Source organism: Megalops cyprinoides, chromosome 24 (genome assembly GCF_013368585.1).
Source record: "Megalops cyprinoides isolate fMegCyp1 chromosome 24, fMegCyp1.pri, whole genome shotgun sequence".
Classification (NCBI taxonomy): Eukaryota; Metazoa; Chordata; class Actinopteri; order Elopiformes; family Megalopidae; genus Megalops; species Megalops cyprinoides.
This window is the reverse complement of record NC_050606.1, coordinates 24445291-24589123: the sequence shown is the minus strand read 5'-3', so window position 1 is coordinate 24589123 and position 143833 is coordinate 24445291. Positions and strand designations below refer to the sequence as shown.

Sequence of the window (143833 nt, the reverse complement as noted above, 5' to 3'; positions counted from 1 at the left end):
ACTGCACGCTGAATGATGTTAAAACCCGGGAATCGCGTTTTTGCGTTGTGAAAGTGTAGAAAACGGCGTTTCTGATGCACTTCTGGAAAATGAATGCTGTGTGTTGTTCAAAGCTGGGAACAGAGTTTTTGGGCTTGGAGAGTGTGAAAATTGTGTTTCTGGCAGTCTACTGAAATCTGAATGCTGAGTGTTGTTCAAAGCTGAGGACAGAGTTTTTGGGCTCTGAGTGACTCCAAAAACCTTTTCAGGCATTCTCCTTTAAATTGAATGCTGAGCGATGTTGAAAACGTGGGAATCGTGTTTTTGCGCTCTGAAAGTGTTGAAAACCGTGTTTCTGGCAATATAGTTGAAACTGCACGTTGAATGATGTTAAAACCCAGGAATCGCGTTTTTGCGCTCTGAAAGTGTCGAAAACAGGGTTTCTCGCAATATCATTGAAACTGCACGTTGAATGATGTTAAAACCCAGGAATCGCGTTTTTGCGTTGTGAAAGTGTCGAAAACGGCGTTTCTGATGCACTTCTGGAAAATGAGTGCTGTGTGTTGTTCAAAGCTGGGAACAGAGTTTTTGGGCTTGGAGAGTGTGAAAATTGTGTTTCTGACAGTCTACTGAAATCTGAATGCTGAGTGTTGTTCAAAGCTGAGAACAGAGTTTTTGGGCTCTGAGTGACTCCAAAAACCTGTTCAGGCATTCTCCTTTAAATTGAATGCTGAGCGATGTTGAAAACGTGGGAATCGTGTTTTTGCGCTCTGAAAGTGTTGAAAACCGTGTTTCTGGCAATATAGTTGAAACTGCTCGCTGAATGATGTTAAAACCCAGGAATCGCGTTTTTGCGCTCTGAAAGTGTCGAAAACAGCTTTTCTGATGCACTTCTGGAAAATGAGTGCTGTGTGTTGTTCAAAGCTGGGAACAGAGTTTTTGGGCTTGGAGAGGGTGAAAATTGTTTTTCTGACAGTCTACTGAAATCTGAATGCTGTGTATTGTTCAAAGCTGAGAACAGAGTTTTTGGGCTCTGAGTGACTCCAAAAACCTTTCCAGGCATTCTCCTTTAAATTGAATGCTGAGCGATGTTGAAAAGGTGGAAATCGTGTTTTTGCGCTCTGAAAGTGTTGAAAACCGTGTTTCTGGCAATATAGATGAAACTGCACGCTGAATGATGTTAAAACCCGGGAATCGCGTTTTTGCGTTGTGAAAGTGTCGAAAACAGCTTTTCTGATGCACTTCTGGAAAATGAGTGCTGTGTGTTGTTCAAAGCTGGGAACAGAGTTTTTGGGCTTGGAGAGGGTGAAAATTGTTTTTCTGACAGTCTACTGAAATCTGAATGCTGTGTATTGTTCAAAGCTGGGAACAGAGTTTTTGGGCTCTGAGTGACTCCAAAAACCTTTCCAGGCATTCTCCTTTAAATTGAATGCTGAGCGATGTTGAAAAGGTGGAAATCGTGTTTTTGCGCTCTGAAAGTGTTGAAAACCGTGTTTCTGGCAATATAGATGAAACTGCACGCTGAATGATGTTAAAACCCGGGAATCGCGTTTTTGCGTTGTGAAAGTGTAGAAAACGGCGTTTCTGATGCACTTCTGGAAAATGAATGCTGTGTGTTGTTCAAAGCTGGGAACAGAGTTTTTGGGCTTGGAGAGTGTGAAAATTGTGTTTCTGGCAGTCTACTGAAATCTGAATGCTGAGTGTTGTTCAAAGCTGAGAACAGAGTTTTTGGGCTCTGAGAGACTCCAAAAACCTTTTCAGGCATTCTCCTTTAAATTGAATGCTGAGCGATGTTGAAAACGTGGGAATCGTGTTTTTGCGCTCTGAAAGTGTTGAAAACCGTGTTTCTGGCAATATAGTTTAAACTGCACGTTGAATGATTTTGAAAACGTGGGAATCGTGTTTTTGCGCTCTGAAAGTTTTGAAAACTGTGTTTCTGGCAATATAGTTGAAACTGCACGTTGAATGATGTTAAAACCCAGGAATCGCGTTTTTGCGTTGTGAAAGTGTCGAAAACGGCGTTTCTGATGCACTTCTGGAAAATGAGTGCTGTGTGTTGTTCAAAGCTGGGAACAGAGTTTTTGGGCTTGGAGAGTGTGAAAATTGTGTTTCTGACAGTCTACTGAAATCTGAATGCTGAGTGTTGTTCAAAGCTGAGAACAGAGTTTTTGGGCTCTGAGTGACTCCAAAAACCTGTTCAGGCATTCTCCTTTAAATTGAATGCTGAGCGATGTTGAAAACGTGGGAATCGTGTTTTTGCGCTCTGAAAGTGTTGAAAACCGTGTTTCTGGCAATATAGTTGAAAATGCACGTTGAATGATGTTAAAACCCGGGAATCGCGTTTTTGCGCTCTGAAAGTGTCGAAAACAGCGTTTCTGATGCACTACTGGAAAATGAATGCTGTGTGTTGTTCAAAGCTGGGAACAGAGTTTTTGTGCTTGGAGAGTGTGAAAATTGTGTTTCTGGCAGTCTACTGAAATCTGAATGCTGAGTGTTGTTCAAAGCTGAGAACAGAGTTTTTGGGCTCTGAGAGACTCCAAAAACCTTTTCAGGCATTCTCCTTTAAATTGAATGCTGAGCGATGTTGAAAACGTGGGAATCGTGTTTTTGCGCTCTGAAAGTGTTGAAAACCGTGTTTCTGGCAATATAGTTTAAACTGCACGTTGAATGATTTTGAAAACGTGGGAATCGTGTTTTTGCGCTCTGAAAGTTTTGAAAACTGTGTTTCTGGCAATATAGTTGAAACTGCACGTTGAATGATGTTAAAACCCAGGAATCGCGTTTTTGCGTTGTGAAAGTGTCGAAAACGGCGTTTCTGATGCACTTCTGGAAAATGAGTGCTGTGTGTTGTTCAAAGCTGGGAACAGAGTTTTTGGGCTTGGAGAGTGTGAAAATTGTGTTTCTGACAGTCTACTGAAATCTGAATGCTGAGTGTTGTTCAAAGCTGAGAACAGAGTTTTTGGGCTCTGAGTGACTCCAAAAACCTGTTCAGGCATTCTCCTTTAAATTGAATGCTGAGCGATGTTGAAAACGTGGGAATCGTGTTTTTGCGCTCTGAAAGTGTTGAAAACCGTGTTTCTGGCAATATAGTTGAAAATGCACGTTGAATGATGTTAAAACCCAGGAATCGCGTTTTTGCGCTCTGAAAGTGTCGAAAACAGGGTTTCTCGCAATATCATCGAAACTGCACGTTGAATGATGTTAAAACCCAGGAATCGCGTTTTTGCGCTCTGAACGTGTCGAAAACAGCGTTTCTGATGCACTTCTGGAAAATGAATGCTGTGTGTTGTTCAAAGCTGGGAACAGAGTTTTTGGGCTTGGAGAGTGTGGAAATTGTGTTTCTGGCAGTCTACTGAAATCTGAATGCTGAGTGTTGTTCAAAGCTGAGAACAGAGTTTTTGGGCTCTGAGTGACTCCAAAAACCTTTTCAGGCATTCTCCTTTAAATTGAATGCTGAGCGATGTTGAAAACGTGGGAATCGTGTTTTTGCGCTCTGAAAGTGTTGAAAACCGTGTTTCTGGCAATATAGTTGAAAATGCACGTTGAATGATGTTAAAACCCGGGAATCGCGTTTTTGCGCTCTGAAAGTGTCGAAAACAGCGTTTCTGATGCACTACTGGAAAATGAATGCTGTGTGTTGTTCAAAGCTGGGAACAGAGTTTTTGGGCTTGGAGAGGGTGAAAATTGTGTTTCTGGCAGTCTACTGAAATCTGAATGCTGAGTGTTGTTCAAAGCTGAGAACAGAGTTTTTGGGCTCTGAGAGACTCCAAAAACCTTTTCAGGCATTCTCCTTTAAATTGAATGCTGAGCGATGTTGAAAACGTGGGAATCGTGTTTTTGCGCTCTGAAAGTGTTGAAAACCGTGTTTCTGGCAATATAGTTTAAACTGCACGTTGAATGATTTTGAAAACGTGGGAATCGTGTTTTTGCGCTCTGAAAGTGTTGAAAACCGTGTTTCTGGCAATATAGATGAAACTGCACGCTGAATGATGTTAAAACCCGGGAATCGCGTTTTTGCGTTGTGAAAGTGTAGAAAACGGCGTTTCTGATGCACTTCTGGAAAATGAATGCTGTGTGTTGTTCAAAGCTGGGAACAGAGTTTTTGGGCTTGGAGAGTGTGAAAATTGTGTTTCTGGCAGTCTACTGAAATCTGAATGCTGAGTGTTGTTCAAAGCTGAGGACAGAGTTTTTGGGCTCTGAGTGACTCCAAAAACCTTTTCAGGCATTCTCCTTTAAATTGAATGCTGAGCGATGTTGAAAACGTGAGAATCGTGTTTTTGCGCTCTGAAAGTGTTGAAAACCGTGTTTCTGGCAATATAGTTGAAACTGCACGTTGAATGATGTTAAAACCCAGGAATCGCGTTTTTGCGCTCTGAAAGTGTCGAAAACAGGGTTTCTCGCAATATCATTGAAACTGCACGCTGAATGATGTTAAAACCCGGGAATCGCGTTTTTGCGTTGTGAAAGTGTAGAAAACGGCGTTTCTGATGCACTTCTGGAAAATGAATGCTGTGTGTTGTTCAAAGCTGGGAACAGAGTTTTTGGGCTTGGAGAGTGTGAAAATTGTGTTTCTGGCAGTCTACTGAAATCTGAATGCTGAGTGTTGTTCAAAGCTGAGAACAGAGTTTTTGGGCTCTGAGTGACTCCAAAAACCTTTCCAGGCATTCTCCTTTAAATTGAATGCTGAGCGATGTTGAAAACGTGGGAATCGTGTTTTTGCGCTCTGAAAGTGTTGAAAACCGTGTTTCTGGCAATATAGTTGAAACTGCACGTTGAATGATGTTAAAACCCAGGAATCGCGTTTTTGCGCTCTGAAAGTGTCGAAAACAGGGTTTCTCGCAATATCATTGAAACTGCACGCTGAATGATGTTAAACCCGGGAATCGCGTTTTTGCGTTGTGAAAGTGTAGAAAACGGCGTTTCTGATGCACTTCTGGAAAATGAATGCTGTGTGTTGTTCAAAGCTGGGAACAGAGTTTTTGGGCTTGGAGAGTGTGAAAATTGTGTTTCTGGCAGTCTACTGAAATCTGAATGCTGAGTGTTGTTCAAAGCTGAGGACAGAGTTTTTGGGCTCTGAGTGACTCCAAAAACCTTTCCAGGCATTCTCCTTTAAATTGAATGCTGAGCGATGTTGAAAACGTGGGAATCGTGTTTTTGCGCTCTGAAAGTGTTGAAAACCGTGTTTCTGGCAATATAGTTGAAACTGCACGTTGAATGATGTTAAAACCCAGGAATCGCGTTTTTGCGCTCTGAAAGTGTCGAAAACAGAGTTTCTCGCAATATCATCGAAACTGCACGTTGAATGATGTTAAAACCCAGGAATCGCGTTTTTGCGCTCTGAACGTGTCGAAAACAGCGTTTCTGATGCACTTCTGGAAAATGAATGCTGTGTGTTGTTCAAAGCTGGGAACAGAGTTTTTGGGCTTGGAGAGTGTGGAAATTGTGTTTCTGGCAGTCTACTGAAATCTGAATGCTGAGTGTTGTTCAAAGCTGAGAACAGAGTTTTTGGGCTCTGAGTGACTCCAAAAACCTTTTCAGGCATTCTCCTTTAAATTGAATGCTGAGCGATGTTGAAAACGTGGGAATCGTGTTTTTGCGCTCTGAAAGTGTTGAAAACCGTGTTTCTGGCAATATAGTTGAAAATGCACGTTGAATGATGTTAAAACCCGGGAATCGCGTTTTTGCGCTCTGAAAGTGTCGAAAACAGCGTTTCTGATGCACTACTGGAAAATGAATGCTGTGTGTTGTTCAAAGCTGGGAACAGAGTTTTTGGGCTTGGAGAGTGTGAAAATTGTGTTTCTGGCAGTCTACTGAAATCTGAATGCTGAGTGTTGTTCAAAGCTGAGAACAGAGTTTTTGGGCTCTGAGAGACTCCAAAAACCTTTTCAGGCATTCTCCTTTAAATTGAATGCTGAGCGATGTTGAAAACGTGGGAATCGTGTTTTTGCGCTCTGAAAGTGTTGAAAACCGTGTTTCTGGCAATATAGTTGAAACTGCACGCTGAATGATGTTAAAACCCAGGAATCGCGTTTTTGCGCTCTGAAAGTGTCGAAAACAGCTTTTCTGATGCACTTCTGGAAAATGAGTGCTGTGTGTTGTTCAAAGCTGGGAACAGAGTTTTTGGGCTTGGAGAGGGTGAAAATTGTTTTTCTGACAGTCTACTGAAATCTGAATGCTGTGTATTGTTCAAAGCTGAGAACAGAGTTTTTGGGCTCTGAGTGACTCCAAAAACCTTTCCAGGCATTCTCCTTTAAATTGAATGCTGAGCGATGTTGAAAAGGTGGAAATCGTGTTTTTGCGCTCTGAAAGTGTTGAAAACCGTGTTTCTGGCAATATAGATGAAACTGCACGCTGAATGATGTTAAAACCCGGGAATCGCGTTTTTGCGTTGTGAAAGTGTAGAAAACGGCGTTTCTGATGCACTTCTGGAAAATGAATGTTGTGTGTTGTTCAAAGCTGGGAACAGAGTTTTTGGGCTTGGAGAGTGTGGAAATTGTGTTTCTGGCAGTCTACTGAAATCTGAATGCTGAGTGTTGTTCAAAGCTGAGAACAGAGTTTTTGGGCTCTGAGTGACTCCAAAAACCTTTTCAGGCATTCTCCTTTAAATTGAATGCTGAGCGATGTTGAAAACGTGGGAATCGTGTTTTTGCGCTCTGAAAGTGTTGAAAACCGTGTTTCTGGCAATATAGTTGAAAATGCACGTTGAATGATGTTAAAACCCGGGAATCGCGTTTTTGCGCTCTGAAAGTGTCGAAAACAGCGTTTCTGATGCACTACTGGAAAATGAATGCTGTGTGTTGTTCAAAGCTGGGAACAGAGTTTTTGGGCTTGGAGAGTGTGAAAATTGTGTTTCTGGCAGTCTACTGAAATCTGAATGCTGAGTGTTGTTCAAAGCTGAGAACAGAGTTTTTGGGCTCTGAGAGACTCCAAAAACCTTTTCAGGCATTCTCCTTTAAATTGAATGCTGAGCGATGTTGAAAACGTGGGAATCGTGTTTTTGCGCTCTGAAAGTGTCGAAAACAGGGTTTCTCGCAATATCATTGAAACTGCACGCTGAATGATGTTAAAACCCGGGAATCGCGTTTTTGCGTTGTGAAAGTGTAGAAAACGGCGTTTCTGATGCACTTCTGGAAAATGAATGCTGTGTGTTGTTCAAAGCTGGGAACAGAGTTTTTGGGCTTGGAGAGGGTGAAAATTGTGTTTCTGACAGTCTACTGAAATCTGAATGCTGTGTATTGTTCAAAGCTGAGAACAGAGTTTTTGGGCTCTGAGTGACTCCAAAAACCTTTCCAGGCATTCTCCTTTAAATTGAATGCTGAGCGATGTTGAAAAGGTGGAAATCGTGTTTTTGCGCTCTGAAAGTGTTGAAAACCGTGTTTCTGGCAATATAGATGAAACTGCACGCTGAATGATGTTAAAACCCGGGAATCGCGTTTTTGCGTTGTGAAAGTGTAGAAAACGGCGTTTCTGATGCACTTCTGGAAAATGAATGCTGTGTGTTGTTCAAAGCTGGGAACAGAGTTTTTGGGCTTGGAGAGTGTGAAAATTGTGTTTCTGACAGTCTACTGAAATCTGAACGCTGAGTGTTGTTCAAAGCTGATAACAGAGTTTTTGGGCTCTGAGTGACTCCAAAAACCTTTTCAGGCATTCTCCTTTAAATTGAATGCTGAGCGATGTTGAAAACGTGGGAATCGTGTTTTTGCGCTCTGAAAGTGTTGAAAACCGTGTTTCTGGCAATATAGTTGAAACTGTACGCTGAATGATGTTAAAACCCAGGAATCGCGTTTTTGCGCTCTGAAAGTGTCGAAAACAGCTTTTCTGATGCACTTCTGGAAAATGAGTGCTGTGTGTTGTTCAAAGCTGGGAACAGAGTTTTTGTGCTTGGAGAGTGTGAAAATTGTGTTTCTGGCAGTCTACTGAAATCTGAATGCTGAGTGTTGTTCAAAGCTGAGAACAGAGTTTTTGGGCTCTGAGTGACTCCAAAAACCTTTCCAGGCATTCTCCTTTAAATTGAATGCTGAGCGATGTTGAAAACGTGGGAATCGTGTTTTTGCGCTCTGAAAGTGTTGAAAACCGTGTTTCTGGCAATATAGTTGAAACTGCACGTTGAATGATGTTAAAACCCAGGAATCGCGTTTTTGCGCTCTGAAAGTGTCGAAAACAGGGTTTCTCGCAATATCATCGAAACTGCACGTTGAATGATGTTAAAACCCAGGAATCGCGTTTTTGCGCTCTGAACGTGTCGAAAACAGCGTTTCTGATGCACTTCTGGAAAATGAATGCTGTGTGTTGTTCAAAGCTGGGAACAGAGTTTTTGGGCTTGGAGAGTGTGGAAATTGTGTTTCTGGCAGTCTACTGAAATCTGAATGCTGAGTGTTGTTCAAAGCTGAGAAAAGAGTTTTTGGGCTCTGAGTGACTCCAAAAACCTTTTCAGGCATTCTCCTTTAAATTGAATGCTGAGCGATGTTGAAAACGTGGGAATCGTGTTTTTGCGCTCTGAAAGTGTTGAAAACCGTGTTTCTGGCAATATAGTTGAAAATGCACGTTGAATGATGTTAAAACCCGGGAATCGCGTTTTTGCGCTCTGAAAGTGTCGAAAACAGCGTTTCTGATGCACTACTGGAAAATGAATGCTGTGTGTTGTTCAAAGCTGGGAACAGAGTTTTTGGGCTTGGAGAGTGTGAAAATTGTGTTTCTGGCAGTCTACTGAAATCTGAATGCTGAGTGTTGTTCAAAGCTGAGAACAGAGTTTTTGGGCTCTGAGAGACTCCAAAAACCTTTTCAGGCATTCTCCTTTAAATTGAATGCTGAGCGATGTTGAAAACGTGGGAATCGTGTTTTTGCGCTCTGAAAGTGTTGAAAACCGTGTTTCTGGCAATATAGTTTAAACTGCACGTTGAATGATTTTGAAAACGTGGGAATCGTGTTTTTGCGCTCTGAAAGTTTTGAAAACTGTGTTTCTGGCAATATAGTTGAAACTGCACGTTGAATGATGTTAAAACCCAGGAATCGCGTTTTTGCGTTGTGAAAGTGTCGAAAACGGCGTTTCTGATGCACTTCTGGAAAATGAGTGCTGTGTGTTGTTCAAAGCTGGGAACAGAGTTTTTGGGCTTGGAGAGTGTGAAAATTGTGTTTCTGACAGTCTACTGAAATCTGAATGCTGAGTGTTGTTCAAAGCTGAGAACAGAGTTTTTGGGCTCTGAGTGACTCCAAAAACCTGTTCAGGCATTCTCCTTTAAATTGAATGCTGAGCGATGTTGAAAACGTGGGAATCGTGTTTTTGCGCTCTGAAAGTGTTGAAAACCGTGTTTCTGGCAATATAGTTGAAACTGCACGCTGAATGATGTTAAAACCCAGGAATCGCGTTTTTGCGCTCTGAAAGTGTCGAAAACAGCTTTTCTGATGCACTTCTGGAAAATGAGTGCTGTGTGTTGTTCAAAGCTGGGAACAGAGTTTTTGGGCTTGGAGAGGGTGAAAATTGTTTTTCTGACAGTCTACTGAAATCTGAATGCTGTGTATTGTTCAAAGCTGAGAACAGAGTTTTTGGGCTCTGAGTGACTCCAAAAACCTTTCCAGGCATTCTCCTTTAAATTGAATGCTGAGCGATGTTGAAAAGGTGGAAATCGTGTTTTTGCGCTCTGAAAGTGTTGAAAACCGTGTTTCTGGCAATATAGATGAAACTGCACGCTGAATGATGTTAAAACCCGGGAATCGCGTTTTTGCGTTGTGAAAGTGTAGAAAACGGCGTTTCTGATGCACTTCTGGAAAATGAATGCTGTGTGTTGTTCAAAGCTGGGAACAGAGTTTTTGGGCTTGGAGAGTGTGAAAATTGTGTTTCTGGCAGTCTACTGAAATCTGAATGCTGAGTGTTGTTCAAAGCTGAGGACAGAGTTTTTGGGCTCTGAGTGACTCCAAAAACCTTTTCAGGCATTCTCCTTTAAATTGAATGCTGAGCGATGTTGAAAACGTGAGAATCGTGTTTTTGCGCTCTGAAAGTGTTGAAAACCGTGTTTCTGGCAATATAGTTGAAAATGCACGTTGAATGATGTTAAAACCCAGGAATCGCGTTTTTGCGATCTGAAAGTGTCGAAAACAGCTTTTCTGATGCACTTCTGGAAAATGAGTGCTGTGTGTTGTTCAAAGCTGGGAACAGAGTTTTTGGGCTTGGAGAGGGTGAAAATTGTGTTTCTGACAGTCTACTGAAATCTGAATGCTGTGTATTGTTCAAAGCTGAGAACAGAGTTTTTGGGCTCTGAGTGACTCCAAAAACCTTTCCAGGCATTCTCCTTTAAATTGAATGCTGAGCGATGTTGAAAACGTGGGAATCGTGTTTTTGCGCTCTGAAAGTGTTGAAAACCGTGTTTCTGGCAATATAGTTGAAACTGCACGTTGAATGATGTTAAAACCCAGGAATCGCGTTTTTGCGCTCTGAAAGTGTCGAAAACAGGGTTTCTCGCAATATCATTGAAACTGCACGCTGAATGATGTTAAAACCTAGGAATCGCGTTTTTGCGTTGTGAAAGTGTAGAAAACGGCGTTTCTGATGCACTTCTGGAAAATGAATGCTGTGTGTTGTTCAAAGCTGGGAACAGAGTTTTTGGGCTTGGAGAGTGTGAAAATTGTGTTTCTGGCAGTCTACTGAAATCTGAATGCTGAGTGTTGTTCAAAGCTGAGAACAGAGTTTTTGGGCTCTGAGTGACTCCAAAAACCTTTTCAGGCATTCTCCTTTAAATTGAATGCTGAGCGATGTTGAAAACGTGGGAATCGTGTTTTTGCGCTCTGAAAGTGTTGAAAACCGTGTTTCTGGCAATATAGTTGAAAATGCACGTTGAATGATGTTAAAACCCAGGAATCGCGTTTTTGCGCTCTGAAAGTGTCGAAAACAGGGTTTCTCGCAATATCATCGAAACTGCACGTTGAATGATGTTAAAACCCAGGAATCGCGTTTTTGCGCTCTGAACGTGTCGAAAACAGCGTTTCTGATGCACTTCTGGAAAATGAATGCTGTGTGTTGTTCAAAGCTGGGAACAGAGTTTTTGGGCTTGGAGAGTGTGGAAATTGTGTTTCTGGCAGTCTACTGAAATCTGAATGCTGAGTGTTGTTCAAAGCTGAGAACAGAGTTTTTGGGCTCTGAGTGACTCCAAAAACCTTTTCAGGCATTCTCCTTTAAATTGAATGCTGAGCGATGTTGAAAACGTGGGAATCGTGTTTTTGCGCTCTGAAAGTGTTGAAAACCGTGTTTCTGGCAATATAGTTGAAAATGCACGTTGAATGATGTTAAAACCCGGGAATCGCGTTTTTGCGCTCTGAAAGTGTCGAAAACAGCGTTTCTGATGCACTACTGGAAAATGAATGCTGTGTGTTGTTCAAAGCTGGGAACAGAGTTTTTGGGCTTGGAGAGGGTGAAAATTGTGTTTCTGGCAGTCTACTGAAATCTGAATGCTGAGTGTTGTTCAAAGCTGAGAACAGAGTTTTTGGGCTCTGAGAGACTCCAAAAACCTTTTCAGGCATTCTCCTTTAAATTGAATGCTGAGCGATGTTGAAAACGTGGGAATCGTGTTTTTGCGCTCTGAAAGTGTTGAAAACCGTGTTTCTGGCAATATAGTTTAAACTGCACGTTGAATGATTTTGAAAACGTGGGAATCGTGTTTTTGCGCTCTGAAAGTGTTGAAAACTGTGTTTCTGGCAATATAGTTGAAACTGCACGCTGAATGATGTTAAAACCCGGGAATCGCGTTTTTGCGTTGTGAAAGTGTAGAAAACGGCGTTTCTGATGAACTTCTGGAAAATGAATGCTGTGTGTTGTTCAAAGCTGGGAACAGAGTTTTTGGGCTTAGAGAGTGTGAAAATTGTGTTTCTGGCAGTCTACTGAAATCTGAATGCTGAGTGTTGTTCAAAGCTGAGAACAGAGTTTTTGGGCTCTGAGTGACTCCAAAAACCTTTCCAGGCATTCTCCTTTAAATTGAATGCTGAGCGATGTTGAAAACGTGGGAATCGTGTTTTTGCGCTCTGAAAGTGTTGAAAACCGTGTTTCTGGCAATATAGTTGAAACTGCACGTTGAATGATGTTAAAACCCAGGAATCGCGTTTTTGCGCTCTGAAAGTGTCGAAAACAGCGTTTCTGATGCACTTCTGGAAAATGAGTGCTGTGTGTTGTTCAAAGCTGGGAACAGTTTTTGGGCTTGGAGAGTGTGAAAATTGTGTTTCTGATAGTCTACTGAAATCTGAATGCTGAGTGTTGTTCAAAGCTGAGAACAGAGTTTTTGGGCTCTGAGTGACTCAAAAAACCTTTCCAGGCATTCTCCTTTAAATTGAATGCTGAGCGATGTTGAAAACGTGGGAATCGTGTTTTTGCGCTCTGAAAGTGTTGAAAACCGTGTTTCTGGCAATATAGATGAAACTGCACGTTGAATGATGTTAAAACCCAGGAATCGCGTTTTTGCGCTCTGAAAGTGTCGAAAACAGGGTTTCTCGCAATATCATTGAAACTGCACGCTGAATGATGTTAAAACCCGGGAATCGCGTTTTTGCGTTGTGAAAGTGTCGAAAACAGCGTTTCTGATGCACTTTTGGAAAATGAATGCTGTGTGTTGTTCAAAGCTGGGAACAGAGTTTTTGGGCTTGGAGAGTGTGAAAATTGTGTTTCTGATTGTTGCGTTTTCTGTTCTGTTTTCCATCTCAATAAAACATCACGCAGAAAATGTAAAGTCTATTTCATTCTCTCCCTCGTGTCACTTACACGCAGTACAAAGCAATTATCAGTGGTCACTCCACTTTTATAGTCAACGTCACAAAAAGACGTATTGTACCTAATACATGCGAACAACAAAATCGTAGTCGTAAACTATATAACATTGTGTACATATAGTGCAAAGGAATTATGTCTTACAATTTAACAAACAAAATAACAAATGCTGCGGTTGATGAGATCATATAATGTAACACCCCCACTTGTTCTCATCATCTTAAGCCAATTTCACAATGAAAGTACAATTTAGTTTCCAAAGAAAAATCTTTTAAACTTAATCATTTTAATCTTTGCTACAGGTTTTGTCAATATGTCTGCAACCATGTCTTCTGATGGGCAGTAAACAATGTCTATTTTACCCTCACTCAGTGCATTACGAATGAAATGATATTTCACATCAATGTGCTTGGACCTCTGTCTGTTCACTGGGTTTTTACTCAGTGCAATGGCCCCCTGATTATCTCCATGGATCTTGGTGCAGTTGTAAACTTTATTATCCATGCCATTTAGCAGTTGGGTTAGATACATGCTTTCCTGAGTAGTGGTTGCTAGGCCAATGTATTCAGCTTCACAAGTAGATAGTGCCACTGTCGGTTGCCTCTTTGACTTCCAGGAAATAACAGGGCCCTGTTTGGTCAGGCTAAAACAATATCCTGTAGTGCTACGTCTGTCTTCCAAAGACGATGCCCAATCAGAATCACTGAATGCTATTAAATTCAAGTCTTCATCAGTTTTCTTGAAGCACAACTCGTAGTCAATAGTACCCTTCAAGTATCTCAAGACATGTTTAGCAGCCACCATGTGCCCTGCTTTAGGTTTTGCCAGTGTTTGTGACAATTTGCTAACAACCCAACTAATATCTGGTCTGGTACAAGTCATGGCATAAATCAGACTACCTACAATCTCACGATATTCTTTATGATCAACAACATCATTTCCGTCGTCCTCCAATTTTAGCTCACAAGGGGTGGATCTAGGCTTGCAGTTTGACATTCCAAATTTTTCAAGTACCTTTAGAATGTACCTTTTCTGATTCATTTTAATTTCCTCTCCCTTTTGTTCAAACTGAATGCCCAAGAACTATGATATCTTTCCCAAATCCTTCATGTTAAATTGAGACTCCATGGTGTTTTTGAATCTGTTGAGCAAATCATTATTGCTGGCTGCAATGATTAAATCATCTACCCAGATGACTACAACAATCGTCTCATTGCCTATCTGCTTCCTATATACACAGTGGTCAGACAGATTTCTCACAAAGTCGTTCTGCTCTAGGTGATCATGTAAAAGTTTGTACCAATTTCTCCCGGATTGCTTCAGGCCATAAAGGGATTTCTTTAACTTGCATACTAGTTTTTCCCCTTTCTCTGATGTCTCTTCAAAACCTTCTGGTTGTTCTAAGAAAATTTCTGTATCTATTGGAGCATGCAAGTACGCCGTTTTGACATCCATCTGATGAACAATGAGATCATTTTGCACTGCTATCTGCATCAGTGCCCGTACTGAAGTAATGTTTGCTGTTGGGGCAAACGTCTCATGGTAGTCTATGCCTTCTATCTGGTTGTATCCCTTAGCAACATATCTAGCTTTAAAGATTTTCCCACCTTCATCATTTTCTTTAATGACATAGACCCATCTACCCCCCACTGTTTTCTTACCCTCAGGTAAAGTAGTCAGTTCAAATGTGTCATTCTCTTTAAGTGAACGGAGTTCTTCCTTCATAGCGCGTTCCCATCTGGGCGCCTCGGGTGACATCAGGGCTTCTCTATAGGTTTGGGGAATTCCACACACCGCCCTATAACAATAATCAACACTTGCATGCGTTACATCGTCATCCTCAAAATCTGGTAGGTAATCATCTAAGTATTTTGGGGTTCTTTTATCTCTTCTTGGGTAGCACTTGTTCTTAACATGACTAGATTTTGGATCTGCAATGTTTTTGTTCCCATCTAGGACTACGCTCTCTATAGTTTCATCATGTTGTGACACGTCTGTATTATCTGCGTTCTCATTCTCCTCACTCCCATCTAGGACCTGGTCCTCTGTGCTATCCTCACTTTGAGGCGCATCAACACTCTTCTCACTACCAGACCTTCCACCTTCGTATCCCTGGATTTCTGAATCACATTCATCAGTTTGTGTCTGTTGCTCAACATTGTTTCTTGTAATGAATTTCACCAGCCTGTGCTTTGACACCCTTTTTGTATGTGGGTTGTAGATCAGATAAGCTGGACTGTTCTTACTGTACCCAACAAACATGCCTTTCTCGCCTCTGGGGTCTAGCTTCTTATGATTATGTTTGTATGCATAACATTCTGATCCAAACACCCACATTTTTGACAGATTTGGCTTTCTACCTGTTAACATGAAATATGGGGTATTTTTAGTCCTGTTATTGTAACATCTGTTGCGGATATGAGCTGCGTTTTGAACTGCATAAGGCCACAATACCTTTGGTAATCCCTTCTCTAACAGTAGACACCTCCCCATTTCAAAGAGGGTCCTCCACTGTCTCTCAGCTGTACCATTTTGATGGGGAGAGAAAGGGGATGATGTCTCATGTCTTATACCTCTATCCCTTAAAAGTGACTGAAAAGCATCGCCTGTGTATTCCGTGCCATTGTCCGATCTGATGCACTTAACTTTACCGTATGGTGCGCTATCTGCCAGGAACTTCTTTGTTGCCAGTGTCGCATCACTTTTGTTTTTAAGGAAGTATACAGACACTGCCCCTGAGAAATCATCTGTAAATAAAATTGCATACTTATGTCCATCTAGACCAGTTGGCTCAATGGGGCCTGCAAAGTCGGTATGTACCAATTCCAGAGGTTCAGTAGCTTTTGCATCAGGTCTCCTATTTCTGTTGTTGGTAAATTTTCCCTCAGTGCAGACACTACAATCTACTTTTGTGTTCCCTGTGATCTTCATACCCTCGACCACACTGGGTAATTTTAACACATCAGCCATGTTACAGTGTCCCAGAATTTCGTGCCATGTTTTGACATCGCAGGTTAAATTTACTCTGTCACTGGACCTTATATCATTAACTGAATCATCAACACATTGTTCCTTGTTATTTACCATTTTCACATAATACAGCCTCTCATGCTCCTCTATGCGGAAAATGGTCCCATCTCTGTGTATGAGTTCATTCTGTCCCTCCTGGAAGGTCAATTTAGCTCCATCAGCAGCGAGCGCTTTTACAGAGACTATGCTCTGTGGATACGACGGTATGAATAAAGCTTTTCTCAATATGATCTTTGTGCTTCTGCCTTCTAAGTCCCGTAGAAACACCTCTGCGTCGCCACGTTTCAACGCCACGTTGTTCATCCTTGTTCCATCAGCCAGCTCCATATAGTGCAACTTTGGGTTAAAAGTCTCATCAAATCTTATGAATTTATCTTTCTCCGTTATGATGTGGGATGTCGCTCCACAATCGATCATTAGGCCGTTTCTTTTAATAATGTTCGGGAGGAAACTCTGTCTAACCTTGAATACAAATGTTTCTTCTTCAACACTGTCTTCTTGCGTTTCTGCAGTTTGTTTTGCGTCATCTTTATACTTGGTTTTTCTCCTGCATGTCTCGTCGCTGTGTGTTGAGCTTCTATGGTAACTGCACCACTTCGTGGCTCCTTTTTGGCGGCACTCTCTTGCAATATGGCCACGATTTCCGCATCCGTAGCAGATCACAGATGATATATCAACTTTCATTACATTGTCCGATTTTGTTTTCGTGCCGAACTTCTCCGTCTCCTCATAGCTTCTTAGTTTACTTTTGAATTGGGCAAACGTTAATTCCTCGCTGTTCTGTGATGTATGTATAGCGAAAGGTTTGTATGATTCTGGAAGGCCCTTCAGAATCATGGCTATAATAAGCCCGTCGCTAATTAATTCCTTTGCATTTCTTAGGGATGTTACCGCCTTTTCAGCTCGGATGATATAGTCGGTCACAGATTCGTCAGACTCTTTCTGTAATGAGGTTAGTTCTGTGTAGAGGGCTATAATTCTGGGCTTACCCTGGCTGGCGTAATGACTCCGTAATATTTGTAGGGCTTTTCTGCCGTCATCTGCCGCCTCTCTCATCACTAACGACAAACTTTTGTCATCCAGGAATTGGGTTAATTCAGCATAGCATTCTTCGTTCTTTTCTGGGTCTGGCTCGGCGGTGGAGAGTATTGTGTCCTTTAAGCCCATTATCCTCAGGTGGCTAAGAAATTTCACTTCCCAAAGTTCGTAATTGTTTTCATCACCGTCGAAAACTAACCTCTGCCATCTTCCTCCTGTATCACGCCTGGGCCCATAACCTGTTGCGTTTTCTGTTCTGTTTTCCATCTCAATACAACATCACGCAGAAAATGTAAAGTCTATTTTATTCTCTCCCTCGTGTCACTTACACGCAGTACAAAGCAATTATCAGTGGTCACTCCACTTTTATAGTCAACGTCACAAAAAGACGTATTGTACCTAATACATGCGAACAACAAAATCGTAGTCGTAAACTATATAACATTGTGTACATAGAGTGCAAAGGAATTATGTCTTACAATTTAACAAACAAAATAACAAATGCTGCGGTTGATGAGATCATATAATGTAACACTGATAGTCTACTGAAATCTGAATGCTGAGTGTTGTTCAAAGCTGAGAACAGAGTTTTTGGGCTCTGAGTGACTCCACAAACCTTTCCAGGCATTCTCCTTTAAATTGAATGCTGAGCGATGTTGAAAACGTGGGAATCGTGATTTTGCACTCTGAAAGTGTTGAAAACCGTGTTTCTGGCAATATAGTTGAAACTGCACGTTGAATGATGTTAAAACCCAGGAATCGCGTTTTTGCGCTCTGAAAGTGTCGAAAACAGCGTTTCTGATGCACTTCTGGAAAATGAGTGCTGTGTGTGGCTCAAATATGGGAACAGAGTGTTTGGGCTTGGACAGTGTTGAAAATTGCGTTTCTGATAGTCTACTGAAATCTGAATGCTGAGTATTGTTCAAAGTTGAGAAAAGGGTTTTTGGGCTCTGAGTGACTCCAAAAACCTTTTCAGGCATTCTCCTTTAAATTGAATGCTGAGCGATGTTGAAAACGTGGGAATCATGTTTTTGCGCTGTGAAAGTGTTGAAAACCCGTGTTTCTGGCAATATCGTTGAAACTGCATGGTGAATGATGTTTAAACCCGGGAATCGCGTTTTTGCGTTCTGAAAGTGTTGAAAACAACGTTTCTGGCAATATCGTTGAAACTGCATGGTGAATGATGTTAAAACCCGGGTATCGCGTTTTTGCGTTGTGAAAGTGTTGAAAACCGTGTTTCTGGCAATATCGTTGAAACTGCACGTTGAATTATGTTAAAACCCGGGAATCGCATTTTTGCGCTCTGAAAGTGTCGATAACAGCGTTTCTGGCAATATCATTGAACCTGCACGTTGAATGATGTTAAAACCCGGGAATCGCGTTTTTGCGTTGTGAAAGTTGAAAACAGCGTTTCTGATGCACTTCTGTAAAATGAATGCTGTGAGTTGTTCAAAGCTGAGAACAGAGTTTTTGGGCTTGGAGAGTGTGAAAATTGTGTTTCTGTTAGTCTACTGAAATCTGAATGCTGAGTGTTGTTCAAAGTTGAGAAAAGGGTTTTGGGGCTCTGAGTGACTCCACAAACCTTTTCAGGCATTCTCCTTTAAATTGAATGCTGAGCGATGTTGAAAACGTGGGAATCGCGTTTTTGCGCTCTGAAAGTGTTGAAAACAGCGGTTCTGGCAATATCGTTGAAACTGCGCGTTGAATGATGTTAAAACCCGGGAATCGCGTTTTTGCGCTCTGAAAGTGTTGAAAACAGCGTTTCTGGCGATTTCGTTGAAACTGCACGTTGAATTATGTTAAAACCCGGGAATCGCGTTTTTGCGTTCTGAAAGTGTTGAAAACAGCGTTTCTGGTGCTCTTCTGGAAATTGAATGCTGAGTGTTGTTCAAAGCCGGGAATCGCGTTTTTGCGTTCTGAGTGACTCCAAAAACCCTTTCAGTCATTCTCCTTTAAACTGTATGTTGAGTGATGTTAAAACCCGAGAATCGCGTTTTTGCGCTCTGAGAGTGTTTCCTATAGTTTTTCTGGCAATATCCTTGAAACTGCATGCTGAATGATGTTAAAACCCGGGAATCGCGTTTTTCGCGCTCTTAGAGTGTTGAAAACCACGTTTTTGGTGCTCTTGCGGAAAGTGAATGCTGAGTGTTGTTCAAAGCTGGGAACAGAGTTTTTGGGCTCTGAGTGACTCCAAAAACCCTTTCAGGCATTCTCCTTTAAACTGAATGTTGAGTAATGTTAAAACCCGGGAATCACGTTTTTGGGCTCTGAGAGTGTTGGAAACAGCATTTCTGGCAGTCTACTGTAAAGTCAATTTGACTGTTGAGTGGTTCTCAAAGCTGGGAACGGCGTTTTTGTGCTCTGATAGTCTCCAAATACAGTTTTTGGCATTCTCTTTTCAATTTGAATCATGAGTGGTGTTCAAACCTGGGAATCGTGTTTTTGGGCACTGAGAGTCTCCAAATACAGTTTCTGGCATTCTCTTTGAAATTGAATGCTGAGTGGTGTTTAAACCTGAAAATCACGTTTTTTCGGCTCTGAGAGTGTTGCAGCTAGCTTTTCTGTCATTCTTCTCGAAAGTGAATGCTGAGTGGTATTCAAACATGAGAATCACGTTTTTGGACACTTAGAGTCTTCCAAATAACATTTCTGGCCTTACTCTGCAAGCTCATTGAGAAGTGCTGTTAAAACCTGGAGATCACGTTTTTCATCTCATGTCTGTTCCAGATTGCATTTTTGGCCATCCAATGGAAACGTATTGCTTTGTGGTTGGTGACCATGGGGATTGAGTTTTTGGACTCTGTGGGTCATCCAGATCGCATTTCTTACCTTCCACCTGAATGTCCTTGCTTAGTGCACATTTTTAAGCTCAGAGGTGATCGCGTTTCTTGCTGAGTTGTTGGTGACCCACAGATTGGGGATCTTGTTTTTGGACTCTGGGGTTCTTTCACATCAAAATTCCTGGCTTTTTAATGGAAACTCATTGCTACATGTTGGTTGACCATGGGGATCTTGTTTTTGGACTCCGAGCGTCTTCAAAATTGCATTTTTGACCTTCCACTGGAAACTCATTGCTGAGTGGTGGGTGACACTGAGGATCACGTTTTTCAACTCAGAGGTGTTCCAGATTGCTTTTCTGGTGACCCTGTGGATTACGTTTTTGGGGATTGAGTTTTTGGACTCTGGGGGTAATCCAGATCGCGTTTCTGTCCTTTCACTGGAAACTCATTGCTGAGAGTTGGCTGTCCCTTCAGGTCATGTTTTTGGACTCTGAGGGTCTTCGATATCACATTTTTGACCTTCCACTGGAAACTCATTGCTGAGTTGTGGGTGACCCTTGGGATTATGTTTTTGGACTCTGGGGGTCATCTAGATTGTGTTTCTGGCCTTCCACTGGAAAATCATTGCTGAGAGGTGGGTGATCCTTCAGGTGATGTTTTTGGAATCTGGGGGTCTTCGATATTGCATTTCTGACCTTCTACTGGAAAATCATTGCCGAGTGCTGGGTGACACTGACGGTCACATTTTTCAACTCAGGTTTGTTCCACACTGCACGTTGGTCTTCCAATGGAAATTTATTGCTGGGTGGTGGGTGACTTTGGGGATTATGTTGTTGCACTTTGGGGGTCATCCAGATCAAAGTTTCTGGCCTTCTACTGTTAATTCATTGCTGAGTGATGGGTGACCTTGGGAAAAGTGTTGTTCGACTTGGGGGGTATTCCAGATTGCGCTTTCAGGCTTTCCAATGGAAAATCCTCGCTGAGTGGTAGTTGACTGTAGGAAACACTTTTTTGAACACTGGTTTTCTTCCAGATGGCGGTTCTGGCCTTCCACTGGAAACTCTCTGCTGAGAGGTGGGTATAGTGGCCAACACCTTTTGTGTTTTGAGTATGTATGTTTGTGTGTTAGTGCTTATATTTTTGCAAAGGGCTGGTATCCAATCACGTGGGCACAGGTGTAGGATTTGAATGTATGAATGCACCTGGGCTCCAGTATGGTGAGGTAGAAGGGGTGAATGAGGGAGCACAATTTTTTGTTGACCGTCATCAGTGTAGCTTTCTTGCCTTGCATTGCCATTGCCTGTCTGGGTGACGTTGGGGATTATGTTTTTGGACTCTGGGGGTCATCTAGATCACATTTCTGGCCTTCCACTCGAAACTCATTGCTGAGTGATGGGTGACCTTGGGAAAAGTGTTGTTCGACTCAGGTGGTATTCCAGATCGCGTTTCTGGACATCCAACATAAAAACAAAAGTGAGTGGTTGTCTTCCAAGGGAAATCACTTTTTTGGACTCTGGGAGTCTTCCAGATCACATTTCAGGACTTCCACTGTGAACTCAAAATTGTGTGGTGTTCTTCCATGCGAATCAGTATTTTGGACCCTGTAAGTGTTCCAAATAGTGTTTCTGGCTTTCTACTGGAGATTCATTGCTGAGCTGTGGTAAAACTTGAGAATCGCCTGTTTGGATTCTGGGAGATTTTGGATTGCATTTCTGGACTTCCACTAAAAATTCAAATTTGAGAGGTTGTTTTCAATAGGAAATCACTTTTTTGGTCTCTGGGAATGTTTCAGATTGCGTTTCTGGCAGTGTCCTGGAATTTTATTTCTGAGTTGTGGTCAACCCTGAAAATCACCTATTTGGGCTCTGGGAGTCTTTCAGATTGAGTTTTGGCCGTCCACTGCAAACTCATCACTGAGTTGTGTTCAATCCTACGAATCAGTTTTTTGGGCTTGGGAACTGCATTCTGGGGCCCTGAGAGTCTCCAAATAGAGTTTCTGGCATTTCTGGCAATTCCAGAGTTTCTGGAATCAGTATTTTGGACCCTGCAAGTGTTCCAAATAGCGTTTCTGGCTTTCTACTGGGAATTCATTGCTGAGTTGTGGTAAAATCTGAGAATAGCTTATTTGGGCTCTGGAAGTCTTTCAGATTGCATTTCTGGTCTTCCACTAAAAACTCAAAGTTGAGTGGTTGTTTTCCATATGAAATCACTTTTTTGGATCTGGGAGTGTTTCAGACTGCATTTCTGGCAGTGTACTGCAAACTTCCATGCGAATCAGTATTTTGGACCTTGTAAGTGTTCCAAACAGCGTTTCTGGCTTTCTACTGGGAATTCATTGCTGAGTTGTGGTAAAACCTGGGATTTGCTTTGATGGACTCAAGGAGTTTTCCAGATTGCGTTTCTAGCCTTCTACTGGAATATCATTGCTGAGTTGTGGTCAACCTTGAGAATTGGCAATTTCGACTCTGGGAGTCTTCTAGATTAAGCTTTTGGCCTTCCAATGCAAAGTCATCATTGAGTCATTTTTCAAACCTGGGAGACACTTTTTTGGGCTCTGGGAACTTCCAGATCGCAGATCTTGATTTCCACTCTAAACTCAAAACTGAGTAGTTCTCTTCACTGCAAATCATTTTGTTGGACTCTGGGACTCTTGCGAAACAAGTTCATTGCCATCCTCTGCAAACACATCACTGAGTTGTTTTCAATCCTGGGAATTGCTTTTTTGGACTGTGGGAGTCTCCAGATCACGTTTCTAGACATTTCTAGAGATCACATTACAGGCCTTCCACTGTAAAGACTAAATTGAGTGATTCTCTTCCCTGCAAATCACTATTTTGGATCCTGGGAGTGTTCCAGATAGCATTTCTGGCTTTCTACTGGAAATTCATTGCTGAGTTGTGGTAAAACCTGGTATTTGCTTTTTTTGATTCTGGAAGTTTTCCAGATCATGTTTTTATCCTTCAAATGAAAACTCAAAATTGAGTGGTTGTCTTCTCTCCGAATCAGTTTTTTGAACCCTGGGAGTGTTCCAGAACAAGTTCCTGGCCGTCTACTCCAAACCCATTGCTGAGTGGTGGTCAAATCTGGGATTCGCTTTTTTGGACTCTGGGAGTCTTCGCGTTTCTGGACATCCAACGTAAACTCAAAATTGAGTGGTTGTCATCAGTTGGAATCACTCTTTTGGACTCTGGTAGTGTTTCAGATTGCATTTCTGGCATTCTACTGGAAACTCATGGCTGAGTTGTGGTCAACCCAGAGAATCTCCTATTTAGGCTCTGGGAGCCTCCAGATGGCTTTTTTGTCCTACCACTGCAAAGTCAAACCTGGGATTCATGTTGTTGGGCTCTGCGACTCTTCTGGAACAAGTTTCTTGCTGTACACTGCAAATTCATCACTTGTTGTCAGTTTTCAATACTGGGAATCACTTTTTTGGACTGTGGGAGTCTTCCAGATCACGTTTCTGGACTATCAATGTAAACTCAAAATTGTGTCATTGTCATCCAAGGGAACTCGCTTTTTATGACCCTGGGAGTTTTCCTGATATTGTTATCGGCAATCTGGATGGTGGAACTGGATTCAGAAACAAAAAAAACCTGGGCAGAAGTTATTGATTACGTGTGTGAAAACCTTAACCGGACTCTCTGTGTGGTCCACACTCTTCAACTTGTGGTGAACATTATCTGCAAGTCTAAGTTGGACAAAGTTCGCACTATTGTGAAAAGGTTCAAGAGATCACCAGAGGCTACAGAGAAGCTCCTGGAGGCTTGTGGATTGTGTGTAATCTTGGACTGTCCCACAAGATGGAGCAGCACTTTCAACATGGTGGAAAGTGCACGACTCATCCAGATGAAGGACACTCTCTGCCAATTAGCTGACCAATAGGGCTGGGACTGCCTCTTGCCCAGTGAATGACAGAGGTTCACTACCTTGAAGAGCTTACTTTTTCCATTCACAGTACATGCCAGAATGCTACAAAGTGATATAATATCTCTGTCACTTGTTCTCCAAGCTCTGCAGGATCTCTCTGCTCACCTGAGTGACATCATGCATACTAGTTAGCACAAAGACCTGGCTGCTGTGTCAAATAAAAAGAAGAACAACTTGGAAGAATGTTTCAGGCACTTAATGGATCCAGAGGCAGAGCACTTCCATCCACTGCAAGCTGCTGCTTGCCTTTTGGATCCCACTGTTACCAATGAGACTCTTCTGGAGAATGAAGATGAGAAGGTCCAGGCCCTTATAAAGTCAGCTGAAGATCTATTGTTTTTATTTAGATTTTAGTTTCTCTCAAAGTGCAAACCAAAGCAGTCCACGGGCCCTAAGATGTGCATAAAACATGAATTGATGAAATATAAGCAATTTCTGTCAGAGGACTGGGAAGCATTTCTTTCTGGAAAACACAGAATAGCAATGTGTTTCCAATCCTCAGGCCCTTTGTGCTGGACATACTCTCAATGCCAGCCTAACAAGCTTTTGCAGAAACCCATGCAGAACCCAGCCAGTACTCATCTTGAACAAAATGCCTTGATGAAAATTTATAAATAAGACAATTCTCCAGTTGTCTTCCAGTCAATTCATTTTTAAATGTATAATTCCCTCAGGGTTTTCCACAGAGCAGAGACATTCTCAATAAAGGTGATATGGCTGTCTCCTAGTCTCCTGTTGGCTGTTTGAATCTTATTTTACTTTACGTTTTCTTCTGAGTCATCAATCAGGCATTATATGTAGAAGTCGTGTATTATGAATGGACAGTTTGTTAAGGTGGGCTCTATTGGCTATGTATTGTGAAAAACCTTAAGAAAAGGAATTATTTCTTCAATAGTATTTTGTTTATTGAAATGTTTAGAAATGTTTGATTTACTTACTCTCATCTAGGAATTGTCTGTGACAATGCCAGACCCACTGTGCACACTTTATTAGTGATATTTGTGTAATGTTGCAGTATCATCAGGTGTGTTTTTAAACATAAGGCTGCACACTAGCATCAAACACCCCAAAGTCCTTTTAAATCTGTGAGATTTCAATTAACTACCTACTATTCTTGTCCCTCACCCATTCTCAGCAGATTCATAAATAACACCACATGATATATCTGCCAATTGACATAATTCTGCTGTATGAGATTCTATCACTCAGGTCGTTGGTTGGCTGGGTTGGAGGGGTGAGGTAAATTTAGTTTTTCTTTTGTCTCTATGAACAGTTTACAACTGATCAGTTTTCACATGTTGCAGTTTTCCTGTTTCCTATTTATCTTGAAAAGAGAAGGAAAATACTGTTTGCAAGTATTTTGTTCATGCTGATAAATGTTTTAATTAATACATATTGATGTTTTTGAAAATGCTTGGTTTTGTTTTGGTATGTTAGTTTGATGTGCACTTTTTCGTTGACTAAAATGTTAATTTTGTCAACTAAAATTATATGCCATTTTAGTCAGTGTAAAATTGACTAAAATTAATTCATATGATGTGACAAAAGATTGACTAAATTTAAAGGACATTTTCTTCAAAAGACAACAGGGGACTAAGGTATGTCTTACATTGTCATAAATACACAAAGTATAACGATAAGATGATCCCCAGGGCACTCACTGCTCCAAGGATATGCTGCAGTGTCCTACAATGATACAATCAAAATTCAAATACATGTTGTGTCTAAATCACAGCTCAATGTCTGCATGCATAAGTCTATGGTTCTATCAATGTGAAGAGTCTTGAACCAAAGAAGTGTTGGTGATGTGAATTGCAACATACAAGCTCATGACTGTGTTTTCAGGTTTAAAATGGAATGTAAATGTGTCCACCTATTTACAATATGATCATCTGTCATGATCGCAGAATCTTGTGTGCACACCACAGCTCACCTTCAACTATGAATACCTGTCAGTGGGAAATGCTGCAGGGATTCAGGAATTCAAAAAGGAACACAATGTTTCTGAAAAGGTTATTATTTGACTATCATGAAGAAAAGATATGATGGTGCCACAATCTCCCTATCTTTAAACAAGTATAGGAGAACAAGTGAGACAGTGTCATCAGGGTGGTAGACAAACACATCTGTTCAGTTGTCAGGACAGGTCTTCTTTTGGTATGATGACATCCCTTTAAGCAGGGCACTCACTGGTCCCAAGATATGGTGATGTATGTATATCCCTACTTGTAGTCCAATGTATCACAGAGCAGCATGTTACAATGATACAAACCAAATTCAAATAGATATTGTATGCAAACCATAGCCCAGTGTTTGCATGCATAAGTGTATGATTGTCAGTATGAGCAGACTTTACACTAATTAATTGAAAAATGTGATATCTTAATTAGGTATCAAAATAGCTTCATACATATATAATCTTGTTCTGAGAGATCACTCACAGTGATGCACATTCACCCCTGAATATTCAGTATGCATGTTTCTGTGCTACAACAGCACTAGTGTACTCTTCTGGAATAATGGAGAATACAATATAATAACACAAATGCAGTGTGTGGTAAATGTATCCTTTAACAGCTTTGCAAGCAGTCTTCCTCACGAGGACAACTGTTCACATTTCATGTGATATCTTAATTAGGTATCAAAATAGCTTCATACATATATAATCTTGTTCTGAGAGATCACTCACAGTGATGCACATTCACCCCTGAATATTCAGTATGCATGTTTCTGTGCTACAACAGCACTAGTGTACTCTTCTGGAATAATGGAGAATACAATATAATAACACAAATGCAGTGTGTGGTAAATGTATCCTTTAACAGCTTTGCAAGCAGTCTTCCTCACGAGGACAACTGTTCACATTTCATTAGATGACACTGACCCAATGAAGTGCTGGTGGTATGAATCACAACATTTATCAAAAAAATAAATAAAAGAACAAGACCAGACACATAACATTATTGGATTGCCCAAGGATTACCTTGCCCAAGGGAACAGCAGCAGTGCCTCAGTGGGGAAATGAACCAGCAATGAACCACCAACCCTGCTCCTTAACCACTATGCTATACTGCTGCCCTCACCACAGCAGCACAATAACAGTGTCTGATAAATCCATTGTGGAACTGCCTTGCAAGCCTACACCAGTCTTGTCCATGACTTCATTTGAACACATTTCATTGGATCGCTTTGAACTGATGAAATGCTATTGTATGAATTGCAACATGTGTGACCAGTTATCTACCTCCATGCTCAGCAACACAGTCGAGGTGTTAGTTTAATCAGCAGTACACTTATTCAATGCATGTACACAATACAAATCAGAGTGTCTGTATCATCCAGTCCTGAAATGTAAACCTAATACTCCTAGCCCTATGTGTTGGATCCTCTAGTCTGGGAATAATCCTCTACTCTTGATGGCATAATGTACTGGTGTGTAAAATTGTACCGCATGTTTTCAGACATGATTGTTTTCATCATTAATGATGGACTTAAGAAAGTGGGTACAATACATTAGCAGTGTACATTTCCATAATGGTAAGTTTTCATTTGGTAATGATCAGTTTCGTCCTGGTGCATGCAATGCCGTTTCTTAACGAATATCTATGTCCACGCGACCGAACACAATGCATGCCTTACAATATAATGCTTCATTATTAGTTTAATTTTGAACCAGCTGTCAATGCAAACTGGCGACATTCAAATTCAAATATCTTAGCTGTTTCAATGTAATTCTGATGAGATTTCTGCTGACGGGAGCTGCGCTGGCATTAGAGCACAAAAGCCACCTGGTGGAGACTCCCGCGAGGCTGCCAGCGGAGGCTTGAATGGATGTTTCTGTTTTTCATCCAGATTGTTTGTGCCACTAAAGATGTGGGACGTCATTACAGAATAGGACGCAAGCTCAGGATGTCAACAAATGGGCACCCATGTCTCCACTGCACCGGTGCTGTTAAGACTCCCAAATACTTCAGTAGGGCAGACTCGGATGCTTTTCATGCTAAATTGAACTGATAGCTCATGGGATGGTGCCTGAGGGATGGTGCATTATCATGTCTACTTTTACTGGGTCCAGAGGACAGATGCAATTATGAGGCTTTAGTGTTATCTAATGCCACTGAGAGCCTCACTAGGTGGGCATATGGTTGTACATCCCTCCAACATGCAGAGTTGGTTGTAAATCAAAATAAAAACTCAAACCACAACTCAATAAACCTGATAAACTGATAGAGCAAGAGCTAGAGCGCTAAAGCCAACATGTGGAGGTCTACAAGATTGTCAAACAACAAGCTACACAATTCATACTTGTCTGCTAAACTAGTTTATTTAAAATTGAGTGTTTTGTCCCTGGTTCTGAATCTGTTATCTATTATTTCCTTATTCATTGTCTGGCAAAAACAATGTCTCGGGAAGGCAGTGTCTGTGATACTACTCAACCCAAAAACGTGTTCAGCATTACCTTATAAAATAATAGGTTGTATGAGAAGAGACAACAGCTCAAAATGCAAGCATCTCATAAAAACAAAATGACTGACAGACCCAAAACCAAAAACTTAAAATTTACTCAACCACAGACCTGTATTTAACCACAGTCAGTTAAACAGTTTTTTCTTGTTAGCCAATTCCTGGCTTCCTTACTCACATTCCACACACACCAACCTACAATTAAGCAGACTGAAATGAAATTCGAGGAATAGATAGGGGTAAGGCTTTATATAGAAAGCGAGGATCCCCTAAAATAAACACCTCTTTCATTTCCAACCTCACTCCAGTCAAGTTGAAAGGCCAGACACACACATTACTGATGTCAAATATTTTTTAAGTCAGCATAGTTATTACTTTACAATATACAAACATATATTTTAGAATAACCAAGGGAACTATGTTATGGAAATAATCATTTTATTGATGTGCTCAATCACAATGTTGGCTGAACTGAGTGTGTACAACATCTAATGAGAGTTTTTATAGGTGCAAGTAATGAATGTACTTGTATCTGTGTGTGCATGAGCTGGTGCAGTCTGTCACAAAAGGTCAAAGAAATAGTCCAGTCCTTGTCCAAGTTCCCACATGGATATTCCAGTCTTCAACTCTGCTGCTAGTGAAAGACGTAGCTGGATGGACTGGGAAAGAGGGGATAGACAGTGGTTCACTTCTTAAGCAATCAATATGAAGACAAAGATACATCCTGTTATATCAACACATACTGACACTAAGACATGCATAATCATATCTTACCTTCAGAGTTGGGTAGTAGACTACATGCTTGACTCCATTGCTCCTTGAAAAAGAGAGACACAATAAGCAACACCCTTGTCCACTAGAACAAGTTACTGATTAAGTTATGTGGATAACAAGCCTGTTTCCTTCTCATGGTCATTCAGGTGAACTGGGCTTAATACATTCTCCCATTTTTTGGATCAGATACAGCAACATGGCTCTTTGCTTTGCAATATGCTGCTGTACAGGACCATAGTTAGTTTACATTACTTCTGCTCAGAAAAACATCTACTCATGATAATAAAAATTTAACAAAATCATCAGACCAGCAGGGAATTCCAGTTGTGATAATGGTAATGAGTAAAATGTAAAGATATATTACAAATAATCATTGTCATAATCACCATTCTAGGGGGTCATAGCTACAACATATACAAGTCCAAGGTAGTGAAAGCCAGGGTGAATATAATTGTAGTATATAATGGAGCTAGCTCTGATGTAATGGTATAGTTGGAATTGATGAAACATGTACATGAATGATGTGTGTTATTTATAGCTGAAAGAAGTAAGAGGAATACACTGTTGCATACACTGATACACTGTTATCTGAATTTTCTGCACCCCACATTATTTGATCTATGTGAGAGAAAATTTGTGTACTGCCATTGATGAAGTAACAGAGAAACATTAAGCCTGCCAATACAAATGAGTTCAGCTCTGTTAATCAGTAAACTCTGTCACCATATGTCTAGACCATTGCCACAGCTGCCCCCGTGCAACGTAACCCTAAACAATAAAGTTTTTGTTGAGCATTAGTTGAGCATACCATTAGTTGATATTGGACCCCACACTATATGTTTTCCTATTGTTCTCCTCCTTTGTGAAAAAGTGAATGGCCATATAGTATATTGTTATGTTTAGTGAATAAAATTAAAGCAACCACAGATTTCTTGTAGCCTTTTCTTTTAAATCACAGATGACCTGGGAAAAGAGGAAGTGTAAAATGCTAAAAAGTGTTTGTGGCTTTCCCAATCTAGTTAATCAGTCCCACCTGTGTCTTATTTGTTTGATCAAGTGTTTTCGAGTCCTGTATAAGCTCTACCCTGCCTTGTGTATGCTCCTGTGCACAAAGCCTGGTGTTTTTTGAGCCTCAAGTAAAGGTACTGTGTTTCTTCATAATCTGTCTGTGGTTTGTGTTATCTCTGCATGTGGATTCCTCCTGCCTGCTTGTTACAAGGTGGCCTGCAAATTGCACCCTCATTTTCTACTATGAGACCATCTTTCTTTTAAAAAACCAGAGAAACCATAGCTTAACAGACCCATTTGCTGGGAGGATATAATTCAACAGACAATGCAATCCTGAAACTCCAAATGTGTGTGTAGGTGGAAAATGCAAGACATCCTGTTTGTGAGAGGAACTGTCAAGTGCACTTGTGTAGTAACAACAGATCATTACATTTAAAGAGCTAATAGAGAATGTGAGCAAATGGAAGGTTTAGTCCTCTTGCTCCATCATGTTACGTAGTCTTGCTATGGGTGATATTTTTGACATTCATGCCAAATCCTGGTTGTGTGATGTGATTATATCATGGTGTATGATATTACTATTTTCTAATTCAATATTGCTGTACAGCATCAAACCAGTACACCGTTTCACCCCTAGTGTCGACAACTACGTGACTACATAATGTCACACACTGTATCGAGTTGTCAAAATATGACTGCCCCAAATGTTGCAATTCTGTCATTCTGATTATGTAGCAAGAACAGCATTCCTTTTGGGAATGCTTCAAGGGCAAACATGCCAATCACTAACTGGATATAACTGGGTAAAAAACCAGACGGACAGACTCATGCCCTAAACTGCACATTGTGTTCTGACCTGTGGCTTTATCAGGATGAATCTGAATCGTGTTATACATCATAGAGTTTACATACCTTTACATACTCAGAGGACTGATAATTACCAGACTATAAATAATGCAAAGGAAATTTAGCTACTTATGAAATATTTATCTCCAGAACATAACATCATAGCAAATACCAATGGGAGCCTTCTTTATGGAAGTGAACAAGATTTTTTACTCATATTCCTGCAAACATATAACATTTACACAATGTTTATGAAGGATTACCACACTGCTATAAAGTCACTGTAATGATGATAAATTACTGCTGGGAAGGGGAGCAGTTGCTACTTAAATACAAGCTTTATCAGTTCTTTCTGATTGTGATGGCTTCTGTTTTAGAACATGATTAACAGAGAACATTTGTTGCTGATGAAATGCGTGAGAGATGGACAAACTTACCTCCTATAGTTGAAGTAGTGTTCCCCAGTCAGTTCATCCCAAAGCAACCTGGGTTTCACCTCCTTTAACAAGTCAAGATACCTGCAAATGAGTTAGGGGGGGTGAGAAACAAAGGGGGGAGCATGAAAGACACAGAAAGAGTGTATCATAAAGGATAACGAGTATATCAGTAAAGGAGAGGCAGCATAAGAGAAGAGAGGAGAAAACAGAAAGAGAGGAGGGTATGATGGAAAATGAGGAGGGCAAGGGGACAGTGGAAATGACAGAGTGGGAGAGATATTAATAATACACAATGATAATCACACACTCACAAATATCAGTCTCAACTCTGAATTTAGAGTTACATTATCAAATCTACTGTATATAGATTATCTAACTAGCTATGTTCCAATGATCCACGCTATTGTTCTACAGGGATGCAAACAGGTAAGGGGTAAAAAAGGTGAGAACACTGCATGGATAGAGAAAACCTGCCACAACTAAGGGGGTCTGGGGGCATGGTCCCCCGGGAGAAAATTTTTAAAGACATTCACTTTACATGCTCATTTCTAGTTATTACAAGTATATTTGCAGCTGCCTGAAAACTAATTCTAACAGCCATCATGGGGTAAAACAACCCTACATAAAACATATAAAAGGAATCGTGGGCTGAAGACACACCTCTTCAGACTCTACCTGAACTGACACCTTTGCCATCTTGATGTTGTAAATCTAAGATTCTTGGCTTGTACTTGTAGCTCTATCTCCTACCTTGTACTTTATTCTCCCAGTGACTGTATTCAATATATGTAACCTTAGATCAGTTTAGTTCTGGCTCACTACACCGACCTTGTGCTCAGCTTCAGCACTATCTGCATTGTATGACCTGTACACATCTTGCCCTTGTGCCTGTTTGCCCACTATATGCACTTTTGTACGTCGCTTTGGATAAAAGCGTCTGCTAAATGAATAAATGTAAATGTAAATGTGAATGTAAATCAATAGATGTGGGAGCTGAATACATCACAGGGCTCCAGAGCGCGACCATTCAGTCACATTTTTGGAGACAGTGCGACTAAATTTTATAACTAGGTGCACCAGTGCGACTTGCAAATATGCCCGCATATCATTTTTTGAGAGTGTGTGAGTTAAAATTTCACATGGTCGCATTCGTGCGAGTGCATGATGATCATTAGGCTGTTTTGGTGCCCCTCTGGCATGGGTACTGGGTTAGCCATTGTGGTTGAAAGTAGTACTTTTTCTTCTTCACTGGCTCAGTCCCTCTCTCCCTACCTGCACTTTCATCATCAGTGATGAAATGTGCGAAATAATCCATTCAGCTGTTACCGTGTTCCAAATATGAAGCAGTCTATAGCGGATTATTTTAACCCCTTCGCATGCAACTTATTTTATGCTATGTAGTGCACGTTACATTACATGGTTCGTTATGTTTTCATTAGAGTTATGAAGCTTCTCATAGTTTTCACTGCTGCATTTGGTATATTTTTTAATGTTAACTCACTGATTCCTCAAAGATAGAATTAGCTAGAATTTTTGCAATCTCGTGTTCTAATCACACCGGTTTTAGCATACGGCTAATTACACAAGTGAGACCGTATGCGCGAAAGGATTAAAAAACCAAATGAGGAGAGAGAGGAGGACGCTGGTGGAAAGGGAGAGCCAACGAGAGGTCCCGACTCAGACACAACTGATGATGAGAGTGCAGGTCCAGGTAGGGAGAGACCGACTGAGCCAGTGAAGAAGAAAAAGTACTACTTTCAACCACAATGGCTAACGCAGTAGTTGGAGTACCAGGGATACTTAATGTTCAGATACCATCCTGTACCAAAAATAAGGGTGTGAACAAATCATGTGCTGGTGCGACCAACTGAGAAACTTGGTAGCACCAGTGCTACCAGTGGGAAAGTTAGGAGCCCTGCATCAACAAGAAGACAACAAGAAAAAAAGCGCTGGTGTGCAGTCGGCTTAAGGCAGCTGTCTTTTAAGATACCTTATTTTGGCTACATTTGTGGACAGCGTCACATGTGTCCTTCACAGAGAAAGCAATTCCATAAATCCCTTCGTCTAACAAACATTCCATGAAATTAAAAAAAACACATGGCGGACAGCCGAAGCGGAGAGGCAGAAGAGTTAGTTTATAAAAGTTCAAACATGTCTTAACTATTTGTTTATTGGTAATATTTTTATGACTTGAGCTATATTTTTCCTCAAATAAGCCATAAACATAGCTAGGTTGTCAGTCATAAACCCAGTCATAAAAGCAAACTGGCTAGCTAACTCATAGGCTACAGTTTGCCTGTATAAAATACCGGGTTTGTAGGCTACTGCGGGATACGGGAAATGTAGCGTAATCCGGGGTTTCCCCAAATAGAAACAAAAACAAAAATGCTAGAAATTAATGACCTGTAAATATTAAATTAAGATGTAATATAAATAAACAGGCTGTAAATCATCTGAAAACGATGACCGGATGATGCAAATAGCAAGCTAGCTCACATGCACAGTGGTTCTGTGGCACATCTGATTTGTTTATTGCGTAGCTAGCTTGGTAGGAATCCTGCTGAATTTTATTGAACATTGTAGGTCAAAACATTTCATCATAGCTGGATGGCTCAGGTAGAAACGTTTGGCAAGCTAGACTCCACAGTCATCACAGTTAGCGGTTTCTTCTGTGACTAGCTAGCATTAATGATGTAGCCTACTAGTAATGATTCTCCTATCAAAAAATGAGTGGGAGAATACAACATTGAATAATATATTAATATTACAATAGGCAATATTATCATTTACAGTTTTACCCTTTCAGTTAATTTAAAATGTAATTTTGTTTGGTGCCTTTGAAGCCATAGTGTGAACGCATAGTGTCAATACAGCGCTTTTTTGATGAAAACAGTGATGTGTGAGTAAACATAAGTCTCGTGTGACGCATTCAAACTTCAAAGGGCATTCCAAATAGTGATGTGCAGTGATGTGCAACGAATCTTTTTGAATGAATCTTTGAGGTGTACTGAGTGTACTGAATCTCTATTCTAAAAGATTCGTTCCCCCTCCAATGTATATTAGCTACGCTGTCTGTCCATGAAGCAGCCTATCACAAAACTGTATCAGCAGTACGTTCATGATGACAACTAGCCAATGGCTGAAATGCAAAAACACTTAAAGCACCTCCCACTGGCCATCTCGGCACAGAGGCTCAGTAACTATGCTGACCATGGTGACTACAGCATGTGACTGACTCTGGAAGACTCGAAATGCCCCCACTGTGTACTGTGTATTGAATGCCTGATGTACTATTGACATGTTCTCAGTACAACAGTTTGTTCAGACTCAAAAGATCCGGTGACTACAAAGACTCTAAACTCCCCCCACTGACCTGATGTACTGTTGACAAGTTCTCAGTACAACGGTTCATTCAGACTCAAAAGATCCAGTGACTATGAAGACTCTAAACTCCCCCCTACTGACCTGATGTACTGTTGACAAGTTCTCAGTACAATGGTTCATTCAGACTCGAAAGATTCTGACTATGTTGACGATGAGTCCCAAAATGCCCCAAAATGTTCTCAGTACAATGGTTCCATATGACTCCAAGGGGTACAGCGTGAAACACCCTCTACTGACCTGAATCACTGTTGAATAGTTCAGTAAACTACAGTGGTTTTGTGGATTATTTTAATTATGTTGCTTAGACTACATAATATATTGTAGCGGTTGATAGTTACAGTTACAGTCACTGCTGCTGAGGAAGTGTGTGTTCCCATGATTCTTTTTGTTTTTGTCGTTAGCTTTTCTTTATGATTAATGTTCTTCTATTAAGACTTTGTTATGTAGGCTATGTTACTTTGTTACACATTTACGTTAGGTCGTGTGTGTGTGTGTGAGGGAGACCCCATGTGTTTGTTTAATGAACTAGGCTACTGTATGTGTGACAGATAGCGGGGGCAGTGACATGCCTTCACTGTCACATTACAATTTGACAGGTGACTACAAGTATATTAAAATGTTTGGGTTCGGTTAGTTCAAAATTTGTAAAACGAAGTTTTTCACTTTGAATATAAGCGTGGCTCTTTTTTCCTCAGTGCATTTTTTTAGTTTTAGCAAATGACATGTAGGCTTACTTATAGGCTATGCGTTAAAATGAAGGGTTCTATTACCTTCCTAAAGACGAAGTATAGTTTGCGGCTGTATGATTGTTTGAATAGCATGGTGCAGTCTGTAATGGTATGTAATGGATATTACGATTTAATTATTATTAATTTCATTGACATTTGGTTTCACACGTGCGGTTTTACCGCAGAGCATGCTAATAATGGACAGGATGTTTGGAACAATGTAGAGTAATTTTAAAAATGCAATAAAACTATTTACAGATTCATGTATGCCGCCCAACCGGATATGGAAAAGAATTGTTTTGAACCCCACTAATTCCAAACACAATTTCTTACCTTCTCTGATTGGCGAGTACTCGTTGCCTTTGTTGGTTAGGAGTGAGATGGTTAGGGTAAGAATATCAGGGTCAGAGCCAATCAGAGGCAGAGTAGGGGCGGGTCTTCGCAGAATGTGGGTGGGGGAAAATGCAGTCCACAGAGAAGGTAAACAAGTGTTTCTGAACTTCTGCTGTTGCCGACCGACCCCCCCAACCACTCCGTGCTTCCTATCTGGTTTCGTATCGAATTGCTATGTGTAAAAAGGCCCATACAGTTGCAGAAGAACTTATCCTTCCTTGTGCGATCGACATGTGCACCGAACTCTGAGTCAGTCACTGAGTCAGAAGCTAAAAAATTAAAGACAATTCCCAATACAGTTCATCGGAGGGTCTGTGACATGTCTGATGACATTAAGCACCAGATAACCGAGCGTCTCTCAGCTAGCGACTGTTTCGCTTTACAACTTGATGAATCCACCAACGTGGCTAACCATGCAATTCTGCTGTATGTGCGGCATGTGTGGACTGATGACTTTGAAGAGCAGTTTTTGTTTAATGCGGATTTGCTGAAATCCACCACTGAGATTCTTTCTGCACTGAATACATACTTGGGGACGAAGTTTATTGGTGTGACAACGGACGGAGCAGCCTCGATGACAGGCAAACATTCAGGGGTTGTGAAAAAAATTCTGGATGTAGCTGCACCGAACGCAACATGGAACCACTAATTTTTACATAGAGAAGCATTAGCTGCTAAAGACACGGTACCGGAGCTTCACGAAACACTGTGAGAGGTGGTGAAAGTTGTTAATTACATCAAGCATAGAGCCAAAAATGCAAGGTGTTTTCAAGCTTTTTTTCAAGAGATGGGGAGTGGGCACGAACAACTGCTCTATCACGCTGAGGTCCGCTGGCTTCAGGGGCAAAGTCTTATCCCAAGTTTACGAGCTTAGAAGCGAGTTGGCAGCTTTTCTTGCGGAAAAGAAGTCAGATCTAGCAGACTATTTTAACGATGACCTGTGGATTGCTCGTCTTTCTTATCTTGCGGACATTTTTGATTATGTGAAAACACTGAGCGTGTCATTACAAGGGAGGGGGCATAACCGATTTGAGCAAACTGACAAAATCAATGCCTTCAAAAAAAAGTTGACTCTGTGGACCAAGCATGTTACCAATGGCAAGCTGGACATGTTACCGAATGTGTGTCATGAGGTAAAAAACCTGACAGATTCAGACAGCTCAGTGCTGAAAAGGGTGATCAGTGTGCACGTGCAATTTTGCGATTACTTTCCAGAAGAGGAGAACGTGCTGGCCCAAAAGTGGATAAGGGAGCCATTCGGAGTTGACATGGAAACCGTGATTTTGTCACCTGAGAAAGAAACTCAACTGAGTTATCATGCAATCATGGTCTTCAAAAGAAGTTCTCAGAGTTGAGTCTCCCTCAGTTCTGGTGCAGCATTGCAAGCGAGTATCCTGCTCTTGCTAACAATACAATCAGAGTGCCTTTCAGTACCACATATTTATGCAAGGCTAGCTTCTCTGGTCTCACCCAGCTAAAGAACAAAAGCAGAAATAAACTGAATGTTGAACATGATCTCCAGATTGCACTGTCTTCAGTTACCCCAAATGTTGACAGTCTTATTAAAAGGAGGAAGCTCCAGATTTCTCATTAAGAAGAACAGGATCATAAAATATAACTTGACAATTATATTTCATAATTAATATTAAATTATGTTAACCCATATTTCTCCTACTTAAAAATGTTAGAATGGCTTATTTAAGATCAGAAACAGTCACATTTTTTCAATTGTCAAATTGCAGTAGGCATGATGTTGAATGTTGAATGAGCTGGCTAGTTTTACTACTTTATTTAATTTTACTACTTCACTATATAGGGTCATGACTGAGCTGGAATGTTAAAAATTGGGTCGCAGTGCAAAATAGGTTGAGAATCACTGCTATAGGCTACTGCTGTGAGTTTTGATGTTGCTCATAATTATGGCTGCAAAACCCAAGGCCAACTTACAGGACACTTATCACAGTAACGTTAATTGTACTGTGAATGGATATGTACAAATTAATGGTTACAACAAATAAAGGAGTAGGTAGGAGCCAGAATTTGACCACTACTATGTGACGTCATCTCTGAGGCACAACAACAAAAAGTGCATCTGTAAACATTTCCTCTCCTTCCTTTTTGTATCCCATTTATATTTACATTTATTCATTTGGCAGACGCTTTTATCCAAAGCGACTTACATAGGTTACAGTTCTTTACAATGTTATCCATTTATACAGCTGGATATTTACTGAGGCAACTGTGGGTTAAGTACCTTGCCCAAAGTAACCTTTCGGTTACGAGTCCTGCTCCTTAACCACTATGCTACACTGCCGCCCGTTTGTTACTGTTTCTTTTTTCTTTTTCTTTTTGATTTCATGGTTCAAATTGTTGAAAATCTGTCTCCTACTGGAACCATTGCTAAATTTTGTTGCTGTTGGTTAATTGCTTCTTTGTGTTCTTGTTTTTGTTTGCTTAACTACAGGTTTTCTTTGATGCTTGCATTTTGTTTTAGTTTCGTCTCATTTTGATTTCTCACAGAGGGTCTTAGTTCCCTTAATTAAGGTAAGATCAATGATTACTGTATGTTTTCCTTCTAGATACTCACTGTGTATCACTTGTGAGGTGTATCACTTGTACAAACACTGAAAACCCAATAAAGATTAAATCCACAATTTAATCCACATTAAATTATCGGTTATAGCTTTTAAAATTCTAAACCACTCGTGTAAAGCACTGCCAATCAATCATGCATTATGTTTGTCCATCCCTTAAACTAATACTAATATACAGTATTATTATATTTTAAAATGTAAGATTCCTGTCAGAATCTCCCACTTCAAGGAATGAAACCCCACTGGATTACTGGTAAAACAAGATGTGATTCACTACCCTGGCCAAAATTACACGCAAGGTCTGTCTGTCCCCTACATCAGCACTGAAAGTGAAAGGCTGATCCATGTGATCTCTCATGTTGCCAACAAACGGAGGAACAGAGATGTCTGAGATGTTGGAAGGGAGGTCTGCAAATCTTTAGGTGTTATATTTGGGTTGGCTTTTACCTGATTTTATTTTTTTTCTTGTGGCTGTGTAGGGGATATTTTGGAAGGGTGTCCACTACTAGGCTGAGTTGCTGTCATGTTAAATGCTCTCCATTTGTAAATTATTTGCCTCACAGTAGACTGATGGAGCTCAAATCTTTTTGAAATGATTTTATAGCCTTGCCCAGACTGATGTACTCTGACTACCCATTTCCTGATGCCCTGTGAGATCTCCTTTCCTCTTGGCATGGTGCGTTTGCATTTACCTGTATGGGTTTATTATTGCCATTTATCAGAGTCCTGCCAAAACTTTCCTAATGATCTCTCCTTTGATTGGTTAATTTGGTACCTAATTATTTACTCACCTGTTTCTACTTACCTACTTGATCTAATCAATGCAACTTGGGGTTCACTTATTTTGTACCTGCACTAATTCCTTTTTAATTTTGTTTTTTCTACCACACATGATTTCTTCTAAACCAAAATTGATTTGACATTACTTGAACCTCAGGCAGCAGCCAACGGTGATTCAAAAAGAAAAGAGCAGCTTCAACAGCTTCATTGTGAGTACACAGATGAGGCAGATTCTGGACTCTGTGATTGATTCAGAGGACTATGATGATGGTTCAATATTCAGTCTGCATGACAAGTTACTGTACCACTACGAGAAATGACAAAGTGTTCTTAACAAAATGACAAAGTGAGCGGTCTACAACCCCTCAAACTCCTATGACTCTATGTGCCAGTCCATCTTTGCCCAGCCCTGCACACCTGGGTTTTGCAAAGACTCTCAGCAGCCTACAGGCATGTTTGTTCTGGTCTAGGATGAGAGATGTGAAGATGTATGTGTTGTCCTGTAACATACGCCAGCTGGTGAAGCCAAGCCAGCGAAAACCATCAGGGCCTCTGATTCCAATCCATGCAGCGTACCTCTGGGAATACATGGGTGTTGACTTCATTAACCCCTATCTCATACATGTTTGGAAAATACCAATATTATTGTTTTTATTGATTATTTTACCAGGTGGGTGGAAGCTAGTTCTGTCAAAGAAGCCACAGCAAGCATTGCAGTGGGCGCCGACCTTGTAAATGTTATTGCTCAACCAACTATCCTCCTTTCTCTCCCAAAACAACCTTCTTGACCCTTTTCAGTCTGGCTTCAGAGCTGGTCATTCCACAGAGACTGCTCTATTCTCCATTACTGAGGCTCCTCAATCAACCAGAGCATCCTCCCATTCCTCAGTCTTGATTTTTCTGGACCTTTCTTCAGCCTTTGATACAGTGGACCACACTCTGCTTCTGTCTATCCTGGCTAAGTTGGGGATCGCTGACACCACTGTTCTTTGGGTTCAATCCTACCTCTCTGGACACTCTTTCCGGGTGTCCTGGAACAGTGGGTTGTCTAGATCCCACAGCCTGTCTATGGGTGTCCTTCAAAGCTCTGTACTCAGCTGCCTTTTCACAGTGGATGGTGGACTACTGCCTAAAGCTCAACGTGGCTAAGGCTGAGGTGCTTTTCATCCCATCCAGGTCCCCCCCATTTCAAGACCTCTCCCTCAGCATAGACTCTACAAGCCTTATCACCATTAGCCCTGTCAAAAGCCTTGGTGTAATACTTTATAGCCAACTGTCCTTCTCCTCTCAGGTTTCAGCAGTGAGTCAGGTGTGCAGATTCTTTTTGTACAAAGGATCCTCACTATATATTCTATGTAGCTCCTAGTTCAGGCCCTGGTCCTCTCATGCCTGGACTACTGTAACTCCCTCTTTTCCCATCTTCCTGCCTGTGCCATCCAGCCCCAAATGCAATCAAATCCAAAATGCAGCTGCATGACTTGTCTACAATCTCCCTAAAATGTAGTCAAGTTATTCACCTCAATTCATAGGCTTCCTGTATCACTAATACCAAGTTTAAAACCTTGGGACAGCCCCCTCATGCCTACAATCAGTCTTCAAACTGTACATTCCACCAACATCACTATGCTCTGCCACCATGGGGGAAGTCACTGGTCCATTCTGACGGGGTCTCTCCTCTCAAACACAATCCCTGTCTATACCGGTCCCTCAGTGGTGGAATGAACGCCCGTGGGGGTCAGGACAGCAGATCACTGGCGAATCATCTTCAGACGCAGACTGAAGACCTCAACCGCTGCCCCCTAACACCAATACACGTAGTATTGTGATGTTTTTTGGGTTCTGTGATTTAGCAATTGATGTATGGCAGTGTACTTGTCTTCTCTTATCCAGTCAGGCTACCATTTGCAGATGAATATGACTGAACAGGATTTCCACAGGTCATGTGGTGATTGCCACTCTCATAACCCATCTCATAATCTCATAAACCATCCAATGCAGTATTATATTTAGCGTTTGATGACAGTGAGTGTTAGCTAGCAAGCCTAGCTAACTAGCTAGCTAACATTAGATTACAATAGCTAATGCTAGCTAATTAGCTAGCTAGCTAGCTAGTTTGATAACGTTTAGCTGATACAAAATGATACAATGTCATTCAGAAGCACTGCTGTCCCACAGGTAGTGAACGGACCAGTTCGACAAATATTTGAACATGGTAAATATATAACGTTAATATTTACCTAGAGTGGCCATATTTTGGTTTTCAAAAAAGAGGACACTAGTTAGTAGACACTAAAATGTTACTCACTGCCGGTAGGCTCTCGTTGTTCTTATCCCTCCGACTATCAGATGTGACAGAAACACAGTCACTTATCACTGAGGAATAAGTTCTAATTGGCTGAAATAAGTCTTATTTGGCAGATCGATGAGCTACAGTAGGCTGTTAACCCTGGGCATAGGACTTTGCATAGCTAAACACCTGAATGTTAGCTACATTGATGAATGTTGTACATCCGTGTGTTTCAGATCATTACGAGTAACGTAACTAGCCATGTTTCGTTGTTCCTGACTGATTTGTCACACACCGCGCAGCGTTAGTTAAGATACCACACAGAGACGTAGGGTCTTTGCATGCGTATCGTCTTACTAACCCCCGGTACCTTCTTTTAATCCGCACAGAATAGCCTCGCAGTTATCAATAGTCCGAACATATCCTGTACCAAACAGAAGTTATGTTCATTCATACATGCACACAGGCAACTCAAACTCGCCGCCACACGCATGTTCCTTTGTTCTCTTTGAACACGTGTGTTCAGCAAGCACGCGCAGCACACGCGCTACTCAGAACAAAGGAACACACACACACACGCTCATACACTTGCACAAGACATTCACGCAAATCTACACATCAGTGTAAATACGTACACGTGCTCCATTTACTGTACATACATGTGCCTTCCGACTCTGATTTTATATTTCAATAAATGCCTTATTTTTCCAAGGTTGTGTGTTGTAATCAGTGTTATTTGTTTAGTTAGCTAAATAGATAATATTGTGATTTGATTAAGATTAACTATTGATGTGGTAATTTCAACCATGATTATTAATTTAATTATTAATTGAAGTTCCAAATTAATAGTTTAGCATATTTTATGAGACTGATATACGAATTTGAGACTGATATTTTATTTTAACCACTATGGTAGACACCATATTCTGTATGGCGCCTCCATATGTTTAATTTAATTATCACCAATATAACTGGCACCTCATGTAAGGATATTCCTTACACATAAGTGGTACCCCTTTCTAATCGTAGGCATTGTCCCTACATACAGTAATTGGCATTGCCCCTGTGAGGAAGACTGACTTCCCCCCTACACTTCAAAGATAGCAAAAAAACTATCCTGGAAATACCCTGATCTCCCTCTACCAAATTTTTGACCTCCAGCCTCAGAGTCTACTTTTGGAAGGCACCACAGCCATGAACAATAAGGCCCATTCTAAATCTGTCAAAGTCGGTACATCACTGCAAAGTCCTACTGTATAAAGCAATGCAAGAAAGATTACGTTTTTTCACTTCAATTATTTTCAGTTTTATGCAATGATGTCATATGTTGAGTCACATTATCTTGTCACTTCACTCTTTCTGGATACAGCAATATAATACATGTAACCTAACATTCACATTTACTTTGCTTGTGACCTTTTCTTTTTAACAGGCAGAACACAGGCACAAACAACATACTGGTGATAGCTGCTGCAACTGTGAGACATCTGTATTCTGGTATTGTGCTATCTACAAATGCTGTGGCTTGGTGCAAGTGCAAATGCTCCTTTACGGATAATGTGGCAAGCCGCCTAATTGGCTAGTGCACAGACATACCCTCATTAATGAGTTTCCATCCTGCTTGAGCTTGCACCATGTACAGTACAATTTATTTACCAGAACTGATTTGGACACACCTTTTTGATGACAGCATCTGCACTTAGCATCTGTGTTTAAAAGCCTCTACCACCACATGTGTGTGTTGGGTGAATGTATGTTTGTGAATGTATGCATTCATGTATGTGTGTTGTACAGTATGTGTGTATGTATGTGCCTCAAAAGTTATGTATTCAGTATATGTATGTGTGCGTTCCACATACACAGGCTTTTGTGTGTATGTAGGAATTAGCTGTGTAGCATACGTGTGGAACACAGCCGCAGATCAACTTTGCAACCTCATTCATGTTGTGTTAAATATTTGAGGGTGGAGTGAAAGGGGTGTGTGTCCTCTTCAACCAAGAGTCTGGAGTTGAGAATTCGGGGGGTGGAGGCATTGCTGCCATATGCAGGCTGAAAGAACAGCTCAACAATATTCAAGACCCATGACAATCTGCCTGAGTCTGCAATTAGAATATAAGTGTGTAGTATCCATAGTTTATCAGTATATCAAAGTCTTGTGTACATGGGGTGGCTGTGTCTTCATGGGCTCTGACCTGTCCCCCAGCAGTGGTTCAGCCCCTCCCTGGATGGAGAAGTCTAGACCATACAGATTGAGTCCCAGCAGGATCTTGTGTCTCCACTGGGTGTGTGGGGACAACTGAAGAACACACTCACGCACCCAGGGCAGTGGGGAGCTGGGGCCAGGCCTAGGATACATCCAGAGACAGAAACAGACAAACATAGTCAATTGAAACTACTCTGGGCTCTCTTATAAACAAAAAGGCCTCACATATCTAAACTTCTTACAGTTGAATTATCCTCAGTGCAGTTGTTTTTTTTCATATAAGCATGAAATAAAATATATATAATTACAAACTCTTTAATGCTGTGTCATAATCAGTTCATCAAGCTACTCTGCCACTGATGTGTCATGTGTTAGTGAGTGCTATTCATTCAGGGAATGAATCAATGATTACGTGCATTAGCATTGTTCCTTCAGTCATCTCATAGAATTCCAATGTCTTAGCAAGTGTCAGTGCATCATGAGCCATTGGCATACAGAAGCATATATGAAAACCTGACCTCCCTGGGTTGGAAAAGTCATAGGTCATGAGACTAAACCCATCCACAACAGGAGCCAATTGCTCAAAGTCTTCCCGCTCAAACATTCCTGGCTGCCCAGAGCTGAGGAAGACAAAGACAGAAACATACCAAATAATCCAATCATTTCATAGAATACACCAAGACTGAAATATGATGCAGTAAATTTCTGTAAAATATGTGCATTTGTTCCATTTGCCAAATGTCCAAGTACATGATATGTTCAAAAATTGGATTCCACAAGTATCTGCTGAAATAAAAGTTGTCACTGTTCCACTCATGCTGACAGATTTTGAGGGATTATAATGATGTAGTTTGTAAATTGCTGGCAAAATATTTACATCTATTCAAATTATCATTGCATGTTCCTAATTGCCTCATGTAAGAGAAGTGTTCTGTATTTTGTTGATCATGACCACATTCGTGTTCGTTTGCCTGTCCTTTAGCCTGTAGCATATCGGCAGCAAACATCACTGTTAGTTTAACTTAGATAGCTGGGAGGCCTACTAGTTTTCTAAGGAATAACAAAAATAACCTAGCCATTACACTACAGCTATAAAGTAAAGATAAGATGAGTGTACATTTTCAGATTTAATTTTTTATTGATAGTTTCTATTTAAAACTATTCTAAAATCTATTTAGTTTTGCAAGTGCATTTTAACCGCTACTCTAATTAGTCGATAGTTTAGTCTTCCCTCTCTCAGCTGTCTGCTCATCCACTCATTAACAGAGCAGGGCATTTATAGGGTGCGTCTTTGCTGAAGAAACAGTGGAAATAACAGCCTTGTTTCTCATCCTTTGTAGATGGTGGTCTCCTTGTTTGTGTACCTTTTGTTGGATGCCCTTTGTGCTTGACCTTGAGAGTTGCTCTGGTTAGGAGTATCTGCTGGATGTCAAAAACGTAAACATAATGTTGGATGTATTCACGTCTAATACATCACTTTGGGTGAGTGTCTTCTGGATGTCAGAAATGTAAATGTATTGTTAAATGTATGCGTTCTGTATGTCGCTGTAGATAAGAGCATCTACTAAACGACAAAGAATAATGTAAATGTAAAATTCACGATGCATATTTGTCCTGTGTTTGTTTAACTCTGCCAAACACATGCAATGATACCACTCAGATATTCCTAGAGGGGTTTCTGCCTGGAGTGGATGGGGGAACCACTACAGCCTGTTTGAAGGAGATGTTTAGCACATTTTAAATAAAGATGTGTTAACCTACTTTATATTTAACAGTTTAAGTTATATTTAAACAGCTTAAGTACTGCAAGTGATGTAAATGTGCGTTATTATGAGTGTTTGCTAGTTTCTGTACATTTTGATCTGTAGGAACCCTATTGTAACTGTGTGGATTTTTGTTATTATTGGTTTTTGCCAGTTTTCCTAAGACTGGCTAAAATAGAATAGAATCAGAATTTACTGGCCAAGCATAATGTTTTTGCATACAGCATCAAAAGTGACAACAACAAATACCAAACAACAGTAGTGTTACAACAAACAACAACAGTAGTGCAGGACACATACATGGAAGAAGTATGGAATAAATGAGGTATACATGAACAGCTATTGCAAAATGAACTGAGTTAAAGATTTAGACATTGGATTTTAAGGCACACTTTCAATGAGCTGTCATTACAAAAAAAGTTGGGATGGCCTGAAAATTTGGTTGTACATGCTATCTAAGGTGCAAAGAAAAAGTTGCAACATGTGTAAGCACAGCCAGTACAAGCCAATAAAATGGTAAATTTTATAGAAGTGAATAAATATGTAAATAAGCTTAAATTTTATCAAATGTCCTGTACACCACAATAAAATTGTGTGTGCACAGTGTGTGGATCATACATGGCAAATCTTGCAAGGCCGAACATAATCCAGTAAAACATATGATCACTACAATATATTCAATATTCACAATTTTAATTTTAAACAATTAATCTAGATTACAGAAGCTGTGCACTGGGTGGGGTGTAATTTTAAGGCTTTTGAAAATGATCTCATAATCATAACATTAAGCCATTAGATGAAGATAAATATTATAATAAGGATATTTCAGAAAAAGTTCTGTAAATTGATTAAAGTTCCCCATAAATACATAAATATTAATCTGTTTCTGACCGTGGGGATACAGCCCATGGGAAAGCAGAAGACTGGTATGAAATTATGGAAATTTCTTATGTTAAAAGATGGGTTATGGAGGAATGAGCTATATACTGTCCCACAGGGTTCTTTTCAAGGCATTGTACCTTTTTGAGAGCTTGTCACAGTGTTGCTGATGGATAAAGAAGTTCTGTCTACAGTAGCACCCCTTTGTAAGTTTTCCTAATGTGCACTTGTGACACAATCACAGGGGACTTGTTGGCTGCAGTATGTGCTACTTACAGTATTCCTAAATATAACTCTTTGCACCACAGTCCACGTTATACTATGTACCATGATGATGCAATGTGAAAGGACAGTTAACATTCATGACACACATATTCAGTCAATAGAAACGTTTGGGTTGATTATTTGAAAAACAATGTTTTTCGTTTTTACATTGAAAAACGTTCAGTTTTATTCCAGCTCTACTTAAAAATTAACCCAGCCAGATAAAGCATAAATTATTTAAACTGCTCTGAATCATAATTTCTTGGAACATAAATATTACTAACAAACATTTCTCAAAGTTTTATTAAAGTTGCTTGCTAAGGAGCCAGCTAGAATGCCACCTAAAGCTAATAATCTATTTGCACACTTCACAAATAGCTAGAAATATAATGTGTTATGAAGTTAGCTAGCTAGTTAGCCAACCCATGAAGCTCAAGTTGAAAATGTGATCAGTGTCATAACACACATTTTATTTAAAATTTTAACAATTAAAAGGTTTGTTAACCTGTGCTGTTCTCCCACATGAACATACACTGATGAGCCAAAACATTATGACCACCTGCCTAATATGCTGTTGCTCCTCTGTGTGCTGCCAAAACAGCACCGACCCACCCAGGCATGGACTCTACAAGACCCCTGAAGGTGTCCTGTGGTATCTGGCACCAAAACATTAGCAGCAGATCCTTCAAGTCCTGTAAGTTGCGAGGTGGAGCCACTTTGGATCGGACTTGTCGGTCCAGCACATCCCACAGATGCTCAATTGGATGGAAATCTGGAGAATTTGGCATCACCTGTTCAACACCTTGAACACTTCCTTACGTTCCTCAAACCATTCCCGAACAATGTGTGTAGTGTGGCAGGGTGCATTATCCTGCTGAAAGAAGCCACTGCCGTCAGGGAATACCATTGCTATGAAGGGGTATACCTGGTCTGCAACAATATTTAGGTAGGTGGCACGTGTTAAATTGATGTCCACATGAATGGCCAGACCCAGGGTTTCCCAACAGAACACTGACCAGAGCATCACACTCCCTCCGCCGGCTTGTCATCTTCCTACAGTGCATCCCAGTGCCATCAGTTCCCCAGGTAAATGCTGCACACATACACAGCCATCCACGTCATCTAAAAGAAAACAGGACTCATCGGACCAGACGACCTTCTTCCACTGCTCCAAGGTCCAGTTCTGATGCTTGCGGGCCCATTGTAGGCGCTTTCGATGGTGGACAGGGGTCATCATGGGTACTCTGACCAGTCTGCGGCTACGCAGCCCCATACGCAGCAGGGTGCGATGCACTGTGTGTTGTGACACATTCCTCCCGTAACCATCATTAAAATTTTCTGCAACTTGTGCCACAGCAGACCTTCTGTCGGTTCAGACCAGGCGGGATAGCCTTCCTTGCCCTCACGCATTAATGAGCCTTGGGCGCCCAAAACCCTGTCGCCGGTTTGTGGTTTGTCCCTCCTCGAGCCACTGGGGAGCACCCCACAAGCCTTGCCGTTTCAGAGACACTCTGACCCAGTCTTCTGGCCATAACAATTTGGCCCTTGTCAAAGTCGCTCAGGTCTTTACTCCTGCCCATTTCTCCTGCATCCAACATGTTGACTAGGAGAAATGATTGTTCGCTTACCATCTAATCTACCCAGACCTTGACATGTATGGAGATGATCAACGTAGTAGTGTAGTGTAGTGTAGTGGTCATAATGTTTTGACTCGGTGTATAGCAAGGAAACCAAGAATCAAGGTTTCATTTTGGTTAACTGCTCTGTATTGGTTGTTAATCAGTGTTCAGTTTTCAATGGTTGAATCAATTAATTAATTTTATGATTAATTTTATGATTGATATGTTAGTGACATCTCTGATTCAAAATGAAACATTTATATTTATTTAACTGTGTTGATTTTACATTTAAATGTGTTGATCTAATTGTGTTGATTTTACAACACTGGTAGAATGTTGAATCTCTTGTGTTAAAATGTAATGTTGAATGGATGTTTAACTTTGATCACTGTGTCAACACATAAGCAGCATGCATTTATTTAAAAATTAAGTGGTTAAAAAGATGTGTACCCTCAAGGTGTTCTCCTGTTTGGACCTTCAACACTGAATGTAAATAGCATTGTTATAAAGGGAAACTATAATACATCCCCTTAAAAGTGTTCATACGGAAAACGAAAAGGGAATGTTTTCTATGTGGCTAACTTGTATGTTAATGTCTAAACTAACTGGCAGATCATGTTTTATTTTACTTATGCAATCAATGTTCTAGCTGGAACAACCAGCTCCATTCCAGCTAGGATAGCTACCTAGCTGTCTTACTGCTAAAACAACAGTTGCAGTTCTGATGTTGAAAGGGTTTTTAAAGTCATTTATGTGTCAGTACACCCACCAGTTAGTGCAACATTTAAGACTAAATTGACCAATTTTAACGTCATCAGCTACAGCTCACTTTAACAGCAACTTTAACTAAGTATAATAGTTGCCACAGATATCCGAACACATTTGTCTCTGGTGGTGTGACTCTGATATGGTCTGATTCTGATATGTAATTAATTTGGTTTGAAATATGAAAATATACACAATGGGCACTTTTTTAGGGATGTAAATTTAATTCTGCAAGTGTTGCAAGATAACCTCAAGAGAAACTGAACAGACCGCTGTAGCTAAATTAAATACACAATCTCATACCCTTAAATTGCTGAAATGGTCACGGTATGTATGCCACTATGCCACACTTATGTTTTGCTGCTTTCAAATATATGTTTGAAGACGGGAAAGGTTCCCACAAAATAAGAGAACTCACTCCCATTCAGTGGCGACTGGTGAGCTGGAAACAGGGGAAGCTGAAAAATTACCTTCAAATCTATCATTACTGTCAACCTGTTCCCCTTTATCTTCCTTGATTAACAATAAAAAATAATTCACAGAATAATTGACACCAATCACGTAAATGGAGTAAATGATTATGCTCATGAAACAACACAGATTGTCTGTAGTCTGTGTGCTTGCAAAAGCTACAACATGAAATTGTTTAATTAACAAGGATGACATTTATCGATTTAAATTACATTAAATGCTCATGATACATCACAGCTTTTGTGAGGTCTGTGTTCTAATCGTTATTGTTCACTGCACTCAACCTAACCTAACCTAAAAGTTTATTCTCAGTAATTTAAATCGATCTAACAAAATTTAGCTCCGTTTTGTAATTTGAATTTTGTAACACAAGAAAGCTATAATGTGAAACATTTAAGAGAAAGCTTTGGAATTACTTGCCACTTAATTGTTCAAATTGCCATCCTTGTTAATTAAACAACCTCATGCTGTAGCTTTCGCAATAGCGCACAAACTACAGACAATCTGCGCTGTTTCGCAGCATAATCATTTACTCTATTTACGCATTGGTGTCAATTATTCTGTTAATTATTTGTTTTATTGTTAATCAAGGAGGATAAAGGGGAACAGGTTGAAAGTAATGATAGATTTAAAGGTAATGTTTCAGCTTCCCATTTCCAGCTCACCAGCTGCAACTGCTCCCATTAGACCTTTCTTGACCCTTCCAGATAAGTAAAGCTGTGAGACTATTTATGTCTGTATATACTTAGTCCCACTTGGAGCCGACCGAGGCTGGTTTCCCAGTTAGAAACAGTACAACTTCAGGTGACGGATGTTAGCTAAACAAAAGTTAGGTTGAGCAGCTCCTTTTTTAACAAATGCATCAGATTAGGGTTGTACACTGTTTTCCTTTCAGCGAGGAGATTGCTGACCAGTTCCTGCTTCTGCAACCTTGATGGAACAGTTTGGTTGAGAATGGCAATCACAAGACTATCAGTCTCCTAAACTGTTCTGGAATCAGTACTGATGTATCACTGTGATGTCTACTTAGACTCAACTCACATGACTCCAGTAAATTATCTCCAATAACTCAGACAGTAAAGAAAAACATATCTTGACTAAATGACTAAATAACAAAAAAATTTCTGTATCTACAACACAGTGAGTACTGACACTAAGTATCATCAGTTACCTAAAACAATCAATTGGATACCTATATGTCGTCAGTGTACTATTTCTTTAGAGCCAATTAAGCACAGTACGTGAACTCTAAATATGGTAATATTTTTGTTGTAATTTGGCATTTTAATCCACATTTACCATGATAAAAACAGGGTCATAAATGTTTCACCCCTTATCCCGGAACATCTCCTGGTGGTGGGCAGTGAACAGGGACGTCTCCCTGACACCCCCTGCAGCTAACCATCTTCAGGAGTTGGTCACTCCCCATGTCTTGAGGCAAAAGCTTGCCTTCTCTGCCTTCTCCGATAATTCCCTGGTTGCCTTGTGCAGTCTGGTTCCCCGTAGCCCCAGATCCTTAAGCAGACGCATTGTTGAGTCTCCCACAAAGCCTCTAGCACCCACCTCCACCGGGTAGAGCCTCATGCTCCATTCGCCTTCCCTGCACTCCGTGACCAGGTCCGCATATTTTGCCCTCTTCCTTTCGAGGGCTGCCTCCAACCCCTCTTCCCAAGGCACTGTCAGTTCCACCAGCAGTGCTGATTTTCCGGCTGTGGTCCACAGCACCATGTCTGGCCGTAGTGTGGTGCTGCAGATCTCCCCTGGAAAATGGAGCTGCCTGCCCAGGTCCACCTCCATCCTCCACTCTAACCTTGATGTCAGGAGCTTAGATGCTGGTCTCCTATTAGTGTTGGCTGCAGGCTCCCCCTGCCTATGGAAGTGGATCCTCTGTTGGCTCCCTGCTGGACTCTTGCTTGCCTCTTGCCTTCTTTTCTCCACTACCTCTGCCAGCTACCTGAGCACTTGGTCATGTCACCATCTAAACCCACCCTGTGTCAGTGCTGTTTTACAACCTGACAGAATGTGCTGGAGAGAGGCATTGATGGTCCCACAGAGGTCGCAGGTTTTCTCTGTCCCAAACCACTGATGGAGCTTGCGAGGGCAGGGTAGGGTGTCATAGGTTGCCCTGATGAGAAAGCTGAGTCGAGCCTGTGGTAGTTTTCAGAAGTCTGCCCAATTGATTGCTCGACTTGCAACAACTTCCCACGTTGTCCAGCGCCCCTGCTGCCCCTGTGCCACAGCCTTCACTCTGTACTCCTGCTCCATCCTGGTAACCTCAGAGACAACAAGGTCCTTCTTCTCCCTCTTTCTTAATTCTTAAAATTACATAGGTAGATTACTAGCATTTCAGTAGCTAGTATACCAGCTATCCACCATTATGCCACTTAGCTGTGTTTTCATTTCAGTTTCTACTATTTAACTAGATGCCTAGAAAGTAACTAACTTGTCATTCTATTTAAGCTAGAGTGTATGTGACCTGTTTTTATGCAACACCAAAATAAAGTGTTACCCAGCTAATATTAGCAAGCTATCTGGCTAACCTTAGCTGTCCAACAGGTGGGCTAAGGCGACCCATATGGAGATACTCCTGAGGATGAAACAGTCAGACTGTGACACACGAAAAAAAAACACTCCCATCCTTCTTCAGCAAATTGTCTGCACCTCATTGTTTATACAATACTGATGCATTAAGGTCTGTGACACAATATTGAACAAATGACTATACTCTACTGCTGCACCATTTGCTGTCCAAGTTTTTTTTTTTTTTAATTTTGTCCACCACTACATGCAGATTGGCCTCAGTTCTCATTTTAAACATACAATTCCTTATGGTCACTAGCCAGGAAGATACTGATAATTCATGTCACTTTTGTTACATTTACATGATTTAAAGTTTGGTGACTGGCAGGCTACTTTTATGGCCACTTTATGGTTTTCTACTTGACACTGTAGATATTCTAGTAACACTTTAATTTGTAGAACTTATGAAAACAAAAGCATCACATTTTCAACATGTGCTACTCCTTACGATCAGCCAGCCCTCAGCCAATCATTAAAAAATGGTCTCAGTATTACATAGTTTCCAGACCTGAAAAATTCTAGACATTAGTATCTGACATGACAGGAAATATAATTATTTAAAATTTTCATGGATTGAGTATGTAGTTAATTAAGCACATTTTTTTATTATGTTCGCAGATAAAATACAGGTCAAATTAAAAATTAAATATTAAAATAGTGATAACCCTCATAGATACAGTTATGATCAGTGCTAGAGGTGTGTGCTAATGCTAAATTTTAAAGTACATTCTCTACCTGAAATCTTGGGTATTTTAGCATCCTCTGATAAAATTCCTAGGATCAAGATAACTGTTCTTGCTTTGCAAGGATATTTTCATTAGGTTCAACACTCTCTTCACCCTCAGGAACTAGCTTTCACTCCCTCAAAGTTGAAGTTATTCACTGACAATTGTACTGTAGGCTAATGAGATAATCACAAAACCTGCAAATGCTGGAACTTCTACATTTGGGGTCTCGCTGCCTGTTTTTGAGTATCTCGCCAAAAGGTTGAAAGATTATGTACAAAAAATGCGACAACAAATAAATGCAACCTGGAAACCTCTTCCCATTTCAATCCAATCAAGTACACAGATGCCCCACCCCCCTCCAACACATTGTCACGTCAATTACCCTGTAGGCTAGGTACTGAGGTAGCTACTGAGCTAAAGGAAGGAGTTCGGTGGTGTTAGCCAGTTTAGCTCATAAAATTGTTCATCATAAATCTGGCTAAGAAACTGACCAGGTAAAAAAAATGCTTTTTCCATGAGGAATGGGAATGCGAGTTTTTTTTTCCCCCACGAATGTGAAGGAGTGTGTCGTGCATACGGTCAAACCAGTGTGATTAGAACACTAGATTAGAAAGGCCATTTACAAGTGACGCAACAAAACAGCATTCATTCTAAACCCACTGCTTTTTCACATAAAATGTTCCAAAAATGCAATAAGATTATTTTTTCAATGCAGATTCACATAAATTTCAACATGAGCAGCATAACACAGTTCTGACTCCCAAATCAGAAAAAAATCTAGCTAACATTAGCTTTGAGGAAACAGTGACTTAACATTAGAAAGTGAATGAAGTAGTGAAAATGTAGAAGCTTAATAATGCATGAGTTTTTAAAATACTTAAATCCTGTGTTTCTGGGCGTGATTAAATGTTTCAATGCATGAATGTTATACTTGCTATTTGAGCCAACCAAGCAGTGTGATTGTACTGATGCATCCATGGATAAAGTGAGCTTATTCATCTCGAAAATAAAGTACACGAATATTTGTGAAATAAGATCAAACCAGCAGTCATAACCAAATTCTAGAACAGTAGGGGTGCACAAGCTGAAATAACTCACACTGGGGGGCAGTTGCAAATATTTTGGAACTCACATGCAACAAGGTTAAGAGCAGTAGTAATACGCACACATACATGATGCAAACATGCAATCACACATTGCATTCTCCTCAGGAACTGCACACAAATCTACTTATGAATGTATGTTAATGTTTTTTTCTGTGTTCAAGACCAAAGCAGTGGAAGTCATGTAATGCCTGAATGTGGCAACTGAAAAAATAAATATGTAAATAAAATAAAACTGGATATTTACTGTTGATTGCAAAGTACATTTTAGCTAAATATGGTTCAGTGTGCATAGAGCAGCGGTTTCCTGAAATCCATGTAACAACAGAACATCATCTGTGTCAGGCATTCAGCCATTCTCATTTACAGTAAGTATTTGGACAGTGACACAATTTTCATGATTTTGGCTCTGTACGCCACCACAATGGATTTGAAATGAAGCAATCAAGATGTGATTGAAGTGCAGACTTTCAGCTTTAATTCAAGGGGTTTAACAAAAATATCATATAAATCATTAAGAATTACAGCAATTTTTATACATAGTCCCCCCATTTTCAGGGACTCAAAAGTAATTGGACAATTGACGGAGAAGCTGTTTCATGGCCAGGGGTGGGCTGTTCCCTCGTTGTTTCATTAACAATTGAGCAGTTAAAAGGTCTGGAGTTGATTCCAAATGAGGAATTTGCATTTGGAAGCTGTTGCTGTGAACTCCCAATATTAGGTCCAAAGAGCTGTCAATGCAAGTAAAGCAGGCCATCATTAGGCTGAAAAAACATTAGGAGTGGCCAAATCAACAGTTTGGTACATTCTTAAAAAGAAGGAACGCACTGGGGAGCTCAGCAACACTGAAAAAGCCTGGACAACCACGGAAGACAACTGTGGTGGATGATTGTGAAATTCTTTCCTTAGTGAAGAAAAACCCCTTCACAACATCTAGCCAAGTCAAGAACACTCTCCAGGAGGTAGGCATATCACTGTCAAAGTCTACAATCAAGGGACGGATAGGACGGCGCTTCACAGAACAGATGGACAATGACCCAACATATACTGCGAAAGCAACCAAAGAGCTTTTCAAGGCAAAGAAGTGGAATATTCTTCAATGGCCGAGTCAGTCACCTGACCTTAACCCAATTGAACATATATTTCACTCGCTGAAGGCAAAACTCAAGACAGAAAGACCAACAAACAAGCAGCAACTTAGGACAGCTGCTGTAAAGGCCTGCCAAAGCATCACTAGGGGGGAAACCCAGAATTTGGTGATGTCCATGGGTTCCAGACTTCAGGCAGTCATTCAGTGCAAAGGATTTTCAGCCAAATATTAACAATTGATCATTTTATTTACAATTATGTTAGTTTGTCCAATTACTTTTGAGCCCCTGAAAATGGGGGGACTATGTATAAAAAATTCTGTAATGGTTTACATGATATTTCAGTTAAACCCTTTGAATTAAAGCTGAAAGTCTGCACTTCAATCACATCTTGATTGCTTCATTTCAAATCCATTGTGGTGGCATACAGAGCCAAAATTATGAAAATTATGTTACTGTCCAAATACTTATGGACCTAACTGTATGATTCTGAAAGAAGTATCAAGGGTTAAAGTACCCCCTGAAACTCCAAAATCCACTGACAAGATAGCTGAGGCAGGGCTATTTTCCACATACTAAAAAAAACCCCAAAACAATCAAACAACAACTCAGGTTGTAAATAGTCATCAACAGTGCAGCTACCAAATTCAGCCAACACCTTGACATAAGCAATAAACAGAACTGTCTCCTGTTTTGAGGAGTGTTTTGGGGTGGCCGTGCAGTAGTTAAGGAGCAGGACTTGTAACCGAAAGGTTGCCGGTTCTATTCCCCACTGGGGCACTGCTGCTGTACCCTTGGGCAAGGTACTTAACCCAGAATTACCTCAGTAAATATCCAGCTGTATAAATGGATAATAGTGTAACAAAAAATCAAACTGTAACTGATGTGAGTCGCTCTGGATAATTGTGTCTGCTAAATGCCAATAATGTAATGTAATGTTTTGATCTCTGAAAATCTCTGATCTCAATTTACTGCATTTCTATGGGTATTGGCAATGGCATCAAGAACTACCATGGGGCACTTGTTCAGCCATGTTGCAACTAAGGACTTTACTTGAGACCATTGTGAGGAATAAAATAACGTTGACATATAATGAATAAAAACTTTGTACATTACACAAACCACACATTTCTAATTCTAAAAGTGAAATAATTACAATGTTGTGTATTATTATTCAGCTGATGTAGGGGATGCTCTTGTGCAAAAAGGCTGCTATATATCACTTACGTTCCCCTGCCCCTACACTGTAGATGGATGAGAGATGCTGGAATGGAAATAATGAAATAATTTAACCAGCTTGTATTTAAAAGGACCTATTTTTTCATCAAATATGTTTACAAAATAAATATGGCATACTTAGTGGGGTCTGGACAGGTCAGTGGACTGTACCTCTTGACCTCTGGGTAGAACAGCATTATGAGGTTATCCAGTTTCACCTTATCCACTCACTCAAGCTCCCACTGATCCTGGGGAACCCCTGGATAGCCCACCACATCCCTCAGTTTGACTCCAGTCAAGTAGGGGCCTTCATGTCATGGCAACGTCCCTCCAGTCTCCTGAGCCACCATCCTGCTCTCCCAAGTTGTAACCCTGCTCTCCCAAGTCACCACGTGTGCCTGCTGAGTATGCTAACTTTCAGTAAGACGCGGGCTGCATCTATGCCTTTATAATCTGCACCGACCACAAGATCCTGTACTGGAGACAAAGTGACTCAACTCTTGAAAGGCAAGGTGGGCCCTTTTCTTTACCTGATTTGCCTATATCCTCTCATATCATGCATGTTCCAAGAACCAGAAGCCTAATGCCCTTTCTAAAATTTTTGACCCTTTGGATTAGGATAAGGCCCTGGAACCCATCCTCCCAAGCTCCAGAATCAAGGCCTCATTGCAATACGGAATTGAGGTTACCATAACAGAGGGAGGCAGAACCCGGTAATGGCCACCAGGTTGCCTTTTTGTCCCTATGTCTGTCAGGTCTCAGGTGTTACAGTAGGGACACTCCTCACCTCTCACTGGACACCTAGCGGTGAATCGTACCTTGGAATTCATGCACAGGTGATTCTGGTGGCCCTCCATGGAGAAAGATGTCCAATCCTTTGTGGCCACCTGCTCCATGTGTGCCCAAAACAAGGACCTCAGATCTCATACTTAGGGTCTGCTCCATCCATTCCACATTCCATCTCAACCCTGGCCTCACGTCTCTGTGGACTTCATCACAGGCCTACCTCCTTCCCAACTTAACATGGACATCTTGGTTATAGTAGACTGTTTTTCAAAGGCTTGCTGCTTTGGACCAATACCCAAGAGATTGCCGAACTCCTGTTACAGCACATCTATTGGGTCTATGGCATTCCCCAGGATGTGATTTCTGATCATGGTCCTCAGTTCACCTCACAGTTTCGGAAAACTTTCTGCAGGCTCCTAGGTCCTTCAGTCAATCTTTGCTCTGGATTCCATCCCCAGTCCAATGGGCAGATGGAGAGAGCCAATCAGGAGCTGGAGACAACTCTTAGATGCCTGGAGTCTTCTAATCTCACCTCCTGGAGCAAACAACTAGTCTGGGCTGAATATGCTCAAAAAACCTTGAGGTCCTCCTCCACAGGTATGTCGCTTTTCGAATTTCAGATTGGTTTCCAGCCCCTGTTGTTTCCCAAACAGGAACCTGAGGTGATACTAAAATAATACTTTATGATGTAAAACAGGCCTTGCCAGCCACCACCCTCTTGAATATTCTAATACCAAGCAAGCTACAGTATTTCCTCTCCAGCTGTCAGTATGGGCAGGCAAATTTAACTGTGACAACAACACAGATCAGTGAATGTTCTCAAGGAAACACTATACAATTTCTACAGGAGCAAGGACAGCATTTGTAATTACATCCCAATGTAAACAGATATTGAGCATGTGATGGAAAAGGACTGAGAGGAAAGCCCCCATTGGTAGCAATGCGAACACAAGGAACATGGGTACATAAGACTGAAATTAATGTTCTTATCTTTCTTGCCACAGGAGAGAGCCACGAGAGCAGGGTACACTTTTCTCACTATGACACAGGAACTGTGGGCAATACTGATAACTCAATGACAAACAGTAACTGAATAATATGTTCACAGAGGAAAGGAAGAACAAGACGCCCAACTGAAATGAAACTCTTACCCTTGAAATAATTAGTATTTAACCCTATCTGGTATTTACCTCTGTAATTGCATTTACCAATTAAATTAGAGCGGGATGGTGTGTGGGGCGCGCGTTTTTCTCCCTCCACATTTCCACAACAGAAGTAATGTGCTAACATCAATGGCCACTGGAGTTCCAATGTCCTACACACTGAATGAGAATTGTGAATAGAGAAAATCCATTCCCTACATACTTGCTGACTCTTAATACAAATGCAACCTTATTACAATATTAAACTAGTGCTGTTTTTATCTCTGAGATGTCATTCTGTTAAAATACAGGGAATATACAAGTTTTATCTACGGGTAAACCGAAGGACTGAAAGACACGTACCAGTTAACAGAGCACACATTCGTAATGTGTGCTCTGTTAAGCATTTACATCTTATGTAAATGCTTTACACAAAGGAACAATATTTACCCAGGTGCCACGGAGGGGGGAATGACCAACACACAGCTCAGTTTCCACATTTGAAGACTCTCACACACATGTATCACAAGGTGGACCAGCTCCCTTGAAAATATGAGTTTAACATGTTAGTGCACAACACTCTACAACATACAATTAAAATGATTGACATTTTAATGTATAGATCATTTACATTTTAATTACATTGCACATGCCAACATCAATCTGTAGTATTTACAAGCTTACACATTTGGAAACTCATTTATACAGCTGAATTTTCACTTGAACATCTAACATAAAGTACATTGTTCAATGGTACAAAGATATTATCCCATCTGGAATTCAAGCCCACAGCACTAAGGTGCAAGTGTTTGGTTCTCTAAGGCTCTCCCCTGTTACATACCCAGCAACCCTTTTATTATGGACATACTCATCCACACAAACATGCAAGTACTCACTTCCTCTTATTTCCTCCCAGCTGGCTCCACAACTCCAACACAAAGCCATCAAAGCCCTCTGTCTACAAGAAAAACAGATTTACATGTACATACAGATGAAATTCTGTCACACTAAACTGAAACACTAACACAGTTTCAGATTCCCTAGATAATAAAACTATCGCACACACGCAACAGTTACTGACACTTATGCTACTGATAGTAACTTTAAAAGTAAAGGGAGCACTAAAAAGATGGGGACTATCAAACAATAGGATATGAAAATGCAGTTCATTCCCCTATGGATTAAAAGGAGAATTAGGCATTTATCCACAATGGTTGCATGATGATTCACAGTCTCACCCCAAATGACCTCCATCTTCTTCGTTCTCCTTCACAAACTCTCTTCTCCTTCTCACCATAAGACACTGCTTTCCTGCCCGATACACCCACTACTTTACACTGTTTACTGTGTACTTCATTGAAACAAGTGCACAATTTTCTCCCAGAGTTAGAGATACAACAAGAAGGTCATCACTCAGGCTGGTATGGTCATGAAATTTGGGTTAGCTGTAGTTCATGGTTAAACCTCCTGAGTTACATTACACTTGAACTCTGACCCCATTGCTTGCTCAGTTGTCAATGTATTTTTTTCTTGTAATATTGAGCTCTATTGCGTAGATTAACATCCCTCTTATACCATCATAAACAGTTTTTGGAATTCAAGTGATTCCAGTTCCTTCTAATAAGACAGGAACAGAAATTGTGGCAAATGTTGTGGCTGGATTTCAAGCCTCAAATTAATCTGAATAATCTTTATCCTGATCAAGAAGCATTTGTCAAGAGTTACAGCAACAACACCTGCACCAGAAAAGCACAAACATGAATTTTTGCATCTAATGTTGTTGGGAACAGACATTCATTTCCACAGTTTAGGTAGTTAAAATATTTCTGTGTGAATTGCAGAATGCTAGGGTTAAGGAATATGTTATGGAGTCTTGTCAAGAATGAGAAAGTTACTGGATATACGTTCTGTAAAGAAAAATACTGCCTTTGTACATTGTACAAACAAGAGACTTTTACTACATTTAAGATTTTTTCTGCCAATGGGGCAAGCAAACCTTTCTTCAAACTAGCATTAAATTCTAAAAAAGGTTACTTTTCTCACTGTGATAAGACTGTGATAATTTTTGCAGTGCAACCTTTGCATTTAATCAAAAGACACAAATCCACTGTAAATGCAATCATCCTTTATTTGCAAATGCGATTTATCAGTTATTCCAATACAAACCTCATTGGTCAACATTGTTACATCTAATGATCAAAAGATCCTCAAAGGTTTTATCACTGAGACTGCACCGTTCTGGTCTGAATATCTTTCCTGCTACACTGAAGATCCTCTCAACAGGTACAGAGGAAGCTGGTATAGCAAGATATTTGCATGCAAGTTGAGCTAAGTTAGGAAAACTGCTTTGGTTTTCTTTCCAATAGATAGACCAAAGGGTCAGCATCTTCTGCTAAACATGGTGTGCTCAAGTATACAGGGACCTCATGTGAGGCTGTGGGTGACTTTCCATATAAGAAAAGAGCTTTGGATATTTCTTTGGTTGAGCACTGCTGTCATTTGAGCTGGCATTCACTTTTGAGGAGGAACATTCAACTTTTGCAGTGAGGAGATCTCTGATGGTGATTTGCTCCTCACCAATGCACCAGTCCAGTTAGAATCTTGGATCTAGAGTGGGAGCCACCTGGAAGCATTCCATGTCCTCAAATTTTGCCAGATGTTTCTCAATTGAGGTTTGTAGAGTGGACACAAACATTTTGTTACCGGTCATCTTCATATCTTTCACTGTATTTCATAAGCCTCTGACACAAGGAATCACAAAGCTGGATGTTACGGTTTTCTCTGCCTGACATCTGTCTGTAGTTTCCTCGAAGGGTTCTAACACCTCACAGAGTTCCTGGATGATCTTTAATTCATATGATGAGAGCTGGACAGGGCACCGAAGCTCAGCAAAGACATTGTTTTGAACGTTAAGGACAGACCTCAACATCTTTAACTGGCTATTCCAGTGGGTGACATTGGCAGGATGAAGTTTGTGCCCTCCCTCTACAACATCAGTTGCCTGTGTAGACTTGTGGCAAAAAGCCATTAGTTTTTGGACCTTGGCCAATAGGTTTTTTTATGGAGCCGGCTTCATCCACTGCATCACGAACCACAAGTTGTAGACTATGGGCAAAGCATGAGCTTCTCTCTGGTGGAAAGTAAATCATCTCCTCTTCAACATTCACTATCTCAAAATCACATATCTCATCCTGCTCTTCCTCTTCACTGTCAACATCATGTACTGGTGGGAAGAGGGTGAAAGCATGTTGTCATGTTTATCATGTTGGAGGCATTACCAGTCACAATGAATGAGATTTTGTTCTGGATGTTGAATTTTTCCAGAGCCTCGTCATATACTTTGCAAATATTCTCAGCTGTATGCCTCCCTTTAAAACGCTGGCAGCTCAGCATTACACTCTGCAGTATAAAATCTATAATAAAATGGCCACCCCTTCCAAAAAATGACGTCATAGATCGGTTTGACCACAGATCAACTATCAGGCAAATATGATCAGCTTTTTCCATCAGATTAATCAGATGTGATTTTACAGTAGCTGAGTGCTGAGGGATAAGGTTCTGGCTGAGAGTTCTTCAGGAGGGCATTGTGAAGGAAGGTTGGGCCAAATGCAAAATGTTCATGAAGCCCTTATTTTCAACAGTAGAGAGGGGGAGGAGACCATTGGGAATGTACATCACAATACTCTCCGTCAGAGCAATTTGATGTATGTCTGTTGTTGGCCACTTAGAGCAGGAACTAGTTTCAGCTTCAGGAGGATGACTGTGATGTACATTTTGGGTTGGCTGGATTACCACTGGTTCACTGGTTTCAGAGTCCAAGATTTGAGGGTGTTTCTTCTGTAGAAGAAAAAAAAACGTCTATCAGTATTCTCTCAATCTAGATAATTGTACTAATGATTTCTAAGTCAGTATAAATTCTGCAATTAATAACAGTGGTTTCCTTGACCCATACAAAATAAATAAATAGTAAGTAAAACGTCATTAAAAAGTGTTATATACTGACCACCCAAATCATTTAAAACACATATGGCAAAAGCACAAAAATAACACAGAAGTGCAAACTTGCATGAATTCAAACACATACTGTTCTGATATCAAATATCAGTAACATAAGACCTTATTAAGAAAGAAAAAAAGAAGTACAGACTACAAGTCTGTTAACTTACCTGTAGATGCCTTTTGAAATTGGAAGTAGCCTTGATGGAGCCACAGACCGGAGTACTGCAGTACTTGCATATGGCTCTGTGGTTTCCTGGTGTCATTGTGGGAATTGGCTCGCCAAAATAAACGAGCAGGGATAACTTTTTAGGCCTGCTGTGCTTTTCCATGTTGTTATTGTAATACAAAGGTCACTTCTGTGAACCTTTGTAACCCTAAGATCTAGTGTTTTTAGACCTTTTCCAATATTGGAAACTCCAGCCTTTGGTGACAAAAAAGCTCTCAAACAAATGCTGTCCATCTTATACTGTTTGGCAACCATTTTGATGACTTTTGGTTAAAGCAAAGCATTCTGGGAAATGAATGCTTCTTCCATCATGATCCACAAAATAAAAGGTAAAATAAAACAAATGTAATAATTTGATCCATGAAAGGTACTTTTAACATTCATAGGGGAAAAAACATTTGTTGTTAATAAAATGTAATGTTTTTTTACTAGTTTTGTTTGTATAAAGTTTTTAATGCACAAATCAAACTGAAATATAATGTCTGATTGATAAATACTATACCTAAATAATGTCTATAAATTTCTCTGAATTTCTTTGAATTTTAATTCTATTTTCTTTCATTCAAATTTGAATTGTAATTCTGCATCCTGTTTGCTACCAAATTCAAAATTCAACTCAAATTCCAGAATTAAATTGAAATTCAAGAGTCATTCTCAATTCAGTTCTGAGTCTTGTACAGCCCTGATATGAACTCCTGCAGGTGGAGTTACACCTGTTGCTGGCCTGACTGAAGAGGAAACGCTGAGCGCATGGTTAGGGGTTAAGCAACTCGAGCAAAATGTTGCTGCAGGGGGAGCGAGATGCAAAACAAAGTGGAAGACAGTCGCTGCAGGAGACGATGCATCACTAGGAAGCAGCTTGAGGACGGTGCTTTGGAAGACTTTGAGAGTAGACTTGACCGAGTGCTATAGTGAGTGTTAACCTAGCAGGGGAAAACAGCAGCCAGGGAAAGATACTCTAACATGTGTGTGGCGCTGACCACCACGAGGGCAAGTGTGACATAGTTAGGTCACAGTGAAACAGAGTGTGGCGGATGTGACGTCTTTGAACCCCAACTGGAAGAGAACAATGGAAGATGTTACCAATAGCATAGTATTCAGCGCTAGCATCGTGGCTAATGCAAAGCTAAAATCTTCATTATGAATAATGCCAAGCTCAGTCGCTAGCAAAGCGGCTAATACTAAACAAGTAACCTCATTTAGCATAATCTACCTGCGTGAAGTTGGCACCCCAAGTTTTTAAAAAGTTCGAAATGGTATTACTGTTCGTTTGTGCTACGTTTGTGCCGGTTTGTGCCGTAAAAACGCACTGTGTTCTTCGGTTGGCAGTTAACATGAACTGAAGTAAAAAAAAATCAGCCGACCAACAAATATTTGTTCATTCATTCTTTCAGAATCCACCTATTAAAAATATGTCACCTGTGGAGTCATCTCACACTCCATATGCGTAACACCTACACAGAGCGCTTCAATGCCAAGAGCAATAACATTACATGGGATCCCAGTAAACTTAAGTTGCAGCGCTATTTGGAAATATCCAACACTTAAAAATGACAAGCACTTGTAGCTATTTTTTAAGCCAGCTAATTACTTACAAGGCCTGAGTTGCATTTGCTAATTTGCTGGTTAACATTAGTTACATAGTAGCCGTCAAGGTAATTAACGTTGTGTCATTAACGTTAGGTAAAAATAATAAATTAACGCTGGCAATAAAACACACAAAAATAAATGCGCTTTATATATAATTTAAAGGTGTCTGTCTGATATTTGTCCTACTTTTTAAGTTACTTACATCTAGTCAGTAGCTCAGATTTGACGCGAATAATGCAGCCCGTGCAGCACTAGAACCTGGACAAAGTTGTAGGCCTAATCGGCTCAGAGAGAGCTAATTATGTTTTAAATGCTATGCCAACAGGTTTGTCTCCAGGGGCCTAAGACCCCTGATGAAGCCCTGGAGCAAGCATTAGTTATAGAGGAGATATTGGAGGAGCTACCTATTGCGAGTGGGCAGAGACCCCCAATGTCGCTGACAGGAGCCATGCTTTGTTGGCCCCCAAGTCCAGGCAGGATTGTGCCCCTCCAGTACGTCCCCAGGAGTCAAATGATGGCTCTGTTCAGATGTGCTGGCATCGTGGAAAGAGGGGTAATGTTCATTGGTTTTGCACCCAGCTTGACACAGATGGTCCGGCAAATATTGCACTCCACAGCCTTTATCCCGTTGTTAACAGCTTACACCCTCACATAGGAGTGACTTGCCATGTAAATATTTGCGTTTCGGGACACTATATAGGCTGCCTTGGACACAGCGTCTTCTGTCACCATTATCCACCCCTCACTCCTCCTCCCTGGTGTTCACCCAAGGACAACGGAGTCACAATGACTGGAGAAATGGCCCCCAAGCAGGGAAGGGTGACACCATCTTGAGGTCACCTTAGATTTTATAAGGCAATTGAATGGGGTGTTGGATTTCACCAGAGGGTTGTTGCTACTCCCCAACCTTCCTCCAGCTAGTTTGATTTTTGGGACATGCCCAGCTCCACTAGCCTTGATTCTAGCCCCCAGAGCCTTGCTACCAGGCAATACGTCCACCTGGTGGGAACAACAGGTAGCTGATAGTAACCTGAATATGGTAATGCAATGGCTGGGAAGTGGCCAGCAGCCTGCTTGGGCTGAAGTGGTACAGCAGTCTGCAGAGGTGGTCACAGTGTCAGAGCAGGAACTGAGAGAAGGCATCCTTCATCTGTGCTGGCGTGAACCTGCTATGAGTGAGGCAAAGTGGCAGGTGGTGGTACCAACGATGCTCCAAGAGGTGGTGCTGGCTGCTAACCACGACCAAAGGGAGATGTATAGGATTTCTGTCGGGGGTGAGATGCCTGTGCAGCCTGGACAGGTCTATCCAATGCATGTCAAGCTCCTGAGTATGCCCAACAGTTCCAAGAACAACTGGACACAGCCCATGAATACGCCCGGTGACACACACAATCCACCCTAGACTGTAAGAGCAGGAAATAAATGTTCTCCATCTGTGATATCCAGGGCTTAAAGCAACAAAATTTTCTGAGCCTGAAATAGGACACACGTAAAATTAGCGTTACCACAACAGCTTTAATTCAAAATTAAAAAATAAAAAATAAATAAATACAATTATTAATACAATTTTGTATTACAGTGCTCAAATTAAAAGTGCTTCCTTTTTTTAAATGCTATTAAAAATGAAAAATGCAATTTCAATAAAAGTTGGTCGAGTAGCAAGATGCTGTGTTTCAACTTCTCCAAGTCATCATTATAGAATCGGACCAAGACATTGAGAATTCTGTCCATGTTGCGGTTTGTTGACTCGTAAACGTTCTGTGAAAACATCTGTTTTGACAGCTTGTGCGCTGTCCTGTGTATTTGACATGCTAAGCTTGGAGAGTGGAGTTCTGTCCTGTGAGAATGTTTTGCACAGGTCAACTAGCACTGGCGCTTTCCTGAAAGACAGGTCATGTTCTGCTATAAATGTACAAATGCGGACTTTGACTGTGGCCTGGATAAGAACAGTGCTCTCGTGTTTTTTCGGATGAGTGTTAACCAAGCCTGTTTAGGTGATGTACTGGCACATCAGTGATAGTTTTAATTAGAATTGCGTTACAGTCTGGTATAGGCTAGTAATAATTCATTGCCTGATCAAAAATCTCTGCACGCCGGATTTCCAGCATGGGGCCTGAGATCTTTAACGAATGGATATCCTGTCCCCGACTCCTCCTTCCATGTACGAACTGAAGCCAGGAGGCCATGCACACAACTATATATATAGTCAGGCACGGTGGCGTGTGTCTGTAATCCAAGCTACTGGGAGGCTGAGATAGCAGCTGGGTGGTGCAGTGGCAACATAGCTGTTTACCACCTGGGAGACTGCGGTTTGCATCCCAGTTGCAACCGCACCACCAGAAAGGGTCCTTGGGCAAGACCCCTAATGCTACACCTTCCTACCTCTACAATGACAGCTACCAGAACAAGAAGAGTCATGCCGGCTTGGATGTTGCCTGGCTTAAGAAGGTCCGCGACAAATGCTGGGGAACCAGGGCAAACTGGTGACAAGTGGGCTACTGGAACAAACCACTCATAGACGAGAGCAGAGAACCTGGACCTGATGGAGTGCTACTCCAACAGCAAGCCCAACGAAAGAGGCTATATGCAGCGCATGTGGGAGCTATGGATGTATAGGTCAACATCCAAGCTAACTGCAAAACAACTGCAAAACTGCAAAACACTGGTAACACAGCGCTTCAACATCGTCAAGAAGAAGCTATTCTCACAAATGGAGATTGATGGGCTGAAGACAACACGTGATGACCACCCCAATGCACCTGTGTAGCAACATCATCCTCAACCTAAATGCCCAGCTTGGGGCACCAAGCCAAATTAACCAGCTACTGACAACAGGGTGCCATCCTGACTGGATGACACAAGGCAGGAAGGTACTAATCCTGAAAGACCCTATCAAGGGAACAGCACCATCAAAGCTGAGTGGACACCTGGACCAATTTATAGACATGGCTCAGAAGAGGATTGGGAACAACACCAAAATACCAGTTACTGTTGGACAGAGCAGCCAGTTGCCCAAGACTGAAAGTCCAGATGCACCAATCTGAGCTGTACAACGTCAACAGGACAATAAGGACCTTGATCAGGAACTCAATGGGACTGTGGATAACAATGACAGAAGCCAACTCAACGCCAATAGCACAAGTTGCCATCAAATGGGGCTAATACCAAGGCAATGCGCTATCCCCACTGCTGTTCTGCATAGGCTTGAACCCCCTCAGCCAGATCATCAAAAAGAGTGAATATGAGTACAGGTTCAGAAATGGAACCATCATCAGCTACCTCCTCGACATGGATGACATCAAGCTATACGCCAAGAACGAGTGAGACATCAACTCACTGACCCACCTCAGGAGGATCTACAGCCAGGACATTGGGATGTCCTTCGGACTGGAGAAGTGTGGGCGTATGATAGTAAAGAGAGGGAAGATGATCAAGACTGAAGGGGTGAAACTACCAGAAGGCCACATAGCAAGCAGAAAGGAAAGATACAAATATCTGGGGATTCCATAGTCACATGGGAACCACGATGAAGAAGTAAGGTAGATGGCAACAGCTAAGTACCTTCAGAGAGTTAGTCAGGTCCAGCTCAGAGCCAGCTCAATGGGAAGAACAAGATCAAAGCCATCAACACCTACGCAATACCAGTGGATTGGAAAATATTGAAAAATGTTAAAGGATAAGTGGGGTTAGCAATTCCAGACTTAGTCAATTGCTATTATGCTGCCTGAATTAAACTTATTTTGACTCAGATGAAAGATGAATTGACTACTGAATGGAGAAAAATGGAACTTGATCAGGTTGTAAAACCAATGAGTTTGTTCATTTCTACATGGAAAATAAAAAAGCCTAGAAACCCTTTTTGTCTGAATAACTGTCTATGAAAATCTGGAAAAATATTTGTCTATGAAAATCTGGGGGAAGATATGTAAAATGAAAAATGTAATGGACAAACTCATTATTATGAGAGAAAGCAACCAAGACCCAGATTTTAAACCAAGCATTAAAGACAACCACAATGTTGCGCACAGAAGGACATTAGTAGATACCATCAACTTATTAACAGGGGGTGGGGGTGGTCACATGAGGAAAATGATCCAGAAATAGGGTATTCAGAAAAGTCAATTTCATTAGTACTTGAAAATTAGAAGTTATGCGTTGAAAAAACTATGTAGGATTTAAAAACTGCAATTTTTGCATATTTGAAATGGGGTCTAGTAACTCTGTGAGAAAAGGCTTGGAGCATAGATGTGTGATTTTCCAAATTTACATTTATTCACAACTTTGTCCCACCCAGTTTTAAGAGATACACTGGTGCAGAATTAAGTATGAATCCCAGAAACTTAAAAACACACAAGTGAGGCATGCAAAAAATGCTTAGTGTCCATTAAGATTGAATTTACCCCTTTGCCATTAGCTGGCTTCTCAGATTGGCATGATGTAGATAGCTAGCTAGCTAGTTATACAAAACTGACCAGCCAGCTAAGCACTGACAAAGACTATAGGTTTGTCTCATCACATTCACACATATTGCAAGTGAAGACATTAGCTAATTTATCAAGCTAATCAGCTTGGTCAGAGCATACTTTGCTCTATTTTCTATGTCTATCATGAGATCAGTTCTTTTTTTCCCATTATATAATATCTGGGATACTGAAAAAAGAGTTTAAAACCAGCTAAAACAGTTAAAACAGCTAACATATTATGACTATTTACAAGCTGCATTTAATGTTGTTGAACTTGCACTGTTTTATGGTCAAGGTCAAGTCAGTGACATACAAATGCTATTCATTAGCTACTCCACATGAACTGATGGAGCACCCAAGGGTTGAATAAACCACCAAGTAAATATGGCAGAACTGTAAATGGCTCACACAAATTAACAGGTACTCTTCAACAACACAATCTGACATTACTCATTTTTGCACAATTTTATGTTACAATATCATACTTTGACTTCAAAATGGTACATAAAATTGTTTATGTTATTATATGTTAATTTATATTTCCATAAATATAGGAAGGTCTGCATTTAAGCTAGCTAATCAGATAAAGCTCAAAAAGATCCAATATGTTTCTAAAAATTAGCTATTTCTTGTTGATTTCAGAGTCTGATGTTAATGTTTTTTTAAGAGACACAAAGACAAGTTTCACTCTTATCGTCTTTCAGCACATTAGCACCAAGTTCACTGTAGAGCGGAAGCAGTGGCATGGAGCTCTGTGTGTTTCTCGGTTTTCAAGGTAAGTGAAAATAGAAATCCGCAGCACTGGCTCTGGTTATATTTCCCTCCTATTGAGGGGTTCATCAGACCTAACTTACCCAACACTTTCACCCACACCAACTTTCTTTCTGTGTACCTTGGCCACCTCCACTGCCTCCCTTCCCAGCTCCTCAATTTCATCCTCGCTGTCCAACACACTGATGTAATCCTGGTAGGACCAGCCATCAAACAACAGACGTGGCACTTGATTGAGAAAAAGAGTTGGAGAGATGGAGAAAAAGAGAGGTAAGAAATGTCAATGTGAAGAAAAGTCAACACACAAAAGTCTATGCAAGAAGTCTATTCACATTTAAATTTAGTCTGAAAGAGTCATACAGCCAATTCTACCATATTGAAGTGAAATATGGGTTCCACTCCATCAGCAAGACCACACTAAAAGGGAAATCCTGCATGAAAATTTTTGTAAAAACATACTGAAATACCACTAATAATGCATGTAAGGCTGAATTAGGTAGACATTCAATAATTATTTAAATCAAGAAAGGAGGACAAAAAATTATCAAAAATCTAAAACTAAGTCCTTAACATGTTCCATCGCAGTCGGCTGGTCTGAAATTTCCCACACACACACACACACACACACACACACACACACACACACACACACACACACACACAGTAATACAAACAGATAAACACAAACTAACACAAACCACCTTCAGGTCAGTGCCCTTAAACTGCCCTTTAGAAACAGAAAACAAATTAGGATTGTCCCAATAAATGTAATTGTTACTGAGCCTGAAACAGGGAGTAGACAACAGCAGTGGGGAAAAAAGCAGACATGGAGGAAGGTTACTAAAAGAAGATTTACAATACAAACAAAACTGTGGTCTCATGGAGAAGTGTCACAGTTTCAGACAGCATTTCTTCTCAGCTGCAAGTTAAGCCGCAGAAGAACTCAGATGCAGTAGAGCTAGGATTAGTGAAATCTCATAAAGCAATACAGTACTTTAATATTATACTGTATTCACAGGTGGAAACAGACCTCAGAAATCAGCTGAAGGAGAACATATTGCAGCCCGCATGAGGATCTCCACTAATGGCCCTACAATGCAGGATTTGCTTTCTGAGACTCACAGAGTCACATTAAACCTGCTGCATTGTAGTGTCTTGTACCTTTTCCTACCCACCAACCACAAACAAGGGGACTTTCTTACAAGACTGACTGTCTTAGGGTCGCCCTCATGACTATGCCAGTCCCTTGCCTCCCGTCCCCTAGGTATGCTGCCATAATGTTAGCCTGCCGGGGTTTTTCCTTGTTGCACACCTTTTTCTCTGCCCCTCCTCTCCTGCCTCTCTGTTCTACATCCCTGCCATTCTTATCATCCACTAACCACTGTTTTCTGTTTGCTTCCTATCCCTGCTCCGGGCTCCTGTCCGGAGCTGTAGCCCAAGTGTCTCATCCCGTTTTCCAGTCCTGCTATCTGGCTGCCCTGCCCATCAAAGTCAACTGCGTTCCAAGAACCGGACATCCTAGCAGACATTCTTATAATCATTCTGCTGTTAACTACTATTGTTTGTCAATCACAAATGTCTTAAAGTACATTGCATAACTTGTCTCTAACTCTATCTGCCCAGTGCCGGCCAGAAGCAGATGGGCCCCCCCTCTGAGCCCGGTTCTGTTCAAGGTTTATTCCTGATAGGGAGTTTTTCCTTGCCACTGTTGCCTTAGGCTTGCTCTCAGGGGGTCTCAGGTCTGGGAACAATGTAAAGCTGCTTTGTGACAACTTGTGTTGTAAAAAGCGCTATACAAATAAAAATGAATTGAATTGACTTTCCTCATCAGCCAGATGCCTGCCCACCTATGGCTTTTCTCAGCATTAAACATAGTTTTTTTGTTACTGAATGGCTTATTTAGTAGAGCTGTTTTATTTTCATTATCAACTAATTTAGTAAATTGAAAACATACCTGCAATACAACATGCTGGTTTGGCTAATCAATGTATTTAAGTTTTGTCATTTGGTCCTATGATATACAGTAACTGACCATTAGAATATCCTGAATAGACCTTAAAATTTGGCTAGTCTTTCTGGACATGTTGTCCGCTGGTTCAAATCTTACTAAGATAGCTGACAAATCCTATAAAGCTGCATCTGGTGTTCCAGAAGGTTCAGATCTGGGACCTCTTCAGTTCTCTTCATATATGCTATTGTAAGATTATAGTGTTTCTAACTTCTGACCAGACATGGTTCAGAATCAGAGAACTGTTAACCTGATGGCCTTATTATCATAGTTACAAAGGAAGCTCCACACCTTGGTGCCACGCTACAGTTGGAGCCAAGAGCAATTGATTAAGGCAGGCAGCAGCCATCAAGTCTAGCATACAACCGGGAGTGGGCAATTGGCAACCATCACCACACAAAGACGCGGTCAGCATCAAAGGATCCCGCTTTGCATTGGGAACATAGGTTGATGCTGCAACAGTGTAAAACCTATTGTTTGTTGCCATTTGTTTCATGGTATAAAAGGCCGATCACGGTAACGGTTCTCTGAGTTAAAGCTTCGCAGGCAGAGATGCTGCCGGATTCCATCGCCGAATAAAGCTTTTTCTCCAAGCGCGCTTTTGGTCCGGTTCGTTTACTTTTAAAATTAGAACAAAATCCAACAATTGGCGAGCCAGCCAGGAGGAGCTGATACGAGAGAAACTCACCGACACATCTACGAAGTGGAACAATTCAGCAGAAGAATCGTGGAGATTTTTCCGGTTGAACTTTCCAGTCGAAGATCGGCAAGACAAGAGTCTGCGGGTCCGCAAACATCGCAAAGACCTTAACTCGGTAAGAAACGTACCACTCCTCTTGAAGAACCTAGCTATTTTATAAGTAAACAAACCAGTAAATATACGTATATGTAATTGACAGTGTTTTGGTTAACACTGTTGATAAGAGCTCTAAAAAAATAGGCCGAGGTACCGAAGTCTAGGCTAGGGAAAGCCTAAGTTTATAGTCAGCTCACGTCGTGCTATCTAGCCGGTAAATGTTTAGTTATATTTTCCGATTAGATCAGAGGTTGACGGAGTGTGAACTATAGTAACGTAGTCATCTCACATCGTGCCGGTTATCAGACTTCTAATCGGAGGTTGATGGAGTGACTAGTGTAAGCAACGGGGTTGCTAACTAAGTTTATAGTCAGCTCACATCGTGCTATCTAGCCGGTAAATATTTAGTTATATTTTCCGATTAGATCAGAGGTTGACGGAGTGTGCACTATTGTTGCGCGGTCATCTCACATCGTGCCGGTTATCAGGCATAATCGGAGGTTGATGGAGAGACTCGTGTAAGCAACTGCGGGTTGCTGGACACCTTCCTATGGTTAGGAAAGGTTTTTGATGTAAGCTTTGGAACAGAATTCAGTACTGTATAATTATTCTTCGCTGTGAGAGAGTTGGAGAATTCAGTTTTTAAGTGTGAGAGAATTAAAAACTGGTACTTTTCTTGATTGTGAGAGAGTTAAGAAGTAGTGCATTATACTGGTATTGTAAGTTGTTAATTGAGCTTCGGATAGTCGGCTCACGTCGTGCTATCTAGCCGGTAAATATTTAGTTATATTTTCCGATTAGATCAGAGGTTGACGGAGTTTGTACTATTGTAACGTGGTCATCTCACATCGTGCCGGTTATTAGACATAATCGGAGGTTGATGGAGAGACTCGTGTAAGCAACTGCGGTTGCTGGACACCTTCCTATGGTTAGGAAAGGCTGTTGGTAAATTCAACTCACGTCGTGCTATCTAGCCGGTAAATATTTAGTTATATTTTTCGATTAGATCAGAGGTTGACGGAGTTTGTACTATAGTAACGTGGTCATCTCACATCGTGCCGGTTACCAGACATAATCGGAGGTTGATGGAGAGACTCGTGTAAGCAACTGCGGGTTGCTGGGCACCTTCCTATGGTTAGGAAAGGTTTTTGGTATAGTCAGCTCACGTCGTGCTATCTAGCCGGTAAATGTTTAGTTATATTTTCCGATTAGATCAGAGGTTGACGGAGTTTGTACTATAGTAACGTGGTCATCTCACATCGTGCCGGTTATTAGACATAATCGGAGGTTGATGGAGAGACTCGTGTAAGCAACTGCGGGTTGCTGGGCGCCTTCCTATGATTAGGAAAGGTTTTTGGTGTAAGCTCTGGAACAGAATTCAGTACTATATAATTATTCTTCGCTGTGAGAGAGTTGGAGAATTCAGTTTTTAAGTGTGAGAGAATTAAAAACTGGTACTTTTCTTGATTGTGAGAGAGTTAAGAAGTAGCGCATTATACTGGTATTGTAAGTTGTTAATTGAGCTTCGGATAGTCAGCTCACGTCGTGCTATCTAGCCGGTAAATGTTTAGTTATATTTTCCGATTAGATCAGAGGTTGACGGAGTGTGTACTATACAAACGTAGTCATCTCACATCGTGCCGGTTTTCAGACGTGAAATCGGAGGTTGATGGAGAGACTATGAGTAAATATATAGTCAGCTCACGTCGTGCTATCTAGTCGTTAAAATATTTAGTTGTGACAGGCTACTGACACGCTTATATTTTTCGATTAGATGAGAGGTTGACGGAGTGTGTACTAGTAATATAGTCATCTCACATCGTGCCGGTTATCAGACTAATCGGAGGTTGATGGAGAGACTAGTATAAGCAACTGGGTTGCTGGACACCTTCCTATGGTTAGGAAAGGCTGTTGGTAAATTATTATATATTATTATTAAGTATAATTATTCTTCGCTGCACGGGTTGAATAATTAAATTTTTAAGTAAGAGAACTAAAATTGGTACTTTTCTTGATTGTGAGAAAGTTAAGAATTAGTGCATCATACTAGTATTATAAGTTGTTAAGCGAGCGTTGTTTTTCCGACTGTAAGTAATACGTAAATGTTCTAAGTAACGTTAGAAAAATTATAACAGTATAAATTTATATATATAAATTTATAACAGTAAAAGCATACTTAAGAATACTTTTCTTAAAAGCTATATGCTTAAAGAATTTGTATTTGTTTTTAAGTCGCTGGAATTGTAAGCACTTTAGCCTTCCAAATTTGGTTTGGAATGACATCTTGTTTCCTTAATACCGTAAAAACTGTAAGCGTAGCCTTCCGACCGAGGTTCGGAAAGAATTAGCATTTTAAACGGTAAAGTGATAAGCCTTCCGACTAAGATCCGGAAAGAGTCAATTTTTCTAACTGGCGAGCCAAAGTTTAATTTTCTGTTTTGTGCAGCTAAGCAAAAAACAAAAAAAAAAAAAAAAAAAAAACACGTGATTTCTTTTCTTTGACTAAAGTGTTAAGATAAACGTAGTATATTATTAAGAGGAAATCAAGAGTAGACAAAGAAAATAGTCTATATCACTGAATGATTTTGTATTTTTAAAGTATATTCATATCCACTTATCTCAAAGTATTCCTGGTTGTGGGCGTACTCTGTATTTTGAAATATAGCCTACATTTTTGACTAGGCTGCTCATTCGAAGATAAAAATTGTCTGTAGTCTTTTCCTCGTTAAGACAAAAGTATAATAATTCCAGTTTCCTCTAGCTAACTCTGTTCTGTTCATTTGCATTGAAGTAAAGATAGCTGTGGGTATTCACACTTAGAATAAACAGTCTAAACAGCTCCACTAACACCTGCTCTGTCTGCTTTGTATCTGAGGGAATCTGTTGTCATGGCTGCTGAGTTGCCGTCGGCTGCGCAGATCCGTGTTCATGGGGCTGGGCCATTGAAACCTACGACAGAACGTCACGGAACAGCTCCTCCAAGCACAACCATTGATCAGATGATGGACAGCCTAAATTCATACTTGGAAAAACGGCTTGGATTAAGGAAATGCAATGACGACATCCAACGGAAGTACAACATTAAACCCTCCGAGGACAGACTCTGGACCTTGCCGGACATCAAAAAGGCCTGGGGAAAGACACAGCGCATGTTCGCAAGCAGCAGACGAGACGGATGGTCTGTTATTTTGTGCAAACAAATTCGACAACATCTGGAAAAGTGTGAGATTGATAGACTGAAACGTGAAATCACTGCGGAAAATGCAAAAGTTAAAGCATTAGCCTCTCAATTACAGGAAGAGAAAAAGGAAAAAGAGAGACTATTAGCTGAAAATCAAAAATGGCTAGATCTAATCTCCAAACAGCTACAATCAAAAGACTGTGATAAAGCAGCAGCCTCTTCCAATACACATGAAGGAGGCGCTAAGCAAAGGAGACCAGAACTGCTCTACCCATTCAAAGAGCTGAGAGCCATTGAGGAACAACAACACCGTCATTTGCTGGAGGAATTGCCACATGACCATGGTAGCAGCTCAGACGGTGAGGAATTGTCCAATGACACACCTGCTGCTGCACCTGTGACAAAGGACAGCAGTGCACAGGTCAAATCTACCTCCACAACAAGCACAAAGGTTAGGCTTGCTCCTGTAGTAATCAAACACCGTAGAACTGAAGTGGAAGTTCAAAGTGAAGAGGAGTTTGAGGAGGATGGCCAGAGACAGACTCGTATTGTGACAAAGAAGGTCAAAAGATACCTCCCATGTAAGACTTACCAACCAGCCACACCAGAACAAATTGATAAATGGTCCAAGAAATTACCAGATGCATATAAACAGCCGCACAAGGCTTGGCAAGTTCTTGAACGCTTACGAAAAATTTACACTCTACACCCACTGGATGCTGCTATGATCCTCAATGTAAACTTAAGGGACAGCGATCAAAAGAAGCTGACTGAAAGTGTAGAGGCAAGGGCAGGGGAGTCTCAAGACAATGTTGATGCAGGATGGGAGGCTGTACGAACCTTTTTATATGAACTTAAACCTGCAGAAGTCAATTGGGCCAAAATCACTTCATGCATACAGAAAGCAGGAGAGAGTGTTGCAGAATATGAGGAACGCTTTAAGCAGATTTGGCTGGAACATGCTGGTCTGAACAACAGTGACGATATAGGCAAGGATACTGGCATGCCTTTAAAAACTTCATTTGTGAATGGACTAAAGCCAGAGTTATCCAAAGCCCTTAAAGTCCATTATGATGACTGGGATGGTGTTGGGACAGCTTTCAATCAGGTTGTGGAATGGTCAGCGAGGATTGAAAGAACACAGGACGCCAAACTCAGAGCCTTACAAACTAACGCTCTGAAATACAACAATCCTGGAACCAGAATTAAGACCCCTGCTGGGGGAACACCAGCCCCACGGGGTCCATTCCGGCACCTTCAGTTGGACTACATAACCCTGCCTAAGAGTGGGAGGTTTCAGGATGTACTTGTAGATAAATTCTCCAGATGGGTGGAAGCATTCCCAACTAAACATGGAACGGCAGCCCACACAGCCAAAACACTGGTGAAGGACATCATTCCTCGATGGGGCCTGCCAGAATGCACAGACTCAGACCAAGGAACACATTTCACAATGTGTCGCATGATAAATACAAGAAATTACATTGTCCTTACAGACCACAAGCTTCAGGTCGAACACAGAGAATGAATTGTCATCACAGAACATCTGTCCAAGCTCCACCAGGAAGGAATCCCTTTGAAACTGGACTAAAGCTTTTGAGTTATCACATCATCATCCGTCATCACAGGCCGGCCCATGCCCCAACCCGGAACAATGGATCTGCGCAAGGCCGACGTGCATTTAATTTCTGACAGCCTGATCCGGTACTGCGAAAAACTCTCGCACACAAACCTCAGAATGTAGCATTAGAACCCTAGTAGGAGGGTCCGTACCAGGTTCTTTTAGTAACTAATGCAGCAGTTACGGTGCAGGGAAAAGATAAGTGGTACCATGTCAGCCATTGTAAGTTAGGAAATCCGCCTAGAGATGAGGGATAGAATGGCGGTAGTATTTATCAGAGTCCAGACATGGCGGGACTAGAGTTGTCTAGGCTCTAGCTTGTCGTCTGAGGATGAAGAGGTCATCATACCACCACTGATAAATACTGTAGCGTCCCGCCGAAACTACATAGGGGCAGTTTAGGCATTTTTAGGAATAACGATCCATTTTTTTAAAAAAATGTTTATGTACTTTGGCAAGATGCGTTCCCGCCTTCTCTCTTGTGTGTCATTGCAGATGTTCCAGTGAAGAGCAGGGTTCCAAACAGCTGAGAGAGAAGGGTGCCCTGGCTGTCATCGGACACCTGCGCTGGACTGTACCTGACACCTGGCTGATATCTGCTGAAAAACCACGGGACACGGGACACATCTGCATCAACCAAGCCCACAATATCACAGACTGCTTCAGGAGACCTCATTCACCAGCACAATCCAGCAGCATGTGTGGAATGCGATCATCCACCATGCTAACGATGTCATTTCTAATAATCATTGTTTTGAGATGCAAAGGAGTCAATGCTGTGGACAACAATAACATTTACATGCAATTGGTACATATGACAGCTAAACATGCCAACAAAACCGGCTGTTATGTCTGTGGACTAATACCACATTCTGTTGCAGTTGGTGTTCCAATGATGTCTGTACCTATCACCCCCAAGGTTAACAGGAAAGAACCAAAATCAGGACCCACTAGTAATGAGCTCATCAGACCTAAACCTGCAAATGACCATCAACCTATTAACATTGTTCTATCTCTTGGACCATATCCGTGGTGCATCAAACACAATGGTTCTGTTCCTGTTGGAGAGACTCCGGACTGTAACAAGGTCATGAACTATCATGATCATCTTGAATTATATCACACTGCTGTGGGAGTCTATTGGGTTTGTGGAAACAATGCTTATCCTCAGTTACCTAACGCATGGTCCGGTATCTGTGCTTTGGGACATCTAGTTCCGGCCATGAGAATCGCATCTACTTTACCAGACCGAGTCAGATATGAAAGAGCGGCTGACATTTTTGGAACCCACCATCAGTCTGTTTGGAGAAGAGCGCTCAGTGCACTTATTCCTACCTATGGGGTTATGTCAGCTTTAGATCAAATTGGTGACCTCTCCAGGGAAGTAGAGCTTCTAGCCAATAACACTGCGTTAGGTCTAAGCAAAATTTCTGAGGAACTGACTGCTGTTAGAGTTATGGCTCTGCAGAACAGAGCAGCATTAGACTACATTCTCTCTGCTCAGGGTGGGGCCTGTAAAATTATTGGAATAGAATGTTGTTCGTACATTCCAGATAATCGAGATGACATGAAGAATGTGATCTCTAACATCTACAATGTATCACGGGTAACACATGAAATATCACCTACGAGATTCAGTTTTCTTGATTGGTTGTCCAATTATTTGGGAGACTTAGGGAAAACTGTTGTTGAATACATTCTTCTGGCTCTACTGGGATTAACTATACTAGCCTTGTTAATTAAAGGGGTGAAATTCATGTTTGTACAATTCATCTGTGATAACGCTAAGAAAGACACAGCACAAGTCGTTCACCGCAGCAGGACTCCAATAGCATACCTAATATAAACCAAGGTGCAATGTCATTTCTCTGTACATCTTTCAATGTATCCGTGTACCATCATAAAATGATATTTTATTTTATTTTATTTTATACTGTAAGCAGAGGTGCCTGTGCTCAGTATTAGACTGTGTACATGTTGCGGTTTCTTTCTTGTTCCTCCTTCCGCTCCTGTATTTTCTTACAACTATTTCTCTATTTTTGTGATCATATTTTTTTATGATCAAAGGGGGGAATGTAAGATTATAGTGTTTCTAACTTCTGACCAGACATGGTTCAGAATCAGAGAACTGTTAACCTGATGGCCTTATTATCATAGTTACAAAGGAAGCTCCACACCTTGGTGCCACGCTACAGTTGGAGCCAAGAGCAATTGATTAAGGCAGGCAGCAGCCATCAAGTCTAGCATACAACCGGGAGTGGGCAATTGGCAACCATCACCACACAAAGACGCGGTCAGCATCAAAGGATCCCGCTTTGCATTGGGAACATAGGTTGATGCTGCAACAGTGTAAAACCTATTGTTTGTTGCCATTTGTTTCATGGTATAAAAGGCTGATCACGGTAACGGTTCTCTGAGTTAAAGCTTCGCAGGCAGAGATGCTGCCGGATTCCATCGCCGAATAAAGCTTTTTCTCCAAGCGCGCTTTTGGTCCGGTTCGTTTACTTTTAAAATTAGAACAAAATCCAACACTATCATTTGGCAATGTAATATGTAGACATGGTGTGAAACTTCACTGTTATGAAGACAATACATGATTGTACCTATCAATGAAATAAGGTGGATAACAGCTAATTACAGCACATTGACCCAGACAAAAAATAATCATTGGTCCAAAAATCCTTCAAACATAAAATACCAGATCTGACCCTGAACTTCAATTCAAAGCCTGCTTACTTGGTTAAATAGGTATTTCATAATGTTCAGTAGTTTAGCTTTCCTACTGATGGAATTTAAACACACAATGTTATTGTGTCAATAGGTTGGCAAACATAGCTCAAAAGACATTCCTCTATTTTTATATCTTCCAATATGAAGAGACATAACTACAGTGATTGTCTTACAGTTTTGTATTCATGTCACATTGCCAATCATATTATGCTATAGAAGCTGATTGCACAATGCAGCTTTAGGTGACAGACAAAAACAATATTCTAGCCATGAGAACAAAACCAGTGACAGAATTAAGCTGAATTCTAATGTTCATAGTGTTCATTTACAATAGCTGAAATGAGATCATGCAGCAAAGCATCACAATATTTTCTTTACCTACAACAAACCAGAGAACCCCATCTTAGAGAGATCCAGCAGCAGCAAGCATTTGTTATCTAATTGAATGGGTACAACTTACATCCAAAAGAAGATTATTAAGGAAAATCAAGAATTCTCTACAACTCTTCACAAGTAGGCATCCTGAACAGCCAGTGCAAAGACACCTTTGTTACACACGTCCCTCAGTAAAGAGGTAGTCCTAGCCCCTGTTCACTGTGCACCATATGCATTTGTTCCATTAAAATACCAGATTGAGAGATTGTCTTTTGAGAGTTGTGTTACTGTTCCTAAATAGTGGCCCAAGGGGGTGGGGGTTTCTACACTTACATATCCTCACTTTCTTGTTGCTCTTCCTCACAGCTTTGACCCAACCTGCAAGGAACAAGAGAATTTGTTTGTTGTCATAACCTTTTATTAATTTATTACACATTTATTACACAGAAGTCAAACTTGTTTTTGTAAACCAGTGAAGGACAGTTATTATTATTGTGGGTTTCAATCCCAAGTAGTGTCAATGCTGAGTACTTATGCTTGAATAGCAGTAAGAGTTTGGGTTGAATGAGTAGTTGTGATTATGCAGCAGTAAGAGTTAAGGTTGAGCAGTCCCACCAGCTGGGTAGCACAATTTGCCATTGTGGCGTTGACACTATGTTGCTGACACACAGATCGCTTACTGGATACTGCCTGTGCATGTGTGTGATGCTGCTTCATGAGCATGGCTGACACTCAAATTTGCCTTCATGAAGCTGTAATTGTATGTGCGCACATATATTGTGCAGAGGTTTCTCTCAACATCAGCTGTGAATATGTGCAGTATGAGGCTGTCACCTGGGTCATGATCGTGCAAGCCAGTGATGTGGAAACTCTCTTGTCCCCTTCGCCGGAGTTGGAGCCACACTGGTGACACAGAAGTCAGCTTTGAGCCAAACACTTTAGCAATGTCATAACCATGGGGGTTCCACTGAAAGGCAGAGAGATTTCATTGGTTTTATTGACAAGACAAAGATTTTGTTGGTACCTGATTTCATACCGAAATGGAGATTAGAACTATATTGTGTTTGCAAAAACATTCTTCTGAAGGTGGAGACAGATTATTCCTTTAGGTGAGGGTATTAACTCTACTTAGGTTCAATACAAATAAGACAATATTATAGACATATGCATTTACTTAGTAAGAGGGGTGAAAAAGACATTTGTTGATGGAGCCTCTAGGCTACCAAAAATTACAATCTGGCAGCCCAAAGCAATTTTACAGTGTAATGCTAAACAAACGAAATTGCAAAAGGTAAACCATTCAGCAGGAGCAAATCTGACAGAGCCAACTTAAATGAAAGAACAGAGGAACAAGTGGGTAGAGTTTATTTATAACAGTGCAAAATAGTTCCTTGAATTTGGATCTTTTGGCAAACGATTGTTATCTGTGAGTTTACCTCTTACTGATGATAATATTTTGAGTGGCAAACCAATTTTTGTAAATATGTACATTCAAACATATGGAGAATATATCATCTGCACCTGTGAGTAACTTAACATGTACATTGTATGTGTTCTAGATATCATAACTTTGAGTGTCACTTTTTTTGTAAATTTGTTTTTACTGAAGAAATAGTAAAAGAAGAAAAAATTCTTGGAATTAGTATATGTGTACAACTTTTTGTAAACTTAAAAAACCTTTCTCAGGTTTTTTAATTTTTTTTTTTAACAAATACATGCTAAACTCTAGGCATGTACAGCATGTATATTTGCAACATATATTTTCACTGGAGATTTCTCTCATCCTACAAATATATATCTATTATTATCATATATAAGTATATGTAAATCATAATATATATGCAAATAAAATATGCTGTGTAAAATTATATGCAGCTTAATCACTAATGTTAGTGTTCCAGGGGTTTTTTTCCTTGTAGCACAGTGGCACCTTTTTTCCCTGCCCCTCCTCTCCAGCCTCTCCGCTGTACATTCATGTCATCCTTACCATCCACTAATCATTGTTCTCTATTTGTTTCCTGTCCCTGCTGTGGGGGGTCCTGCCTGGAGCTGCAGTCCAGACATCACACCCCAACCTCCAGTCCTGCTACTTCGCTGCCCCACCTTTCAAGCCAACTGCGTGCCAAGAACCAGACATTCTCTAGGATACATTTTATAATTACTGTTATTTACTACTGTCTATCAAAACTCAAATGTCTTACAGTACATTGTACAATTTCAAGTATTCTATGTAATTCTATCTGCTCAGTGCCAGCCAGAAGCAGATGGGCTCCCCCTCTGAGCTGGGTTCTGCTCAAGGTTTCTTCCTGTAAATTAGGGAGTTTTTCCTTGCCACTGTTGCCTTAGGCTTGCTCTCAAGGGGTCTTCTCCTTCTTCATTTTTATTTGTATAGCGCTTTTTACAACACAAGTTGTCACAAAGCAGCTTTACATTGTTCAAGGCCTGAGACCCCCTGAGAGCAAGCCTAAGGCAACAGTGACAAGGAAAAACTCCCTATCAGGAAGAAACCTTGAGCATCTGCTTCTGGCCGGCACTGGGCAGATTTGCAGTTAAAGACAAGTTATTCAATGTACTTTAAGACATTTAAGATTGAAAGACAATAGTAATTAACAGCAGAGTGATTATAAGAATGTCTCCTAGGATGTCTGGTTCTTGGAACGCAGTTGGCTTTGATGGGCAGGGTAGCGAGGTAGCGAGGTAGCAGGACTGGAAAATGGGATGAGATGCTTGGGCTACAGCTCCGGACAGCAGCCCGGAGCAGGGATAGGAAGCAAACAGAAAACAGTGGTTAGTGGATGATAAGAATGGCAGGGATGTAGAACAGAGAGGCAGGAGAGGAGGGGCAGTGAAAAAGGTGCCAGTGTGAAACAAGGAAAAAACCCCGGCAGGCTAACATTATGGCAGCATACCTAGGGGACGGGAGGCAAAGGACTGGCATAGTCATGAGGGCGACCCTAAGACAGTCAACACCAGATCACAGCACAGAGTCCATGAAAGCAATGACCACTTAGTCCACCAGAGACTCTATGATCCACGCCAGCACCAGGCCATTTCAGGTCTCAGGCCTTTGTGACAACTTGTGTTGTAAAAAGCGCTATACAAATAAAATTGAATTGAATTGAATTGAATAATGTGTCCTAAATGGGTTATGTCTTTGCCATAACAATGACAAGACTATCCTTCATACCATTCAAAGATTACAACCACAAGGCAACAGTTGATGATCTTCAATATACAGATGTGTCTTAAAACTGCCATTCATTTGACTACATAGATGTGGTCTTTATGGCAGTGTTACAGTGAAGAAGCAGCAAAAAATTACATTATTGTCATTTACCAGACACTCTTACCCAGAGCTACTTCTATAGGTTACATTTTTTTACACATTAACCATCACATTACATTATAGCGGACACTCTTATCCGGAGCGACTAACATCAGTTAGTTTTGTTTGTTTGTTTGTTTTTTTTTTAACAATGTCACCCATTTATACAGTGGATATAAAAAGTCTACACACCCTTATGAAATTGCAGGTTTTTTGATATTTAAAGACAGAAATAACAATGTAATTGTCAGACTTTTTCCATCTGTAATGTGATCCTCCAACAAGCAAAAAACAAAAAACAAATTGTTAATTTACACAATTTATGTAAATTATAAATAAATAAAAAAAAAACTACAACACACTGATTGCAAAAGTCTGCATACCCTTTCATAATGGGGGCTCAAGCTGTGTTCAAAGTTAACCAATCACATTCAAAATCATGCCTGGTCTGCCATCAGTGAAAGTGATTCTGATTAAACCCAGATTAAAGTGAGCTGTTACTGTAGGATTTGCTTGAATGTTTGGGTTTGCATTCTACTGGCAGAGTCATGGTCTACAAAGAGTTGCCAACGAAACTGCGAGAGCTAATTGTTGAAAAGTACCAATCAGGAGGGGGATGTAAAAGTATATCTAAGGCAATGGATGTACCATGGAGCACTGTCAAAACCATCATCAATAAATCGAGAAAATGTGGCACCACAGAGACACTGCAAAGATCAGGACAACCCTCCAAAGTTGATGAGAGGACGAGGAGAAAAATCAGGCTACAAAGAGGCCAACAGCAACACTGAAGGAGCTACAGGAATTTCTGGCAGGTACCGGTCACTCCTTGCATGTGACCACCATCTCTTCTATTCTGCACGTCTGGGCTATGGGGTAGGGTGGCAAGACGGAAACCCTGTCTTACAAAAAGGAACATCCAAGCCCCTATAAATTACACCAAAAGATTCATTCAGTCACCCCAAACCATGTGGGGAAAATGTGCTATGGTCTGACAAGTCAAAGGTTGAACTTTTCAGCCTAAATTGTAAAAGATATGTTTGGCACAAACCCAGTAAAGCTCATCATTATTGGATTCAAGATGGCAGCGCGCTAGGTCCCAGCGACCACTCAGGGTCCCAAACATGGTGCTTTTTTGTAAGCATTTATTGTTTTCTTCACAACTACCTCACTCTGGTAGACATGTGTATGACCGCCAAACTTTAACCAATATCGGCATTCAATGCCGAACTCAACCAGATGGGGCCACGTTGGACCAACTGCGCCGCTTTGGTGTGCTCCGGATACTGGACCGCAAGACCACGACATCGCTGGACAATGGTGACCGCCCGGGAAGGACGCCGAAAGCGGTGCGCGAGGAAGCGAAGCGCGGTAAGCGAGCTGGCATTCACGCCAGGCTAAAGGCTAACCCCAGCCGACCGTACGTACACACGTATCCCCGACTCCGCCATCCAGCTAGACGGGCTAACCACTTTTGGACAGGACCGCTGCTTTGTCCGGTAAGACTCGCGGCGGTGGCCTGTGTGTTTACATCAACAATGAATAGTGTACGAATGCGGCGATCGTCTCTGTACAGTGCTCAGCACTCGTGGAGGTCCTGGCAGTCAGATGTAGGCCCTTCTACCTCCCGAGAGAGTTCACAACAGCGATCGCTGTTGCTGTTTACATCCCCCCTAGTGCTAGCGCAAATGCTAATGCTAGCGGGGCTCTGGGCAAACACTACGGGATAATCAGCAAGCTACAGACGGCTCACCCCGACGGCTTCTTCATCGTTGCCAGGGACTTCAACAATGCAAACTTAAGGACAGTACTCCCGAAATTCCACCAGACTTTGCAACACACGGGGATAACATGCTGGACCTTGTATACACAAACATCCACAGTGCATACAAGGCCGCACCCCGCCCCCACCTCTGATAATCGGACCACATCTCCGTTTTACTGACTCCAACATACAGACCCATACAAAAACGGGTCAGACCAGCCCTGAAAGAGGTGCGAACCTGGCCTCAGGGAGCCACATCAGCACTCCAGGACTGTTTTGAAAACACAGACTGGGAAATCTTCAGAGAAGCTGCCACATATGGCAGCTCTGTGGACTTGGAGGAGTACACAGCCTCAGTGACTGGCTACATTAGCAAGTGCATTGAGGATGTTACTGCCTCCAGAACTGTCACCAACTATGCAAATCAAAAACCATGGTTCTCTGTAAGAGGTGCGCGCTTTGGTGAAAGAAGATCCACAGCAACTTCATGAACTCCAAGGACACACAGCACATGTAGCAGGGAATACAAACCATCACAGACAACAAACCAACACCTCAGGCTTGTAGCAGTGATGCCTCCCTGCCAGATGCGCTGAATGACTTCTACGCACGTTTTGAGGCACAGAACAAGGTACTCGTGAGGAAGATCCCCCCTTCCTCCAATGACCAGCTCCTCTGCCTGTCAACAGCTGATATAAGGAATACTCTACGCTAGGGCTGGGTATTAGCACAGATGCCCCGATTCGATTTGATTCTGATTCACAAGGTAACGATTCGATTCAATCCGATTCGATTCGATATCAATTTGATAGGAATGAGATATGAAATAGCTACTATAGCAGCTTTCCATATTTGGAGAGATGTTTAAAAAACTCTAAAGGGAACACAAATTTACAAATGCAGAGTCACTGGAAACAAATTATGAAAAGGCCAAAGGCTTGTACAGTGATGCGCTGCTTAACGTCCATTTGGACAACGTCCGTTCACATACGTCTGTAGTCCCATAAGGTTATAATAAAGTTTAAAAATCCTGATCGCAGAATGGGACGTAGCAGACGTAACCAGACGTAGTGAAGGCAACGCTTCCCGCACGCAGCACGTGTATCTCATGTCTCATGGAAATAAAGCAATTGCACTGCCAGGCAATGGTACAGTACATAGTATACCATATAATACATATGTCTTGATAGTCATAATAAATGCCTATGCTAATGTTTTATGTATGTACTGTAAACTAGCCTACTGTACTTTCTATTGTTGTTTTAATGTGAACTTTGCATACTTACAATTAAAAAGTTTACTGTATAACAGTGTATGCTTCGACCTGTAAGCAGCAGCATCCAATCTCGTGCCTATTCCATATAGGTTTGCTGAGTATATAGTATGGTGTTCACACAATATCCAAATCACATAATGTCCTATTTCACAGAACGTATTGTGGACATTAAGCGACGCATGGCTATATACCAAAATCTTTTTATTTGAGGAACACATGGGTATAGTTCCTTAAAAATAAAACCAACGTGTATCACTGCCTATATTAATGACATGAAGCAGCAATACGTTTGCATTAGTTAGCTCAGGGAAAGCTGGTTTGTAAGGTAGCTACAATGACTAACAAAACGTAGCTGACCGCCAGTAGCAACTTTGCAATTGTGAACGTTTTCTTGCTAGCCTAATATGAACAACTAGCTAGCTAGCTACCTAGAACATGAACAACTACGTTTCTCTTGAGTTGCGATAAATTACATTGCATTCATGAGCAAGTGTTGCTGTTCAGTTTAGCTAGCTAGCTAGTGGTTGTGCACTGTATTAACGTTAAAGCTAAAAAACTGTGACTGCAGTGCAAATATATATGAATATGTAGCCTATACCAGGCATCTCCACGATTTCGGACACCCTTCTCCAAGCATCATTTTTTTATTTATATCTCTGTACCTATCAAGAGACAAATTGTAGAGTATGGGGAAACCCAACACTACCATGATAAGCGTCTCCTCCATGTTTGACTGGAACCAAAATGTTAGATCATTCGTTTCAGCAACGTGTCACGCTGCCTTCGCCATGTCGTATCGCTCAGTATTCGCATAAAACAGACCTCGAGTCTAGTCTATTTTAGCCCCACTTAGTTGCAAAGCCAAAGGCCACTTGTGTCTTGTCGCTGTAAATCACCAACTCTCATTGAAAATGAATGGCAGCCGGTCACTTAGTCTCTCTCCTGTGTTAAATGAGAGAGCGACATCTAATGAGGGGGGACTTGTAATTGCCTTTAGGCTATGTCAGAGCCCGTCTATTTAATTATCTGGCTATGGTTTAACCATTTCAGAAATGAACCCAGAAAACTGGAAAAAAATGCATATTAGCCTAAAAGATCGATCCATAAATTTTACAGATCGATATCGAATCGGACGAATTTTAAAAAATGAGAGATGATTATTGACTTCAGGAAGAGCCCTGTTGTTTACACCCCCTTGGACAGCGACGGCTCTGCCATGGAGACAGTTAACAGTGTCAAGTTCCTGGGAGTGCACATAGCGAGGGACCTCACCTGGACACTCAACACCACCACCATAACCAAAAAGGCCCAGCAACGTCTCCACTTCCTGAAGGTTTCCTGAAGAAGGCCAGCCTCCCCCCTCCCATCCTCACCATCTTCTACTGGGGGACCGTAGAGAGCATCCTCTGCAGCTGCATCACCGTCTGGTTTGGGAACTCGCCGACTGTCCCTACAGCAGATAGTGAGGACAGCTGAGAGGATTATCGGAGTCCCTCTTCCAACCACGGAAGAGCTCTTCCAGAACCACTGCACCCGGCAGGTGACCTGCATCGCCACTGACCCCTCCCACCCCTCCCATGGACTGTTGAAGAATAGTGGTGATTATTTAGTGATCATTATATCAATAGACTGACTAGTTTAGTAGAGTCAGTATACACCGAGACAATGATGATTGTATTCTGTGTAGTTTTTAGGTTGATCACAAAGTTACGACCTGTGACCTACATTCCAAGAGATGCTGCTATGTTGAACTAATCATGCACACAGGCATACTGAAAATGTGTACGTGGCACAAGGCCATCCCAACGGAGAGGCCTATGATTTCAAGCACTCATATGGCTGTAGTTTAGTATTAGGTCAGTCACTCCATATTAAACCATGTGGGAATGCATATATCACTCTGCCTCCCATGTCAGTGTTTGTGACAAAGAGGAGTGTGGTCAGTGTGTGCTCCCCTTACCAACCAAGGATACCCTTTGAAGCAATGTTTTTCCAATTAGGCGCCAGACTCTAGACGATGCAAGGTCAGTGATAATCAAATATCTATACAGCTTAGGTCATCAGTTTCCCACTCTTTAGGATGCTATAAGATGTTCTTTGTGAAGCAGAGTTCCAGCACCAGCAGCACCCGCACCAGCAGCAGAGACGGACTGGACCGTGAGAGGTTGATGAGTGTATAAGGCGTAAGACTCTAAGTGTGAAACTTAGTGCATGTAACATCTGAAACTCTGCAAAGCCTTTCTGTACTGAAGACCATCAATAAACATCTTTAGCCTCTTCCACAACAACGATCCAGACTGAAGTTCTTTCTGTAACAGTTAGCTTGCAAGTGCATCAATGTCACCGAAATCCAACACTGTTCACTCCCCTGCCATCTGGCAAAAGGTACCGGAGCATCCGTACTGTCACTGCCAGACACCGCAACAGCTTTTTCCCTTTTCCCCTCCTCCCCTCCTGCGCCTGCACAGGAACAGAACCACCCCCCCGGAGCACAGCATGCCACTGCCCACTCCCCTGGACTGAGCACATAGCCACTTTAAAGGCACTTAAAGTGTATTCTGTTTACATATTTACCTGCACTCTCTGCCTGCCACCTTAAAATCTGATGTCATGTTACTTTTGTATATTTATTTATTGTCTTTATCTTGTCTATTTATTGTCTTGTTATTGTCTTGTGTATTTATTCAGTTGTATTGGATGTAGCACCATGGGTCCCAGGGAAACGTTATTTCAACCCTACTGTATACTGCATATGGATGGGCTGACAATAAAATCTCTCCGACTCTGACTCATCCAAGGAACACCATACCGACTTTGGTTCTCTTCTGCTTCTCTTCAGCTGGATCAGGGGCTCTTGTCAAGATAGATGGGATAATGAATAGCTCCAAATATCAAGATATTTTGGCACAAAACCTGCTAGCCTCTGTCAGAAAGCTGAAGTGGAATTACACATTCCAACATGACAATGACCCAAAGCACACATCCAAGTTGACTAAGGCATGTCTTCAGAAAAGGAAAATCAAAGTCTTGGAATGGCCCAGTCAGAGCCCAGACCTCAATCCCATTGAAAACCTAACAAAAAATCTAACAAAAAACTAGCACCCTGGTATAATGATCAGACCCATGCTATCAAACAAACTGCACAGAAACTTGAAAGGAAATGTCCAAACTCAGATAATGTAGAGATGTCCAATAGGCCAGCCTAGACTCTTTCACACCCATTGAATCTAGCGGCTTCTCCTCCCTAATTAATTCGTCTAAAAATGCTAGCTGCCTGCTAGACCCCATTCCAACTAGATTTTTAAAACAGCTGCTACCTGAAATTGGCACTCCGTTATTAACTCTTATAAATGCCTCCTTTATGTTCGGACATGTACCTCAGTCCTTCAAGCTAGCAGTCATCAAGCCCATTTTGAAGAAGCCCACTCTAGACCCTGTCCCCTGTCGAACTACAAGCCCATCTCAAATCTCCCATTCCATTCGAAAATCTTAGAAAAAGTTGTAACAAAGCAACTTTGCTCCTTCTTACAGCCCAATAATATTCTGGAAGTCTTTCAGTCTGGATTTAGACCACATCACAGCACAGAAACCGCTCTTCTAAAAGTAATCAATGACCTACTTCTCTTCTCTGACAATGGCTGTATCTACCTACTTGTGCTCCTAGACCTAAGTGCAGCTTTCGATACCATTGATCATCTTATTCTATCAGACTGACTTGAGAACCTTATTGGCATAAGTGGAAAGGCTCTATCCTGGTTCAGGCCTTATCTTTCAGAGCGACATCACTGTCTCCAATGTCCTCCAAACTCTCCAGAGTAAGACATGGAATACCACAAGGATCCGTGCTTGGACCTTTGCTCTTTTCATTATACATGGTCCCTCTTGGAAATATCATTCGTAAACATGGCATTAATTTCCACTGCTATGCAGGTGATACCCAGTTATACATATCAGCCAAACCTGATGTCTCCCTGGAAATATCAATCATGGAAGCCTGCCTCAAAGACATAAAGACATGGATGGCCCATAATTTCCTCCTCCTAAATTCGGACAAAACAGAAATATTGGTTACCGGCCCAAAGTCTATCAGGAGCAAGCTCACCAATATTACATTAAATCTTGATGGTGTCTCACTGGCCTCAAGTGCAACCATCAAAGACCTTGGTGTCACGATTGATCCTGAGCTCTCTTTTGACACACATATAAAAAACACCTCCAGTAGTGCTTTCTTTCATTTGAGGAATATTGCCAAAATCAGGAAAATTCTATCAATACACGACGCTGAAAAGCTAATCCATGCTTTTGTTACATCCAGATTGGACTACTGTAATGCCCTCTTGTCAGGATGTGCATATGCCTCCCTAAAGCCCCTTCAGCTGGTTCAAAATGCAGCTGCTCGTATTCTAACCAGAACAAAGCGCTTTGAGCACATCACCCCAGTATTAGCCTCTCTCCATTGGCTACCTATCAAATACCACATTGATTTCAAAATACTTCTCCTTACATTTAAAGCTTTAAATGGGCTTGCCCCTCCCTATCTTAAGGACCTTCTCCGCCCATATACTCCAAAACAAACTCTACGTTCCCAAAGCGCGGGACTTCTCATTGTTCCAAGAGTGGGTAAAAGTACTATAGGCGGTAGAGCCTTTTCGTATTGAGCCCCTCTTTTGTGGAACAATCTACCCACCGAAGTTCAGGGAGCAGACTCTCCGCCTTTAAGTCTAGGCTAAAAACGTATCTTTATTTCAAATCAAATTTAGTTGAGGGACACGGTACGGTGCTGACATTGATCGTAGAGTCTCTGTTGGACTAAGTGGTCATTGCTGTCACTACATCATGGCCTGGGTACTCTGTGTTCAGCTGATCCGGCTGTGGTCTGGCGTTGACTGCCTTAGGGTCAACCTCATGATTGTGCTGGCCCCTTGCCTCTCGTCCCCTAGGTATGCTGCCATAGTCCTTATCTGCCGGGACTTTTCCTTATTACGCACATGCATCCATCTTCCCCCCTCTGTTCCCCCCCTTTGCCTTTATGCCTTTTGTTCCATCTCCACACTTAACATCCACTAATCACTGTTCTCTGTTTCCTATCCCTGCTCAAGCATCACATCCTGATTTCTAGTCCTGCTACCTTGCTGGCCTGCCCATCAAGCCAACTGCGTGCCAAGAACTGAACATTCTAGGATAGATTTTATAATTACTCTGTCGTCAATTACTGCTGCCTATCAAACTCAAATGTCTTAAAGTACATTGTTCAACTTTAAGTCTCTCTCTAATTCTATCTGCCCAGTGCCGGCCAGAAGCAGATGGGCTCCCCCTCTGAGCTGGGTTCTGCTCAAGGTTTCTTCCTGTTAATTGGGGAGTTTTTCCTTGCCACTGTTGCCTTAGACTTGCTCTCAGGGGGTCTCAGGCCTGGGAACAATGTAAAGCTGTTTTGTGACAACTTGTGTTGTAAAAAGTGCTATGCAAATAAAATTAAATTGAATTGAATTGAAAACAGAGAGCTGTACACAGGAGATCCCCTCACAATTTGAAGGAACCTGAACTTTTTTTGCAAAGAAGAGTGGGATAAGATTCCAAAGCATAGATGTGCAAAGTTAATAGAGACTTATTCACAAAGACTTGCTGCTGTAATACACGCAAAAGGTGCTTCCACAAAGTATTAGTTGGGCGGGGTGTGCAGACTTATGCAATCAGGGTGTTGTAGTTTTTTTTTTTTTTTTCCTAATAATTAACTCTTCTTTCTATCTCTAGACTTTTGTTTGTTGGAAGGTCACATTAAAGACGGAAAGAGTCTGACATTTATGTTGTTGTTATTTCTGTCTTTACATTCCAAAAATCTTCAGTTTCATAAGGGTATGTAGACTTTTTATATCCACTGTACAGCTGGATATTTACTGAGGCAATTCTGAGTTAAATACTTTGCCCAAGGATAAAGCAGCAGTGCCATGCAATGAATCAAACCAGCAACTTTTCGGTTACCTCTATCCTACTATTTTTTTATAATAAAAATATTAATATTAATATTAAGAGTTACCACAAGTAAAGTTTTTTTAAGAGCCATATTCAATATACATTTTACATTTTACATTTAATCATTTAGCAGACGCTTTTATCCAAAGCGACTTACATAGGTTACAGTTCTTTACAATGTTATCCATATATACAATCCACAGTCCAGTTCGTGGACCTCATAGCTGTCCATTTTAAACAATACATTACTATTTTACAACTTTCAAGTCCACAGTTTAAAGACCTCTTAATCAGGAAAGTGCTTTCCAACCTTTGATGCAAGCCAAACAATATAGTGTCATAGCCAACATAATTTATTGCATTAAAAAATACTTGTACGCTTATACAGAGTGTACACCACAACTCTTTTTTATTTTATCTTAAGCTCATGTTCACTGACCAGGTAATGACAAATTTAATTCAAAACGAGCATTTCTATTTCAACTTCTTAAAGAGACAGCTTGTCATTAAATTGTAATTTAAAGAAAACTGCAGACATATGAAAAAGATGAAAAAGAAAAAAGGTTGTTATTGTGAATCAATTTTCCATGAGATTCTCACATTACAGCAGACATTTATCTTCCTCAAAGAACAATGCTCTTTGTTGCTGTAAGCATTCCATTTACAAGACAGTGACATGCCTTCATTTCATCCAATCCACAAATATTATATTATTCTGCTGTTATCAACTCTTGATTCACACTCATTGCTAATTCACATTAATCTGGGTGGTAACTTACGTGGTAGTTAGTTTAGTAAACCAACAATTGTCCTGGCAAGCTGGCAATTTAAATTTCTACAGTTTTTAAAAAAGCACTTGGAAATAAATTCTTCAGAGGCAAAACATTATGGAGCAAGCTAGATAAATTTTAACTGGGTCAGTAACATTAGCAACATTGTATATTATTAGCTAGGAAACCAGCAAGACAACTTTACAACTATAGCCGACAGCCAAATCACAGCAGTGTTTAATATTACCACTAGCAAGTTAATTAGCTATCCTGGCAGAAATTATCTGAATCACCCACCAAGTACACTTCTCAAGAAACCTTGTGAGCTGCTGTTTACTGTCCTTATCATGTTGCTCCTCGTGACGTTGCTGCTCATTAGGTTTACGGTTCAGGGAGGGGTTGATGCCCTGTATATTTCTGCACATTTTTAAATCGTCTGTACAGCCAGCTATCAAAATAGGCAATGTAACAGTCATGGAGTTAGCCAACAAATCAAGCTGAATCTTCCCACAGTAGAGGACTTCATACTGCTCCATCATATGTAGCATGTAGTTGGACAAGCGACTGACAGGAGATGATCAACATGAGATTTCAGAGATGGAAAATGACAAAGGGGTCCTGCCACTGACAGCCTACAGTAAAAAAAAAAAAAAAAAAAGAATATGACAAGGACTAAAAGGGGCATATATTTAGGCATCTTACATTTCACAGGGGTTCTTTGGCTATGATAATTTCATTTATTTCTTTACAAAAGCGGTACCAGCAAAAGTGACGAGTGACCCTGCAACTTCAACCTGCCAAAGAGAAAATCTACCATCATTGGCAGACTGCTGAGTGTCAATTTCAGACCCTGCAATGACCAGAATTTATGAACATTTAGCATATTCTCTTCAAAAAAATATCAGATTTTAATGTTCAATGTGGTGTCACACCATAACATACTAAATTCATCAGCATGTCTTACTATTAAGTATGGACTTCAGACTTTTTAGTTCCTGTAAAACATGTTTCCATATGCTAGAAAACAACAACACTTAAATGATTTTTTATGTTTTTTATGAGTTTTTAAATTGATTTGCTCTCAAAAATACACTAACAAAATGTAACAAAAATTTCACCTACATCGCTCCCCAGTGGTGGAACAAACTCCCTGTCCTGCTACAGACAGCTCCTCCACCCCATTCCTTCAGACGGGTAGCATTAACATTAGCTGGCTCACATTAGGGATGATTGACCTAGCTAGCCACCTCATCTAGGATATTTTATTTTAGGCTATATCTTCCATGGATAATGTTAGTGGGAATCACTAAGCAAGACAACACTGTAACAGTAAATTCTACATTACTATCTACATAGCCTAATGCAGTATCATTTCATACCTCAAATTTGTTGACAGCTTCGGAAGCCCGTTTCTCATGCACGTAACGTTAGTTACTTCAACGGACTTTGAAGTTGACCTATGTGTGTATGTGTGTGTGTGTTTTCAGAAACAGAACTGCAGATTTTAGTTTTGTTTAATCCCATGAAAAGTGGGGGGGATAGAATCCTGTTTCAGCGAAAGTGGGGGTGTTACAACACCCGCATCCCCCGCGGTTGCAACGCCCACGGGCAGGCAGACAGACAAGTGAGCAGAGGCAGACTCACCGGTGTGATAAATCCCAGCACTGACCCTTGGAAGTTGCGTAGACCTGCAGTCTGTGGGCAATATCTCCTCTCTTCCCGCACAATGTCTCTCCATGTGGGGTCTGACACCACCAGCCCTCTCTCCTGCACTGACCGCTCCGCTACTGATGCCTACCGCACACATACACAGAGTAAACCCAGCAATACATCTGAGCAAGTGCAAACACAATACTAACTCCATATGGGACACAGCAGCTTTACCTATGGTTAGAACATTTCACCTCAGTTTGTTCTGTAAAAACCCAGTTGTACAGCTGCGCTGCATAATGTGTCCAGATGTAACTTGCCCTGGAGTAAATTTGCATTAATAATAATTATAATGTACATGTAATGATTTAAAGTGCACATTTTTGAAATGCTAATAACATCATGCACTCAACACTGGAGATAATTAAACAGTACCGTAGTGTTTCACACCATCCACACAGGCTACAAATGATCTGAATAAGTACTGTAGCGAAACACGGAACGCACGCATACTCACACTCACATCGATATCTTGAGTTTTGGTGGATTTCTTAGCGTCTGTTTTGGATAGAGTGCAGGAGACTGAGAAGAACGATAGACCGACGCAAAGAAGTATCAACGGCGTCATCTCAACGCTGTCCTAAAGATATGAGAGTTTATTCATTTGAAGTTTGATGAAGAGCTCAAGTTTTAGTTAGCTAGTCAACTACCAAAATAATTAGTGTGTTATCAATCTGAAACAGGATTTAGGTATTCCTTTTCCTCTGCAGATTTCATGACTTAGTAGCAAAGTAGCTCGATACTGTACCCGCAGTAGCACATAGGTGAACTGACAAGGGGCAAACCAGCAAACTAGACGACTTCCTAGCTTGGTGACGTCAGCGATAACATCCACTTGATTTGACAGCCGGTAATATTATTTCACATTTTCCATCCGGCTAGTTTTGTATTGTTCACTCACCTGAAAATACTTGTTTGATATACTCTGATCCTAATACACGACGTATTCACTGTTTATATAAGTGCGCTGTGTTTCCTAAGGGATAATATCTACCTGAAATTACCGATCGTTTTGATCAGCTACTTCTTTACTGACCATCCGGTTAACAACGGAACTTGCTCAGACTACACGCAACCGCTAGTGATTGGAGGAACAACTAAACAGGAAGTACTTATCGTTGGTTTAATTCCCGACAAATGTGCTGCTTAAAAGGGATTTGCCCTGTCAAGGATAAAAGAGAACTGTGTTAGCAAATTGATGCCCTTTTTGTGCTATTAGTACAGACTAGAAAGTACAAATGTAGTAGTATTGCCTGAACTATGATCAGGAAAATACGATGAAGCAACCATCTCGTCTTTACGCAGACACCGGAAAACCACACGTATTTATTACGAGAGACTGTCAGTATATTTCAAGACCTTATCGAATATAATGGATTGCTGTATAATCCAATCCATAATCCATTCCAATTCTTTGGTATTTTGGAACAACGTGATAGCAGTTGAAAAACTCATGTTTGTAACTAACGATGATCAGCTGACCCAACGCCAGTACTCTCCGATTGGTTACGCTTACAGTTTATGGCATAAGTCAGCGCAGTAGTTTCTGATTGGTGTGCCGTACATCTTAAACACATTTCTTTTCCCAGGGCGAGAGCCGTGTAGACAGTCGCGTCAAAGGAAGTCAAAAATGCTTTATCGTCACGTGATTCACAATAGTTCCAGGAAGTTCTTGGCGGGCAATTTGAATGCGTAAATATAGAGACACAGAGCTGCGATTTTTGGTAATTAGTAGTCAATAAATGCATTGATTTACAATATTTGTATAGCACATTAACATGTGTATGTAGTTACATCAATATATATTTTAAAGTAAAATTCGCAACTATTTGATGATTAGTATGAACAGCTAGCGTTACCTGCCTTGTTGACATATTTTAGGCTAACGTTACCTTGGTTAAAGAGCGTGTTGCTGTTGTTCATTGCTTTGACTTGTTTTATTTGTTATTATTATTATTACGTTCTTAAACCTGAGGGCTGTACTACGAAGCGAGGTAACTGGCTTATCCAGGTAACTTCAAGTGTAACTTCCCGATTAACCCGTACTACGAAAGGTGGATAAGTCTTACCCGAGGTATGTTGTCATGGAAATTTACGCTGCACCTCTAAACTGCTCCGAGCAGGTTATCTCCGTGGTTAACTCGATGTTACCCCATATAAGCACCGCCCTTTCCGCCCACAATCTTGTCGAGAGATATGCCGGCACATTTGGAAGACCCAGTTGACATTGGCGCACGGATTGTGAGAGGCTCACTCTAACTAAATTACCTAGAGCAGGGGTGTCCAAACCTCTCCTGGAGGGCCACTTGTCCTGCATGTTTTAGATCTCTCCCTGCTCCAACACAGCTGATTCAAATGATCAATTCGTAACGAACTCCTGAAGCTACTGAATAACAAACTGATCATTTGAATCAGCTGTGTTGGAGCAGGGAGCGATCTAAAACATGCAGGACAAGTGGCCCTCCAGGAGAGGTTTGGACACTCCTGATCCAGAGTTTGTCAATATGTTGTAACACATTTGTAAGGAAAATTATCAACTAATATTCTATGTTTATTTTTTCCAATTATGTAATTTAGTCATGTTCCCCATCTATTACACCCTGTTTACAGACTTGTAAAATTTGATTGCAGTTGGCTCACAAGTGGACAGCACTAAGTACAAGTGTAAATGACTGCTAACATGTATTGTACTTATAACAATCAAACAGCTTGTTATGGTGTTTAGGGATGCATTTCACAACATATCTTTTTGTGATGTAAAGTCTAATGCATCATGATGTATCCCTGAAAAGGAGGAGACTTTTAGTAAAAAAAGATATAGACAGTGATAAGATGCCATATGTTAGTCTCAGGAAATCTGCACATCAGTTCACTCCAGGGAGTGCTGATGAACAAATCAGTGCTTAATGTAGCTGTATAGTCCCACGGAGGAATGGCAGTCTCTCTGGCACTGGCTGCACTTTCAGTTTCTATTGCATGCTGTTGCTCTCTGTCAAAATTCTGCTCTGCTGCTGCTTGGTTCAAGGTGACCCGTCTCATCTTGACGCATTCATGGATCTCAGCATGCATGGTTACTGACACATTTCTCTCAGTGGACTACAATGTTATCCACAGATTTCATGCTGTGGCAAGTCCACCATACAGAATGTCCTTGGGGATTCTGCCCTTGGCCAAGCATGACCAAGACACCAGTGTAGTAGTATTGCAGCAGGATGTAGATTAGGCATCTCACCTCATTTGAAAACCTTGTCATGGGTTACATGATCCTGCTACTGGATACTGGCCTGTATAAAGCACTGAGTATATGATCCAGAACTCCCATATAGCAGTGTGCTGAGGACATAGGTGTTGTAAAGAATGATGTGTGGACTGTTAGGTTCCTGATGCTTCAGACGTTCTGTGTCACCCTAACAAAGACAACAAAACTGGCCTCACAATAAATGCAAGAAGTTGTCAGTAATTATGGAGCAGTCCATCACCTGATCTTGTGCGTATGGTATTCTCCATCAGTTTAGTGTACCAAAGCATATCTCAGCATGACAACAAATACGATTTTTTTCAAACGACTGTACATATTGAAAACTATGTGAGGAGGCTCAACTCCAATGGTCCACTTGTGATCCAATTCCATAAGACATTTCTATCATTAATAATAATAAAAAGAAAAAAATTGTAAACAGGGTCTGCTATATGGGCCACTTTCCAAAGGAAGGGACATTAGATTTTTTTTGTTTTCACAATTGTTTCACAGTCTGTAGACTTTCTTGTATTAGTTTGTCAGCTTAAGGGTGCTATGTGTAGAAATTTAAAGAAGTTTAAATTAAGTCTTTCATACAGCATTGCAATAGCAACCCCACTCTTCAACTCACTTCCATTATGGTACAACATGGTATTATAAGTATGGTTTGAAGGTAGCTGTGGCTACATCTGTGTGACACAGAGCATAGGCACTGTTGACATTACATAAACATAATATGGTTAATTTTGTCTTTGCTATTATCAATGCTGGTTTATATCCTAAAATTGAGTAGATGTCTTTACTGTTATTGACAGTGATATGGTAAGATAATATAGGTAATGGTAGGGTTCCACAAAATAATAAGGATAATACTTATATATTAATAGCTTTACTAGTATCTCTTTGAATTCATTAGAGTCTTAATTTGAATTTGTTTAGCAACTAAAGCATTGAACATATAATGTAGTGCACTACAAGAACATTAACATTAAATATATGACATTGTTGTGACAATTAAAAAATGCTCAATTGACTTAAAAAATATAGTCAACTAGATAAAAATATTAATCAGCATGTCTTTGCTATTTGCAGCTTCTTTTGGAAAATGGCCCAAATATCCCTCCCATCCACTGCAAGGAGCCGTCCAGTGTTATGCTCTCTCCTTGCCACCACCCACCCACCCAAACCCCAATTAGTGGACGGAATATGGAGTTAACTGATAATGGTGTGCTGTATAACATAGCCAGAATATGTATACCTCTCTATTTAATGGTCAACATCTTTCATTGCAAAAAAAAATTACAGTAGTGAGATAAGTATTGCTTCATGAAAACTGTAATATGTCTTCAACAATAACATCCTCTGTACCTTTAATGTAGACATGATCTATTAATGTACCTTTTTCAGTTGTAGCTATTTGCACGTGTTGAGTGTATCCATGCCGTTCCAGTAACTTTAGAATTGAAGATGATACAAAGATATCTTCATTGAAGTCTCCCATGATGAGTTTCCTCCCTGGATGCTGCTCAAGTTCAAAGATGACCTGTGATAACTGTTGTCGAAACATGTCAATCTTGTAAAAGCTAGGCCTGTACAACACAGCAGCAGTCAAATTTACTTGAGGTATTTCAAAATACAAGCATTCCAAATTGCATCTTCCTGGAATTGAGACCTGCATGTCATTTTTTTTCTGAAAAATACACACCAACTCCACCTCTTTGTTGTTTTTTTAGTGCTGCAAAGCTCTGAATCATCATAACAGATTCCTCTTGGATTATGCTTAAAGATATATCCCAGAAGTTGTGGTCCTTCTTCAGTGCCTACATTGAGCCAGGTCTCTGTTAAGCAAATGCAATCAGCTTTGATGAGGGCTTTATGGGCTTGAATATCCTCAATGTGAGCATTCAAACTCTGTACATTGTGAAGTGCTAGTGTGCATACAGGATTAATGTCAATTGATAGAGACCTTTTAAAGTTAAACTGAGGCAAGCTTTTCATGGCCAGGTCTATTTTTTCATTGCAAAATATGGCTGACTCTTTAAAGTTCTCAATTATCAGTCCACTGAGAGTTTTCACACGACCCAGCACAACATATGTGTAGCGGAGCCAGGGTAATGATTGGAGCTTTGTGTCGACTACGCCACCTACTGGAGGTACTGATCCCTATGTAGGAAATTAGCCTGGGTTGGAACTAACCACCGGTTACCAAATACAACCAGCTTCCCGTATAATACACACTGAGGCACACAGGTTCGTGCAAGGATGAAGCAGAGACAGAGTTCTATTAAAATTGTATATACACTTGATTTTATATGTATTATAGGTTACACTTTAATTAGTGGGGCTAAACACCCGGTTGGACACAGAGGAATACTGTACTGATAACGGATACTGAAGAAGACACAGACACCAACATGGACACAAAATAAACTAAAATGAGCAAGAGCGGAGCTTACCAGAGGGAGACCTTGTCTGGAAGGAGGGTCAGAAGGTCCTTAACCAAGCCTGGAACGTGTGAAACCTGAAGGTGAAACACACACAGGCCCAGGAGGGCAGACTAGTCACAGATGGGGCCTAGCAACAGACGCAAGACATCCAAACCGAAAATAACAAACAAAAGAAAACAACAACCAGGACAGCTAACAAGGAAAATTATGTTTTACAATCCAACACAACAGTAGACCATTCCTCATGCTACCCACCAGGGAACCCCATACCCACTGTCCACACACACACACACACACACGCACGCACAAGCATGCACAAGAATGCACCCTGCACCAACACGGAGCACGTCTACACACGCCCAGCACTCTCACCAATAACTCACACAATCACCTGCACGCACACACGCACCAACACACACAATCACACGTTACCACTCGGATGCCCCGGCCACCCTCGTACAGTGCCACCGTGGTAAAGCATTCACTGAATAGGAGTCATAAATCGAAAGAATCATTAAAGACAAAACAGCAGCCGGTGAACAGAATGCAGCCTTGATCATGTGCACTTCTGGTAAGCGACCCACCACGGCGAAAGACAAGAAGAGATGAACTCAACATGAACTTAACATCTGGGCAGGTCTCTTGCAGTCTCTGAATGTTATATTCATCAACTTCTGCATTTGTAGCATATATGTGAATGTCAAAGCATTCCTCACCAGTTTCACACTGCTTCAACATGAGAACGTCATGGCTATTTAGAGGTTCACTCTTTTTACGAATTCTCAGTCGATTAAGCATTTCTGCAAACTCTGCATTTTGTTGTCTAACAACTTTAGTTAGTTCAGCAACTTCAAAGTTGTTCTCCCACAGGTTGGCTCCTTTGTTATCAGCAAAAAGAGGTGTGCCTTTCAATTCAATTCATTTTTATTTGTATAGTGCTTTTTACAACACAAATTGTCACAAGACCTGAGACCCCCTGAGAGCAAGCCTAAGGCAACAGTGGCAAGGAAAAACTCCCTATCAGGAAGAAACCTTGAGCAGAACCGGGCTCATGGGGGGCCCATCTGCTTCTGGCCGGCACTGGGCAGATAGAGTTAGAGACAAGTTATGCAATGTACTTTAAGACATTTGTGATTGACAAACAATAGTAGTTAACAGTAGAGTGATTATAAGAATGTCTCCTAGGATGTCCGGGTCTTGGAATGCAGCTGGCTTTGATGGGCAGGGCAGCGAGGTAGCAGGACTGGAAAATGGGATGAGACACTTGGGCTACAGCTCCGGACAGGAGCCCGGAGCAGGGAATAGGAAGCAAACAGAAAACAGTGGTTAGTGGATGATAAGAATGGCAGGGATGTAGAACAGAGAGGCAGGAGAGGAGGGGCAGAGAAAAAGGTGTGCAACAAGGAAAGACCCCGGCAGGCTAACATTATGGCAGCATACCTAGGGGACGGGAGGCAAGGGACCGGCATAGTCATGAGGGCGACCCTAAGACAGTCAACACCAGATCACGGCACAGGGCCCATGAAAGCAATGACCACTTAGTCCACCAGAGACTCTATGATCCACGCCAGCACCAGGCCATGTCCCTCAGCTGAAGGATTTACTATATAGATATGTTTTGAGCCTAGACTCAAAGGTGGAGAGAGAGTCTGTTCCCCGAATCTCAGAGGGTAAGCTGTTCCACAGGAGAGGGGCTTGATAGGAAAAGGCTCTACCGCCTACAGTAGTTTTGCCCACTTTTGGAATGGTGAGAAGCCCGGCATTTTGGGAGCGAAGGGCTCTCTGCGGAAGATATGGATGAAGAAGGTCCTTAAGATAGGGGGGGCAAGCCCATTTAAAGCCTTAAATGTGAGTAAGAGTATTTTAAAAATGATCCGGTATTTAATAGGTAGCCAATGGAGAGAGGCCAGAACTGGGGTGATGTGCTCAAAGCGTTTAGTTTTAGTTAAGATTCGAGCAGCTGCATTTTGCACCAGCTGAAGGGGTTTTAATGAGACGTTTGCACATCCTGACAAGAGGGCATTACAGTAGTCTAATCTGGATGTTACAAAGGCATGGATTAGTTTTTCAGCGTCGTTAATTGATACGATTTTCCTGATTTTAGCAATATTTCTCAGATGGAAGAAGGCAGTCCTAGAGGTGTTAGTTATGTGAGTTTCAAAGGAGAGCTCGGGATCAATAACAACACCAAGGTCTTTGATGGCTGCACTCGGGGCAAGGGAGACACCATCAAGGTCCAATGTAAAATGAGTGAGTTTGCTCCTGATTGAATTTTGGCCTATGACTAATATTTCGGTTTTGTCCGGGTTGAGGAGGAGAAAGTTTCGGGCCATCCAATTCTTTACATCTGTTAGGCAGGCCTCCATGTTTGAAATATTCAGAGGGACATCGGGTTTGACTGATATGTATAACTGAGTGTCATCCGCGTAACAGTGGAAATTAATGTCATGTTTACGGATGATATCGCCAAGAGGCAACATGTATAACGAGAAGAGCAGAGGTCCAAGCACAGATCCTTGAGGTATACCATATTTTACTCTGGAACGAGCGGAGGATTCGTTGTTGATGGAGACAAACTGATATCGTTCTGATAGATAAGATCTAAACCAAGATAGGGCATGTCCACTTATGCCAACCAGGTTTTCGAGGCGGTCAAGGAGGATACAATGATCGATGGTATCAAAGGCTGCACTTAGGTCTAGTAGCACAAGAAGAGAGATACAGCCATTGTCACAGGAGAGTAGAAGGTCGTTGAGCACTTTCAGGAGAGCGGTTTCCGTACTGTGGTGAGGTCTAAATCCGGACTGGAAAACTTCCAAAATGTTGTTAGAGTGTAAAAAGGCACAGAGTTGCTTTGATACCGCTTTTTCCAGAATTTTGGAGAGGAATGGAAGGTTCGAGATGGGCCTATAGTTTGACAGGTCATTGGGATCAAGATTAGGCTTTTTCAGAATAGGCTTGATAACTGCTACTTTAAAGGGCTGAGGTACGTGTCCAGACATAAGAGAGGCATTGATAAGATTTAATAGTGGTGTGCCAATTGCAGGCAATAGCTGTTTTAGGAAGCCAGTTGGTATGGGGTCAAGTTGGCTGGTAGAGTTATTAGATGAATTGAGAAGAGAAGAAAAGTCGCCAAATTCAATGGGTATAAAAGAGTCGAAGCACGGGGCGGGCCTAATAGACATGTCTACATAATCTGGAACGGGACTGGCCAGGCAGGAACCAGAAGTTGATGAGAATTTTTGTATTGTGTCTCTTATCTTTAAGATTTTACTGTCAAAGAAGTTCATGAAGTCACTGCTACTATAAATTGCTGGTATGGTAGGGTTAACTGATGCAGGACTCTTGGTTAATCTGGCAATAGTGCTAAACAGGTACCTAGGATTGTCCTTGTTTCTCTCAATAAGAGTAGAGAAATATTTGGATCTGGTAGCTGTGAGGGCATGCTTGTAATTTAGGAGGCTTTCCTTCCACGCCAGGAGAAAAACCTGTAGTTTGGTGGAGCGCCATTTTCTTTCGAGTTTTCGTGTGGTGGTTCCAGGGAAAAAGCAGACAACTGTGTAGGACAGGGAGTCTGCTGCCTGGCCTTGGCCCTGATTAGTCAAGGTTTAGTGGAATTCAGACTATGATCTATGTTACTAGAGATATAATCAGGGCTCTTTTGACAGGTTTCTCAGCAGGTGTGTTACTGAGGGGGGAGAACCTGTTGGAAACGTGAACCGAGGGTTGGTGGTGCACCGGGGGTTTGCGCTTGCGTCTATTTTCCCGAACCGTAACCCACTCGCCTTGCTGCAAAGGCTCTGCCGGGGTTAAACTAGGGGAAAGGCTAATTGACGCATCCGGTACTGAAAAGGATTCGATAAACTTTTCACTTGCTTTAATCTCGTATAAGGTGCGGATGCGTGCTTCTAATTCTGCTACCTTCTCCGTCAACCTAGCGTTAAGCTCACATTTAACACAGGTGAAGTTGGTAGTAATGGCGGAGAAGGAATAACTAAACATGTTGCACACAGAGCAGGAGAGACAGCGAGAGGGAGGAGAGCTAAGGATTGGAGAAACAGAGCTGCGAGAAGCCATCGTATGTAACTAGTGGCTACTTACGTAGTTTTTGCGAGGGTGTCGAAAAGTAGTGTCGGCGAGTACTCCGGGTTTGGGTCCTGGCTGGGTCCTAACCGATCGGCGTCTTGCGTCTGGCGTTCGGGGAACGAGCAACAGGTGTGGAGCAGCAGGTAGCGAGCGAGAGCGTCTGGAGCGAGGCTTTCACAGGCTGCAACTGATAAAAGTCCCCCACGCAAATTATTAAGACCTTACCAAATAAGGAATAATCACCAGTCTGCTTGATTTGACAGTCTACCATGAATGTAGGCCAGAAGGCAGTGGTCAACCATGGAAATTTCATCAATGATCAGAATTTGCAAGCTGCCCATTTTGGTTCATAAAGAATTCACTTTCTCATCACTGAGAGGTTGATATGGCAGTCTGACACTGGCACCAATAGAGAAGGTATTGTGAATGGTTGCAGCGCCGATGTTATATGCAGCCACACCGGTAGAAGCAGTTAGAAGCCAGTGAGATCCTCAGGGTTTTCAGCAATCTGTGACAACAGTCTGGTACATTATGAATGTATTGCTTTGACTAAATGTGTCAAGGGTCAGGCAACGACTCAAACGCAGACCACCGGAGAGTTGAGTTACGGGCAGATTTATTGATATCTCAGGCAGAATCGTAACGACAAGCAAGCAGGGTCAAAACCAGCGAGGCAGTCCGAGGGCAATCCAGGTTCAGGGGGATCAGGAGCAGGCAGGGTTGAAACACCAGGAAGACAAAGCAATCAGGCGAACAGAGCAGAGCAGCAGGCAGGAATCAGGTCGGCAACAATCAGGTCAAACGTGGAAAAAAACACACAGAAGAGAACTGGCAGGGACAAAACAGGTGAAACACACACTGCTTTGAACTAGCAACAAGACAGGGACACCCGGGAAGATATAGGGCAGGGCTAACGAGAGAATGGGAAGCAGGTGTGCAGGTAATCAGGCGGTGGGAGATCGGGTGGGAAGCGGGGCAGGGCTAGAACACAAGGAAAACAAATACACATGGACAAAAAAAAAAACAAAAACACCACAGCTAAGAGGGCGGAGTACTGACAAAACGGCTTTTCCCTGTTCCTGCTCCACTGGTAATAAACAATCGCAATGGTTCAGGATTTTGTCCAAACAGTTTCTGCAAACACCACTGACGAACAATGTAGAATATTGCAGACTGCTCTTCATTTAATGAACATAATAAATGCAGTGCATCCTTTCTGGACATTGTCTGATGATTTGTTTCCAAAGTGCATGCAGTCTGTGGGTTTGCTGTCAGGTCAGGAATGAGTTCATCATCATCACCTTCCTCATCCATGACTTTATCTTTCATCAGATCCAAACAACAAAGACGTTCTCTTTCTGTTTCAGGACATATTTGAGCCCAGGCTCTTCTAAATCAATGTTGTCTTCCAGCAACTGTTTGGCTCTGTCAATTTCATCACTTTCTTTTTCAAATAAAGCTTTGTTGAAATCCACAATCAACTGCACTCTTTGGACATCACTGCCACATTTCACTGCACCATTCTTATAGAAATGCTCATAGGTATCAAACTGGGGAGGTTTGAGGTGACAGTCTTCATTGTATGGCAAAAACAGTTGCAGCAATGAGTGAAAGTACTTTTCTGGGTTTTTGTAGGAGAAAATCTGGGATACCTCACAACAGCAGGTTCCGTTTGGCTCCTTCGTTTCACAACACCACAGTTGTTGTGGAGCTGTATTATGTCATGTGAGTCTCTTTCTGTGGAAACTTGTGACTTTGAAAGAATTCTGTATTCAGAACAAAAACTGGCAAGGCATAGACCTTCAGATTCTGCTGTCTGGGGTCTGTTCTTATATCTCTCAACAACATTGGTCATCCAAATTCTACGGTAATTCTCGGAACTGTCAGTAAATAAAGTTTAAGCACGAAGAAAAATTCCAAACCATTATTATCATTTGTTAAACCAGTCAAAATAAGTTGCTTAACTTAAGTCCACGCAAGTTTAAGAGAAGCCATGTGTTGTTTAACTTGCTTGTCCTCTGTTAACTCGTAGTTCTGAAAGTAACCGTTGCCGTTACTGCCAGCTAACAAAGTTAGCACAACGTTTCACAATCATTTGAATTTGCTAATAAGCTAAGGCACAATGCGACCAGGATGTTAAAATAAAACAAAACCACTTCCGTATCAGAGCATATCCAAACCTAAAGCTACTTGCAGCCAGGTCCATCTCTGTTTATGGTCCCCCTGGAAACATTTCCGTTGTTATTTTCTTATTTGCAGCGTGTTTCATTATTTGCTCGTGTTGTGAGTATTTGCAGCGCATGTGTTGTCAAATTAATGAAGATGTTTTTTTTTAATTTGCTGGTGTTGTGTCTATTTGCATGTGTTTTCTGAAGCTGCAGTGCATTGAGCCGTCTTGGCCACTGTAAAATACTGCTTTCTTCATTACACTGTTCCTGCTGTGCTTTAGTTTGGAGTACATGCAAATGGAAACTCATTCTAACAGGATTCTCACCAATGGGAATATACTGTACATTATGAGAGCATTCATTCAAGTGCTTGTGTGTTAATCGATACACTGCCTCTTGGGCTGAAATTTCTCTGTTGTGTAGGTATATGCTTCCAAGCTGTTTGAATGCTGCTTTTGCATCAAGATTCCAATTCATTGCCTCATTTTGTGCACATTGTAAGAGCAATTCTTGTTCTGTTTTTTGATGTTATATGACAGTGTATATACTACAACTGAACAGGCATCTATGACATACTGGATATCCATATTGCCTTGCCAAGCACGCTGTAAGTCTTTGTTGTACTGGTTCACCCAAGTGTCTGTAGGATTTTGTTTCAGAACAATGCTTTTCTTTTTGGAGCATTTGTTGTATGCCCTTGATTTTATATAGATGTATGTTTTCGTTTTCATGATACTTCCTCTTGTTGTGCTTTTTAATTCTGTTCTGAAATACAACGGTTTTCTTGTATTTAACATGACTGTAATCACGGACACGACTCCGAAATCTGCTGTTTGTTTTATATTTGGCTTTAGAATAATCGCGGACAACACTCTGAAAGTTTTTGTTTCTCTTGTGTTTATCTTTACAGTACTCTCGTACCTTTGCTTGAAAATCAGTATTTTCCTTATATCTCTTTTGAACATATGATGACGAGAACAGGACATTCGGCCCAACTAAACTCACCATTTCTTAATTAAAGAGTATCCAAAACTGCATCAAGTCTAGACTTGATGCAGCAAGGGTCTCTGCCGCAACTACATGACCTGGCAACCTATTCCATGTATTGATGACTCTTTGTGTAAAATAATATTTCCTTATATCAGTGCGGAACTTACTCTTAACTAGTTTCGTTTATGTCCTCTTGTTTTACAGACTGAACTCACCCTAAAGAATCTATTATAGTTAACCTTATTGATTCCTTTAAAAATTTAAATACCTCAATTAAATCACCCCTAAGCCTCCTCTCACTTAGTCTAAATAGGTTAAGTAACTTGAGTCTTTCCTCATAGCTGTTATATTTCATGCCAGGAACTAATTTAGTTGCCCTTCTTTGAACCTTTTCTAGAGCTTCTATATCTTTTTTATAGTGCGGTGCCCAGAACTGCACACAGTATTCCAGGTGCGGTCTGACTAAGGCATTGTATAATTTCAATATAACCTCTTTAGATTTATACTCAATACTTTTGGCTATATATTCCAGCATCCTGTTGGCCTTTTTTACTGCGACAGCACACTGCCTAGATCCTGTTAAGCTTGAGTCAACTATTACTCCCAAGTCTTTTTCAAATTGAGCACATTTTTCCACCCATGAAGTAGTCTTGTCTAAGGTTCTTATTTCCCACATGCAAGACTTTACATTTATCTAAATTGAATGCCATCTGCCAGGTATCTGCCCACTTTTGGATGCTGTTTAGGTCTTCCTGTATTACCTTGGTTGATTCTATAATGTTGGCTAGACCCCCTAGTTTTGTGTCATCTGCAAATTTTACTATTTTACTTCTAACCTCTGCATCAAGATCATTTATGTATATAAGAAATAGCAAAGGCCCCAACACCGATCCCTGCGGGACTCCACTTCGTACAGGACGCTGCTCTGATACAATTCCTCCCACAGTTACAGTCTGCTTTCTATTAGACAACCAACTTCGAACCCACTGAAGAATAGTGGTGATTATTTAGTGCTCATTATATTGGTAGACTGATTAGTTTGGTAGAATTAGTATGCACAGTGTATAATGTGACTGTGTAGTTTTTAGGCCGCTCACGGAGTTGTGACCTGTGGCCTACTTTCCAAGAGATGCTGCTATGTTGAACTAATCATGCACACAAGGCACACTGAAAGTGTGTACGTGGCACAAGGCCGTCCCAACGGTGAGGCCTATGATTTCGAGCACTCATATAGCTGTAGAAATCACTCATGTAGCTGTAGTTCAGTATTAGGTTAGTCATGACATGTTTAACCATTTGGGATGATCAGCACAACCAAGGTACCTCAGTTCCTAGAAGCTTCTTTTATAATAAAGGTTTTGTTCTTAGGTGATATAGGGGTTCTCTACCCGGCTGAACTTTCTCCCACTCTGCCTCCCTTGTCAGTGTCTGTGACAAAGAGGAGTTGGGTCAGAGTGTACTCCTTATCAATCTAGAGATACCTTCAGAAGCAATGTTTTTCCAATTAGGCGCCAGACTCTAGGCGATGCAAGGACAGTTATAATTAACCACTCTGGACAGCTCAGGGATGGTATAAGATGTTCTTTGTTCTTTGTTTAGTACAGAAGCAACGCAACAACAACGTGGCACGGACCAGAGTCGTGTACATATATCTAGGTGTGGGTGCGAGAATTACCTAGCCGCACTAGAGACAGACTGAGCGTGAGGACGAGTGTGCAAGGCTTAAGACTCTAAGTGAGACTTAGTGCGTGTAGTACCTGAAGCCGACCTTCATGTATGAAGTCTTGCTGTATTGAAGACCATCAATAAAACCTGTTTCTACCTCATCTTCGACCACGCTCCAGACTGAAGTTCTTTGTGTAACAGTTTATTAGTTAGCCTGCGAGAACATCAATTCACCAAGAGCCAACAACTTGGTGCCGTGACTCGGATCCACGAGGAAAAGGAGAGATCCTGCCAGAAAGTGAAGAGAAGACACTTGCGCGCTTTCAACATCTGTTGATCTTCTCTAACAATTGGTGAGCCCCTTTCCTTACCTTGCTGGGTTCCAGAAAGAACCGAGACATTTACAGAGTACATGTAACACTATAAATAAAGGCTAACAGTTAGACAAAGAACTGTGAAGATACGTGCCTACAATGAGGGAGCTGTAATCATTGTATGTTTGATGTGTACACGAGGGTGAAAGAAAATTTGCAAACTGCAAAGTGTGTGGTGCACCTTGACTGCAGAGAAAAAGAGTCTGTAGTGACCGGTTAAATGCATAGCTCCTTTGGGAGAGCGCTATAGCGGATATCCTACGAGTAAGGGTACACTGGTGGAAAATTGGCATTTGTATGTGTACGCTTGAATTCGTGGATGCACGTGCCTTGTCACGGAAGATCGCGATATTCCTACAGTTTGAAATAGATCTGTAGAAGCCCGTCAGGGAACGGAAGAGCTGTCTAGACGTTGATGTGTTTTATTTGTTTTATGTGTTTTTGTACTGTCGACAGTGAGCGAGTGAGTGTGTGTGTATATATCTTGTGGTTTACGGTGTTTGGATAAAGAGCTCTATTCAAACAACCGACGGAGTGAAACTCTCCGGGAGGAGGAGAGTAGTGTGTAAAAGACATCTGAGTTTTCCTAGTGAGAGAACTAGCACTGGTGTGACAACAGCCTGAGATTAATGATAATGGCGGGTGCTCAGGGAAACTCTGAACCTGGTGCTGACAAAACGGAGCAGATTCCTACTACTGAGAAGGGTGGGAGAGCTGCGCCCGATGTTGATTTTGAGACAATGGTGGCAATGAGTACGGCGTATTTGCGGTCCACTTTTAAATTGGAACAAGTTGAAAAAGAGATTGAGCAAAAGTATGGGATTGAGCTTGAATCTGGTGGTGTGTGGCCAATTGATGATGTTAAGAAAGCTTGGGGAAAGTCGCAACGTGTGCCTGAAAAAGAAAGAGTGCCATTAACTTTGGTGGTGTTGGGTCAATTGCGGAAAAGATACGAAAAGCAAGTAATTTCGGAGTCTGAGAGGCAATTGAGTCACGAGAAAGAAAATGTCAGGGCGTTGGCTGAGGAGATAAGAGAAAAGAATGTGAAATGCAAGAGGCTAGAAGAGGAGCTGTCGGAGCTCAGAGGCAGACTGAGAGAAAATGGGAAGGAGCAGGAGCCCTACTGCAGGGGCGGAGCTACAGTTGAAAGGGGAGCTCACGCCTGCCCCACTGCTCCTCCCTACAGTGTCTACCCGTATGCGGAAATGGAGGAAGCAGTTCAGTTTGAAAGACGATATGCATTCAGAGCAATGGCAATGGGCGCCTCTAGTGATGATGACGAGGAAAGCACGGTTGTTGCAGATGATTCTGAGCCCAACAGTGAAAGGCGCTTAAGGCCCCTAGTGGTGAAAAGGCACGGGGATCAGATGATCTACGCTCACAAAGCATGCAAGCCAGAAGAAATTGATAAGTGGTCCAAAGGCCTGCAGCATCCACGCAAGGCAGGGATGGAGACTTGGACAACAATTGAGCGTTTGCGTCACATCTATCGCCTGCATCCCAGTGATGGCCTTCAGTTACTGTGTACAGTGCTTAACACTGCTGAAATCACTAGAGTGACTCATGAAGTTGAAACAGCATTGGGAGATGATAGACAGAATTTGGGTAATGCCTGGGAAGCAATTCGTCTGTGGATCCAACGAGCTACAAGAGCAACAACAGATTGGGGAAAAATTGCTGCCTGCATCCAGAAAGCCGGAGAAGCAATTGATGACTACTCAGACCGGTTTTCCAAGCTGTTCCTGAGACATTCTGGAATAGAAGGCCTCAATGAACGGAACATCGGAGGGAATGCGAATGGCCCACTGAAGGCAACATTCATGCAAGGCCTGTTACCTGAAGTGCGGAAGGCGGTCAAGTTGAGCACGCCTGGATGGGAAGATAACCGCACAACATTTGAAGACCTGGTGACAGCAGCAAGAAGAGTGGAAACAGATCTTGAATGCAAGATCCGCAATGTGGCTGCACAGAAGCAGAAGAATCAGAAGGGCAAGACAGGAGCCTGCAGGAAGTGTGGGAAGTACGGACATTGGGCTAGAGAATGCCGCACGGGAAACCGAAAAGGCAACGGTCCACAGCATAAGGATGCTGAAGACAACTTGATGCAGAGATTCAAGAACTTGAGTGGAGACAAAAAGAAAGAACTCCTGGACCTGATTTCGGGAAACGAGTAGCCCCCTCCATGCAACCCCTCGCAGCGGCAATTGAACAACGGAACGACGGACTTCATGTGTGTGCAACAATTAATCGGATAATTGAAATTGATTTCCTTTTGGACACGGGAGCTGAATTGACTGTGATCAAAAATGGTCAATTGGTTAAGGAGCTCATGGATGCAATCCAGCTGCCAAAAGAAGTGGCAGTGTTGAAGGTCAAAGCGCACACGAGACAGAGTACCATGGAAGCGAAAGGCAATGCCTTAGCTGACGAAGCTGCGAAAAGGGCTGCATGGATGGAGGGGGGAGAACAAAGTGAAGACCAAGATGAAGACACTGAAGCTGACACTCCTAGATCACACCTGGCAGTGTGTCAGAACAGTGAACGATTGACGGATGTCAAGGAAATGCAACAGAATGCCAGTAGGGAAGAAAAATGGGGATGGATTGAGCACGGAGCGAAACTCCATGATGACTGCCTGTGGCGACATGGCACGAAGATAGTGGCTCCATCCAGTCTCTTACCATATCTGGCGACTCAGATTCACTCCCTAGGACATGTGGGAGTAGATAAGATGAGATATCGATTTTCACAAACATGGTGGAATTCAAACTTTGCAAGTGTTGCGAGACAAACGGTGCTAGGGTGTGTCACCTGTCAGAAGAACAACGACGACAGGAGAATCAAAGTGCCTGCCAAAAGGACATTGGCACCACCGGGACCGTTTCGACATCTACAGGTGGATTACATTTCACTACCACCTTGCAAGGGCTATCGAGATGTACTGGTGATTGTGGATAAATTTTCCAGGTGGGTGGAAGCGTACCCCACTAGGAGAGGCACTGCAACACACACGGCGAAAACATTGGTGAAAGACATAATCCCTCGATGGGGATTGCCGGATCAGATCGATTCAGACCAAGGAACGCACTTTACAGGAGCTGTTTGTGCGGAGGTTTGTCGAATGCTGGAGATCCAGTGGTCTCTTCATTGTCCGCATCATCCACAATCCTCTGGACAAGTGGAGCGAATGAACAGGACGCTGAAAGAGAGGCTGGCGAAAAAACATCAGGATGGAATTTCATGGCTCGAGGCCCTACCTGCGGTTCTGTGTAGCATGAGAGCGACACACAACAAGGAAACGGGACTGAGCCCCTTTGAGATCATCACTGGAAGGCCTATGTCTTTACCAGGAACAATTGACATGCGCAAGGCTGACATACACTTGACATCAGATGCCTTGATTTCTTATTGCACTGAATTGACTGAAGCAGTTCGAACAGCTGCCCAGCAGGTGGTGGAGGCGTGGAAACAGCCACCTGACGGGGGACATTCTTTAGTACCTGGTCAATGGGTCATGGTTCACAAGCCCCAAAGGTTACCATTGGAAGCGAAATGGGAGGGACCCTATCAGGTGTTATTGGTGACAGACGCTGCAGTCAAGGTGCAGGGGAAGCAGAAATGGATTCATGCAAGTCATTGTAAATTAGCTGAGCCCCCAAAAGAATAGGGAGAGTACAACAGCAGCGCTATGGGAAGAGTCGGAGGGTAGAACTGGAGGCAGTATGTTCCAGGGGTTACCTAAAGACGAAGAAAACATGAAATGACATGTTTCATGCTGTTTCATGTTAATACTTCTCATTGTGTTACGACCCTGCTGGAGGGCCAGACGGGGGAAAGTAGTGGAATTACTGGAATTGACAGTTAGTTAGGACGCTTAAAATGTCATTACGGCTATGATGTGTTGGTCGTTTTCCTGTGTGTTTGTGTGTTTGTGTATCTTTCAGGGTTCTGAGTCCTGGGCAGTCAGAGGTTACAGGAGCTGGCCTGGATCAACCTGTGGATCGAGTGACCCTCCTCCTGAGCTGCGACATCGCCTCGTTTGTCATCGAGAGTGCCTGAGGGACGACGACAGAATCTTTGGGAACATCGTTCAAGATCATCTATGAACTGATATATTGACATTCTGTGTGATAACATCTATGATGAATATGTGGTTTGTTGTGGTGTTTGTGTTGTTTTTGAAAGTTCAAGCACATTATGACAGTCATCATGATACGCACAGGGATAACACATTTCTAGCCATGGCACACAGCTATGCTAGGGCAAAGGGACAAGATTCATGTTGGGTGTGTGGGTTATTGCCAACATCTTCTAACACATATCCATACGTATCAGTTCCATTCACATTAGCCGACTATGCTACAGCATATAATGACACACAAAGCCCCTTCTTTGAGGGAAACGTGACCTTCTATACACGACCAATTCCATCAAGCCCCCCAGAGCGAGTGAAATTGAGTTATGCGCCTGAGGGTATGTTATGTTGGGAAAACAATGGTACGGGTATGTTTTTGGGGCGAAGTTCATGTAACTATAGTCTTTCTACTTTAAGACCATGGGAAGCGATGCATTGGCATGGACATTTTGCTGTAATATCCTTGTTCGTTTTAATGCCAAATTTAGGAGCTGAAGACAAAGCCGCTCCAAATGGGACAATGTATGTTTGTGGGAAGCATGCTTATTCATATTTGCCTGCTGAATGGTCAGGATCGTGCTATACGGCATATGTAGTACCAGCTATGCGTATGGTTAACATCAAGCATAGAGGTAAGAGGGACGTGTTCCACAGCACAGAAACTGTTGCTACCCCAACTCAACGTTTCTTTGCTTCATTAGTTCCAACTTATGGTATTACTGTCGCATTAGATGAGATTAGGCAGATGGCTTTTGCCTTAGACAAAATTGCTAATGATACAGCAGGAGCATTGACACTGATAAATCAGGAGCTACATTCAGTGCGTCAAATGACGTTGCAAAACCGCATAGCCTTAGACATTATTCTGGCAGATAAAGGCGGAACATGTGCAGTTTTGAAACAAGAATGTTGCACGTATGTACCAGATGCGTTTGTTAATGTCACCACATATGTACAAGACATTTACGAGCAAGTGGCCCACTTAAAAGCATCTCAGAAGTGGAGCTGGGAGACATGGTTAGGATCTTGGGCGGGAGAATTGTTACCCCAGATCATTCAGATTGTGACACCTTTTATTGTTTTGATTTTGGGCATATGTTTGTTTTTTAAGGGTGTAACCTGCTTGGTCAGCAGAGCTATGACACCTGCACGTGTGGCCCAGATGACAACGACGTTGAACTTGACTGAGACTTCGTTTTTCTATTAGCTTTCCTTTCCTTTTATTAATGCTAGAAACGCAAGATGCCTATGCTCTTGAGAGTATAAGATTCGCTTCGCTTATATATATAATCACTTTATCTATCACATATAATCACTTTCCTTTTTTGTGATCATTGATGAGTTTGGGAATGATCAGACGGGGGACTGAAGAATAGTGGTGATTATTTAGTGCTCATTATATTGGTAGACTGATTAGTTTGGTAGAATTAGTATGCACAGTGTATAATGTGACTGTGTAGTTTTTAGGCCGCTCACGGAGTTGTGACCTGTGGCCTACTTTCCAAGAGATGCTGCTATGTTGAACTAATCATGCACACAAGGCACACTGAAAGTGTGTACGTGGCACAAGGCCGTCCCAACGGTGAGGCCTATGATTTCGAGCACTCATATAGCTGTAGAAATCACTCATGTAGCTGTAGTTCAGTATTAGGTTAGTCATGACATGTTTAACCATTTGGGATGATCAGCACAACCAAGGTACCTCAGTTCCTAGAAGCTTCTTTTATAATAAAGGTTTTGTTCTTAGGTGATATAGGGGTTCTCTACCCGGCTGAACTTTCTCCCACTCTGCCTCCCTTGTCAGTGTCTGTGACAAAGAGGAGTTGGGTCAGAGTGTACTCCTTATCAATCTAGAGATACCTTCAGAAGCAATGTTTTTCCAATTAGGCGCCAGACTCTAGGCGATGCAAGGACAGTTATAATTAACCACTCTGGACAGCTCAGGGATGGTATAAGATGTTCTTTGTTCTTTGTTTAGTACAGAAGCAACGCAACAACAACGTGGCACGGACCAGAGTCGTGTACATATATCTAGGTGTGGGTGCGAGAATTACCTAGCCGCACTAGAGACAGACTGAGCGTGAGGACGAGTGTGCAAGGCTTAAGACTCTAAGTGAGACTTAGTGCGTGTAGTACCTGAAGCCGACCTTCATGTATGAAGTCTTGCTGTATTGAAGACCATCAATAAAACCTGTTTCTACCTCATCTTCGACCACGCTCCAGACTGAAGTTCTTTGTGTAACAGTTTATTAGTTAGCCTGCGAGAACATCAATTCACCAAGAGCCAACACCACTCAGTGATAGCTCCTGTAATTCCTTTACAAATTCCTTTCAAATGCCTTTTGAAAGTCCAAACAGATAATATCATAAGCTTGGTTTGAGTCCAGACATGCTGTAACTTCCTCAAAGAAGTCCAGGAGGTTTGTTAAGCACGACCTCCCTCTGCGAAAACCGTGTTGGCTATCATTTAGAACACCATTTCGTTCCAGGAATAATTCCAAATTATCCCTAATGATGGATTCCAGTATTTTGCATGCAATACAAGTTAAGCTGACAGGCCTATAATTTCCTGGTTCAGTCCGGTCTCTTTCTTGTAGGTAGGTATTACACTGCCATGTTTCCAGTCATCTGGCATTTCTCCAGTTTTAAGGGATTGCTTAAAAATAACTGTCAGAGGCTTGTAAACCACCTCTGCTAGTTCTCTGAGAACTCTTGGATATATTCCATCAGGGCCTGCTGCCTTATTTGTTTTATTTATTTCCTCTATAAGTCTCTGAGAACTGACTGCACCTGAAGGCATATGCGAAAACACTTCATTAGTGAAACTCTCCACAAAGTAACTGCTTAGTGTATCAGCAATAGCTTTGTTATCGTAAACCATAACCCCATCCTTATTTTTTATACCTCTTATTTCATCCTTAACTATTCTTTTTTGACCATAATTAAAAAAAAAAAACGTTTAGAGTTGCTCTTTGCATCTAGTGCAATCTGTCTTCAAAACACCTTTTAGCTTCCCTTATTTTTTTCTTAATTTGAGCTCGCATATTACTGTATTCAATCTTATTACTATCTGAGCTCTCCAACTTGTATTTTCTAAATAATTTCCTTTTTTGTTTCAAACTGTTCCGTAGCGACTTATTCATCCACTGTGGATGCTTCTTTCTCAGCTTCCCTTTTCTCACTTGCAGAATGAATTTACGCTGTACATCCTGAATAATCGTTTTAAATATGCACCACATTTCTTTCACAGTTTTACCACCTAGAAGAGGTACCCAGTTTATATTCCTTGTATAATCACACATCTTAATAAAGTCAGCTTGTCTAAAGTTGAATACTCTAGCATTGGAGAATGCAGACTTAACTTGCCAAAAAACTTCAAATGTAATTGAACTATGGTCACTTGTACCGAGTGGTTCCCCTACCTCAATACTGCTGGTTCTATCAGGATTATTACACAGAACCAGATCTAGGATTGTGTTCTCTCTCGTGGGTTGTGTAACAGACTGTATCAAAAAACAGTCAGTTACAACATCCAAAAACTCTTCCTCACATTTACCTTGACCTGACACAGCTTCCCAATTAATTGAAGGGTAATTGAAGTCCCCCATTACTATTGTCTCACCCTCCTGACATGCTCGTTTAATGTTATCACAGAGCATACTACTGACATTGCTGTCTGAGGCTGGTGGCCTATAGCATACTCCAACATTCAGACCTTTTTCATTTTCCCCCAATATCTTAATCCATATGTCTTCACTAACACCAAGGGGCTCCATTCCTGGCATTTCCTGAATATTAAGATTATCCTTTACATAGAGAGCTACGCCTCCTCCTCTTCTGTTGATTCTGTCTTATCAGCTTGTGTCCTTCTACGTTGTACTCATCCACATCCCCTGCACCAAGCCACGTCTCTGTAATCCCAACAACATCATATAAAGGCTTGCTTCCCTTTGCTTGCACGTGGTACTGGTAGAATTCCAGAGAAGACTACCGTGGAGGTTCTACTCCTAATCTTCCCTGATAGCTCAATAAATTTTTCTTGTAGAACCCTGAACCTACCCTTTCCTATGTCATTGGCTCCAACATGAACCATAACTGCTGGATCCTCCCCCGCTCTGGCCAGGACCTTGTCCGCGCTCTCTCTTTTGAAGATAGACAAGTCTTGATGTCTGAAATTTTGGATCAAGTTTGTATTTCCTCTGAAGCACGTATTTCCGAAAGTCCGGATTTGTTCTGTATTTCTTTAGAAAACAATCACGAGAACACTGACGCTTATTCTGTTTCACAAGTTCATCTTTCTGGTATTTATCTTTGAGATTCTCAAGTTTTCTCTGTCTGTAATCACTGTCATTGTGATACTGTTCACGTGCTTTATTAGCTTTCACATTCTGTGATTCATCATTCAACTTCCTTTTCCGTTGTGACCTCAAGTGGTCATCACTCTTGTTAAGATGACATGTTCCAGCACAAATCCTGCCATCTCTCTGTTTAACGCATAATACGACATCATAATGATTGCCTGTGTGGTTCAAATAGATGCAACTGTCTGTGCATGACAACAAATCTGTAGGCCTGTGCGCATTCCATCTTCCTTGATTATATGTCATAATATCTAATTGCAAGACGTCAGCAGCAGCAAAGATGACTTCATAATGCAATTTGCTGCGGTGAAGTTTCAATTTATAGTCGGAGTAGTTCAGGGACTCGTGATTTTTAGACGTAGTAGCTGTACGATCACGGATAGTGTCTTGGCTATACGTTTGTTCTTTTGCGTTTATGTCAATGCCAGCGCCGATATATAATTCAGACATGTCAAACTGTTGTTTGCCATTTCTTAATATATCCTCATTCACTTTGGGTTCATGTTTTAGAATGTCACTATAGAATGGTCTGCAGGTTACGTTAGAACAAGGATGTCTGTCTGCGTCTGCATGATTAACTTTTCTATCGTTGCCAGCATGACTTGTGACTGTGCTTTGTTTGCTAGGCGTACTTACAACTGTTTGCAGATCATACACCTTCAGCTTACCTTTAACAACATCGCTGTAAAGAAGGCGACTGCTGGTAGAGGTTGTTGCGTTTACTGCACAAATGGTTAACAGGCAGGCATCATTACTCAGCAGACTACGTTGTAATGCTATATCAAATGGCATGGCAACATCACGTAGGGCATCACAAATAAAACCAGTGAAGGAATCAGCAAAGTTTATTGAGAAATCATAATTCCCCCCTTGTTGCTTGGAAATTCAAACACAGCAATGTAACCCCTGCCTTGGACATGGTCTCTTATTTTACCCTGGTTTCTCATTGACCTATACAGGCAAGTCCCTTTAATTAAAACATCATCAAGATCTTGAGGCTCCCAACTCAACACACTCTTAGTCTTGCACTTCAAAACAGCAGTCAGACTGATGGCACCACACTGCTTGTTGCGCACATTTCCAAACCGTGAATTACCTTGATGAAAAGACCCCATCAGCATAACCATCTCTCTGGAAAGTGAACAGGTTGTTCGTAACAGTTTGCTCACTCACACAGTATGACATAAGGTTTCCAGGAGAGTCATGACAGTTTAGTTCAGAGGGAGAGAGTAGAGAGTGTGGTTGTTTGGTTGTTGGTTGATCCAAGTTATTAAACACATCTGTAAACACATCTGTAAACATGCTTGTTGGAAAGTTTTGTTTGTTTTCAGAATGTGGTTGGGTTATTTCTTCATCAGGACACCCAATCTTGTCAGAAGAATCCTGGTTTTCTGCAGTGGACTCCTGGGGTGTATTCCAGAAAGGAGGTTCAACAAACTCTGAGATAAACCCTGACCTATGGGTTAACAAACCCCGAGATAGGAAACTCTGAGTTTACGGTTCCAATACAGCTGTTCTGGGTTAGTTCAATTAACTCTGAGTAGGTTTACCTTGAGTTACGCGCATGCCCGACAAATATAAAAAGCCATCATCAATAGAGCTCCGATTCATTGATTCACCATGGCAACAGGAGAACGCAACCATTCATCGTATTTCACGCCACTGGAACTAGAGACACTCCTAAAAGCTTACGGCGACTACGAACACATTATCAGAAAAAAAGTAACACAGCAGCTTCCGCAAAGGCAAGACAGGCAGCATGGGAGTCCACTGCTGCCCGAGTCAATGCGTACGTAACTTTGATAATGTAGATTGCTAAGCCTTTTCTCATCTTTTAATAGCGTATGATCCTAATCCTAATCCTAATGAATAGGCTGGTGAATACCATTGTTAAATGCTATTTCGGTTATTTGACCCTTATAAAATAGCAAGTGGCTTTGCATGACCTAGACCAACCTACATGACTTTTCTTTTTGAAACTTGCAAAAGTGACATACTGTGCAGACAAACTGGCCCTTACAAAAATAACTGCAGTTATGGGACTGAAAAACATTTTTTCGTGTAATAAATATATTGCATTTCCTGCATATTAACTGCAAATAATCCTTCAAATACTGCAGTTTCAATGCAGTTTTGATATTCAGAAAACTGCAGTTTCACAACTGCAGTTTCACAGTTTAAAAATGAAATATAAAAACATCGTACAAACAGGTAAGGCATATGATTTTGGTTTGAATCATGTGTGTATATAGTGTGAAATTTCGGCTATGTATGTAGAGCTAAGTGTTGGTTTTAGGCCTAAGTGTTCCTTGAGATAGTAGGTAACTTTTTTTATTTTGCCTCTTTCCAGCTAAGAGACAGACGGCGGAGGCCCGCAAAATGGGTGGAGGACCACCACCACCACCTCTGACTGAGGCCGAGCAACTGGCTCTGAGCCAAAACACGGGGCAACCAATGGTCGAAGGCGTCCCAGGAGGGAGCTCTTCTGAGTGCCCCCCACGACACAAGTGGCTACATAAAATGTCAGTGTATATGTGTTAGAAGACTGTGTGCAGTATGTGTAGGTGTGATGGGTACACAAATACAACCATGGCTTTTTTCACTATTGTCTTTATAGTTGTAGATGGTGTCATCCACCTTCAAGAGCCTCCAGGAACCCCAACAGAAGCCCCTGCAGTTGTAAGCAATCTGAATTCCAGACATTTGGTTAAATGTACTCTCAATTGTACTGCTAACAGCTTGTTGTCTACAGCATGGTGATGATGACTGTAGTGATGATGACCATGGTGCTGGTTGTGGTTATCCTGATGAGGACACTGCCACAGCTGTCACAGAGGAGCCTTCTGCAAGGCCTACAGAGGTATACATCAACCTAATTTGTCTTGCATAACTGAGGATTTGACAGGCTGAAATGTATAGAAGTGATGTGACGAAGGTGAGTGAATTTTAAAGAGCTATTTGTATTAAATTCTTTTTCACAGAGCATGCCAGGCCTATGCCAGGACCAGCCATCAACGAGCACAGCACATATGAACACTGTGAGATGTTAATTATGTTCCTGGTTCCAGTTATGCAAGTACAATGGAACTGTAAACTTAATACTATCCCTGTTTCTCCACAGTTACCTGTAAAGGACTTGTATAAAGTGCACCTTTTGAAATGGATAGAAAAAACAGAAATTGAAAAGACTTATCTGTCAAAGCTTATTAAAAAGACAGATGATGGCTAGTTTTCTTGTCTTTATTTCTGACCAGGTGTGATTTATGCAAAATGATTTCTGCAAATGGTGTCCCAGACAGACCTGCCATCCAGGACATCTGCCAGAGGGATGGGGTCATCATTTTCAATTTGTATGGCAGGGTGCTGCTCTCCTCTAATTGTAGCAATATTATGAAGAACAACACATGCCACAATGATGTCGCATGCTCTTTCAGCGGTTACTCTGAGTTTACGCAGACACTGAAACCTTGCTTTGAGCACGCCAATTGTCATTTCAACTCATGCTCTGGTCCTGCTGTGGGCTATGTTGAAGCATTATTGTGGGCCTGGTTCTGGGTCTGGGTAAGGGGCCATCAGATGAGGTAGACAAGGATATCCTCTGTCTCCCAGAAGGTGGCCTACAAACTCTCCTGAAATGACAGCGAACATATTTGGAGAGCCAGAAGAGACAGAGAGCAAAATTCTTTATCCAAAGCCTTTTTTACTTTTTCCTAGTCTGGCGCTCACAGTAGACTCCCGAAAAATTCTGGAGTCATGAACACATCCGGGCCATTTTGCTTCTACATTTGTTATCAAATGTGCAGCATCACATATGATCTTCACAGTGCAGACAATGAGAGATGGCCTATGAGTTACAGTGTACTGTGATGTAGCCTGATATAGTATGCTACTGTAACACAACATGCAATATACCTGCACACTAATGCTATGAAAAGACTCCCTATTCACATAGTCTCCTTCATTTACTGAAGGAGCTATGATGGGAATCTGGGTTCCATCAATGCAGCCAATTACATTAGGAAACCCTGCAAAATAGCATCATGAGTTAAATCCATGCAGAGGTTGCAGCAGAATGAGTAATACAATTGACAAAATTAATATTAATTGAATGGATGACAAACTGTCAGGCACCTGCAATCCTGTAGAATTCCTCTTTAATGGCATTGACAGGTTTGTGCCCGGGGAAAACTACAAAATTGTGCAGCACACGTTTAAGTGCAAGACACACTTTTCTAACGGCTCTGCAAACTGTTGCTTTGCCTACGTTTTCTGCATCACCGATGTTGTATAGGAAACTTCCATTGGCAAAAAAGCATAGAGCAATGCACAAAATTTGTTCTGACATCAGCTCATTCCTGCGGTGAGTGATATTGCCAACGAAAGGCCGTAGGACATTGTTGAGGTATGTAAGTGACTGTGAAGAAAACCGATATCTTTCTATTAGGTATTCATCTGGGAATGACAGTATGTCTACACGGGGTCGCAAAACCCTCTCCCGACGTAAAGCTGCACGAATCGGCTCTGCCTCGATATCAATGGGATTTCTCATGAAAGGACAACCCATGTTCTTAAATTAAGTAGCCTACAAAAAAGTCTGTAAGGACTTCGCAGAAACTCGAACCAGCTTCTTCTTCCTACATGGCCTAATGCAAATTAACTTGGTTTTAACAGCAACGGGAAGGCGACAACATCACAGCTCATGTCCAATAGCTGGTCAGCAGGAGGGAGGAGATACGCAGAAATTCGGGGTTTGTTTCAACAAAACCTGCTAGAGAGTAGGTTATGTTCACAGAGTTACTATGGTAACTTACCCAGAGGTTTAGTTTTGTCTTTTATTGGAACTGAAAACCCCAAGTTTCCCTTTTCTGGGGTTAACAAACTCTGAGTTTTCAACAAAACCTGCTTTCTGGAATACACCCCAGGTCAACTTGTTTCTCCTCAGCCACCACGGACCTTTTACTGAGAGGTGGCATCTGCAACACAGAATTTTCATACAGTTAAACTAATCATTTAATTAATTATAATATACAGGCATATTTTTAAGATGGCAATGCAAATGTTTAGATCATAAACGTTCCTTAAGAACAACTTAACAACTTTAAGCACATAAACTTCCTTAAGAACAACTGAAATCACAATACTAATACTTCTGAATAAATAAAATGAGGATGCTCAACCTCATCAGAGGACCCCAGGCTAGCCTGTCTCTTCTCGGCCACCAGGGACCTCTTACTGGGACATGGTGTCTGGAACACACACAGAACATACATCAGAAACTGTCAAGTCTAACAAGCCACATTTCTTTAATTCTCATACATTTACACTGTGATCAGTTCATCTGCTCTCATATACACGCATATTTTGAAGATAGCACTGCACATAATTACATCATAAAGTTTCTTTAAGCTGTACACCATTTATAAGCATACTGGGAAAAGTAGTACAATCTTGGGAGCAACATTTAAAGGACACCCAACCTCAGAGGAGCCCTGGTCCTTTGAAGTGAATCCCAGGTCAGCCAGTCTTCTCTTGGCTGCCAGGGACCTCTTACTGAGGTGCGGCATCTGCAAGACACAGAAAACACATCAGAAACAGTCAAATCAAAAAATCCTTAATTCCAGTGCAGCTACACACATCACTTCCACAGTTCTAAATATACATATTTTGATGATGCACATATTTAGATCATAAACGTTTTAGTAACATCTTAACTTAGACATGCAGTCTTTCATTCCTTTCATTTAAATCAAATAAATTAACAAATTTAAGCTGCATAACATTTATAAGCATACTGTAAAAAAATACTGCAATCCTCTGACTGAATGAGAATCAAGACCAACATCTAAAATGTGTTGAACACTGCATGTTTCCCCCCAAAATTACACTCAATCATAATAACTGTGGACAAATAAAGTTATTATTAGTGACCAATTACTCTGGCACCATATGTGACAAGTGTAGAGTGCCACCACCCCACATAGCCTTGAACACAGGTCTGAAACCTTGACCACAATGCCAAACAGCCAACATTGCTGAAAATTGGTTAAATACTGTATATCTACAGCAACAACTCTTGCTTCCACAACTCTCAACCTTGCTTATTTACTTTCATATGCAAGGGTAGGTCACACCACCTTCATAACGTCCATGCTTACCTTTCCAAGGACTGCTCACAACTCCAATATCTGGAAAAGAATGAAATCTTTTAATACAAGGTCAAGGCATAAGAGGTGATATGTATGTTTATAGCCATGATTAATCTACAACTCATATTCCACTGTATTCTTACATTTACCTACCATTGGCATACACTTACAAGAAGGGTAAAAAAAAAAACATTAAAAGGTACATACTACTAGGCCTGTTGAAATGGAACCTCCATTGTATGCATATACTGCTACATTCCATTTAGATTGCTGACCTACTGCAAAAGGCATGAGACTGGAATAAAACTAATGCATACAATGAAAGTTTAGGATGTGTGCCACCAATTGAGACCTTATCAATGAGCCTGACTCATTCTCCCCTATGGCTAGCTTTTAATTTCACCTTGAATTATTTGAACAGTCTCCCTAACATTAATGACATACACTACTCACAAAAAGTTAGAGATATTTGGCTTTTGGGTGAAATTTCAGGATGAACCTAAAATGCACTATAACCTTTACAGGTGAACTTAATTTGACCTTCTCTAAACTTTTGAATGCACATGTCTAACTGTTCAATGTTTCAGTACTTTTTGCACAACTTGCTGTTCTCTAATAAGGAGCTGAACGGTAAAATTCACAACAGGTGTTTGATCCATGAATCGACCAATAAATTTCCTGGTTCAATTAGAATTGGTATTTAAACAGTCCTCTACATCATGCTGTTCACATTTTGACATCATGAGACCAAGACGACACCTAACAATTGATCAACAGTACCACACCATTGCAAGGCTTCAAACCGGATGTTCTCAGAGGTAAGTGGCCACTAAGCTTAGAGTGTCACAGAGTGTCATCAGCAGGTTGCAACAGAGATACAGAGAGACTGGAAGAGTCACAGAAAGGCATAGAAGTGGACGTCCTTTGGCCACATCCCACACTGATGACCGCTTCATTGTGAACAGGATGCAGAACCGGATGATGAATGCCACTCAACTCCAGGCACATTTAAGGGAGGTGAGAGGCACCCAAGTGTCACGTCAGACCATTCGAAATTGTTTACATCAGCGTGGTCTGCGTGCTAGATGACCTGCAAGGGTACCTGACCACACCACCAGGCACAGACGTCATCGTCTTGCATGGGCCAGGGAGCATTTACGCTGGACGAGGGACCAGTGGGCCTCAGTGCTGTTCTCTGATGAAAGTCGATTCACGTTGAGCAGAAATGATGGCCGCCAACGATGTTGGAGACTTCAAGGAGAGCGCTATGCATCAGCCACTGTTGTCACCAGACGAGCCTTTGGTGGTGGTGGTGTTACAGTGTGGGCAGGTGTGTCTAGTCAATACAGAACTGCCCTACACTTTGTGAATGGTACAGTGACAAGCCCATACTACCTGAATAACATCATTAATCCAGTCATTGTGCCCCTGCATGAACAACACTAATTTAATCAATTTCATAATAATTTCATCTTCATGGACGACAATGCTCCAGCTCATCGAGGTCACATCATTAGGGAACGGCTGCTGGAGACTGGGATACCTCAAATGGAGTGGCCTGCACTTTCTCCAGACCTGAATCCCATAGAAAACCTATGGGATCAGCTGAGTTGCCGTGTAGAGGCTCGTAACTCTGTACCCCAGAACCTCAATGACCTGAGGGCCACCCTTCAAGAAGAGTGGGATGCCATGCCTCAGCAGACAATAAGTCGACTTGTGAACAGCATGAGACGTCGTTGTCACGCTGTAATTGATGCTCAAGGTCACACGACAAGTTATTGAGACATTGACATTTTTTGTTGTGGTATACCCACCACTGTTGTGGGCTTTTGTTTCAATAAATTGTTTGAGATGAGGAAATCACCATTGCATGCTTCTACTTAAATGCCCTACTTTCATGATATAATATCACTGTAGCATGAACTTTGTACATTTTCCATAAATTTCACCCGAAAGACAAATATCCCTAACTTTTTGTGAGCAGTGTAATATTGAAATTTTGAAGGATTGTCCTGATTGACTGACTCTCCTCTCAAAACTATTCTGATAGCTCTGAATTCATCATAATGACCACACTTACAGTAATTGTTTCAAATTGTTTTAAATCGTTTCTCTGACTGTGTTATTGCAAACACGTGGATGGTCGTTGCTGTTGTAGTCTATATCAAATGGTAGAGTACTGCTAACTTCATTAGGTATGACAGACCCATTTTGAAAAGCAACACAGCACAGAAAGAGAGCATCGCAGTGGCATTTGGAAAAAAAAAGACTGAAGCAAAACTGTGCTGACGCGAGTTCACTGCTTCACTACCACAAACGTGTCTTGACAGTTTCATCCAAAAGTAAGGTCAAATTAGTGAATATGGTATAGTGTAAAAAGTTAAGTGATCATATGAGCATACCATTTGGGTTTTGAGAGCCAAAAAGGATTCACAACATTGATTATGTCTGCTAATCGTTTCTAAACTCTTTGCTAATGTTATCTGGTCAAGACAAGTAACAGTAACTTTAATGAAGTGGCATCAAGCAAGACCAATAATGTTAACTCAATGAATGCCGCTGCTGTGTGCCTTCCAGTTCTCTATGCCAACTGGTTTTCCTCTGTGTGCACGTTGTGCTCATCACAGCAGCACCAGTTTTCAGACATTCACAAACATATAAGGGGACTTTGAGTTGCATTTCATATCTAAGTCATGAGCACTTCACACTACAGTAACTTGGACAAAAGACATGTAAAAATATATTTTGCATATCATTCAACAGGATTCGATCCTGCAATAATAAAACAGACCTGTCATCTCACCTAGGCAACATTTTGTCTTGGGGTTTCTAACACAAATGGTTGCATTGATCTTACAACTCTGCACCTTGTCCTACTAGTAGGCTTATGGTTTTCTAAAGTTTAATGCTCCCTTCCACAGGCTTTCAAAATTCAGAAAGTAAGAAATTGCTTGTAATGTTCACAAAGACATGAAAATACTTAGTTTTGCTAACTCACATCATTCAACCCTTGAATAGCAAAACATAGACTTGTGCACTCTCACCATTTATTTTCCCAGTATGTTCCCAAATACGTCAGCAACCAGGAAACTTTATTTTGAGTTCATCTGAAAAGACTGGATATTGAACCACACATTGACAATAGCCTAATATGTTTGTGAATGTCTGCTTGCTGCTGCTGTGGTGAACACAGCACGTGCACGCGCAAGGAAATCAGTTGACGTAGAAACCAGAACGCACACAACACTACAACCAACCTTGTATTCAACCACTAGTGAATGGAATGAAATGCATTCCCGATGAGACATCTCAACAACTTGCTAAATCAAACTGCCGTCATTTCCATCGATAACAGCAAGCCAACATGAGCTCGCTTTCATAACGGTGATGAAAATCAAACAATATCCCAAACCTAAACATTAATTTATGGTTTTATTCAAGAGACTGTTATATATGAGATACAGACGTCTGTTCAGTTGCCATGTAATTGCTTACAGTCAACTGAGAGGTAGGCTACAAACATTTCCGTGACATGAAATATCGTAGCGTATTAGTAGTCTACAACTTCATCTGACAAACAGTTACCATCTTACACTACTTGCTCCAATCTGCTAATAATATGAATTACGAATTTACCTTTAATCCCCACCCTTACTACCTTCACTGTGTCCTTTGAGTTTAGGTTAGGCCTACTTCATAACGTGACATTTCAACGTTATGATGAGTTCATTAACCAGCATTAACGTGACTCTTCAGATACACAATAACTACACTGAATGTTAACATCGTATCGTTTGTTTATTCGTGCAAGTTATTATATATAGCTCAAGGCCAGACATATCAATCATTTTCTTGAGACCTGCAAGGAAACACGTCTTACCTCAAAGTCGCAATCAGGTAAAAAGGAAGACGGAAGGAAGGTGATGTCTTGTAGACCAGTCGGCAATAAAGAAACTCGTCATAATAAAAGTCCTTAGCGTCCAGGACTTCATTTCTGTTTACGCCATTTCCCTGTTAGGAAAATATTTCCAAACATTTTCACACGTTAACTACATCCACTTAAACCCAAAAGGCAAAAAATAAGTGACGGCAATTTGTATTGTTGTACGGTTTTTAGCAAGTTACTCGCTTTAACCTGCCTCAACTCCCACCGCACGGGGTCGTTCGGCCGACGAAGACAGCGACCACTCAACAGCGTTCACAAGCACCACACATCTTCTGTCCTTTTTCACGTTTATTCTACAATCCACACATGAGCAGGGTTACAGAAGTTAGAAATAGATAGATACTTGTAGTTAGAAAAGATAGTAGTTAGCAGTAGTAATAGTTGTAGTTTGTTAGCTGTAGTTTGTTAGCTGTAGCTATAGTTGTAGCCTGTTAGGTAGTCAACAGCTCAGCTTCGCCGGTAAAACGCGAGTGAGCAACAACAGAGTTATACAGTACTATAAACCCCCCGGGAACATCGCCGCTAGGGGCGCTATAACACATACACACACTTCACAGAATTATTAACCACTTATGTGCATATGAAAGAAAACTCCACAATTGTAATAAGGCCTACACCTCAAAGCCTGCTACAATAAACCTTTGGCTAACTGTTGCCTATTTTTCTTCCCTGAATTGAACTTTACATCTGTAATGCATTATAAATAATGTAAAAAAGTAAGAACCTGTCTTAATACATAAATCTTTTGATTACACCATCAGTTATAGAGAGCAACATGAACATAATATATTATAACACTGACAATCCTGTGTGGTACACCTGTAGCCTAGGCCATAGGCTATGGTCTACCAATGCAATTACATTGGCATCATCCAATAGTCTGATAATACCCTTACAAAAATAACTGGGCTACTGCAGTAGTGTAAACCTGCAGTTTTCTGAGTATCAACACTACGGTTTTGGAGAGCTTATATATGATTCATAGGAAATGCAATATTTTGAACATGCATACGTGCATTCCATTACATAGTAGCTTAGGCTAGCCTACTGCATTTTACTGCAGTAATACAATATTTTGGACACAAAAATATCATTGTACTGCATTGTACTGCAGTAGGCAATAACTACTGTGTTTTGTCCCATAACTGCAGTTATTTTTGTCAGGGTAGACCTACCTAAATTATAGGTTACAATAGCAAAGACAGTGTGTATGCAGCCAGTCTTAGCCTTAATTAACACTCTTCTTTGCTCTATCATTTTTATTTAAATTTTATCATTCATCATTATCATTGTTATCATTCACAAACAATATTGACACATAAGAGAAAATTCTGGCAAATCATGACAGTCTATAGGACACTCTGCGACCTAGGGTTCAAACAAACATGCCAGTCGAACTACAACTCAAATCTGTATCGCCACCTACTGGGCAATCTAAGTACTAATCTAAGTAGCCTACTGGGCATTTCATTTCTTCCTCCTTCAAAACTACATTAGGCTAGAGAACAAACCTATTAGCCTACATAAAACAGAAAAGCGTAAATAAATAATCTTTATCTTCATCTTCATCTTGCCCATACTGTAGCCTGCATCTCAACCTGGCAAAGTGTTGCATAGCCATAGGCCTATAGCCTACATGAAAGCGTTTTGTACAGCTCTGCTTGCCTTCCAAGTTTATTCTTCCGATGCAAACTGATCAAGATAGCAACGATAGTGCTTTTGGCCTAGGCTACAGAAAAGGGTTCTTTCCACAGCAGAACATAAACAGTGCTGCGTTACTGTTGGAGCTTGTCGCGCTAGCGAAAGAATCCAATTTCTTGGTCATTTTTCCCCTCTTATTTACCCTTTCAAAGTTAAGCCCTCTAAAACTCCATGAAATTAAGCCCATTGTCAGGTTCACTGTTATCTTATGGAACTTGTAATGGAAACGGCAAGGGCGAGTTCATTAAATCTATTTGAGCCAGCTCAGGTCTACTTTAAAGACAACATACGAATGAACCTTCAGTGCAATCATACCAATAAAGTAGTGGGAATCTGTGAAAAAGGCCACTCAATTGCTCAAACAAACTAATGACCGTACTTGTCAGAACAAAATTACCATGGCAATTTGCTAAAGGCAAACCCCGTTACATCAAAACAATTTCAACAAAATACTGATCTTCACAGGCCAGGTGACAAACTACGCAAACAAACACAGTAAACTCAGGCTCAGGGTGGCACAGCTGAAATTAAAGGTGAATTTTCAAATACTGATGCCAGCTGATGGTGGAAGATGCGCATCAAGTTTACCCGTGTCCCCCCGTCAGCTGCCATGGCTAAACATCCCAGAGGTTAGCAGAGATCAAGTGTAACATCGAATGTAAGGCAACATTACCTCAACACAGAGCGTGGACTTTGACAAGAACTGGAAAACAAGAAACACTTTAAATACTTAATCACTAACAGCAAGTGCATAACAACAATATTACAAGGCCAAATTGCCAAAAGCAAAACGTTACACCAAAACAGTTTCAGCAAACAGCCCTGATCTTCACAGGCCAGGTGACAAACCTATGCAAAGACACAGCCTACCAATCGATCACACCGAACAGAAACCCTGAACTTAAAGACGAAAATTCAAACACTGATGCCAGCTGACGGTGGAAGACAGGCATCAAGTTTGCCCGTATCCTACTGTCAGCTGCCATGGCCAAGCATACCAGAAGTTAACAGAGATCAAGTGTAAAGTAGCCTAACATTAAAAATCAATAGAAAAAAAAACCACACACACAATCACAAAGTCCAGTTGGCATTTACGCGTTCTCAGCGAGCAAAAGTTCCAGTCCCAGCTGATCGTCAGCTGAGATTGTGCTCAGAGAGCCCCTGAGGATTCTCGGCCGCAGCAGTTTGTCCAGCAGGGCCCTGTGAAGCGTCACTTGATGCATCTTGCCCACCGGGCAGGGCCGAAAGCCCTGCTGACGCTTCTAGCGCACCCTCTGCGTCCTCGCTTTTAACACCAACTTCGTCCGCCAAATGAACAGAGAGAATCAGTCCTCTGGCGTTAACTCGCACTTCGATTTCCCCGGTGCCAATGTGGTGTTCCTCGATGGCCTCCACGTCACGGAGTCGCCCAGGTGCTCTGCCAGGAGTTGGTGAAGCTCACAGAGTGCTCCTCTCCTTCGCTGCTCAGCAGCAGCGTGCCACTGTAGGAGAGGATGAAGGAGGATGCCCTCTGCAGCATTTTGCAGAAGGAGCGCTTCGAAAAGTTATCCTGTTTCGCGTGACATCTCCAGCAACGCTGTTACTGGCTGATCTAAATGCCGCTGACTCGCGGGAGTCGTCGTGGGGATTCAAAGATTTGGGCTTGCAGACGTCGGCGATTTCGGTCATGGTGGTGGTCTGAGTGCTTGTGACGACTGTACAACTTTCCTCGTCACCAGGTTGCACAGCCGGTAAGACCTGGACGCCTCGACGGACAGGATCTTGCCCTCCCACAAGGTCAGCATCGTGCGATTGCAGATGCGGAGTTCCTAGAGCTCCCGCGGCACCCCAGTCACCGGCACCACTCTTCTCACAGCCCCATCTCGCAAAATCTTGGCGTGTACCACGCCCACCTGTAATGAAACACAAAGAGAAAGAGTTTATGTTAGGTAATGTAGGTGTCAGGAGTTCCTCCTGACATGACCGCGCTGCACTCCCTGGGAGAGCGAGGGGGCTCGGGATGGAATAATTGGCAATTGACGGTGTTCGCTGCCTGGTGTGTGCTCCGCACCTGTTGCCTGTCTGTGTGTAATTTCGCTGGGACTATTTAGGCAGGTGAGTGGGAGTAACACGCCAAAGACGCTGACGGAGGTTGCCACACGGGATTTTAGCGTGAAGCTAGGTTTTTGTGATTTCTTTTTCTTTTGAACGTGCCGGCACAGCTGAGTTTAGGGTTTATTTTGGTTTGCCGTTTTTTTCTTTGAGCTCTGGGAGTCGCGACCCAGGGCGGGTTTTGAGTTTGCTTTGTTTGGTTTCTTTTGGTTTTTGCTTTGGTGTGCGGGATGCGCGAGTGTGTTTGTGTGTTTTAGGCGGCTTCAGAAGAGCGGCGACCGAAGGGGCTCTAGCGGTGAATCCCTGAGGGAGCGGGGAAAACAACGCTTGGTTCCGGACGCAGCCGGGGTCGAAGAGAGCCCCCACCCCGTGGAAGCGCGTGCTGGGGAGGTGATCCCCTAGCTGGAAGGGAGGTGGCACCGCGAAACCTTAAGAGAGTGCGTGGGTCACCAGCACGGGGTGGAGAGGGAGGGCTGACCGGCTGCTGTTCTGTGTCTCCCTCAGTGCGATCCCGCGGAGCCGGCGGAGTTACTACCGGGGAGAAGACGTGGGTCGCCGCCGGAGCCGCCAGCCCCCGCAGGAGTGACGCGGGGGCCTTGTCTGGAGTTTATTTAATTTCTTTTTTTTTGTTTTTTTGGGACGTAGGCGAAGCCCGGCAGTGTGGCGCGGGCTGAGCTACGTCCCCACTTATATTTTCGTTTCATTTTGTACGTCTTGTGTGGTGTGCGTGCGTGTGCGTGCGTGCGTGTGAGGAGCCTCCCCCACAGCGGCAGCACTTCCCCCTCGACAGTGAGATTGAGTAGTCCTCTCTCTCCCGGCGTCCAGGTGGGCGGGGACGCCAGATCACGGGTGTGTGCAGTGAGGCTAAGTGTGTGTGTGTGGGGATTCCTTTTTTTCTTTTTTCCTTTTCTTCTTTTGGTGTGAGCGGCTGGGTAGCGTTCCCGCCTGTTTGTAGCCGGGGAGGGCAGACAGGGGTGGATAGAAGGATAGGGGGAAGGGCTTCGCTGGGAGAGGGATAGCGGCGTCTCAGATTTTATGAATTGCGTTGTTAAATTTGTGTTTTTTAAAAAGAATAAAGAGTTGCTCCTACTCACCTTGTCCTGGCATTCTTGTGGCGGGCGGATCCCTAGGAGGGCGAACTATCTGGGCATAGTGTCACTCCTGACACTAACAAATTTGGCGTAAGTCGGCAGGATCCGCCTTGTCACAAGAATGGATGAGCGGGGAGGAGCAGGTGCGGCGTTTCCGCCGGGTGGTGTCACCGTCCCCTGGTTTATGTGTGCGCCCTGGGTCCCTAAGTTCTCCGGGGAGGAAGGCGCGGTCAGATATGGGGAGTGGCGGGCACAGGTTCAGGCTATGCTCCGGGCACAAGGGCTCACAGAGGAACAAAGGGTTGACTTTCTGATGGGGGCCCTGGAGGGACGTGCCCGCCGGGAGGTGCTGCTTGTGCCTGTGGAGCAGCGCAACACGGTCGCCCTTCTGTGGGCCATGCTGGAGGAGCTGTTTGCCCGCCCCACACCGCTACCCGTGGTTCGCCAGAACTTCTTCCAGTGTGCGCAGGAGCGGGAGGAGGGTTTGGATGGGTACCTCCTTCGGCTACGGGAGGTGCACGCCAAATGGCGGGCCCGGGAGCCGGCGGTGGATGGTGACAGCCTGGTGTTGCGGGACCAGTTTCTGCTTGGCCTGCGGAGGGGCCCCCTTAAACAGGAACTGCAGAGGCAGGTGAGGCGGCAGCCCGCGCTCACTTTCCAGCAGGTGAGTCGTGAGGCCCGCGAGCTTGAGCTGGAGTCCCAAGGGGGGGACGGGGCAATGTGCTGTGCTTCTCGTTCGCAGGAACCTCGGCTGCCGGCTGCTCCGCTCCAGGCAGGGGACCTGGAGTGCTGGAAGGACGAGGTGTGGGCTGAAATGCGACAGGAGCTCCAGGAACAGGTGGCCGCACTGGGCAAAGCACTGATCGCAGAGCTTCGACAGCAGTGGCCGCAGGCTCCAGCCACCCCGCCCATAGAGGAACGGGAGCCCCAGGCCCGTGGCCCGGAGAGCCGTCGCTCTACCAGGCAGGGTCGGGGGCCGGCGCGGTTTCAGTGGGACGCTGATGGCCAGCCCATTTGTGTTGCATGTGGGCAGTCCGGGCATGTGCAGCGCCACTGTCTCAAGCGTGCGCCGTTAAACTCCCGACCCCGTCCGCGGTAGGGCACGCGGGCGGGGTACAAGGGGATACTGGCGAGGACTGCCCTGAGCGTGTAGCGGTCCTGGGGCCATGCCCCCAGGTGGAGGTGGAGGTAGGTGGGGTTAAGGTGCCGTGTCTCTTGGACACGGGCTCACAGGTCACCCTGATGAGTGAGGGGTTTTTCAGGAAGTGGTTTGGGGGCCTTCCTGAGCGGGACACGGGTGCTCTGCAGTGGTTGTCCCTGCGGGCAGCCAATGGGCTAGACATACCCTTTGTGGGGTATGTGGTTTTCGATTTTGTAGTCGGGGGGGTCCGCATCCCTGATAAGGGCGTTATTGTAGTGGAGGACCATTGTTTAGGGTCAGATAACGTCCTGTTGGGGATGAACATTATCTCCCAGTGTTGGGAAGAGGTGATGAGGGGTGTACAGCCTGGTGCCCTAACCTTTTCTGCCTCTCAGCAGCCGGGTGCAGGCCCTCTCCCCGAAACGTGGAACGCTGCGGCTGGGTCGGAGCGACGACACTGAAGTGCCGGCCGGCTCCGAGGTGGTGCAGTGGGTCCGCGTGGAGGGGGGTGAACACCTAGAGGGCCTGCCCTGCCTGTTGGAGGGGCTCGAGGAAGGTGGTGAGTGGCAAGTGGCCCGGGCCGTGGTTCGGCCACGGGGGGGCAAGGTTCCCCTCCGTGTGATGAATGTGCACCCCCATCCCTTGACCTTACCCCGACGACGCCCCTTGGCAACCCTGTCCTGTCTTGACCCCTCGCAGATTCAGGGTGAGTGCGATGTGGTGCTGCGGAGCCCCCGCCCCGGGGAGGTAGAGGTGACTGTGGGGACCATCCAGGCCCCTTTGGGGGTGGGGAGTCCATTGCCCCCGCCGGAACTAGAGGGACTCACAGGGGAGCAGCACCGTCAGGCACAGGAGCTGCTGCAGAAGTGGGCGGGGGTGTTCGCAGCCCACGAGGAGGACTTCGGGTGTACCGACGCGGTGTATCACCGCATCCCGACCGGTAATGCTCCACCCAGCCGTGAGAGGTATCGCCCTCTTCCCCCTGGCCTTTATCCCGAGCTGCGGGTTCTGTTGCAGGGGATGCTAGAGAGTGGGGTGATCACCGAGAGTTCCAGCCCCTGGGCAGCCCCCGTGGTCCTTGTGAAAAAGAAGGACGGCGCGTGGCGGTTCTGTGTTGATTACCGCCGCCTGAATGCCGTTACCCACAAGGACGCCCACCCTCTGCCCCGCATCGAGGAGTCGTTGGCGGGGATGAGGCGGGCAGAGTGGTATTCCACTCTCGACCTGGCCAGTGGGTATTGGCAGGTGGCGGTGGATCCACGGGACCGCGAAAAGACCGCGTTTGCTACCCCCGTTGGTTTATATCAGTTTGAGCGAATGGCGTTTGGGCTATGTAATGCCCCAGCCACCCTCCAACGCCTCATGCAGCGGTGCTTGGGTGACCTGCTGCATGACTCTCTGCTGATATATCTTGATGATGTTGTGGTTTTTTCCCCAGATTTTTCCACCCACCTGAGGCACTTGGAGGCGGTGTTTGAGCGCTCAAGCTCCAGCCTCAGAAGTGCAAGTTGCTGAGGAAGGAGGTGCGATATCTGGGGCACATCGTCAGTCGGGCGGGGGTAGCCACGGATCCGGAAAAAACGGCTGCAGTGCGGGACTGGCCGGCCCCTGAGACTGTGCGGCAGGTAAGGGCGTTTCTTGGGTTTGCCGGCTACTATCGGCGGTTCATCCCCGCTTTCGCTAAGATCGCGGCTCCCCTGCATCGGTTGCTGGTGGGTACGGCAGCTCGGGGTAGGCGCACACAGCGGGTGGAGTGGGGCCCCGAGTGCCAGCGCGCCTTCGAGGAGTTGAAGGCTGCCCTGCTCTCCGCCCCAGTCCTAGCCTATGCTGACTTCTCGTTGCCCTTCCGGGTATATACGGATGCCAGTATGGACGGGCTGGGGGCTGTGTTGTCGCAGGTCCAGGAGGGTAAGGAGAGGGTGATTGCCTATGCCAGCCGGAGCCTGCACCCTGCGGAGAGGAATGACCAGAACTACAGCGCCTTCAAGCTGGAGCTGCTGGCACTGAAGTGGGCCGTGACCAAGAAATTTAAGGACTATCTCTGGGGCACAAAGGTCACGGTCTTCACTGACCACAACCCCTTAGTACATTTGGGGACGGCGCGCCTCGGGGCGACTGAGCAGCGGTGGGTGGCACAGCTGGCCAGCTATGATCTGGAGGTAAAGTACCGCCCTGGGTCCCGCAATGCTAATGCGGACACCCTGTCTCGGTTGCCTGGGGAGGAGGGGGTTGTGGCGCAGGTGGCTTCGGATGCCGCAGCTGAGGGTGCGTGGGACTGGGCGTCCTTACAGCAGAGGGATGAGCATCTGCGGGCTCTGGCGGCGCGGCTTGAGAGCGGGGAGCCCCCTCGGCGGGAGGAGCGGAGGAAGGCCTCACCCGAGGAAGGTAGGTGGTGGAGGGAATGGGAGCGGCTCCATTTACGAGGGGGGGTCCTTTGCTGCCGGGTGCAGGACGGGGCTGCTGGAGAGCCGTTGTGGCAGGTGCTGGTGCCCTGGGGCGAGGCCCAGGGCGTCTGGCAGCGGTACCATCAGGCCCTGGGTCACTTGTGCGCCAACAAACTGGAGGCTACCTTACGCCGGCGGTTTTACTGGCCGGGTCTGGGGGCGGACGTGCGGCGTTGGACGGCAGATTGTGGCCAGTGTGTGGTGGCCAAGGCCGGCCCGGAGGTAAGGGCCCCCCTTGTCCCTCTTTCCACCTCCTACCCCTTAGAGGTGGTGGCCATGGACCACCTTGCGCTGGGGCGCCCGGGCGACCCGTACCCCTACCTGCTCGTGCTGACGGATCTGTTCTCAAAGTACGGGTGGGCGGTGCCTGTCAGGGACCAGTCGGCGACGACCACGGTCAAGGCACTGTGGGGTGCGGTGATACAGCACTGGGGCTGCCCTGAGCGACTCCTCTCTGACCGGGGGGCGGCGTTCGAGTCCTCCATGGTCGCGGCTTTCTGTGAGCTATATGGATATACAAAGATCCGCACCACCCCCTACCATCCCCAGGGCAATGGGGCCTGCGAGCGGTTTAATCAGACACTGCTGTCTCTCCTAGGCTCATTGCGAGAGGATGAGCAGTCCCGTTGGCCGGAGCGCCTGCCGGCCCTGTTGCAGGCCTATAACAACTCGGTCCATAGCAGCACAGGGTATGCCCCGCATTTTGTCCTGACAGGGCGCCACGCCCGGTTGCCGGTGGACCTGGCCCTCAACGTGCCGCCCCCCGAGCGGCGATGGACCCTGGAGGGATGGGTGAGGGATCACCATCAGACCCTGCTACGGGTGTACCAGCGGGTGCTGGAGGGGGTGCGGCGCCAACAGGGCCGGGACAAGGAGAGGTATGATCGGCGAGTCCGGGACCTCCCCTTGCTGCCTGGTGACCGGGTGTTGGTGCGGAACTTCCGGCGGCGGGAGCATGGTAAGTTGGCCCCTCGTTGGAGCCCCAGACCGTTTGTTGTGCTGCGCCAGGTCGATCCGGAGAAGCCGGTGTATGTGGTCCGCCCGGAGGCCGGTGGTGAGGAACGGACCCTACACCGGAACAACCTGCGCACCTGCCCGGTGGGCGACGTTCATGGGGGGCCCCCTGTGGAAGAGACCCGCCGGGTGGCCTAGCCGGAGGAGCTTGGTCGGGTATGGGGGTGGAACCCGGTGTGGGTCCCGGCCCGGAACCCTGGAGTAATGCCCGCTGCTCCCCTAGAGGAACAGGAGCAGGAGGCAGTGGCAGGGCCTCCTGCACAGCCGGAAGATGCGCCCCTTCGTCGCTCCTCCTGTGAGACGAGGGGCCAGCCCCCGCGCCGGTACATTGAGGAGGTGTAGTCGGGGACGACTACCCATAAAGCGGGGGGGGAGCCTGACATAGGCTCTGCACATTGTCACGCCCCATCAACTCACTTGTTGTCTTGGGCCAAGGGCCAAAACGTCTGCAATCCGGATGCGGGCAATGTTGCTGGGCTCTCTCCAGAAGAACGGCAGGTTCTCCATAACCTCCAAGCCGCTGGTGTTTGAAAACATGACGTCGAAGCCGGCGGGGTCCCAGTAACCTGGGTAGAAACACAAGCAAAGCGTTATTTTCTGAGTCATCACTCGCCTCTTCTAAATAAAATAATAATAAACATCCATTTCACAACAAGCTCTTCGTCAGCGAGTCTACTTGCTGACAGTTTTTCTCACACTGGTCAGCTTCACAGCGTACTTTGTAAGAGAAGCCTGTGTGAACGCCGGCCGCTTGTCGACCGAAAACGCGACCACCCGACGGTATTCCTCCCAGCTGCTTTCTTCTTGGAGTTCTTCAGGGGCGACACGCTGTGCAGGTAGCCGACGACAGTCTTGCTCTCAGTTCTTGGTTTTTTTGCCGGGCTTGCCATTCTGCTGCTTTGTGCACTCGTATTCTTCTCTTTGATGCTTCTCCCTCTGAACAAAACAGTGCTTCGCGGCTAGCTTTTAAATGTATGGCGGACCTAGACTACTGGCCTTTGTAACGTTGTTACTTTCAAACCAGACGAACGTGGCCCCTTGACCCAGACTTGCCAGTACCTCATACTGCTACATCTCCTGACTAGTGACTTTGAAATTAGGCTACCTCACGCTTGCAAAAATATCATTACCTCCCTGTGGCATCAAAAGATACAAACCACTCAGACAGCAGGACCAACGCCATGTTACCAATCTCAATCTGTCAGGGTCCTTAAATAACAGAATGATAACTCTAAGGCCCAGAGAAGCAATCAGCCTTGATTGGTTGCACCTGTTACAGCCTGCCATTACATCAAGTTTACCTGGGATGCAGTAACGCAAACTAGGACATGCAGATAGTTCCCGAGCCTATGTCAATACTGTGAACATGTTTTTCATCTGTAAATACTAGAATAGGCTACAGAATTTAACCCGCAGTCTCTCCTTAGCACCAAAGCCCCGTACATTCTGCAGTCTATTTTCGAATCTCCTGTAATGCCTACAAACAAGACACCCAAGCACTGGGAATAATCACGTTAGGTTATTTCAGAACCATGGACAAAGCTATCTATCTATCTATCTATCTATCTATCTATCATGCAATAACGCAAACTAACATTCAGTCCATCCTGCAGTGTGCTTCTGATGACATTGTACGCCACTTGGCAGGTTATCACACTTTGGAGGTCTACATGTCATTTCCAATACTTCTCAAATCCTTCGCTTAACTGAGTACTATAATCAATGAAGTATTTGCAAATTAGGATAGCCTAATTTTTAATCCATGATCTATTGTTAAAACTAAAGCTGCGAGCATTTTGCCCGATATTTTCACTGAAGCATTAATAATATTAAAAGTTATATTATTAGCTTTTTTTCAAGTCCTACATCACTCCATATGAACATGACGCATAAACAGTATAAACCACGGTTTCACAATCTTTGTGGTATAATCTTTTAACCTCGAAGTTTTTACTTGATTTTATACAGAAATGTAATAAACTATGATTTGAATTGCTTTTGTATAGGCAAATCTGGTATTGCACACTCTCTTACATAATGTCTGTATGCTGACCCCTAATGCAGGTAACCAATAGTAGCCTATTTTTGCCTTTAGTTCTGTCTCCGCGATCTGCATGACGAGTCTAAAGATAACGCTATTATTACATTAGAGACGCAATTTCTTTTGTGGCCACAAGAGTGTAGTATTTACCTTTTAGTGAATGCACTTACGCGTGAATAATGCAAAATAGACGTAGTAGAAATGTTATTTCTAGGCTATACTAATGGGGATTTACTAATGCTCCGCTTCCTTAAATGTGACATGTACCTCACTATACGATCATACAATAACAACATATCTTACTTTATATGAATTAGAAACATTTTATGGATGTATTCTATATATAATTATGTTATGGCATACTGTTTCATATGATAATGTATGACTCATAAACATAAACCCAGACACATTCACATGCATTTTTTTACTGCAAAACCTGTTTGAAATTTGGTTTTCCATACCTTTCACAGAATGTTTGTATACTGACTCTTTGTGCTTCCACACTAAAATGAACTGCTGTTTCTTTTGTACATTACTGAATCCATGTATAGTCAATCCAGGACAAGCCAACACAATGCAGATTATACTGGTGCCAATGCCCCTCGAGTCAAACACAATACAAGTTACATATCCTCTACAACACAAACATTATCAAACAAGCTATGTGTTCCCCTATCATTTAGGCCTACTAATGACATTAGTCAACTGCCCAGGTGAATTAATAGAATAACTGTAGTTACAACTCCAGCCAATGCAAATACAACCTGATAGAAATTTAAACCATCAACACACACTTTTATTTTTTTTAATTATTTTTTTATTTTATTTAATTATTTTTTTAATTTATTCAAGAAGGAAAAGACACATCAAAATCAATCAATTAAAAAAAATTCTACTTAAAACTTAAGAATAGGCCATAAAAGATACATGTAACATAAAAGCAGTACTCAACACAAATACATATATACATACATACATATGCCTACATACGTACATATGTACATACATAGATATCATATCTTTACCAAACTTTCTTAAATTGATATTAAATTTAGTCTCCCCACTTCCAACCTTACTCTCAAGTTTCCATGGCAACTCTGGCCTGCTGAGCTGCTTGGCCCCCTCATTGCTGCTTGCAGCTATATTTATTATTATTACACATCTTTCTTCCGTCATTGAAGTCTATAGCAGCTCATAGAACCGTCTGGTAAAAAGTTGTGAAATTTGGCACACTGATTTGGGACCCTCCCTTGATTCTTTTCACTAAGTTTCATATCTGCACCACGAGCGCTCTAGCGCCACCAACAGGTCAAAGTTGGACCTGGTACCTGGACTTGGGACACCATTGGGAGGATGCATACGACATTTGGTGGTATCTTGCCTCTAGGGGGCGCTGTAATTACCAAAAAAGTATTTCAGCTGGGATTATAAATTAGGATTTATTTTTCACATGAAACTGCTTGTGAATGCTTATAGTTACGTAATAAAATCACATTGCCATGGCAACTCTGTCCTGCTTCGCTGCTTGGCCCCCTATATTTATTAGGGGTCTAAGCACCGAAGGTGCTGGAACCCTCTTGTTTTTACTATTATTATTATTATTATTATTATTATTATTAGGAGTCCAAGCACCGAAGGTGCTGGAACCCTAAAGTTTTTACTTGGATTATTATTATTATTATTATTATTATTATTATTATTATTATTATTAGGGGTCCAAGCACCGAAGGTGCTGGAACCCTCTTGTTTTTACTTAGATTATTAGGGGTCCAAGCACCAAAGGTGCTGGAACCTTCTTGTTTTTATTTGGATTATTATTATTATTATTATTATTATTCCGCCACTTTTCCATTCTTGCCCATAAAACCAAAACCGTGCATCAAAAAGTCACCAGAATTTGTAGGATGGTAGAGGGTCATCTCCTGAACAAATATCTACAATATGGCGTCCATAGGTCACATGACCTGGCAGCCATCTTGGATTGAAATCGCCATTTTCAAAAGCTCAGCGCCCCTGATCCATTTGACGAAAAGTCACGAAACTTGGTCTACAGGTTCCCCTCATTATAAGGAACAACTTTGCCTCTTGAACCTTTGAAGTCCGCCATATTGGATTTTGAGCTAATTTGCATAATTATGATTTCAGCAAAAATGACATCTTCTCCTGAAGAGTTGGGCTGATTTGCATCAAACTTGAAACACGTCATCTTGAACCAAATCCCGACTTAAATTGCGAAAAAGAAGCTGCTACATCAAAAAACATGGCCGCCACAAGCCAATCAATTTGCCTCATTTCCTAATTAATATGCAAATTAGCCAATATCATTCACCGTTGCATCAATCATTCTGAAATTTCTTCTGCACAATGACAAGGCCTCACTGATAGGACATTCCAAATTTGAAGGCGATCCGTCAAAAAACACAACAAGCACTTGAAAACGCCCATTTTTAACTCAATTTTTAATATGTGAAAAATATACTTGAAAATCTTCTTCTCATGAACTGTAACTTCAATTGATGCAAAATTTCACGTGTAGAGCCTTTGGGGTTTGCTGTTGATGCAATTGAGCATCACATTCTTCTTAACACTGGCCTGTGAAAATCTTCATCACAAACTTTTGCGGCATGAAATTCAAGACCCCCAGGCAATTAGCTTATTTGTGCTTGGACCCCAGAATTTCATAGCCATCTGTAATCCCATGGTAACTGAAGGCCTAAGTAATCTTAATGACTAATGTAATCTTAATGACTTTCAGATAGTACAGAAGGGGACCGACAGGTGACTATCAATGATTGTCATGAATTCATTAAATACATCTCTAAAAAACTCAGAAACATCAATAGCATGTCAAGCAGTTTGTCTGTGCCCTTTCCTCCGTGTTATCCAGTGCCGGCCAGAAGCAGATGGGCCCCCCCTCTGAGCCCGGTTCTGTTCAAGGTTTCTTCCTGATAGGCAGTTTTTCCTTGCCACTGTTGCCTTAGGCTTGCTCTCAGGGGGTCTCAGGCCTGGGAACAATGTAAAGCTGCTTTGTGACAACTTGTGTTGTAAAAAGTGCTATACAAATAAAAATGAATTGAATTATCCTTGCATATAGTCTCCACCATGGTTTGCTGTGCTGCATGGAGATGCTCCAATTGCTCAGAGAAAGGAATACAAATGTTCAGTTTCATTTATATTTATTCATTTGGCAGACGCTTTTATCCAAAGCGACTTACATAGGTTACAGTTCTTTACAATGTTATCCATTTATACAGCTGGATATTTACTGAGGCAACTGTGGGTTACAGTGCTGGCCAAAAGTATTGGCACCCCTGCAATTCTGTCAGATAATGCTCAATTTCTCCCAGAAAATGATTGCAATTACAAATGTTTTGGTAGTAATATCTTCATTTATTTTGCTTGCAATAAAAAAACACAAAAGAGAAAGAAAAAAAAGTCAAATCAAGTATCAATTTACACAAAACTCCAAAAATGGGCCGGACAAAAGTATTGGCACCCTTTGAAAAATCATGTGATGCTTCTCTAATTTGTGTAATTAACAGCACCTGTTACTTACCTGTGACACATAACAGGTGGTGGCAATCACTAAATCACACTTGCAGCCAGTTAAAATGGATTAAAGTTGACTCAACCTCTGTCCTGTGTCCTTGTGTGTACCACATTGAGTATGGAGAAAAGAAAGAAGACCAAAGAACTGTCTGAGGACTTGAGAAGCAAAATTGTGAGGAAGCATGGGCAATCTCAAGGCTACAAGTCCATCTCCAAAGACCTGAATGTTCCTGTGTCTACCGTGCGCAGTGTCATCAATAGGTTTAAAGCCCATGGCACTGTGGCTAACCTCCCTAGATGTGGACGGAAAAGAAAAATTGACGAGAGATTTCAACGAAAGATTGTGCGGATGGTGGATAAAGAACCTCGACTAACATCCAGACAAGTTCAAGCTGTCCTGCAGTCCGAGGGTACAACAGTGTCAACCCGTACTATCCGTCGGTGTCTGAATGAAAAGGGACTCTATGGTAGGATACCCAGGAAGACTCCACTTCTGACCCAGAGACATAAAAAAGCCAGGCTGGAGTTTGCTAAAACTTACCTGAGAAAGCCAAAAACATTTTGGAAGAATGTTCTCTGGTCAGATGAGACAAAAGTAGAGCTTTTTGGGAAAAGGCATCAACATAGAGTTTACAGGAAAAAAAACGAGGCCTTCAAAGAAAAGAACACGGTCCCCACAGTCAAACATGGCGGAGGTTCCCTGATGTTTTGGGGTTGCTTTGCTGCCTCTGGCACTGGACTGCTTGACCGTGTGCATGGCATTATGAAGTCTGAAGACTACCAACAAATTTTGCAGCGTAATGTAGGGCCCAGTGTGAGAAAGCTG

At 42.2% G+C, this 143833-nt stretch overlaps 1 protein-coding gene and 1 long non-coding RNA gene across 7 annotated transcripts; both read right to left on the bottom strand.

Moving 5' to 3' along the window:
* Positions 1 to 28418: 28418 nt before the first annotated feature.
* On the bottom strand, positions 28419 to 95498 carry chid1 (chitinase domain containing 1). Of its 6 annotated transcripts, none has more exons than XM_036518706.1 (13): positions 95281 to 95498; positions 94837 to 94954; positions 94314 to 94463; positions 80398 to 80530; positions 79897 to 79941; positions 68974 to 69080; positions 58700 to 58761; positions 58254 to 58346; positions 43916 to 44017; positions 43387 to 43539; positions 31029 to 31109; positions 28738 to 28780; positions 28419 to 28622 (listed from the first exon to the last, which is right to left on the bottom strand). In XM_036518706.1, exons 2-13 carry the CDS (start codon positions 94945 to 94947, stop codon positions 28524 to 28526), a joined length of 1179 nt encoding a protein of 392 aa, XP_036374599.1. In that variant the 5' UTR covers positions 94948 to 94954; positions 95281 to 95498; the 3' UTR covers positions 28419 to 28523. The 6 variants fall into 6 exon arrangements, with proteins under 6 accessions (XP_036374599.1, XP_036374601.1, XP_036374598.1 ...); XM_036518708.1 differs by having other exon boundaries at positions 94837 to 94959; positions 95374 to 95498; XM_036518705.1 differs by having other exon boundaries at positions 94837 to 94959; positions 95281 to 95497.
* Positions 95499 to 118670: 23172 nt separating this feature from the next.
* On the bottom strand, positions 118671 to 127993 carry LOC118771363. The gene is made up of 5 exons (XR_005004603.1): positions 127870 to 127993; positions 123999 to 124028; positions 123321 to 123407; positions 123021 to 123089; positions 118671 to 122816 (listed from the first exon to the last, which is right to left on the bottom strand). It is a non-coding gene; the product is annotated as an uncharacterized LOC118771363 (long non-coding RNA).
* Positions 127994 to 143833: the final 15840 nt, after the last annotated feature.

Excerpts from the sequence above, each read along its gene's own strand:
- chid1 (XM_036518703.1), bottom strand. Across the intron at positions 80,531-94,313 it reads TGCTGGGATTTATCACACCG|TGGAACCCCCATGGTTATGA; the intron begins GTGAGTCTGCCT and ends TCTGCCTTTCAG. Across the intron at positions 44,018-58,253 it reads CCCCCCTCCGTGGCACCTGG|CTCTGGGCAGCCAGGAATGT; the intron begins GTAAATATTGTT and ends TGTCTTCCTCAG.